The sequence below is a fragment of the Acartia tonsa genome, chromosome 9, assembly GCF_053477335.1.
Source record: "Acartia tonsa isolate MP-2025a chromosome 9, ASM5347733v1, whole genome shotgun sequence".
Taxonomy (NCBI): Eukaryota; Metazoa; Arthropoda; class Copepoda; order Calanoida; family Acartiidae; genus Acartia; species Acartia tonsa.
In genome coordinates this window covers 23,236,822-23,377,121 of record NC_137268.1, presented here as the reverse complement: position 1 = coordinate 23,377,121, position 140,300 = coordinate 23,236,822, and the positions used below count along the sequence as shown (strand labels likewise).

At 31.1% G+C, this 140,300-nt stretch overlaps 5 protein-coding genes across 7 annotated transcripts in view; 1 reads left to right on the top strand and 4 right to left on the bottom strand.

Annotated features, from left to right (window-relative positions):
- Positions 1-23,441: 23,441 nt before the first annotated feature.
- On the top strand, positions 23,442-73,515 carry LOC145328558 (vesicular acetylcholine transporter-like). Its single transcript, XM_080172294.1, has 12 exons — positions 23,442-23,571; positions 29,558-29,655; positions 30,833-30,959; positions 34,836-34,897; positions 35,881-35,939; positions 45,306-45,399; positions 62,865-62,940; positions 68,155-68,228; positions 71,667-71,719; positions 72,003-72,201; positions 72,437-72,570; positions 72,713-73,515. Exons 2-12 carry the CDS (start codon positions 29,605-29,607, stop codon positions 73,368-73,370), a joined length of 1,587 nt encoding a protein of 528 aa, XP_080028420.1. The 5' UTR covers positions 23,442-23,571; positions 29,558-29,604; the 3' UTR covers positions 73,371-73,515.
- A 5,814-nt stretch (positions 73,516-79,329) lies between these two features.
- On the bottom strand, positions 79,330-83,048 carry LOC145328555 (uncharacterized). Of its 3 annotated transcripts, none has more exons than XM_080172290.1 (4): positions 82,494-83,048; positions 82,180-82,317; positions 79,979-80,086; positions 79,330-79,543 (listed from the first exon to the last, which is right to left on the bottom strand). In XM_080172290.1, exons 1-4 carry the CDS (start codon positions 82,920-82,922, stop codon positions 79,355-79,357), a joined length of 864 nt encoding a protein of 287 aa, XP_080028416.1. In that variant the 5' UTR covers positions 82,923-83,048; the 3' UTR covers positions 79,330-79,354. The 3 variants fall into 3 exon arrangements, with proteins under 3 accessions (XP_080028416.1, XP_080028417.1, XP_080028418.1); XM_080172291.1 differs by having other exon boundaries at positions 79,330-79,545; positions 79,993-80,086; positions 82,494-83,044; XM_080172292.1 differs by having other exon boundaries at positions 82,512-83,044.
- Positions 83,049-83,119: 71 nt separating this feature from the next.
- Positions 83,120-91,200, bottom strand: LOC145328554 (uncharacterized). Its single transcript, XM_080172289.1, has 10 exons — positions 91,170-91,200; positions 90,415-90,526; positions 89,716-89,751; positions 89,153-89,264; positions 88,688-88,721; positions 88,170-88,279; positions 87,693-87,760; positions 86,226-86,314; positions 85,518-85,605; positions 83,120-84,572 (listed from the first exon to the last, which is right to left on the bottom strand). Exons 3-10 carry the CDS (start codon positions 89,724-89,726, stop codon positions 83,120-83,122), a joined length of 1,965 nt encoding a protein of 654 aa, XP_080028415.1. The 5' UTR covers positions 89,727-89,751; positions 90,415-90,526; positions 91,170-91,200.
- A 330-nt stretch (positions 91,201-91,530) lies between these two features.
- On the bottom strand, positions 91,531-136,776 carry LOC145328559 (uncharacterized). The gene is made up of 6 exons (XM_080172295.1): positions 136,695-136,776; positions 132,814-132,874; positions 128,689-128,780; positions 125,948-126,046; positions 118,354-118,425; positions 91,531-91,742 (listed from the first exon to the last, which is right to left on the bottom strand). Exons 1-6 carry the CDS (start codon positions 136,712-136,714, stop codon positions 91,613-91,615), a joined length of 474 nt encoding a protein of 157 aa, XP_080028421.1. The 5' UTR covers positions 136,715-136,776; the 3' UTR covers positions 91,531-91,612.
- Positions 136,777-140,176: 3,400 nt separating this feature from the next.
- LOC145328556 (facilitated trehalose transporter Tret1-like) overlaps positions 140,177-140,300 on the bottom strand; it is a 10,915-nt gene continuing 10,791 nt past the window's right edge. The window contains exon 19 of the mRNA XM_080172293.1: positions 140,177-140,300. This exon is cut by the window's right edge and continues 232 nt beyond it. The gene's annotated coding sequence lies outside the window, so the exon portion shown is untranslated.

The window sequence follows — 140,300 nt, the reverse complement described above, 5'->3', positions numbered from 1 at the left end:
CCCCAAGAAAATAGCTTAGAACCACCACAGGACCAATAGGTATATACCCTGAAGAGTAGAATCCAATCAGTTCAGTGGTTATCGAGATCTTAAGCTTCAGACGGACGGATGGACAGATGGACGGACACACAGACAGAAATCATCCAACTTTGTATTATAGATAAGGATCTAAAAACGTTTCTGACTAAAGTTTGATTATTTCAAAAAGAAAAACACGTAGAATTTTGTATAGAAACCTATTGAATACTAAAGCGTAGTATGAAGTATCAACCAAACTGTAACTGTTTTTGTGTCAATGCATCATCCCCTTCTTGTAGTAATAACCATTATGTTTAGTAGTAAGGATTAAAATTTATAAATTATTCATTATGACAATGACATTATAACTTGGATCAGCCAGATTGTCATAAACTCTAATAAAGTGAAACTTGTAGCTGGCTAAAATAACAATACCCCCCCTTCAACACCTGTGCCTCATCCCCCCTCCTACTGGATGAACGAACTGACCATAAAATAATGTCAATGTTACCAACCCAAATTGACGACAATTTTTCCACTGTCATTATATCCAAGTTTGTTCTATAGATCCATTAATACATTAGACTTAAATGTTTATTAGTAGCGAAGCTACTCTATAATTTAAAATGTCCGTCCGTCCATCTGTCCATCAGTCTGTCTGAGACATAAAGGATTTTCTTGGCTCCTATAAAACATAGCGAGCTCAAATTTTCAGGGATTAATAATGTTAATAGTCTTCAAATTTTCACCAAGTTTCATTAAGATTCGTCAATTGGTTGGGGTGCTAGATCGATTCCTACATTTTAAAGTTTTCATGATTTTCTCAACTCCTATTCAACATATATGGCTGAAATCTTCAGGGATTGAATACTTTCATATTCTGCATACTTTTATTAAGTTTTATCGAGATTTGCCTATTGGTTGGGGTGCTAGTTTGATTCCTAGACTTTTAGGTTTTCATGGTTTTCTTTACTCCTATCTGAGATAGACGGCTGATATTTTTAAGGATTTAATAAGTTCACAATTTACTTATCCCCACAAAGTTTCATTAAGATTTGCTAATTTGCTGAGGTGCTAGATCGATTCCTAGATTTTCATGTTATAAATCGTACAAGGTTTCGTCATTTTTTAGTTTAGTGTTTTTTTTTATTAAACTGCAATAAAGTTAATTTTTTTCCATATATCCATCCATTTTGAGCTTCGCTAATTATGTATGTTGTCATCCTTGTTTTTGTCAATTTGACATTACCAATGTATTTGATGATTATTATTTATAGAGTTTTACCCTTTCCCCTCCTTATATACTGGATGAACGAACTGGTCAATTAATATTGTCTATGTTAGCATTCTTAATTTATTATAGTTTCTCTTCTCTTATAATATCCATGTATGTTCTACATCCATCATTATGCTGCGTCCTCAGCCTAGTTTCGAACCTATCACTATCCGACGACTATAATATATACTTAGAGTATCCACTCTTTGTCGGGTAGGTGCTAAGTTCGAATCTCAGCCCAATACTGTGCCATAATTAAAGCCGTTAAGATTTGCTCCTTCTATTGCTATGTTAGGTTTACGACATAGATGATTAGATTAGGGAAATGCACAGTTAGGACAAGAGCCGTGCAATCAAAGGGTTAGGTTTCTGTAGTTGGTTTGACTGCATGTTCATGCATTGATAAGCAAGAGTTACAAGAAAATAACGGCCGTCCTCTAGAGGTATTTTCGATCTAAAAATGAAAATAAAGAAATAGGCGTTAAAGTATCAACACCTCTTAACTCTTTTACGTCAAACCAAACATTCTTCGATACCCCCTTTTTACCACTGCCCGTTATTTTACTTTTTTCCTATGGGGGGCAGGATTTCTTACCCCCGCTCCCCATAGTTTGAGGGGGTGTTCAAGGGGGAGAGAATAAATATTTTAGTTCAAAAACTCATGATACTACTATCTATCTACTTACATAATATAATATGAATTTCTCTTTCTCTCTCTCTCTCTCTCTCTCTCTCTCTCTCTCTCTCTCTCTCTCTCTCTCTCTCTCTCTCTTTTCTCTCTTTTCTCTCCCCTTTTATTTTCCTTTTTCTCTTTTTCACTCATAAGATTTCTCTTCTATTTTATTATACTCTTTCTTTTTCTTTTTCTCTGTTATTTAAGAAGGGATTGGGGTTATTTGGTAGATGGGGGGATAAAAAATATGACATATGACTAGGGACATTTATTTGGCTAAATCTTTCTTCCCCGTTAAAATTTTATAGCTCCAAGATAAATTTTTCTTCCATTGCCCCTTTATGAATCCTTGGTTAAATCCTTAGCACAAATTAAAATTATTTTCTCCTGAATTTTATTTGATTGATTGCTCATTAACATTATCAATAAGAATTAAATCTTTTTATATTAGTACATTTTTCTTCATATTTAATAGACTTGTACAATAAAATATAATCAATTAAAACTTGTTCCTATACCTTGTATCTAGGTACATCTATATATTGTATATTATTATCAGCTAAGTGCCTTTCTACGTCATACCTTGCTTTTGGCTTATATAACCATTTAATGAATATATTTGGCTCCATAATATAGTTCTAAAGTAAACAAATATGTCTATTACTAAAGTTTTAAATGTTAGTTTGTATTTTTAACAAGAACAAATATATATGATTAAAGAATGATATTTTATCTATTTATCGCCAAACCTATCAGTATCTAAATATCAGGTTTCGGCAGCCTTAAGGCAGCTGCAAATTTAATCAGCCGTGGCCCGTGCTTCTTACAAAAGCCATCCTACCCTTTCTTAGCCTTAGCCTTTAAAAACTGCAACCAACTCTGAGCCAACTTTGAGAAGCTACAGCCGCAACCGAAAGAAGCCTAGCGGTTTTGGGAATGAATCACTGTAAGCCAAACTTAGCCAAAGTAACCCTCAGCTGCACTCAGCCTAGGCTACAAAATAGCTCAGCCTTAAGATTTTTGATTCAGCTATCCTCACTATTCTAAACGATACAGTTAACAGCAAAATAAATTCCAATTCAGCCGCAGCCGAACGTTTGATATTATCAGATATTTTTATCTTTCGGTCTAATTATAAAATTTATCCATTCTATATCTTCATTTCTATCTATCTATTTATCTAAACTGTATCGCATCCGCATTAGAATAGCATTATCTCATATGACTAAAAATAACATCATATGAACAGAAAGGGAGATAGGGAGAGAGAGAGAGAGAGAGCGAGAGAGAGAGAGAAAGAGAGAGAGAGAGAGAGAGAGAGAGATAGAGAGAGAGATAAATGAGAATATAAACCATGAGATCATATGTTAAAGTCAGGAGTTTTTTATGCAATCGTTTTTGTAGAATAACAAGGATAACAACAAACAAAAGAAGCAAAAAGCAGTAATAAGAACATTAAAATTAAATTACCCCCATATATCTTCCAAACAGACAAACGGACAGAGTAAATTATGAAAAGGTGCTCCTTCTTACAGGAGATTCAACGGGTATATAATCTATTCATTGTTTAAAAAAAGTGAACTTGAAATTATATTAAACTAGTCTTATAAAATTACAATTTAGAAAATAATGTTTATTACTTTTAAATTGATAAGTATAATTCTTTAGATCAACTTAATGACTTCTGTTGTTTAGGACAAATTAAGGGGGAAGGGGAAGGTAGTTAAGCCAATTTCATTTGAAATATTTTATTTGTTGTTTTAAGCAATTGATAGGTTAATACAAGCAAAACTGTCCAAAATTCAATCATCTTAGTAGGTAATTGGTGGAAACATTTATTAATAATCTTCCATTGTCCTAACTCTGATATTATGTAATAAAATCACATGAACAAACAATGTACATTATATTAGAACATGGCATTGTGATTAAATATTTTGATAGATGGATATATATATTACATACATATACAGGGTGATTCAGAATAAACTACGTTTTCCGATTTTCTGCTACAACATGAAGGAATACATAAAAAAATAGGTCTAAATCCTTGTTCTCTGTAAAAAAAATACATTAAACTTAGAAAAGTTGTTTTTCAATATCTCTGAAAATAACGGCGCATTTTAGAGTATAAATATTTCAAAAGGTGCGTATGATGTTTTTTTCTGGTAGAATTTTGTGCTTTAAGGTTAGTTTTAAAAAAAAATTATTTACTTGAAAACAACATCTTAATAGGCCAATAAAATAATCTACCAATTACTACAATCTACAAAAAATTAATTTAAATTCCTTCATTGAAAACAAATATTAAATTTTCTTTTTGTTTACTTAATAAACATAACCTTAAAAATTGCTCATGTTCGTTCATCCCCACCCTTCATTTATTTCTAACTTCAATAACTTTTTTGTCTTTAGAGATTTTTTTGTCAAATAAAAAGGTTTTTTTTCTTTGTACAATAAGCTACATTATTAAAAAATATTCTTATACTGCAAATGAATCACAATCAAGAAATGTGAAAAAATTACAAATTGCAGTTTCTTAGAAATGCTTTTGTGGGGAGCTTAAAAGCATTTCAACTTTAAAACTCATTAAGGTACTTTTCTTAGACCCTTTTCTAAATTAATTTTGATTTTTTTTAGATTTTTTAAATCCAAAATAGAAGAGTTATCTTAATTTTTTTGCACAACATTTTTCACATAAAGCATTTTTTGAAACTATGTACCTATCATAGATGCCGCATTTTTAGAGATAATGAAAAACGCCTTTTACCAATTTTATTTACTTTTTTTACAGAGAACAAGGACATATAATCTTTTTTTTCTATTCCTTATGGTTGTGTCAGAAAAACGGAAAACGCATTTTTTTTCTAATTCACCGTGTATATTTATACAATATATCTTATTATATAAAGTAGTAAGCTTTTTTTCGTCTGTAGCTAAGGATCTCGCTAAGCGCTAAATTAATATGGATCTCCTTTACAGTGAAGCTTCTTAAAGGTCTAGGTAAGATTTTTAACTATTTTTGAGAGGGTATCTTCACCCTCCAATTAAAAAATGACAACCCATACCCCCCGAAAAAAAGAATTACTTTTTCTCTTAAAAACTGAAAATAAAATGGGGCGGAGGTAAACTTCCCCCTAGAGGCTTCTAGGGGCGTAACCGCTAGTATATATATATATATAGGTATATATAGATAGCTAATGTATGTTCTTGTATTTGAACATGGGGAAAATCTGTTACTTGTTTGGTCATGAGGAGTTCTCATACAAATTAACAAAAAATACAAATAATAACATAGCAAGTAACATTTATTTACAAGGATATGTAGTATTTATACAAGGGGCAACCTTCCTAACGTATTTGTTCTGTCTCTAAGAGCATCAGATTTTTCTATTTTATCAATAATAAGGCATAACCAACAACAAGCAAAATAAATCTAAAATATCATTTTGGGGGGCAGATGTAGAGGAAGTCCATTCTACAATGTGTTGACCCCAAACGACAGCTGAAATTACGAATAGATAATGTGATTTTAAAAATTAATTTCTTTGTTGGTATATGCTGGTATTTTATAACTTTTACATCCCATTCAGTAATAGCCACCATAATAGTTATTTGTGAGGATTCCCCTGATAATATGTTACATTAGCTGGGTTTTTATTTAAGGGTGAGTGTGAATGGATATTGGATATACGTGGATATATTGACAGGGGAAATTTGTTGTCAATTTAAATTGCTAATATGGACCTCATTATTGGTCAGAACGTTCATCAAGTAGGAGGGGATGAGGTAAAGGGGGTGGTTGGGGAGTATAGTTATTATGGCCAGCCGCAAGCATCACTTTATTAGAGTACATAAAAATCTTGTGCAACATCCAAGTATAAAAATATCGATTTGTGTGTGCATCAGTATGCTATTTGTAATACTCCCTGTAAACAAATTTATTTGTGTTTCTGTGAAAACACTGTCATGTGTAAAAATTGAGTACACATTGGCACTATACATATTATAATGGCGTAGCAAATGAGCATATGTAACCAAAGCTGTAGGGATATGTAAATTAAAGACAAATTCTACCTTGTTTAGTGTATTTGTAAGTATGATCAATCATTGTTTTTGATTTAGTCCAATCAGAATGCAAGTTAAGTGTTTGTGTCATTGTTTAACCAATCACGAAGCAAATTTAATGTTTTTTTTTTGATTTTTTGACCAATCAATGTTCAAGTTTAACAATTTAATTGTTTTGACCAATGAAAAAGCAAGATAAATATTTGTGTTTGGCCAATCATAGAGCGAGTTTTGAATTAAGCCCAGTAAAGTAACTGTACTGTACCAATGAGATTATGAGTTAGGATGCTAAGAACTATGAGAGGACAAGACTGTCACTTGTGGAATAAATTTGATAAGAAAACATCAGCTTATACCAACAACAAAATAATTTTTTTTTAAAAATCACGAAACCTATACCTTATTTTCAGCTGTTGTTAGGGGCAACACGTGAAAAATTGACGATAAAGCAAGATATACCATTCCCTATCTCCAAGCACTAATTGAAGACAAAGTAGAAAACAGAATTCTGAGAAAACTAATCACATGAGTTGCATCTGTTCAGTACAAACTGGATCAGGGATAGATATGTTGAAGAAATATTGCCTTCATCTTTTCCATCAGTCAATAACAATAACAATTCATATTATTGTATTCTCTATACATTTTAACTGGAGCATAACTTTGAAACATTCTAGTTTTCTTCTTTTAAACTAAAAAGAGAAGATCTACATGCAGTGAATTATAAACATAATATCAAGAAAGGCAAAACAAAAGGAAACGGTAAGCAAATCTTCCCAGCAAAATAAAAATGTCCAACCCCAGGGAGGGACTGGAATTTGGATTGTTTTAGGTTCTAGTCCCAAAAGTTTCATTTAGTGGCTTAACAACTTTTGGAACTTTTGTTGAATTTCTATTGGTTGGTTCATTAAGTTGAGTGTACAAAGCTTTTTTGATTATTTGTGTAACTTCATTGGGAATGTACATCAATTTGTTCATCCTTGTCTTATCCCTTTGGATCCATGGTCCGAATCTCTTTTGAGGGAAAGTAGGATTTAATAGTTATTTCTCGCATTTTTTCGTATGGATAGCCCCGAGGTGCCGAAGGCACCGGCTAAAAAAATGGCTTTAATCTTATGATAAGACATTTTATATTCGTAGAAAGCTGGATATAATACGATGCTAGACATAGTTTTTTCGTATCCACCGGATTCGAATGAATACCAGAATAGTTATTTCTCGTATCGTATTATAAACGGCTTTCCGCGGATTTAGAATGTACAATTATAAGATTAAAACTAGTTTTTTTAGCCCCGTGGTGCCGAAGGATGAAAACCGGTTCCTATCCACTGGATTCGAATGAATACGAGAAAATGTTTTATCCACATCTACTATTATAATATCAAATGCCATGCTAAATTCAAAGATACACAAAATAACAACTAAGTTCTCTGTTTAAAAACTTTGTCTTTTGTAGATTTTTTGGTTTCTCAATCTATTCTTTATTTGGGAGATTTTTAGGATATAATATTTTCTGTCTGGAACCAGCCTATTATTGTAAAAAATCTGTACATAAACTCACAAATATGTGTGCTCTACTGTAAAGTACCGACCAACAAACAAGTAGAAACAACTTAATTGGTCCATCTAAATAGTTTGGGTCATAAAGGGGGAGGGAAAGAGGTGTGGTAAAGAGGTGCTTGCCCCCCTTAAACTTTTAACCTCTTAATCTAACCCCCTCAAAATTATAAAAATACAGTACTTAAATATTTTATTTTATCAAATATTCATAAATAAAGTTTTTCTTGTGAGGTTTTCAAGTATCTTCTTTGAAATTTACGTTGACCATTCATCCTAATTATGCTTCACTACTCAATGAATGTTTTCATCCTTGTTGTTTATAAGCAATATTTGTTTTTTGATATTCCTGTGTCTTTGTCTAAACAAAAATTGTCTGTAAATGTATCATAAACTATGGGACGTAAGGACAATCATAAGTAGATAAGAGTTGCACTACTTAAAAATACATACATGTATAACCAACAAGTTCTTCGTTTGTGACGTATTTTGCGAAAGAAAATAACAAAGTTTCATTTTCTATTAACTTTTTTATGTAGTAGTATAGCTTTTTATTCTTCTTACATACATTCATTTATTTCTTATTCAATTAAGGTTTTTATTTAACTCTTTTATCTAAGAATTATAAGCAGCTGTGCCACTAGCTTCTATAAAATAAGACAATTAATTAGCAGAAAACCACCTTAGAATAAAAGAAACAAAATGTATGAACCATCCTGGAACTTCTACAAAATTGGAGAACTTAATTGGTCCAGTGGTTTGACGAAAAAAACCTTACTACTTTCATAATAGGATAATTCGGCTTCCGAACAAACAACCTTTTTTAGTCTCTGCAGTATATTACAACCCTGCTGGGGCTTATTACTACGGGGTTCTCAACATCCTTACTTACCCTGACACAGCCTAAGATCAACAGATGCATTTAACCCTAGCAATTCTCACAGGCATGATGTAATCTATGTAATGAATATTAGGGTATAGTCCCTTTCGTCACAACGCCCTTTAAGGGGCATTTCTTCGTGTTTTCACAGTAGCTTTTCTCCTATTTCTATACAATTGCCTAACCCTGCGGGGCAATCACCTAACCCAAATAACCTAACCTAACCTATAAAAACCTATCAAAAGCCATTTTCAAAATACGACAAATCGCCCCTTAAGGGGCGTTGCCACGAAAGGGACTATACATAAATATTTTAAGTGTTCAAAAGTCAGATTAAAATTGCATTAGAATTACACATTTTTTTTAATTGATTTAAATTTTTTTTTCATGTTTCAATACTCTTCTAAAGATGAAACAAGCATGCATAGAGCAATGTTTGCAATTCTGACCTTATAATATTCTATGCATGACGTATCAGTCTCTTGCTCTCCCAAGAGAAGTCTGGTTTATAGTCCCAAACCTTCTACTTAATTACAGCAACATATTTTCCTCACGCTGTATCAACTCTATTGTGATTTTGATTTATTCAAAGACAAAGAAATCCTGAAAAATATGATTAGATTATGAAGGGCTAGGATTGGTCATTTTAAGCGGACAAAAAGGGGGGACTTAAAAAAAGAGTTGCATAGCGAGAGAAAAAAATGTAATGGCATTCTAAATAAATATTTTCTTAAATTGAATAAAGAAATTAGATTCCAAAGTACAAATAGTCAAGTTAACAAAATTTTCAACCTAGTATTTTCTTAATAAAATTGCTGATTAAACAAATAAATGTCAATAAACAATTATTAGAATAACATACAACTTATTATGTTAGAAAATCAAAAATGGTAATATACAAAAAATTTTACATAAACGTTATAAAGGAATTTTAGTTATTTATCAATACCTATATATAGACATAGAATAATAGACATTTATTTATACTAATTGTTGGTTCTCTTGTACATAGGTTGTATACATACATACAAAAAAGTGTCAAACAGTTTTATCACATATAGGATTCAAAGTTTTTATTTTCTTCTTATTATCCATATCATTAATTGAGAAACACTGTAATTATCCTCAAATCCATTTAAATTTAATCAAGCTTTTTTAATTGAACTTTTTTTTGGGGACACTCTGTGTAATAAAATCCAGTATTGCCCTCCCAGTTTCTGTATGAATGTAAATAAATATAAGAGATATATTTGTATTTTTGGGACACCCTGTACAAATATGTACATATATTAAGATCCCGAGACCTGTATGGCACGGGATAAACCCTGTGTGTTCACCCGGTGAGTGTTAAACCGAGGCCCGAGACCTCCCCCCCCCCCCTCCCCTACAAAATAATATCCACGTAAGGTTGGGTCGAGGAAGGGGGTTGGGGGGAGAGAATTAGTTTAGAATGTAACTTTTTCATGTTAAAGGGAAGGTGAAATGATGGTTAGAATGAACCTATTGTTAAACAAGGACAATTATGTCCAATAAAAATCTGGCAGTATTTTACAAAATTGCAGTAAACTATTACAGTGAGAATAGAGAAAATTAATGTTAAATTCAAAGCATTCTGGTTCTCAAAAAAAGGAAAGACGCAGTAGAATGTTTCTTTTAAGATGTCTGTATCCAAATTGCATAATTTTTGGACGATAAGCGACTGCAACCGCCATCTCAACGTAAAAAAGTTCACCATAGCCGATTACCTTTTGTTTGACAATATGTACACAGCCAGGGCAATGGATATAGAATATGCGTGGATAATATGACAGGGGATAATTGTTGTTCATTAGGTTGCTAATATTGAATTTACTTATTGGTCAGTTCGTTTATTTATTAGAAGGGAAGAGGATAGGATGGGGGGATGGGGGGGATTTTAGCCGCCTATACAACTTAATTAGAGAACATGAAAATTTGATGTAACATTCAAGTAATAATAAAATCATTGCAAGATCCATCAATATTTTTGATATGTTTTTTTGATTTATTCAAATTATGTTTAAAAAGATGAATTTAAATAATTCATAACCAGACGAACATTTTATATGAAAAAAGATTAGTTGAGAAGTTTAGGGAAAGGGGTCTGGCCTCTATAAATTTTTTTATCTCTGAAGATGCTAATAACATAATTTTTTAATTTAACCTAAAATTATCAAATCGTTTCGCTCTAAAAATTCCCACTCACGCCTCTTTCTATCTCCCCCCTCTGCCATTAACAAAAACAAATTAGCTAAAGAGGAAGAAAAGGAACAGTTGGTTTCTAAATAGAGAGGAGTGTTTATAATGGTGGGGAAAAGAACATAGGCTCTCTCTGTCAAGTATAGTGTGGTGGTTTCTATACCATGACAATACTCTTAAAGAAGCTACACACACACACACACACACACACATAAATACTCCTGACACCCCCTCCAAACTAGCCTCCATCATGAGTTTATATCATGAAACAAACTTTCCCAATTCATGAGTTTTCACTCCTCCCCCTATAAACCCAACTTCCTTGTATAGAAGCTGAAAAGGGTTCGATATGAGTGAAAGGGAGAGGGTAGAAAGAGGAGCCTCCATGAATTTAGTGGTTTTAAAGCATGGCTCTTCATGAGGTTGCCTACACCTCCCCCTTGTAATCATATAGTTTATGGCTCTTGGGAGTGTGTGTGTGTGTGTGTATGGCTCAGCCTGAGCTAAGCTAGTTTATTGCCAAGAAAGGAAGGGGGAGGGTGAGGAAAACTAAATTTGGGAAGGCTATGCAAAGTGTACATGAATCTAAACATGGAAGAGACTGCATTAGCTCAGGAAACCTCACACAGGTAAAGACTGTTCTAGTCGGCACTGATGAACGTTTCAACATAAACCAAGTATTTTAGTGATTTTTATAGTGTTTTCAAATCATTCTTATGAATTTAAAATTAGATATATATTTTAATTCATATTATTTAAATTTTTACATGTTTTAAATTATTATATGGTTTTTTTAAACCTTTTTTCATGAAAAAGTCATGTGATTTAGGAAGGAAGTATATTATTGATTTCCCTTCAGCTGCTTTAGAAAGGGCACACACGGGGGTACAAGAGGAAATTGTTATATAGGGGGGTGAGGGGCTGTCCCCCCTGGGTCTAGAGTCATGGGGGGGTTATTGTTGGGGGTCTCCGAAGTCATATTGCAATATCTAGTTCAGGTCATGTGGTATTGTACATAATGTAACCATCTTGTAATTTTTACGGTACACCAGTGGGCTCTACAGCAGTTTTAGTGATTTAATGTATCATTTCCTACAAAAATATGATAAAAACTATTTATTTATTAAAACATTTCATTTTATACATAGTATTAGTAATATTTCCAGAAATATTTCATAATTGTAGAATTGTAAATAAAACATAAAATTTTACCAATTCTAAAATAAGAACATCCATAATTTTTTTAAAGATTTTAATATTAAAAGACATATATTTTCAAGGTGGGAATATTGGATTTTTCCAATGTCTTCTTTAAACATTGACAAAATACTTTAAGGGATATATAATATATTGCCTATTTTTTTATCTATTTATTCTATATATCTACATATATGATGCTTATTATTATTTCATAACCCAAATACTAGCATAAATATTCGGTAGGGAAATATCGCCCCAAGAAAAATTTAACTTTTAAAACCTTATATAAATGATTATCATCAAGGCAGAATGTGTCATGTTTGTAAATATAGAAAATATCGATGAGGGAAAATGCTTTAAATGTCACATGGCCTTCATATACTATGATAAAAATCATCTACAATAAATTGTATCTTCAATATAACTATATGTATCCTTATACTAAAGTAACAGGATGTTTGTGTTCTTGTCTGTGTGTTTGTGTGTTTGTACCGAAGGATCTCGCTAACCGCTGAACCGATCGGGTTCTCCTTAACAGGGTAGCTTCTCATAGGTCCCGGGAAGGTTTATAACTATTTTGGGGGAGGGTACCACCACCCTCCCAAGAGAAATCGCCCCTAGAAAAAAATTACCCCTCCCGAAAAAGAGACTTGAACGAAACATAAACCAATTATTTCTCTAATTAGATATTTTAAATAAAAAAAAAACATTCAAAGTGCCACTAGAGGCCTCTAAGTATCTTCAATATAACTATATGTATGTCATATATACTACCATACATAAATAGTTTAATACCTATACTTTATTTGTTAGCATTTTGACTTAATCTGGACTAAATAAGTGAGCCTTCTCTTTCCTTCTTTAATCATTTTCAAATCCTAAGGGGAGGGGGAGATTCTAACCCTTACCTAAAATAAGCATCATAAATAAATTTTGGGGTCATATTCAACAAGAAGGAAACCGCCCCTAAATCTATAAATGAAATATTTATGGTTAAACTTAGTTTTTAAATTATTTAAGTCAGGCGAATGAAATTGATTTTAATTTCTTTAGAATTAAAATTCAATATTTCATCCTTAAATTGTAAAATTTTGACCCCCAAATTAAAACTATTTTGCCTCGTTATCATATTTTGTCTGTAATTTTTGTAAGTTATAACATGAGCTTATAGTTATTAATGAATGTATTTTAAGAAAAGAAAGAATTTTCAATTTCTGAAACTGTGTTAGTTTGTGTGTGAAATTTCTTCTTTTCTTATTTTCTCAACTGATTAAACTTTTAAAACTACAACCAAAACTTTTAAAGGAAGGTGTGCGATCACTTACGCTTACCTCACAAATTAATGAATCCTCAGAATAGCAAACCATACAACTTTTTTTGTGGTGGGCGGGGGTTGTATATTTAAATAGGGACAATTTCTCTTGAGTGGGTGGAGGTACCCTCCTCCAAACATAATAAAAATCTTCACTTGACCTACAAGAATCGGTATTGTAAAGGAGAATCTTATAGGTTCAGCGGTTAGCGAAAGACATTCCCACATACTGTTGATTTTATTAATGATTTTTGTCATTTTCTGCCAACTACATAAATGTACATATGTTTATAATCGGAAGTAAATGTACTCCTTATAACAAAAAAGGTGCAAGTTAATAGTCAGTAATATTTTCTATATTTTTAACAATAACAGCATGCTATTGTACAATAATCTCTGTCCCTTTACTCATTTTTATTTATCAAATTTAAAAGTATTATTGTAAAAAATAGAAATAAAAGTTTTATTCTAAAGTTTCAGCACCCTCTACATATCGATTTGTACGACTTTATTTCGTGTTTGACTTTACAACTTAACTTTTATACACAGATTTATGGATAGGCAAATAGAGAAAAAAAATTCGTACTCCTAGCTAGTTTAATATCTTTTATTAAACACAAACGTTTTACATAAAGAAATAATAATTTTTTTATTTTCTTAAAATTATTAGAAATTTTGGAAAATCGTTACTTAACTCGTAATATTTCTTGGCTATTTTATTTCTAAATTAAAGTCTTGGTTGGGATGGTTTTCAGCTATTTTTTGTCCTCCTCCTCCGCTCAAAATACTCAGCCGCTAGATTCAAAGCGAAAAGAAAATTATTTTCTCGTATTCATTTGAAACCTATTGATATCCGGTGGATTAGAACCGGTTCTCATCCATACGAAAAATTATTTATGGCATTGTTTATATACAGTTTTCTATGAATAACAAATATACAATCATAATAAAAAATTAATATTAAAACCAGTTTTTTTTAACCCGTGCCAAAAAAAACTGGTTTTAATCTTATAATTGTACATTTTATATCCGCGGAAAGCTGTTTATAATACGATACGAGAAATAACTATTCAACAATTTTTCTCTATTTCCTATTTTCGGTAAGTTTGGAATGTCTAATCGAAATATTTTAAAGGGGGGAGTAGAAAACAAGAATAACAAAATTTGAATTTAGCCTAGCAACTTTATTAAATAACTTAACCTTAATTTTCTTTTAAAGTATAGTTGATTATATTTTACCTGTTTGTCAGTCGTTTAAAGAATAACCTATTATGTCGTCATTATATGAATAAAAAAGTCAGTCTTTAACACATATTTCATGTTATTTACTCAACATAAAAAAGTTATGCATTACAATAATATGTCAGCAATTGCCACTTTTATTTAATGGTTTATAATCAAGTATCATCTCAATTGTAACAGCATGTCGATGATATGACACTAATGACCACTTTATTGTTTATTGCCATATAGTCGACACAAACAATGAAACTGCATGTTGACAGAAATCTACCAGTTTTTACAAAGCTAGTGGATAGAATCGTCCTTGTTTCCCGCTAAGTAATATTAATATAAAGTCCCCAATTATTTTCATCCAAGTTAATCCGGAAATAATATGCCACCAAATGTCCGTTTCTATCCGTTTCTCACTGCGGTTGTCCGGAAGTTTTAACAACATCAAGGAGATTGCTTGCTGACTAACATACATGAGGGAGATAAATCTCTGTTAAACTAGGTTGCATGTTGTTGACATTTAAAAATTGTCATGGCTGATAAATTCCTGGTTCTCAACTATACTGAAAAATAATGTATAGCAGCGTATTACAGACAATTTTCTATATATAATAAAAAAAATGATAAAATTAATACCAGTTTTGTTAGCATGGGCATTCTGCAGCTCAGAGCAAAAAACTGTTTCTAATCTTTTTTTCATTCTAATTTCCTCAGAAAGTGTCTATAATACGATACGATAAATAATCATTCGTACATTAAAATAAGCTAGTTGCTGCGCTACTAACATCTGGGGAAGGCAATTAAATACTCAAAAAACATACTCAGACTTAAATTTGAATTAAGACAGACTAAAATCATCCAAAACCAATGTGAATTCCCTAAAATGGAGAACTTCATCGATTCAGTCATAAGCAGATTTTAACAAAAAAACAAACAAACCATTCTCTACTTTATTTCATCAAAAAAATCAATAAAGTGAATTAATTATTTATTCGTTTGATCTTTACAAATCAATTTATTAATTGATTTTTATAACAAGTAGTCTGAAAACAAGAATATAAAAATACAAAATGACAATAGAAGGTGGACTAAGAGTAAGTAATTGCAAAATTACTTTTCTATCAAAATCAAATCATACAATTTTCATGATGGACGTATGGATTGATTTTAGAATTGAAATTGAAAAACCAGTGAGAAAAATAATCAGCAATTAATATATAAGACTGTCGACTGGATTTTTGAACAATACATTCACGTTTTTTCTCTATTGCTGCACAACTAAGTGAAATAATTATCAATTCTATAAATAAATTTGTAAACAAAAATGGATAAATTACTACTTGGATCTTACACCAGATTTTCATGTTCTCTATTAAAATGCTAAAACGACGATGCCCTCCATTCACCTCCTCTCCTTTATACTGAATGAACGAACTGACCAATAAGTAAGTTCCATGTTATCGTCCTAAACTAAACGCCAACTTTTCCCATGTCATAATACCTACATATATTCTATATCAATCGTTTATTTTTGTAAGTTTGACATTTTCAAAGCATTTGATAATTTTCATTTATAGAGTTGTATATATATAATAGACTATATAAGTTTGAAGGAATTTTTATTAATATAATAGATTTGAAATCTGCATAAAATTTTAAGGTTTTTTTTATAAAATTCGTTTTTTATATAATTCTTTATTTAAAGGCGCAAATACGATTTAAGTTAATTAATTTTGACATCTGTGATTGGTGGATTGAAAACTATCTGCGCTCTGATTGGAGAAGCTTAAGTGTCGTACATCATTCAACCAATTAGAGCGCGGGTAGGTTTCAATCTAGCTTTCCTATTGGTCAAAATAAATTAACTTAAATCATATTTGCGCCGTTAAATAAAGAATTAAATAAAAAACGAATTTAATAAAAAACCCTTAAAATTTTATGCAGATTTCAAATCTATTATATTAATTAAAATTCCTTCAAACTTATATAGTCTAATATATAATCAAAAACTTTAAAATGTCAAATAACTTTGTTAGATTAAGATAGCACTGGATAGCCACTTTAAATTGAATGAATAGTATTTCCATTATCAGAAAAAAAACTATTAAAAAACCTCTTGTCCTAGCCTAAAAAATCAGTATTCGCCAGTATTTTTTTAAGATTTAAGACTTAGGATCTTATTTGAATAATGATAGGGGAGTAGCAGTCAGTATCTAATTATGAGAGCAATATATTGTACCATTAAGAATGATTTTAGATAATTAACAATATGTTTCTTTATTATATAATATGTTACTTATTATAATGATTATAAAAAAGAAAACTGTATGTATGTTTTTCAAAGTAAAAATCATAATTCGGAGAGACAAACAATTTGACAACCACCGGACTCATTTGTTTCTCTGTAAAAGTGAAGTTTCATATTGGTCCAGGGAGTTAAAAAGGGGAAAGTACACCTAAAACACATAGACTTTCCAGAAATTTTTTTTTCTGTAGAAGCCTCTAGGTTTCATATAAACGAATTAATCAAACCTCCCACTTTCCTTTCAAATCTTATTCACGAAATGCTCTCATTATTGTGTAATATACAATGATTCTATTGCAGGGTTTCCAAATTTTTACCTTCCCACAACTTTTTTAAATAGTTCCAAGGAAAATTGCCATTTTTTTATTTTATTATTTTTTATTTAGAGAGGAAAATAATTTTTTTGTCTATCATTGACCTATACATTAATATTAGATTCTCTTAGAAACACATACATATTTGAATTAATATTAAACACTCCACTGAACAAAATTAAGGATCTCGTTACAATAAAAGATTTTTTTCAAAGATAATTAATTAAGTTAAATTTCAATATATTCTTGTTCTTATTTACTATTGAATTTAAAATATAATTTGTTTGGTTTTACAACTAGAATATTGATTTTAGTTGTTTTGTCAATTTTTATTTAAATAATAAAGATTTTAAAAGATAAGATAGTAAAGTAGGTAAAAGTGTATTTTAAATTTTTCTAAAAGTACAGGAAGGTTTTTGGCTATTTTGCGAGCGGAAATAACTATATAAAGTTTTAAATTATTCGATTTATTCTAAAACAGCAAAATCAATCAAAAGTTTTTTTAATTATGAAAGAATTCAAAGGATCAATTTTTTTTATTATGTTTTTACAATTTTTGATTTTGTAGTTAAAGTTTATACTTTATTTTTATTTTATAGAAAACTTGTCAATGCCAATGGAATGAAGCAAATTCAAGTTGTTTCGTGTTAGTTTGCCATTTTCGTGTTTTCCATTCCCTTTATTACCCCCCCTCCCCCCTCGGCAACTATCCCTCTAACATTTTTCGTCTGACATTTACTTTTACTGTAGCTGATATATAATTTACTTTGTTTGGTCTATCTATCTATCTCCCCCCTTCTCTCTTTTTTTGTGTTTGTCTCTATCTGTTTTTATCATTCTTTCGATATATTTCTTTCTCCCTCTTTCTCTTTCTTTCTATGTTTCTTTCTATCTCTTTATCTCTCTCTCTCTCTCTCTCTCTCTCTTTCTCTCTCTCTCTCTCTCTCTCTCTCTCTCTCTCTCTCTCTCTCTCTCTCTCTCTCTCTCTATCTCTTTCTTTCTTTTCTTTTTTTTTCTTTTTTCTTTTCTTGTTTTTCTTTTTTTATATATCTCCCTTTTTACAACACTTTCTTTCTCTTTCTTTCTACCTGTTTATTTTTTTTTCTATTTCTGTCTTGCTCTTTCTCTCTCTTCTTCCGTCTCTTCCTCTTTTTCTCTTTTTCTTTTTCACATTTTCCTTCTTTAACTGTTAAATAAGAAAATGGATCCTATTCTATAATTGCCCGAACTCAACTTTATATGTATGAACTAAGTATCCTTAGGGAGGGGGAAATTTTAGATTCCCCTGGGGCCATGGTTCAGTGGGGGGGGGGGGAGGATAGCTATTTAGGGGAAGGGGATAGACACCTGGTTTTAGAATTCCCCTTATTGGCTACCTTCCCTTTTATATAAATATCTATCTATCTATATTTTCATTGATAACTTTTGTTTCAACTATTTTATTTTTATGTCTTTCTCTCTCTCCCTCCCTCTCTCTCTCTCTCTCTCTCTCTCTCTCTCTCTCTATATATATATATATATATATATATATATATATATATATATCTATCTATCTATCTATCTATCTATCTATCTATCTAACTCTCTTTCTCTCTCTCTATCTCCCTCTATCTTTACATTTATCTCTTTCTTTGTTTCTATCTACCTTTATCCAATATAGTTTCATCCATTTATTCTACATATTTGTCTTTTACGCTGTATTATGATCGTTCTTGTTTGTGTTGATGGTTTGAATAGCTGCCAAGAATTAGTTTTATACCTTTTATACCTAATTATACAATATGTTAAGCATTAAGGAACACAGTAATAGTGTCTGACTGATTATGACGTAACTAAAAAAATTAGCCAATGAGAGGCCGTTATTGACCAATGGTAAAATTTATAGTGGCCTCTCATTGGCTAATTTTTTTTGTTACGTCATAATCAGTCAGACACTATTACTGTGTTCAGCATTAAGTCTTAGTATGAAAATTGCTAATAATCTATTTGGGCGCAGCTCAAAAAACCAGATAATATCATGCTTAAAGTAGGCATGCTTGCCAGGGAGAGTGGAGATTGGGTTTTTTGATTACAATAGTCCCCAAAGCTTTATAATAACGTTTTTTCTATCTCGTTTGCTCAAATCTTTAGGAACTTTTCTTGAATTTTGATTGGTTGGTTCATTAAATTAAGTGTCCAAACGTTTCAACTAAAAATTTTTGTATATAAAAAGGGTTATTTTGTGTATCAGAAATGGGGATGTAAATCAATTTAACGGGCATTGTCTTTTCCTTTTAGATCACTGAATATGTACATTTTATTTTTTAGCAAAGTCACAGTCTTACAAATTTTTATTAGAATTTGAGGAATATAAATTTGTAATCCATTGTCCTATACCCCTAGATAACACTGAAGAAGAGGCAATATTAGATAATGAAGTTACTAATCTTCTAATCAAATCAAGAATGTGTGTTATTATGTGTCGGGGATCTTAAGGGATAAGACAATGGACGATAAATTGCTATGCGTGCCCGAAAGATAAACAAATTTTTCACCTTTTTACATGTTTTGAAGGAGATAATGTGTTAAATCTTTGGTTATCAATATAATTCAAAGTCAAATGTTCTCTCCCTCCCTGGTTACATGCTCATATAACAAGGATGACAATTTTCATAATAATTAAAGAAACAAATCTAAACTTGACATAGTTATGGAACTGTAGGACAGGCACACGTGACGTATATACCCAGCGAATCAAAAGAAATTTTTGATAGTCAACAAAGAAATTAAACAACGACTTTAAATTAATCTTAGAATACTAATGGTCTATTCACGAACCATTTGAGATTCAATGAATAAATAGGTTTACAAAGTTAAAATATAAAAAAAAACAGACGTTCGACTAAATGTCATCATTATAGAGTTGCTGCGCTTCGCGCAGGTGTTCTAATTTTGTTATAACCGTATAATCATTGATAAGTACCTCAAAGAGACAATTATTCTGATAAAAATAGTAGAGTATGACAGACAAACATATTGGAATGGTGACCCTTTTGTTGCTTAACCTTTGTCACAATGTTTTAAACGGTGCATAGTATTGCAAATGATTTTCCTCTGTTTCTAGGCCATCACACTTATTCTAATTGCTAGCGGCTACGCCCCTAGTGGCCCCTAGGGGCACGAGATCCTCCACTTACAATTCTAGCTTTTAGAATTTCTCCTGGAAGGGTGCTGGTAAGGTACCCTCCTCCAAAATAGGTATGGACCTAAGAGAAGCTTCTTTGTAAAAGAGAACAATAATGGGGAATAGTCCCTTAAGGGACGATTCGTCGTATTTTTAAAATGGCTTTTGATAGGTTATTTTAGGTTAGGTTAGGTGATTGCCCCACAGTGTTAGAGCCCCCCGCAGGGGCTAGAAATAGAAGAAAGGCTACTGTGAAATAAACGAAAAATCTCCCCTTAAGGGGCGTTGCCACGAAATGGACTTTATTGGTTCCCTCGCTACACACATAGACTGACATCCTGTTACTTTTATGGATATCTTTGGATAACATCTTTTAATTTTTATTTATCAGAACATAGGTCCCAAATCCTTAAAGTGTCTCTTATAGACACTTACAACCTTTTTATTACTTTTCTATTTTTTCTCTCGTTTATAATGGCAAAACTTATATAATATTATAAAGTAAAGTTTTTAATTGTTTGAAAATTTAGGTCGAAGTTGTAGTAAAGTGTTTTGGTTTTATTTTTAATTTTTTCTCGATTTTGATTTTGTCTTTTTTATTAATTCACTCAATTATCTCTCTCTCTCTGTCTCTCTCTGTCTCTCTCTTTCTCTCTCCCTATCTATCTATCTATCTATCTATCTTTCTCTCTCAAAATAGAAAAATTATATTTTAATTATTGTTCTTTACATTTTCTTCTCTGATGCTACCTATGTTTAATTATATATTTTTCTCTTTATCTCTTTCTTTTTCTTCTCTCTCTCTCTCTTTCATTTTCACTCTCTCTCCTTTTCTGTTCATATGATGTTATTTTTAGTCATATGAGATAATTTCTTCCTTTGAATATATTTATATCTTTTGATTTTAATTTAATTATCATACACATTTTTTTTATAAAATTAACAAGGATATGTTTTGTAGAAAAATTTAGAAAAAAACAATATAACATACATTTGTTATATGTTTAACTTTGGTATCCATTATTTGAGAGTACATAAATTAATTATACATTGCCTTATTCCTGAAGATATTCATTTTTTAATAAAATATTTCCATGTTCCTTAAATTTTCCCCTTGAATACCTTTAAACGTGTGTTAGTCAGGCTAGTTTGTTAGAAATTGTATAAAAAAAACATGTCATGTTTTTGTTTTATCTGTACAATTTCTTTTTTTATGTTAGAAAAAAAGACAACTTTCTTTAATAGCAGCCAAAGAAATCATATTTTATTGGTAAATTAGAAGGATAAAATAAAATATGGAAACGGGAATGGCCGTACATTGGATTTAATTATGATAAACAAAATTTACCCCTCGTGTAAATTAAAATTATAATCTGCTAGTTCTACTAACTGACGTTTTAAACCAACGAGTATCAGACCATATTGATAAAACTTTGAGTACCAGGATAATTTACAGTCCAATGTACTCTTTCTTTCCTCGAGCTACGTTTTCTTAATATTTTAGATAATATTCACTTGATCTTATAGAATCCGCCCAAATCAATTGGTTTTCTTTTGATGTGTCAACTACATGCATTCAACTCAACCTTAATTAGTGAACTCTCAATTCAACAAGGAAATACAAAACTAGCTCTTTTCTGGTTTACCAAATTGTGTTAATAGTAGTGCCTTGCAATGCTTGCTTATTGGAGGGTTTTTAAAATTCAAAAGTATATTATCATAACTTAATTTAGTGCTTTATGTGTTATCTTTCATCAAATATGTTTAATTTCTAAGAATGTGACCCATGATCAGTTCTATTTTTTTTTAAAGGTCATCTATCAAAGAATTTCCTTGGATAAAGCTTTTGTTTGTTAGAAATTACCTTTTCAGATGATGATTATTGTGTCTGATGGTCCATCTAGAGCTATACATCTATTCAAGATACTTTCATTGAATAATTTAATGATTTATTATAGAAAACAACGTTTATTTAGAAAAATATTCGTTAGATTGAAGAAACGGTTTAAAAACAACTTAACTTCGCTAAATACAAAATGTTAAGGTTAAATAGAAATAGATTTAGATGTATTATGGCTACTAAAATATTATATAAAGAAGATAAAGAGAAGGAGGGAAAAATTAATTATTTTCAATTTGCTTATTCCTGTTTTACTGGTCACTTTCAGGGATCTAAAGGGATAAGATAATGGCCGATAAATGGATGTACATCTCAAGTGGTTCACAAAATTACCACTTATGTAGATTATAATTAGTGGTTTAAACGTTTGGACACTCAATTAAATAAACCAACCAATCAAAAATCAAAAAAAGTCCCCAAGGTTGTTAGCCAACGTATAAGAAGACGTTATTATGAGCCGTTGGGGACTAGAGTATTAAACATCCTAATGTTCTCTCCCTCCCTGGGTCACTTTAGCCAATTTTACTTTTATGAGGAGACAGAGAATCAATATAGGGGCGTGCCTAGGATTTTGGAGAAATATTCTGAAAACTACAAATAAAAGATAATTGACATATATAAATAAAATTCTTCTATAAAACCTAGTTTTTAATAGATTTTTAAGGGAGGATTTATTTATATATTTTGTAACTTTATATAGTGTTAATAGGAGTTATCATGCAAATCTTTTTAATACATAAATAAACATTTCCTGTAGACGTTCAAATTAAAGATCTAAAGATTTTACCCTAAAAAACTGTGTATTAAAATAAAATTTCTAATTTTATCTGTGAGTACTAAATATTCAGCTTTTTTATCTAAACAACTAAAAGGGGCGGGTCGCTGGCGGTTTAGTTACTTTTAACTATTACAGATTCATATGTTACACTTTATTACCATACTATCGATATCGATGAAGGGGGGGGGGGTGATTTAAAATTATTAGAATGTAGATGAGATACAAACAGGGATCTAAAGGAATAAGACAATGGCCAATAATTAATGTACAATGATGATACACAAAATTACCCCTTCTGTAGATTCAATAAGTGATTGAAACGTTTGGACACACGGCATAATGAACTAACCGGCGTTCAGCCATACTGTAAAATCATGTTTTGCGTCGTATTACAGTAAATTTTCACGAATGTTGAAATAAAAATCTAAAATAAATACCATCTTAATTTTTCATTTTAACATTATCGGAAGATGTCTACAATACGATAAAAAAAACTTGCAAAAAAAGGAAAATATTTGGCACATTTTTAAAAGATTTTTCCTATTTCAGACACAATGACTGGTTGTTGTTTCAAGATAGAATGTGAACAACTAAGAACAATTTTGTAAAAAAAATAAGAAAAAAAACATGAAGATAGTTGAAATAAAAATGCTCATACTGTAAAATATTTAGTACAGGTAAATTTTGGCCTTTATCCAGTATGGTTTTAAAACCACCGGTTCTAAGCCATACTGAAAAATCTTTTATCGTATCGTATTAAATCCAGCTTTCTACGAATTTAAAAATGTACAATCATAGGATAATACCAGTTTTTTTAGCCCGTCCCTTTGGCATCTCGGAGCTAACAAAGCCGGTTTTAATCTTATAATTGTACATTTACATTGTACATAATTGTATATCCGCAGAAAGCTGTTTATAATACGATGAAATGAATAACTAATATTTCATTTTGTCGTATACAAAATTTTTAGTAGTGAAGCTTCTTTACAAACGTTTATCTGTTAGTCACGTTTAAGTGGAAACTTGATTTTCTCAGCTGCTATTCAAAATAGACGGTAGATTCTTTGTTTTGAAGATTCACTCTGTCGGTAATGCTCGAATGGCCATTAGATTTTGTTGGATTTTTTTTTTGGCTGCTATCATAAATAGTCAGCTGATTTTTTTCTTCCACCTGCTTGGGTGTTCCTTTCACTTTTATATTCAAGAGCTTCGCTACTTTCGGATGTTTTCATTTACCTTTACCCTTTTGAAGCATTCATTTGAATGATAACTTTCAAATATCTCATAAATTTACTACAGACCAAAACTTCAGTTTTTCATTTACAATTTATCTTTACAAGCTTTAAATTAACTTCCTGATCATTTCTCTATTTTATTTCAAAGATTATAAAGTTAAGAGCCTACTAAAGTTATACAGAAAAGGATTATAGAACTATTTATTGAAAATATTAAAAGTTTAAGCTACTACTGACCTATATAATAAAACAAGAATGATATCATCCATAATTGATAATCTAAATGGGATGGATACATCATTTGGAGAGATTTAACGAACCTTGTTTAATATGTTAGATCATGTTCGTTGTTATTTGGTAAAATACAACCAACTCTTGTTTAACCTTATCTTCAAACCCTTATTGTAGACGGTGACACGTTTTTATGATTATATTCTAACAAATGTAGTAAGAATTAATTTAGACATCTGTACTAGATATGAATTGGGCCAAGACTCAAATACATACAGATGCACAGATATTATATTTATATCAATCAACCAACTTGACAGTTATCATTTATGGAATAATAAACCAAACAAAAATATCTACAGAAATGCCAAAATTAAGTGAATTTTGGGTTTTAACATATTTTAAATAGACTTTTGTGCCGTAGGTTATTAAGAACAATATACCTTGTCCTACCTAATATATCAGCAGAACCAAATTACGATTACCACCCCCAAGAGACTTATACTCATCATTATAAATTATGGGGATGGGGGGGGGGGGAGGGGGGTTTAAAATGTCAATATTGTCTAGTACAGGTATTCTGCAAACAGAAAATGGAAAAATATTTGAGAAAGTGTAAATGAAATAAATAAAAGGAAAGTGGCTTTGCACTGAGCCCCTCAGGGCCTTAGAATAGGCATAATTAGATATTCTATATTTATTTAAGCAAGAAATGTAGATGTCTAGATATCCTTATAAAAAATTCAAATAGCCATGACATTTTGTATACTAGAGCAGGACATCTAGATGTCTAAATATAAAGATAAAATACATCAAATAATCATGACATTTTCTTTATTAGAGCAAGACATTTAGATGTCTAGATATCCTGATAGAAAATATCAAAATATCGTGACATTTTCTATATTACAGCAAGACATCTAGATGTCTAGATATCCTGATAGAAAATATCGACGTATTGTTTAAAATAACAAGACATCTAGATGTCTAGATATAAAGATAGAATACATAAAATAATCATGACATTTTCTATATTAGAGCACGACATCTAGATGTCTAGATATCCTGATAGAAAATATTAAATAACCATGACATTTTCTATATTTGAACAAGATGAGTATATTCCACAGGGAATTAAAGTCAAGGGGAATCAAGACATAATATTTGGGTGGAAGAGTTATTTTTGCGCAACCCCTTCTCCAACCAAGAAAAAATAATACGGATATTTTAAAAGGTCAATAATTATATAATTTTTGCCGAGAATCTTTACGCGAAGAAAAACATTTTTACCTGTAACTATAAAATATAAATATATCTAAATTTCTATCTAATCTATCTACAAATATATAAATTTGTTGTATTTTGTAATAATTGTATTTTCTGTTAAATTTTAGTCATAAGGAACCTTTATCAATAGAAAAAGAGGAGTGAGAATTTGAGGAGGGGGTTATCCCATTAATGGAACATTAGATTAGAGATGGAGGAGAAGAGGGAAGGGAGGGGGTGGAGTTCTTTGAACAATCATTTTGAATGGCTTTTATTTGATGCTCCAACTATTATAAAACGTTCTATACCCCCACCCTCTCTTTTTAGTAGCGAAGCTACTCTATAATTCACTATGTCCGTCCGTCTGTCCGTCTGTCCGTCCGTCTGTCCGTCCGTCCGTCCGTAATTAATGAATTGGGGGAAACGTGATTTTCTCGGCTCCTATAAAAGATAGAGAGCTGAAATTTTTTGACAACATTCCCATCATTAAGGAGCACAATTAACTATAAAACATCAATGGCGGTCGGACTGCTTTTTAGCAGGTTTTAGGCTATTTTTTATATTTTCCAAATTTTCCCCATATCTTTGGTGTTTATGGTCTGATTTTCAAAATTTTTTCAGTTAAAGATATCAAAATTAAATTTCCCGTCATTTGAAGAAAACAACAATGACGGTCAGACTGCCTTTTTGCAGGTTTTTGGCTATTTTTATATTTTTCACATTTTTCTCCATATCTTTGGTGTTTATGGTCCGATTTTCGAAATTTTTTCAGTTAAAGATATCAAAATTAAATTTCCTGTCATTTGAAGAAAACAACAATGACTGTCAGACTGCCTTTTTGCAGGTTTTTGGCTATGTTTGTATTTATCACATTTTTACCCACATCTTTGGTGTTTATAGTCCAATTTTCAAAAAAATTTCAGTTAAAGATATTAACATTAAATTTCTGGTGTTTTAAGAAAAGAAACAATGGCGGCCAAACTGCCTTTTAGCAGGTTTTTGGCTATTTTCATATGTTTGACATATTTCCCCATATCTTTGGTATTTTTGGTCCAATTTTAAAACTTTTTTGCATTAACAGTTTCAAATTTTTTTCCCTCGTTGTTATGTGCATCTAGTATGTAATTTACTTTAACCGTCTTCATCATACAAGATAAAACAAAGTTTCGTGTTTATTTTCTCCAATAAATCTATTCTTGATTTTAATAAATACACTTTAAATCTACTTCTACGTATTCCCATCCACAATTTTTTGTGCTTCGCTACTTATGGATGTTGTCATCCTTGTTATGTCTTTTATTCTTAAATGTGTTTATATACAATAGGTAGGTGTTCTCAAATACCTGTAAATTAGCAATTCCGAAATTAGCACAATAAAAACTATATGAGCAAAAATAGTTGGTTTTCAATGATAAGTTTTTGAAGTAAGGGGGGGGGGTCTTGCTAATGTGCTGATACAATTCCTATTTCAACAATAGATTTTTTTAACAAAAATTAATCCGCGGATTCATGGTTTTTATCATTATTTTTTAAATGAACACCAATAGGTAAGGGAATTAAGATAAAAGTGTGTTGGGTAATGGAGGTGGGGGGGGGGGGGGTGGAGGGACCAGGATGGTTCGAAAAATGTATAGTAGGGGGTGGGGGTAGTAGAAAATAAAGTATGTTTAAGGGGGAATTTATGTAAAATAATTTATTTTGCTAATGTGAAATATGATGATGTATGTACATAAACACAACACGAAGAGATTTTTCATCCAAAGAAAAAACTGTTTTCCCTTTAACTTTTCTGTCATGAAAAGAAGTATTGAGAAGTAATTTAAAATTGTGTTAACTCGCAGAAACTTTAGACAAAACTATGATTTGAAGTAAAACGAAATTATTGTGTAATTCATTAAAATCATGATTTGGGTTTGTTTGTGTGTTTACTTTGTTTTTGGAGTTTAAAAGGACAAAAAAAAGAATCGACAGTAAATAGCCTTTAAAAAGTTTTCATATACAAAAACTTTACATGATTTAAATGTTTTTTTTTCTTTAGATTTCTGTTCCCTTTAAGAAAATACACACACACACACACACATCTCCCATGTTACCTTAAATATAAAATAAAGGGTGATCTACAAAAAAGTTCACTATGAAACCTCACCAAAGGCCTTAAAAGTACTGAAAAAAATGTCAGCTTTCTATCTTTAATAACAGCTGAGAAAAAATACATTTTTTATATTTGTAACAATCACATAATGATGGAGTGGTACAAATGGTGAAAATCAATATATTGTGTCAAAATAATGATTAATGATTTAATTTGAATATTTATTTCCTGAGTTTGCTACGCGTTTTTTTTCGTAATCTTTAAAACGAAATGCTTTTATAAGTCACCCTTAAAATATAAATAGAAAATTAAGAGGTTGGGGGTTGGGGGAGATTACCTAATAAAAGTGTTGGATGGAGAGGACGGGGGGGGGGGGGGTGAGGGAGGTTACCAAATTTAATTACCAAAATGGATTTCACAGACTCAACGGTGGATGGGGATGGGGGGAGGTGGGATTAGTGGGGGGATGACAAAGTATTTGTTTTAACAATTTTCACCACACATAATATTTTCAAAATTTTACTGAAAATAAGGATTTTAATAGCTCAACTACTCTGTAGCATGGAACCAATTTGTAGGTCTGTATTCTCTCACTACGTCAAATTAGACCAGACAAAAATAACAGTTTATATAACTTAAAATTGCATCGGATACAAGATAATCAATTAAAACGTAGCTGGAAGAAGTGTCTCAAAAATCAGCAATTTGATGTCATAAAAATGAGGGAGATGAGAGGAGAAGTGGGAAAGAAACCCTTAAAAAAGAGATGGACAATACCTCATTTTTATGACGTCACAAGGCTTATTTTTGAGACACTTTGTCGAGCTACATTAAAACACTGCTATCCTTAAGACTAAACAAGTTTTCTGTAAGTTAAGCGCCTTTGAACATTATGATCCCAGTTGAATGGTAAAAATGATAAACTACTGAAAGCATAATAATTAGACAATTTGTTTTCTGTAATAATAACATATGTACAATACTTAACTACGATCAGCAACACAGACATAAATTATAAAAAATGTTAGAAAAAATGTTTTTCCTATTTGAATATCTCTGGTGCTATGAAGGATAGTGATGTGTAGGTCTTCATGAAGTGTTGATAAAAACCTAAAATCCTGCTTTTAGTAGCTTAGTTAAAATATAAGATTACTGTCTTACTACCACAACACTTTATTTTTTATTTTGCTAGTCTCTTTTGAGAACCATTATTTGTGTCCCTACCTATTATACAAACAATGTATATGAATAATATTTAATGTGTTTTTATGTAATTATTCCCCCATTACACTTATTACATACATTCTATATTCGTGCCTAATGCATTATGTAAGATTCTTCCTTTTATTTTAGTGCTGAATCATACATTCAGTCACCCAAAAACTTGAATAAAAGCGTACTTTTTTTTCGCTTTATTCCGTTGTTAGGTGCAAGCTTCCAGTCAAATGCTCATAGTAGGTCAAGCTGCCTTTCATTATGACCAAAAGCATAGTTTAATCAAATGAGACTCGACAAAGTGGCAGAAAAATGAGCCGTGTGACGTAATAAAAGGGAGAGTTGAGAGGAGAATTGGGAAAGGAAACCCCTTAAAAAGAGATTGAACTATTGACGTCACACGGCGCATTTTTCTTGCCTCTTTGTCGAGTCTCTAATTAAACGTACAATTAAGAACAATTTGACCTAATAAGCGCATTTGACTGGAAGCTTGTACATAACTTTATGTAAATATGCGGAAATAATGCTGTTAGTTTAAAGGATCTTTCTGGAAATACACACAGACACAGGTAGACATCCAATAACTTTTATAAACTATCTTTAATAATAATTATTATTTTTTAGGTTGTTTGAACCTTGATATTTGAAGTCCCTTGATCAAGGCTCTAACCATGGGGATAAATGATTGGAATGTCCCATTTGTTGGGAAGCCCCTCAAGGAGGTAAGCAACATTTTGATATTATTACAGGGTTTATTAAAAAATTGATTTTCTAGTTTTATGAAAATTTTTGAAACACTCATAATTTTATGATCAAAGACATTTAGCTGTAAATCATACGTGTCTCAAAATTTCTCATTTGTTGGCTTAAAAAATTGTTTTTACCTCTTTATTTTTTTTGATTGTTGTGTTTTTACTACCATTATTTAAATTTCATCTTACAATCTTAATCTACACAAGGGTTGATTTTGTTTATCATCATGGAGTCATACATTAAATCGCCCTCGTCTGATTCTTTAAGATTCCTGGATATTAAGGTTTTGTTGTAGGAATTGTTTAGCTGTTGCTTATCAGATGTTTGATAGATAGCTGTTGTCAAATGAGGGAAAAATAAAGTTCATTGCTTGAAAAAAAGGAATTCTATGTGCAACAATGTAATATTTGATAGTTACGACAGGAGTGGTGGGATGCCCTTCAGCTGCTAGAGTATCAGCGCAAGCTTGTCTTGGTCAGAGTCTCCATATCTATCTATCTATCTAGGTACGGCAGGAGTTGTGGGATGCCCTACAGCTGCCAGAGTATCAGCACAAGCTTGTCTTGGTCAGAGTCTCCATATCTATCTTTCTATGTAGGTACGGCAGGAGTGGTGGGATGCCCTACAGCTGCCAGAGTATCAGCGCAAGCTTGTCTTGGTCAGAGTCTCCATATATATCTATCTATCTAGGTACGGCAGGAGTGGTGGGATGCCCTACAGCTGCCAGAGTATCAGCACAAGCTTGTCTTGGTCACAGTCTCCATATCTATTTTTCTATGTAGGTACGGCAGGAGTGGTGGGATGCCCTACAGCTGCCAGAGTATCAGCGCAAGCTTGTCTTGGTCACAGTCTCCATATCTATCTTTCTATGTAGGTACGGCAGGAGTGGTGGGATGCCCTACAGCTGCCAGAGTATCAGCGCAAGATTGTCTTGGTCACAGTTTCCATATCTATCTATCTATCTAGGTACGGCAGGAGTTGTGGGATGCCCTACAGCTGCCAGAGTATCAGCTCAAGCTTGTCTTGGTCACAGTTTCCATATCTATCTATCTATCTAGGTACGGCAGGAGTGGTGGGATGCCCTACAGCTGGCAGAGTATCAGCGCAAGCTTGTCTTGGTCACAGTTTCCATATCTATCTATCTAGGTACGGCAGGAGTGGTGGGATGCCCTACAGCTGCCAGAGTATCAGCGCAAGCTTGTCTTGGTCACAGTATCCATAGCTCTGCTCCTAGATAACATGCTTTATATGGTTATTGTTCCAATTATTCCAGGTTGGTAGATAGATAGATAGATATTAAGATAGATAGAATGAAAGGGAGTTATAATCATAATTTGATAGTTTTTAAGTAGATAATTAAGATAAATTTCTTTTTTTTCCTAAGGGGAAAGGGGGTTCACCTTAAACAATACTAAACTTTCCAAAGACTTGTTGAATGAATGGTTCAACCATTTACTTGATTTTAGAGGACAATCAAGCAGATAGATAGATGTCCTACTACTTTTTACCATAAATTATAAATCATATAGAAAAATAGAAAGAAGAGAGTTGAAAACTGTTTTGATATGATATGACAAATTAATGAAATAATATGTTTTCATCTTTTAAAACTAATTATAAAGTTTTCATAATAACATGTTTTCTAAAAATAAGGAAATGTGCAGTAAAAGGGAATTACATTTTTATAAAAAAAAATATTTTATATCATTAACTGGTTTATCTTTCTCTCTCTCTCTCTCTCTCTTTTTTCCTCACTATGTCTCTCTCTATTTTACTCAATTTCTATCTCCCTTTTTTTCTTTTTTTCCTTTCTCTTTTTTATCTCTCTCTCACTCTATTTGTCTTTATTTAATTTCCCTAATTCCCTTCTTTATCCTCTATTGTTTTAAACTTCAATGACATATATTCTAATTATACATTGTTGATTTTACTCAATTAAACAGATTATCATTCACTCTGGAGAGGGGAGGGTTAATTTAAACAAAACAATGGATATATTATGATCCTACACTAGATTTTCTTGTTCTCTAATGAAGAGAAACTTGAAGTTGGCTAATAGCCTCCTTCCTACTGTTCTAAGTTAGCAAGCTAAATTGATAATATATTTTTTTAGTTGAGTCTCTATTTAATAATATGGGCGTGTTCTTTTAACTAGGGAGAAGAGTTAACGTACAGATAGACCAAAATTGTATATTTGTTTTGTTTTTCATTTGTACTGAAAAAAACCACTTAAAGTACATTTTTTGAAATAATTAATTAAAGTACTTAGATTTTATACAAATGTTTATATTACAGTACATTACAAATATCTTAAGTAGTGAAACAACTCTATTTTTTTTAAAAGCGAAACTTTTCTATAATTGGGGTCGGTCCGTTCGTTACAGTTAGCTCTTTCCGTTAATTTAGACAGGTTAGAATTGTCGATTTCAAACTTTGTATGCTAATTCCTATAGCAATTAGAAATAACTTAGAAAGAACAGCAACTCTATAATCGTTACCAGAAAGTCCGTACGTCCATTAAAAACAAGCTGATGTTTTACTTTTTTGACAACAAAAATGTTAAAATTATCCTATTCATCTGATTTTTTTAATACTGATTCATATTACAACAATATACAATGTTATAAGCGAAGCATCTTCATTATCAGGTCCTAAAAACGTTAGTATGTTCTTAAACAGTAACATGTATTTAATCAGTTTTGCAAGAAATTTACTTACAATTTTGTAAAGACATATGCATTAATGTTCAGTTTAATCAGTTCTGACACTCAACAAGTGTTAATGTTCGTTTGACCTTCCATTTCAGAGCTTCGCATTTATGGATGTTGCCATCCTTGTTTTAATATGAAGCTCATGATTTCTATATCTACAGGGTGTTTCAATAGAAACGTTTTTTTTAAATCTTAATTATGCATAGAAAGTAAAAACATTATATAAAATGCTTTATATATTTGGAAAACCTATTCTGGGACATTTATGTTTCAAAAATTTAAAAATTATTTTTTCAACAAACTATGCCTTAAAAACCGGTTTTTCCAATGACCTTATTTTTGAAGATTTACAGATTTAAAGATTGTGGAAAAAATGTTCACATTTTTAAAATTCAAATTGCGCGGCTTGTATTAATAGTAGAAAAACGTTATGCATATCGTTGGAATTGTCATTAACTCTATTTTTTGGAAATATAAGTGCCATTTTTGTGCTATTTGTAGTTTAGGAGCTACGTGATAAAATGTTCCATCTTACTTAAAACTTTTCAACCTTTCTCACAATTTTCAACGTAGCTCCTAAACTACAAATAGCACAAAAATGGCACTTATATTTCCAAAAAATAGAGTTTATGACAATTCTAACGATATGCATGGCGTTTTTCTACTATTAATACAAGCCGCGCAATTTGAATTTTAAAAATGTGAACATTTTTTCCACAACCTGAAATCCCTAAATCTTCAAAAATAAGGCCCTTGGAAAAACCGGTTTTTAAGGCATGATTTATTGAAAAAATCATTTTCAAATATTTGAAACATAAATGTCCCAAAATAGGTTTTCCAAATATATAAAGCATTTTATATAATTTTTCTATTTTCTATGCATAATTAAGATTTGAAAAAAAACGTTTCTATTGAAACACCCTGTACTTTATTGTTTGAGTTCTCATTTTAACTAAAGCTTTACAATGGTCCTGTGATGATTGAAGTCTTGGGATGGTTTTGAAATATTTAGCTGTCCCTCTAAATACAGAGCCTCTAGTATGAATTTAATCTAACCCGGGTAACCTTAAGGTCTTTTACTGCTACATCTCTGAACCAAATCTTGTTTTCCTTTCCTTTACGCGTCCTTTAGAAAACGATCATTTTGATTGCACGACCTTCATCTCTGTTTATATAATTTTCGCGCGCCTGACATAGCAGCATTAAAAAATCATAGTTATGACGAGGTGTTTTCAAATATTAAATAAGACCTAAATTTAATTTTATAATAAGTGGTAATGTTTTTCTAAGTTATTACTTACGGCATATTTAATTCTATAAGTGGTGGCGAGATTATTTAGTGTTATGGAGATAATCAAACCTTACTAATTTGTACACTAAATTTTTAGGAAAAAAATTCCCCTTTGCCTAATCCCTGATGGGAGCTCTTTAAATCCTGCGTAGCCTGAATGCGTAACCATAACCCTGAATGTCTACCCAGTACCTTATATAACAATGGATTTATCAATACTTGGATCTCTCACCAGATTATCATGTACTCGAACAAAGTGAAACTTGTAGCTGGTTAAAATAACGATCCCCAAATCCAACCCCTTTATCGCATCCCCTCTCCTCCTACTAGAAGAAAGAACTGTCCAATAAATGATGTCCATGTATGCAACCTAAACAGACTACAAGTTATTCTATGTTATATAAATAACAAACATATATTACATCTTAGTAAATCGCAATAGTTTACAACTATAATAACTAATGCTTAGTAAAGCGTGATTTAACAAGTTCAATGGAGACTCTTCAATTTGATTTTATGGTAAAATTTAAAAATATATCTAAATGAGAAAACTTTGGTTTTGGTTCTAGAGTTACCATGATTTCCAAATTATACCTTTTTGTTGCAGGATTCCTAATGCAATTTAGAAGTACGAATGCGTAGAAAATGTATTCTCATTTTTTAGACACTAAAACCAAAAACTAGAGCTTCCCTTATTTAGTTAGAAGATAAAAAAAGTTATAAGCATAAGAGGGAATTAATTTGAAGTGGTGAGATTTTAAAATCCTATGATAATCTAGGATTAAGGATTATTTATCCTTAAATTATAATATAAGCACTTTTTATAGATAAATAGATAGATAGATAGATAGAGAGAGAGAGAGAGAGAGAGAGAGAAAATTATTAGTTTAGTATTAAATGTTTTGTTGATATCAAAGTGCTTATATATTGATTTTCATGTTTGTTTTGATATTTAGGAAAAGATATTTTTTTAAAATCTTAAATAGTTATCATTGGGATTAAGTATCTGGAACTTACTTTCAAGTAAACATTATTTTGATCCCCTAATTATTTCCAGTCCCTGCGGGGCCTCTACTAACTCTACTAAACTTAAAATAAGAACAAATTCCAATTTTTCCGAAATTTTTGAAGAAATATTTTTGTTTAGATTACTTGCGATATATTGGCGCCTGGGAGACTCATAAAATTGAAGACCCGGAATATGTAAAGGTTGGTTTTCTGCATTTTTTTTTGGTAACACAGAGCTACTCTTATCTGGTTTAGTAACGTCCGTCTGTACGTCAATACGTCGCTACATCAAAGTAAAATAACATAATTAAAAAATAAAAACAAGGATGATAACATTCATAAGGACGAGGCTCTTAATTCAACAAACGAATATGAACACTTGTAGAGTGTCAAAACTTTATATGTAGAATAATTATTTTAATGTTTAAATAAAATAGTATGTAAACTTATTGTAAAAGTAACACTGCAAAATTACAGGATACTGTTTTAGGACTTTTTACAGCTTGATTATAGAGATGCTTTGCTTATGATGCTGTAATTCTAAATCGTACCTAATTATTACAGGAATAATGATTAAGTTTGAAACCAGAAGGACAATTCAAACAGTATTATCTTATTATCCCTGTATAAAATATCTGAAATGCGTAGCAATGTTATAATATATTATTTTCTTGTGTCTAGGAAGTAACAAAGTATTACGCGAATGCGTAGCAATGTTATAATACATTATTTTCTTATGTCTAGGAAATAACAAAGTATTACGCGAATGCGATGCAATGTTATAATACATTTTTTTCTTCTGTCTAGGAAGTAACAAAGTATTACGCGAATATTATAATATATTATTTTCTTGTGTCTAGGAAGTACGTAACAAAGTATTACGCGAATATTATAATATATTATTTTCTTCTGTCTAGGAAGTAACAAAGTATTACGCGAATATTATTTTCTTGTGTCTAGGAAGTAACAAAGTATTACGCGAATATTATAATATATTATTTTCTTGTGTCTAGGAAGTACGTAACAAAGTATTACGCGAATGCGTATCAATGTTATAATACATTATGTTCTTATGTCTAGGTGTAACAAAGTATTACGCGAATGCGTAGCAATGTTATAATACATTATTTTCTTCTGTCTAGGAAGTAACAAAGTATTACGCGAATATATTTTCTTCTGTCTAGGAAGTAACAAAGTATTACGCGAACGCGACGGGAAATTACTCTCTCACCTTTATAAACAAGTAAGTAAATTTTCAAGATTTTTTCATTTGAAGCTAGAATTTTTTAGAATAATCGGACATTTTTGTTGCTGTTATATAAAAAAAACTCAGCTTTTTAAAATGGTCTTTAGATTTTCTTTTAAAATGTAACGGATCTTTTAAAGGTTTTGTTGTCTTAAATAGTTTAGAACCATCGAATAGCACAGTATTTACTTTATAAACATGAAATCGGATACATAACATAACACTTAAAGAAATTTTGTTTATATTTGAATAAAACAAGACAATTCATTTTCTTGTGATCGTATAAAACTGATATTAGATAGACTAGATAAATTTCTTTTTTTTTTAAATTTGGTATCAATTATAAGTTATAACCCCTCCCCCCCCCTCTCCCCTCCCTTGTAAACACGACCAATTTTCTAACTTGAAAAGCAAACAAGACAAAGTTTCAATGTTTGTTCTACAACACACACACACACACACACACACACACACACACACACACACACACACATAAACATACACACACTCACACACACATACATACACAAATAATGTTACAACCAAAGGGAGATTAAATCAAATGGGAGGGAACTTTGACCAACTTATAAACATATATGGCCCGGTTTCGTTTAGACATCTTTTGGTAGGGGTACTTTAGTCGATTTGTCAACAAACATCAGTTCATGTAAAATGGAAGGGAACTTTGACCAACTTATTAGCAACTATTGTTTCTTTTACATCCTTTGGAAGGGCCAGGGGTACAGTTTTACCAAAATCATACAAATTCTACAATATTATGGAGCTAGATACAAGGAAGGGGAACTTAATCCGATTTTAAGAAATCAAATTGAAATATAATTTTTTGAATAAACACCAGATATTCTTTTTGTGAAATTAAAAATGCTAAAAAACAAAACATCGGTTAAAGTACCCTCCCCTTACTCGGAGGGGTGTGTAAACAAAATTTGAGTAAAAGGGGGAATTAAGATTTATAGTGTGGGATAGCGGGAGGGGGATATTATACCTCCCCCCTCCACCCCTACGAATGACAAGAAGCTTGGTAATTTCTTCAATATCAACCTTACCTTAACTTTACACGCGTGCAGCTACTCTACAATCCAATCTCACACACGGTCTTTGTCAAAGAGTATCTAAATATGAAGTGGTTATCTTCAGGATGGGAGGAGACATTGTTCTGTAAATTACACTAACTTACCTTAATTATTATAACCACGTCGTAAGATCAATAATTTGACTTTTTTTATGGTTTTTCTAAAAAGTCTAGAAGCAGTAATTTTGCTTATCATCATTGGGAATGAACATTAATTTATCGTCCATTATCTTATCTCTTAAAATCCCTAGGTTTTCTAAGGATTATTTAGGTTATAAATATATCCAATGCAAAGTAGAAGGAAAAAATGACTTTTTTTACTAAATTGCACTAAGAAAATCAACATGGAAATACATTTGTAAAAAATATAATATGATACATTCTCTTTGCATCTTGTCATTCTTGTTTGTTAAGAAAATTTGTGGAAGTCGAAAAATAAACACGGATTGGGGAAGTTAAATTCAGATAACGAGACAAATATTATTTTTAAAAATTTAAGTAAAATTGTTACTTGTTATTTAAAAAATTAAAAAATAACGGTTAGAAAACTTACCACCCTTACCCCTATCCAATCCAAAAGTTGATATGTTCGAATTTTGCACATTTAGAACTTTCAGACAAACGTTTTGCAATCAAAGTGTTGTTTAAAAGTTTATGAAGAAATATAGCAACAATAATTAAATTGTGCATCTTTAATTATTTTTTAAAAAATCTTTCCATTCCCCGATAGGGAATAAATCTAGTAAATCTGAACATAAATCCTGTTTTCTTCATTTATACCTTGATTATTTCAAACCAGGATAACATATATTAAAAGGAACAGTGATATGACAATATGCGTTAAATTCTTATATATTAAGACTTGCTTTTTTTTAGTTGGTAATTGTGGGTGGGGGAAAGAGTTGTGGATTAATTTAACGTTCATTGTCCTCCCCCTGTTTTTAACTTTTTGTTAGCCGAAAAATAAAACACTGATTCTTGATTAGTTGAAGCCAAAGTATAGTATAACATTGAGATTTTTCGATGTGAGAAATGCATTTGATAGTATTTCATAGATGAAATTGAAATCAAAGAAACTAGAATAAATTTATATACAGGGTGAGTCAGTAAAAACTGAGTTTTTCGATTTTCAGAAACAACCAGAAGGAATACAGAAAAAATAATTATATGTCCTTGTTCTCTGTACAAAAGCACATCAGACTTGTAAAAGGTGTTTTTCATTACCTCTAGAAATGCGGCCTCTATGATAGGTGTATGGTGTCAAAAAATGCCTTGTGTGAAAAATGTTGATCATGAAAAATTAAAGTAACTCATCTATTTTGTAAAAAAATCTAAAAATTTCAATATTTATTTAGAAAAAGGTCTAAGAAAAGTACTTTAATGAGTTTTAAAAGTGAAATGCTTTTTGGCTCTTCAAAAAAGCATTTTGAGAATACTGTAATTTGTCATTTTTTCATATTTCTTGATTGTGATGCATGTGGTTTAAAAGAATCTTCTATAATAACGTAGCTTATAGTAAAAAGAAAAAAAACCCTTTTAATTTGACAAAAAAATCTCTTAAGATAAAAAAGTTATCAAGGTTTGAATTTTGAAATAAAGATGCCTTTTAGAAACCCTACCCTATTTAAATGAAGTTATTATGATGGATTATAACACACAAGCACACAAGTATAGTTTGTCAAAAGTGGGCGGAGATCTTGGAGATTGAATCCAGTCTTGCACCAAATATAGAGGAAATTCAGAAGAGGGGGAAGGAATTCAGGTAACAAGATGAAATATTTCCGGTCATGAGCTGGTTTTCCAGTCATGGGGTATTAAATCTTAACAATAGATTACAACAAAACGTTTGATTTATAATGTGATAATTTAATTTAAATAAATTGCATTTTTAAGATGTTAAATATTTACAATCTGTTGAATAAAAGTTTTAATAAACAAAAAAATATGTTTGTTTATCTGTTTAGAATGGTAGACATTTTTTATTATAAATAAATCTACCTAAAAAGTACAAAATAATGGCCAAAAAAGTCATAACACACACTTTTTGAAATCTTTATGCTCTAAAAAGCGCCTTTGTTTTCAGAGATATTCAAAAACACCTTTTCTAAGTTTAATGTATATTTTTATAGAGAACAAGAACTTATAATTGTTTTTTCCATATTCCTACTGGTTGTATCAGAAAATCGGAAAACTCAGTTTTTTCTGACTCACTCTGTACATAAACTAGTTGATTCGCCTCTCTCTTCTAGGGGAGGATTGGAAAGGTCTGAAAACTATCTTAGAACTATTCCAATACACAGATCAATCTTCCCTGAAAAGTACGTCCAATTATGACTAGCATTTTTGATATCTTTGACTAGACATAAAACCTTACTGCTAAGTAATAGTATAAAATTATAAATTATAAAATTGTTTTCTCGTATTCATTCGAATCCGGTGGATAGGAACCGGTCTCATCCATACGAAAAAACTATGTCTAGCATTGTATTATATCCAGTTTTCTACGAATATAGAAATGTACAATCATAAGATTAAAACCAGTTTTTTTAGCCGGTGCCTCCGGCACCTCGGGGCTAAAAAAACTAGTTTTAATCTTATAATTGTACATTCTATATCCGCGGAAAGCCGTTTATAATACGATACGAGAAATAACTATTAACTATTATGAAGTAATCAACACTTAACCACATAACATTCAACAAATTTTGTTCAGCCAATTTTCATTCATTTATTCAAAATAAAAGGTTAAAATTGGTTAATATTGCTCAATATCCCGTAAATTGAAAAAATGCCACTAAATATATATTGGTATGACGGATTATAGGGATTATTTATTTAAATGAAGAAGGTTAAGTACGGTCATAATATGCAAATATCAGGTTCTATGAATTAATCAGAAAACATAAAAGACCAAAATACCAATTAAAATACACTATTTTTTATTTCTTATTCACTTTTGCATAGTGAGAAAATTTAACTTTTAAATAAAAATGCAGGAATAGATTATACTAAACCCAGAACCACTTCATTATGCAATCTACATTTTCCTGGATAGTTTGTCTACGGTAGTCCATAAGTGTACAGCTTTACAGTACATTGTTTCTATTTGTTAAAGCAACACGTATGATAAAAGAAAAAGATTCTTTTTAAAGTAAAATGCTTATATTTCAATCAAAATCTATATTTTTTTTATTTTTTACCGATCCACTTCATTATGCAAATCAAAAGAAAATCAATGGCAAAACGTTTGTTTTGCACTTTTCTCCACTTTTGAAAAATGATTCTGATAAAATAACAATTTTTAAGGGATTTGTGCATTAATTATAATGAAAAACAGTTTAAGGTAGATTTTAATGATTTTTCAAAATAAGAAATAATTGAAAAAAAGAAATTCTATCCCTATCACTTTAGAGGACAGCTGTTGACCCCCAGTCTTATGGATGAAGCTAAATACATGTTAAAGATAAAAATTAGCCTGAAAAGTATACAAAAATGTTTTTTGATGTGTTAAAAAAATCCATTTTAAAATCTTGATTTTGAGGATGATGGTCTTTAAGATGCTCTCTTACTGGTGGTGAAGGTGAGCTAAAGGTTATCTAAGTACATGACCATTCCAACAACTTGTCTATTAAACTATGTACCATTTTTTGTAGTCATAGCTTCCTCCAGTGGAGCCTCTCGACATGAAATATAACCATTATCTAAAAACTACATTATTTACTTTATGAATTTTAGTAATTAAAATTGCAATGTTTTTCTTTTTTAACATTGCTTGGCTGGAGGCTGCTATGACTACAAAAATTGGATCATAGTTCAATATATAAGTTTTCTTCATGGGCATGCACTTTGATAACATTTAGCTCACCATCACCACCAGTAAGAGCATCTTAAAGGCCATCATCCTCAAAATCAAGATTTTAAAATGGATTTTTTTAACACATCAAAAAACATTTTTGTATACTTTTCAGGCTAATTTTTATTTTTAACATGTATTTAGCTTCATCTATAAGACTGGGGGTCGGCAGCTGTCCTCTAAAGTGATAGGGCTAGAATTTTTTTTCCTATTATTTCTTATTTAGAAAAATCAATAAAATCTACCTTAAACTGTTTTTCAATATAATTAATGCATAAATCCCTTAAAAAATTGTTATTTTATCAGAATTAATTTTTAAAAGTGGAGAAAAGGGCAAAACAAACGTTTTCTCATTGATTTTCTTTTGATTTGCATAATGAAGTGGATCAGTAAAAATTACAAAAATATAGATTTTGATTGAAATATAAGCATTTTACTTTAAACAGAATCTTTTTCTTTTATCATACGTGTTGCTTTAACAAATAGAAACAATGTACTGTAAAGCTGTACACTTAAGGTCTACCGTAGACAAAATATCCAGGAAAATGTAGATTGCATAATGAAGTGGTTCTGGGTTTATATCTTCTTGTGGAATATCTCTTAAATCCTTTTGGAAAGGGAAACATTTACGTAGCTTTGTGTAAGCAAAACATATTTTCCATAAACTATAGAGTTCCCCCCCCCCCCCAAAAAAAAATCCTAACTTTAGACTGATGAAGGTCAATAGAAAAAAAATTGATCTTCATCCAAGATAAAGTATTGATTTTGTAAAATAAATATATCTGAATTGGAGATTGGGTGGGATTTAAAATTTTACTTCTTATTTTTTATAATACAAAAGAAGAAAAAAGATGATATTGATAGTACAAAAAATTCAATAATTTATAATAATCCTTACAAGAGAATGTATTACAATAAATATTTTTTGAAATCTGATTTTTTAACGGCGGAAGAAATTGTTAGTAAAAAATTAATTTAAGGGGTTTTCAAAGATTTCAAAGATTTCAAATCGAGTTTAATGGGAAATTGTTTGTTGGTATATTTTGTTTATCTTTTGATAAAGAATTATCAAAAGGGGGAAATTGAAAATGCAAATTTTTGTCCCTTTGGCATAACCCTCCCATTACTCAAATGTGTAGAGCAAAATTATTAATTCTACGTACTATTTTAGCTGGATGTAGCCAGGTTTTAGGCTATTTTGCAAATAGGTAGTTTACTCTTAGAAATATGGCCTTAAAGGGGAAAAGATCTGAATATTTTTTTTCAGTTGGGGGGGAGGGGTATTGATTCTTTTAAGGGACAAAATCAAATGTGGTTTGTGTAAATAAACACGCAAAATAGCTGAAAACCACACTTAGTATATTTGTTTGGTTACGGTACCTTTTTCTAAATAAATTTATATAGAACAAGGATGACAACTTCCATAAAAGCGAAGCTCTGAAACGGAATTTTAGACGAACATTAACTCTTGTAGAGTGTCAGAAATGTATTAAAAGTGGTTTTATTTTAATTTTGCTGAAATAGATGAAATGAATAACAACCATTATATTTAATGAAAAAACAGAAGTAAAAGGGGGAGGGGGGAGGGAATACTGGTCCCAAAGTTTGATAAATACATTCTCTCATTCAATGTATCGAAAACTTTAGGTTATTTTATTAAATATTGATTGGTTGGTTTAATATTGCAGTGTCTAAACTTTTCATCCAACAATTTGAATTTCTTATTTTAGATTTTAAAAGAAAAAGTAAAAAAAATTTTTTTTTTTTTGAGGGGGGTATTTTTCATTTTTTTGGGGGGGTTGGGGGTGTCCCACCCCCCAAGAAAAAAGTTATAAACCTTCCCAGGACCTATGAGAAGCTACCTTGTTAAGGAGAACCCAATCGGTTCAGCGGTTACCGAGATCCTTCGGTACAAACACACAGACACACAAACATCCTGTTACTATAGTATAAGGATTTCATACTTAATACTTACTTAATATATATTTTTTGTATGATTTCATATAAAAATTTAAATTTTATGGTTTTTCTAAAATGGCTATATTAATATAAGAATGGACTTTTAATGAAACATATGTCTTAAATATAAATTAGATTATTTACTTTTTATATTTTCTACTTTTCATTAAAATACTATCACGCTGTTAAAAAATGTTCAAACATATGTTCTTAATTATAAATATAATTGTTTATTAAATTAAGGAGAGATTAAATAGCTGGATATTTTTTTATTTATTTTCAATTAAAATAAATCAACATAAATAAATTTGTAAATAAAGTTTAAGGTATTTACAGCAAACTATGAAACATTTTTGAAAAAAGGGATTGTCAGATTTGTGTCAGGTTCAAGCTTATTTAAGTTTTTTTAAAGGGTTGATTCTTTGCTGCTGAGCCCTGGAAAAGGACAAAAAGGGGAAACAATTGCTATATCTAGAATGGTCATATTTCTAGAGTGTTTGTTTTTTACCCAGTTTTTGTTATTTTCAATCTATAAAGTAAATAAAGTTTTTATAGAGATATTTTTACTAAAGAAAAGAATAGTTGGTTCTCTCGGACGGTTTTCAACTTGTCAATTATTATTTTACTGTTGATGACAATTACTGCATGATGAACATTGCTCAACGACATTTGGTCAACATAAACACAATCTTTATTGGAAGAACGTTTCATGGAAATGTTATTCAACCTAAATTTATCGAAGCTTAAAAATATTTTTTTTCTAATTTAACTTTTATGGGTTTAGGATATATTTTCTATTTATTAATTTTTCTTTGAAACTATGGTACATTTCAAATAAATACGATAACGTAAAAGTGCAGTCACATATATAGGTTCCTTTTAAAACAAGGATGAAATATCCATAAAAGCTAGGCTTTAAATATTAAAATTATGGACAAACAAACTATAAAGTAACAGGATGTTTGTGTGTGTGCCTGTCTGTTTGTCTGTACTGTTCTGAAGGATCTCGCTAACTTCTAAATCGATACGGCTCTTCTTTCATATGGGTCCTGGGAAGGTTTAGAAGTATTTAGGGGGACGGTACTACCACCCTCTCAAGAGAAATCGCCCCTAGAAAAAATTACCCCCCCCCCCTATTTAAAATAAAAAATTATAGAGAAAGAGAGGTGATATAAATCAAGAAAGAAAGATATGACTAATTACAGATAGCAAAAGGCAATAATAGATAGAGAGGGAAGGAGATATACAAAAAGAACGATATTTAAATTAATAGGTAAATTTCTAATTCAAATGAAAAGAATGACATAAAATAGTTAAGGAAAGTTAAGAATATCTATTTTGTAAGTAAAGTCCAACTTACCTTTATCACTTGAATACAAATTTATGTTTGTCATAGATTAAACATTATGTAGATTTACAATGTAGGTAGAATGTATGCAATTATTTGTACCTTTTATAGTACCTTATTCTTCGGATACGTCCTTAGAGGCCTCTTTGGGAAATCAACCCCCCTGTACATTTTTTCTAGGGGCGATTTCTCTTTGGATGGTAGTATTACCCTCCCCAAAAATAGTGATAAACCTTCATAGGCTGTAAAGGAGAACCTTATCGGTTCAGCGGTAACAGAGATCGGTACAGACACAGATCCTGTTACTTTTATTTAATGGCGTATATACCTCTATTTTAACTTTCCAGAGTATTCTATGGTTGCTATTAGAGGGAAACTTATTTCCTATCTACCTATAGCTTAATCTATGTAATATTTGTTGATTACATATGAAAGTCCAAGTTAGGAAGGGGATTTAGTCCACACACAAAATACTAATGGGTGCACCCATTAAACAACAGAATAATAGCTTAAAACCAAGGCAAGTCGAAAGTTTCCATTAACATATTTGCCTCAGACATCTCTAACTAGTTTTGAGTGTCGACGCTCTTATATATAAGAATATCATAAAACCTCTTCAACACATTTATGAAGCTTCCATGAAAACCCCAAATTAAATGGATGAGTCCTTTCCGAGATAATTTACTTTTATCGAACAAAAATTACAAAAAAAAAGTTGGTAAGGTTGTGTAAAGTTGTTCTAATGGTTGTTAAACCCTCGCCAATAGAATGCGGATTTAGATAAAAGGAAACACACAAATAGGGGTGATTGACCAATACTAGATAGATAGATAATTTGATAAATAGATACAGTGTGCGTTGATCAGATAGATAGAAAGGTAGATGTTTGTAAAGCAAGAATGACAGACTAACATAGAAAGGAAAAACAATGGTCATACGAATCATTACACAAAATTTAAGAAGTTAGGAAGATAACAGCTCATTTTCTCTAACCGCGCGTTTCCTATGATTTAATATGACTGAGCTATAGTACCTTTACTTTAAGTTTTATATATTTTCATAAAATGAAACAAAATTTTCTTTAGAAATACTGACCCTTGTCTATTTCAGGACACGTAAAGTGAACGTGAACGGGATTCTGATCGAGTATGAGGGTGAGGACAGCGGTATTGGTCTCCTCTTTGCCAGCAAAGCTGCTGTACAGGTACACATATAGATAGATAGATAGATCGAGTATAAGGGGGAGAACAGTGGTATTGGCCTCCTCTTCGCCAGCAAAAGATATATTTGTATTGATGAAAATTGTAGGCAATGTATTTTATTATATAACTAGCGGCTTCGCCCCTAGCCTCTAGGGGCTCTGCCCCAAGAGGTGATAAAAGAAAAAATTATGGCGAAAATCGTAAAGGACCATGGAAATCTCCTTCAAAAAAAAAAAAAAAAAAAAAAATTGGGGGGTGATTTTTTGGTTTTTGGGGGGGTTGGGGGTGTCCCACCCCCCAAGAAAATAGCTTAAAACCACTACAGGACCAATAGGTAGATACCCTGAAGAGTAGAATCCGATCGGTTCAGTGGTTACCGAGATCTTAAGGGACAGACAGACAGACGGACAGACGGACAGACAGACATCGTTCTACTTTGTATTATAGATATAAAAATACCACTCTATAAAAACCAATTTCATTAAGATTTTAATCTGTATCAAACGCTTTGTTTAGTTCAAAATGTTATAAATTAGGATTAAGTAAAACAAACAAAAATCATTCTTAAAAACAAAATCTTATAAACGTTAAATACATCATTTAAAAAATTCAGGAGAAACCAATGACTCCATAAAGCATTGAGGATAAAATAGGAAACATTTTGCTTGATTAAATTAAGCATGCCAAGCTTCTTATTTTTAAATTTTAGAGTATTTAAAAATCATATATCTTACAAAATATGAAACGCAAAAGATACGAAACTTTTACTACCCAAAAATAACTTCTAGATTTATCGTAAATCCATAATTCAAACTAGTATGCTATATATTGTAGAAAATGGTGTTTTCAGGATATAACATATATTGAAAAAAGTCTTTGAAATACCAAATAAGATAAAAATGGACCAAATTTATATTTATAAGTTTAATAAATTTTATCAAAATTTCGATAAGTTGGCGGAAAGATTGAGAAAAAAGACTTTCATTAAATGATTTTTTTCAAGAAAAAATCAAATATGTTTTTTGTGATTTTGTTGCAATATCTTTTTGTTTGATATCAGCACAAGATTGTATTCCTATGCAAAGCCCTAAATCCCTTGAAATGAGAGTAGATACTGTGTCCTTATACACAAGTAACAGGATCTCTGTCTGTTTGTACCAAAGAATCTCGCTAACCGCTGAAACGATATGGTTCTCCTTCACAATGCTGCTTCTCTTAGGTTATAGGAGTGTTAAAAACTATTTTAGGGTTGTCAGTTGGAAAATTTAATTTAAATATAAACTGCGTGGCCCTAAAAGTGAATACCTTCATTGCTACAAAATGTTAAATTTTTATTTTGAAAATTTAATTGTTGTGCTGTTAGAATCATTTGAAGATGTACTTTACCTAAAACTATCTTTTTCTGTTTAATTGTACGATTTTTAGTTTTAAAAGAAAAATATACAGTCAGTAACAACTAGATCCTTATTTCTAAAAAAAATTAATAGGGTTTCATTTTTCTTTAAATTTATTAATTCTTTATACTTTCATAGCAACAATCTATTTCATGTTAATAAAAAAAAGAACATTAAAGTATTAAACAGTAAAATTTCGCTTTTCAAGCAGTTGTAGAGTTGTTACTCTACTAATAAAAGTATAGCATCAATAAAACATATTTTAGTATAAAAGTTCGCATTAAAGAAATCCTTTTTCCCCACAACCATTTCCAACTAAAGCCTCTTGGTGTTTCTACACCCCTGCCAAAATAATTGTCGATATAAGGTCAAAAAATTTCATTGTCCATGTAATGTTAAATACTGCTATGAAAAAAAGGATGTCATTATGAATATTATGTCCATGTTGTGTTAAAGCCATATAGGAAAATATTTAAACTTACAAAACTTTTTGCTATAAAGCGGAAAAGCTATATCATATGAACACTTTACACCTTAGTAAACAGAACTATAAATCTTTATAAAAGAAAATTTTTAAGGTTTTTCACTGAAAGAAAGAGACATTTTTTCAACTGAAGGAAACCATATTGATCTGGGAAGTTTTGTGCTACCATACAATTTTTTGACAAAAGGCGATGTTAACATTCTTTGACTGGGGTTTTATTCGTTTTAACATATTTTATAAAGTTACTAGATCCTTAATTTATTTCTTTACTTAATATTTTTTTTTACAACATTAATCGTAATTAATTAAAATAACTTGTTAAAATAAAAGATATTTTAAATCAGGGTGGGGGGAAGGGACAATAGCGAAAAATATGAAAATTATAAGATTTAAACCAGATTTGTTAGCTCCGAACGGCAGAAGGCAGGGGCTAACAAAACTGGTATTGGTCTTATGATTTTTATTTCAATATTTGTAGAAAATTGTCAGTTATTCAATGCTATACATGATTTTTTCAGCGGATATTAATTGATTTCAAAGTCATACTAGAAGATTTTTTAACCACTGCCCTTTCCCTATCTCTCTGGATTTGAATAGAGAATGATTTTAATGGAATAAAAATTTGATGTATTATCAAAATATCTTTTATTATATGTTCTATAAAGCCTTTGAAATTATATTTTTTTTATCATTAAGGAGGATAAATGTTTTAAAGATAAAAGAAAAGCACATATAAAAATACATAATCTCATTTCGAAATCAGCCAAGAAACAAAAAAAACATATATGCATAATGTGTAAAAAAACATGTGTGAGGCGGACGGAACCCTTTAACTTTAAGATAGAAAACATTTCAAATTATAGAGTAGCTTCCCTACTAAAAATTTAATTTAACTGGAGAAAATTTTCAAAATTGGTCAGTAAATAAAATTATTCTCAAATAGCAAAAAAGTGTGTCCAGCACATACATTTGTAAGTACTGAAAATTCTTACTACAAAGTACCTTTGCTACTTTAAACTCTACAAGTCTAACGACATGTAGATGTCTAATCTTCTAATTATATAGATTAGTTTTTCAGACCAAAATAGGTAACAGGACAAAAGTATTTCCCAGAGATCAAAACATTTAAGGAACCTTTAATTTTAATATGCATATAATACAAATTTTGATGAAAAATAAAAGCAGGAGTAATTTCAATAAGACTAATCCAAGTTTGTCTGTCCTCTATGACCTCGCTAACTTCTAGACCAATTTAGTTCTACTTTTTAGTAATCGTCATAACATAGGTACCAAGCCGATTTTGATATTATTTCATGAAAGTTATAAAATAACAAAGTAAGCATGAATACGTTTATACATGAAAAGGATAGATGGATAGAAGGATTACTGTTTCATTCCCTCATCATTAATTAAGCTTATCTCCCCATTTTCTTCCTACATTTCTTTCCCTTCCAAGATTCTAGGGATAATGATTTTTAATCATGTATATTGCAATTTTACCTTTTTTTCCAATTGTAGGGGGGGGGGGGGATAAAACCTCTTCAGATGTTTTGTGGATGTCGCATGTAAACAAAAGAATGCTATTGACCGATTGTAAAATTCAAAATCAAGAATTCCCCTACCATTACCCTTAGTGTTTATTTTTCAACTTATTGATTCAAAACACCTGCCAAAATAGTGTCAAATAATTGAATTTTGAATTTAATGATAAGCATAAAAGTGTTAAGAATTAAATTTAAATCACTCGTAACTTTACGTTTCTCTTTGACCTAAAAATAGCATTTGATATTGTGAGGCATATTAAAATAATTTTCTTTAGGTCCTAAAATAATATAACACAATAACTTTTGTTTTGTAAATTGTAGTTTTCGTTGTTCCTTTATTATTCTCTTTTCCCTTAAGATATATCTTTTCAAATATACTCATATTTAAAATATTGTTCTAACGGTTTATATTTCATTGTTAGTCATATTGAACACATACAATATTTGGTTTAAATTTCATTCTTTTAGTTAGGAATAAGTTTTAGCTAAAGGAATAGAGAAAATGTGTCTAAAGATTAAGTTTGCCTTACAATGTTGTTTATTAAAATTGAAAATAAAGGGGGTAGGTATTCAAAGGGGGATTTATCTCGAATTTCCATAACTTTTTCTAACCGCTGACAATACAATAAAACTGATCTTACTATTAATCTAATATTTAATTATACCTTTACCCCCTCTGTATAAATTTTGTTGATAGTCAAGGGTTTTCTAAATTTCCCCCCTATTCTACCCTTGTTATGTGGGCTGTAAGGTATAAAATAAAATATACACAATTTAGTTTTGAACCCCCATCCCCCCAATGTTTGTGCGACGTTCATCATTCTATTCATAAATCTACTTTTGCCTAAAAAGATATAATGTAGAAAAATAATAAACTTTGTTTTAATAGTGATTTAAAAAAAAAAAGTAAGGCATAATTGAGCCAGAGAGAGAGAGAGGGGACAATGGACCGTTGCACAAGTCCCCAAAGTTTTACAATTGTGTTTTCTTATTCGTTGGATTAACAACTTTGGGGACTTTAGTTAATTTTGATTGGTTGGTTAATTAATTTGATTTTTCGATCGTTTCAACCACTAATTTTAAGGGCTATTTTTGTGTATCATCAGTGGATGTTTACATCAATTTATCGGCCATTGTCTTATCCCTTTAGATTCCTGTAATTGAGCAAAACAACATCAAATCTTTGGTTAGATAAAAATGGAGGGGAATTATTCGGGCAATATCTAGTAACTTGGAAACTATGTCTATCTCTTGAGATATATGTAAGGATTATAAGGATAAGATGGTACTTTACATTCTAAATATTGGTTTTAAATTTTATATTCAAACGCGTTTTCTATTGTAGTTAAAAGTAAGGATAAAGATTGGTATCAAATTAAACAAAAAATATAAGATTTGTAATAGTTCAATATCGCATCGCATCATAAATAGCTTTCTGTGGATAGTAAAGTGAAAAATTTTGAGATTAAATTTTTTGATTTTATTATGTTATTTGTGAAAAAATGGCTGAAAACCGGTTCTAATCCAGCGGATATTAATCGATTAGAGGCCACATTACTGATTATTCCGCACAAGGGAGTTTAAAGTTTTGAAATTATGAGTTGATTAATTTATAATCCGTTTCTAATCCATATAGTTTGTTTAACACATTATTCTGTCTTTTCCTTCATTTTCTAGAGGGATATACAAATTTTAATTTTTATGCGAATTTATAAAAATATTAGGATAAAAAATAATCATATTATAAGTGCTTTGACCCATTGCATTGGCTGTAATACACAGTTATTGTAAAACCAAGAAAACTACCTGGACCCGGTCACGGATATCTTTTTCGTCTGCTAAGAAAAAGCCTTCTGCTCTTTTGCACAGACCTAGCTGTGTTAATATTTACGATGCTATTGGCTGATATTTAAAGACCCAACTAAGAGTCGGCTCAGGATCCAAGGGTGATGACCTTTAACCCATCCTCCTCTATTGTTTTACTCTAATGTCTTAGTACAATGTTAGTGCAATAAAATGGTTGATTGTCTAACGGGCGTTGCTTAGAAGATGATTAAAGTCCCTCCGCGGATTATGGCGTCATAAGATAGAATAGCCAATGAGAGGCCAGCATAAATTTTACCAGTGGTCAATTACAGTGTATACTGGCCTCTCATTGTCTATTCTACTTATGACGTCATAATCTGTGGAGGGACTTTAATTATCTTGGTTGCTTAACATTATAATACAACATAGCAGTCTCTACACTCTAGGTTTGTCCAAAGGAACATCCAGAAAATATCAAGAAAGAATAATTAATCTTTATTTACCAACGACTATATAAACCTTACACATCCGCATTCCTTTTGCTCTAATCTTCAATTTTCAAAACGTAATCAAAATCCCCTCTTCAGTTAAGAATTTTTAGCGCAGTCTGGTTAAATGGTTGCGCTTTTTATACAGTACTAACATAGGCAATCTACAAAAATCATCGAATGTTTTCAAGCAGGTCTTGAATTTTTTGATGAATAAAAATTATGTAATTTTTATTCCTTCACAATATTAATTTGTTCTTGTACAAAAAAAGTATGAAAAATGTAACCATTTCCCAATCACCAAATTTCCCCCACTTAAGTAAATTTTACCTTTTGTTAGTAAATCATGAAGAAAAGAGGAGAAAAGTGCTGAGCCGAAGAATTTTTGGCAACACAGCTACTCTTCAATTTTCAGTTGCTGTTCTTAGTCATTGTTTAATAATTGTGCTTATTTTAACAATCTCCAATATTTTAAGTAGAAAAGGATGAAGAAATATTTCTTAAATATACACTTGAATCAAGAACTACATATGTACTTTCAATAATGGATCTAAATGTATAAGACAATGTCCGATGAATTGATTAACATCCCCGATGATGATCCAAAAAATTAGTGGTAAAATATTTGGACACTTAACTTAATGAACCAACCAAAATTTATTAAGCCAGCGAATAAAAAACGTGATTATAAAACTTTTGGGACTATTGTAATAAACAGCCCAATGTCCCCTCCCTCCCTGATTTTAAATGTATGGTGTTAGTTCATGTAGCTGCGCTAATTTTGAACAGAATTCTCCATGTTGTTAACACAAAAAGAACACACGTCTTTATAAATGTAAATTTATCCTATACATAAACGTTTACATAATATAAAATGATTCAGCTAACTTAACATTGTATTTTTTCTTTATGTAATTGCTAATTAATAAAGAAATATTACTATTTCAAGAGAAATTGTGAAAAAGTTAAAGGTTACATCTACAGATGTTTCGTATAGATGTATATACAGATAACTCCCTCCCTCCTTTTTTCAATTACCTTTTCCGTCTGCTACCAAATTGTTTTCTAGAACTTGTGTTAATATAACCGCCAATATTGGTTGATTTTCAATGACCCAATTGAGAGTTTCAGCACACTCGATGGGGAGATACAGTTATTTAACCCTTTCTCCCTCTAGTGTTTTACTCAAATGCTAAATCATAAGAGGGTTTAGGATAGGAAGGGGTGTTAACACCCCTCCTAATATTTTAATTGTAATTCATAACCCTAAATGATGATCATATAATAGCCATTATCAAACTAATAGAAATAGAAGAATAGAAGCATATTCTGAACCCTTTTTTCGTCAGATCTAAGAAGGAACATTTCTAGCAGACAAAAGTATTGTTTACTTTCGACTCAAGCTGATGTGGATTCTTAAGAAATTATAGACTCGCTACTCGATAGTGAGGCAAAATTATTTTTGTGAAAAATCATCCAAAAGCACATTGAAAATCTACAAAAATTAAACAAAATCATATGTTAATAACCCTTTAAGATTTTATTTAATTTTTGTAAATTTTTTTATTCGATTTTGGAGGATTTTTAACAAAAATAATTTTGCCTCACCAGCGAGTAGCCAGCCTAACTTTTTTTTTAAGAATCCACCTTGTTACTAAGCTTTCAAATTTAAACGAAATTTTTGGGCAATTAATTCTGATTCCGCAAAGCTTTCTACTAAGAAAATATACTGTTTACAGCTGACTTTTATGTATGTATGAAATGAAAAAAAACATGCCTTCGTAGCAAAATGTGTACACAATTTCAACCAATGAGATCCAATGTAAATTCCGATGCGATTCTCCTATTGGCTCAATCAGACATTCCCTCTCTTTCTTAGTACCTTTATTATCAAACTATACCTACGGAAAATCCGAAAATGAGAAAACATTAAGAAATAGTTCAGTAACAGAAAAAATTCCCCACAAAAATATTACATCTATAGCACTAATTTGTTTTCATGGTTTATGGTATCTACAGGGTGACCCATACAAAAATTAATATTTCTTATTGAGGTGAATATTGTTTAGACGGTTAACTGATTAAATATATTCCTATAATTGAGCTGTGAGTTTTTGTGGTTGGTGCTAAATAAGTTAGACTCATGTAAACATATTATCCTATATTATTAATACTGACCCACCCTGTATTATTATAGTATTTACTCTATATTAGTTAGACTCATGTAAACATATTATCCTATATTCTTACTACAGAAACACCCTGTATTATTATAGTATTTACTATTTACTCTATATTAGTTAGACTCATGTAAACATATTATCCTATATTCTTACTACAGAAACACCCTGTATTATTATAGTATTTACTCTATATTAGTTAGACTCATGTAAACATATTATCTTATTTTATTAATACTGACCCACCCTGTATTATTATAGTATTTACTCTATATTAGTTAGACTCATGTAAACATATTATCCTATATTATTAATACTGACCCACCCTGTATTATTATAGTATTTACTCTATATTAGTTAGACTCATGTAAACATATTATCTTATTTTATTAATACTGACCCACCCTGTATTATTATAGTATTTACTCTATATTAGTTAGACTCATGTAAACATATTATCCGCAAATATTACAAAGTTTTATCAAAACTACATACATAATTGTATGATTTAAAGATATCAGAACAGACTTAACATTTTTATAGATTGTCTAAAATTTTATATTCAGTTTAGAATTTTTGTTGCATATTTTCCACCAAAGACTAAACAAGAAATTAGGATACTCAACTAAATATTGAAAGTTCTGTTCAATTTAATTCAAAAATAGTCAATTTTAAATAACAATGTAAATTTTCCATTTGATAAAGAATTATCATACGGTAAACAAAATTAAACTGTAATCTTGACTAGGTATGATATCTAAAACATCTTGATAAATCTATGCATAAAAGAATAAACACTCTTTAACAAACTCTCACCTTCCCCATACATTATTATATATTTTATGGTTCGAAACCATTGCCCCCATTAGCAGGGAGGCATATTCTGATATTTTTAAAGTTACAACAGGGCTGAAAAAGATTGCAATTTATTTCAAACTAAAGGTGTATAAGTTGCTCCTGTTGATGATCTTTTTGATCATATTTTATAATCAAACAGAATTATTTTCCAGAAAATTATTCCATTTTTATAATGTTTACTTCCCCGTAAAACTTATGTTTTCCTTGTTGCTTGATAGAACAGTGCTAACATGATTTATTATCAATTCTCCACAACATACTATCTCTCTTTTATACCGCATAGTATTATAGACAGCTGTCTGTAGATATTAAAATAAAAAAATAGAAGATTAAAACAAGTTTTGTTTGAAATGAAGCAATTAACATTGAAGGGAAATCGTCTGTAATACGATGCCAAACATGATTTTCAGTGTGGATAAGAATTGGTTTTAATCCAGAGTTTATTAATCGGTTTCGAAGTCATTCTGGATATCTTATCATTTAGATGCAATGAAAAGATGAAAGTATATTTTATTTGTTGATGAAGAAATGAACTATTTTCCATGGGTGTTTCCTTGAATGTCCTTAATTTTATTACTGCCCCGCCCCTATTACATTTATGACACAATTTTCTCAAGATTTTATACACATTTTATACCGTTTATGTATCCATAAAAAGAATCAAGATTCTAGCCCTCCCCTCCCCCTACTTAAAAAAAGGAGATATTTCTACGTAAAGAGGGTTCTTATAGACAATTGTCCGCGGATAGAAATATTAAAATTTGCATGATTTCTTTTAAAATTAATCAAAAAACAGCCAGGATCGTAGAAAATAATCACCGTAAACAAAATAACCCTTGAAGTAGAGTAAAATTACAGATGGACAAAAATTGGACACTGCTAGCTTTTGCCACCCAATTCAGATTTAATATAATTCCCTAAACTTTTTATGACAACGAATGATGGAAAGCTGTTACAAAACAATAAAATACCAAAAAATAAACCGTGTGATAGATTTTTGTCCATATAACATATCACTCCAACCGAGTAGAATTTATTCCATTTCTCTCAGCATCGATTCATTCTAACTTGGTTTTTAATAATGGCCTTTCTTTGAAAACAGCTACATAACTTAAGAATTTTCAAGCTTTAAAACAGCTTTTTAAATGAATAAGGAGGATGAAAGTAATTTAATTTTTGAAATATTTTCAAGAATATAAAGATTATGCTTTCTTACTTTATCTCAGCCCTTAAATAAATAAATATATAAATTTCCATAATAAAAACTTTTATTGGAAAATAACAATAAAACTTTTAGAGTGACTTTTGAAAAAAAGTGCAAAAAGAAGGTGTATCAACTTTTTTTTTATAGCTAGCCGGTGCATTTTGTAAGTAGTAGATGTAAATTTTTTTTATAGAATTCAGATATGCAATCGGTTTTTTTGTAGACCTCTTATTTTTTAAGTAATTTAAGTTTTAAAAAAATTTAAGTTGATTTTAAGGTACTAAAATGCAACAAAAAAATTGAAAAAAAGTAAAAAAATAGAAAATAAAAAAATGGCCTACTATATTTTTTTGTTCAGGCAACACTTTCGTCATCCCCTCTTTACCCCCTTCCCATTTTTATACTCAATTCAAGAATTAAGACGTTGCCTGTATAATATAATATGATATTTTCATATAATTCCTTTTATTGTAGTTTATATACCAGATTGTAAACTTTTTATTTCAATTTTGCTTAGAATGAATTTGTAATACTTTTCTCATTCTAACAATATATATGACGCCTATTTCTTATTCCTGGGGAATGATAAAATTAAGTTCAAAGTTTTTATTCTCGTGAGTTTTAAAAAATCGATTTTTTCAATAATTACCTGACAGAATTGAAAAAGTAAGGTGTCCAATTAAAGATCTTACTATTTTTGTTCAAATTAGCCATTTTCTTTCTTTTTTTTTGTTGCATTTTAGTACCTTAAAATCGACTTAATTTTTTTTTTAAAAACTTAAATTACTTAAAAAATAAGAGGTCTACAAAAAAACCGATTGCATATCTGAATTCTATGAAAAATTTTACATCTACTACTTAATAAAAGCACCGGCTAGCTATAAAAAAAAGTTGATACACCTTCTTTGGCTGTTTTAGAGCAACATCATATATTGTATTTCTAGAGTAAGGTCTGTCCTACTTCTCCCATGAGATGGAGATCTATCTTTCTATCTATCCATTTGTCTATCTTTCTATCTATCCAATTTCTATCTTATCTATTTGTCTATTTCTCTATCTGTTTATTTTGTAGAAAAAGGTGTGTCCTACTTCTCCCATGAGATAGATATATACGAAGACGAAGAAAGTCCCTAAAAAATCAGAATGTTACGTCATAATAATAACGAGGGATTATTAATATTCATATCTTTTTTCAGGGGTTTTCTTTCCCACTCATCCTCTCCTCATCCCTCATTTTTATGACGTCATTGGGGGACTTTCTTCGTCGACCTATCTACCTGTCAATATATCTATGTGTCTACCTTTCTATCTTTCCATTTCTATCCTCTCTGAGTCTCTATCTATATATTTTGTAAAAATGGTCTGCCTTAAGATAAAATAAAAATCTATATATTAATTTTGCTATCTTTTTAAAAGCGAAGCTTTTCTATAATTAGGGTCGGTCCGTCCGTCCATACGTCTGTTCGAGATAGATAGCTTTTATTCGTTAATTTAGGTATGCTAGAATTGTCCTATCGATTTCAAACTTTGCATGATGATTCCTGTAGTAGTTAGGTATAATTTAGAAAGCGTAGCAACTCTATAATCCTAACCAGAATGTCTGTATGTCCATTTGAAACATGTTGATTTTTCTACTTTTTTAACAACAAATTTTTATGTGATCTAATTATCCGTTTGGTCCAATACCGTTTCAGTGCTTCGCTTTTATGGATGTTGTCATCCTTGTTAATGTATAATGTATATATATATATATATACCTATAAAAGAAAAGACGCATTAATTAGTTAAGCACTGGTCTATGAGACATTGTTATTTCAGGTTTAAACACAACTTTTATAGTATATTTCATATATATATCTATATGTATATACTTAAAAGTAAAACAACATTTTATCTTAAATTTTTATTTTCTTTTGCTCAGAGTTTCATGCTTCTGCAATCATCATTATATATATACCTATAAAAGAAAAGACGCATTAATTAGTTAAGCACTGGTCTATGAGACATTGTTATTTCAGGTTTAAACACAACTTTTATAGTATATTTCATATACAAAAATCCCCGATAATACCGAGGGACTAAGACTGACAATTCTTTAAGTTTAGAGTAGCTGCGCTATTAGATATTATAAACCAAGAATTGTAAAGATAGAAATAGAAAATAGAAAAAGTAGAAAGGAGAGAAAATTACTGAAACAGTTATTTGAGCTGAAAAAGGTATGATGATGGTGTGTATGTAAAGTAATTCTCTAGGGCCTGTAACTTTCTATTTCCCCCCTTGCTAGTCAAACTCTCTGGGGACATCACCGCCCCCCCCCCCCCCCTCGTCCTCACCACTACTATATATATAACTATAAGATCTTGCAGAATTGCACCTATATACATGGAATTGAATCAGTTTTACAGAAAATTGAATATATTGGTTCAGTAAATGAATAGAGGGGTCATAAGCTATATGTAACTCTGCCCAATTGGTGGAGCCCCTGTCCTGATTATATAGTGGGTCTTTGAAATCAGTTAATAGCGTCTCTGAGTCTCTACAAAAGAACAGGAAACAATCTGGCTTATTTTTTACCTACACATTCATTGTATTACTAACTGAAATATTAGCCCCATTGTAGAGATAAGAGACTTCAAATTCCACTTTAATACAATTCAAATATAAGAAAAAAGGCAGGGTTATTTCAAGTAAACCAATGGGGATCTTCAATTTGCATGAAATTGATATCAATAACATGAATAATGATAATAATAAGAACATTAAGATTCATTAGATTAAGCCAATGAGACGTGTAAAAGGGTTAATCTCTCTCCCCCTCCCCTCCACCACATACGAAACTTATTATTGTGATATTTATTTGGCTAATAATAAAGGGTAGAGATATAATCTGAAAAATATTTAGCTATGCAAAAGGATGGAAAACAGTTCCACGGTTGAAATGATAATGTTTGACATTACAATAACACCAATATTAAGCAAAAAAAAGCAATGGATCTATCCACCCTCTTTACCCAATCCTCTACCCTCCTGCTGGATGAACGAACTGACAAATACGTGAAGGGCGTGAGGAATCCAGGTTCCATTTCTTTTATTAAAAAAGGTATCCCATATTCTTATTTAAAAAGGGTTACCTTTTCACCCCCCCCCCACTTCCCCTCCACTCACTGCCCTTCCAATTAAGTTAATCTTGTTTGGTCTTATGCAATATTTATTGGATATCTTCCCCTGGGAGCATAAATATACTCATGGGGGGGGGGGGCATATTGAAGGGTTAATAAAGAGAAAAACAAGAAATACATCCACCCTTCCCCAAATAAAATGATAAGTTCAAAATGGTCGAATTTGATCCACTGACAAGAGTTCTTGGATTTATTGTAACTGGTTTCTACCCCATCCCTTATCCTCTACCCCACTTTTGCTTTCATTACAAAATTCTTCCAGCCAAACTTAACAACGCTACTCAATAATGTAGCTCACCAAATTTACACATAAACTGACATTAAAATGCGAAATACATATCATTCATTATGAAAATGATATATCCAAGTGCGTCTGTCGATAAAAAGAGAAAGACGCAATCACTCATTTAGCTCTTTATTTTTAATTTTTTTAGTTTAAAACTATTGTACTCAGCTAATCCTTGGCTGATTTAGGCTTTTAATTATATCCTGGCTGAGACAAATTTAGATCCGTTGACTAATCAAAAATCGGTTCAGTTAGAGGGATACCCAACGTCTCATTTTATTGCTACCCAAGTCTTTTACTACGTTGTAATAATATGTAACCCCCTAAATTAAGTTTAGATAAATGTGTACTATATATATTTAAATCACGCCCCTACCGCGTGGGTTAGTTTGGCAATCCTTTGTCAACAACCGTTCAAAATAACCTAAAAAAGATTGCTTTATGTTCCATAATAAATGTCTGTCTATATCAATAGGATAAAAAATCTACAAATCAGAAGTATTCTTTAAACAAGCATGACAACAGCCATAAAAGCGAAACTCTGAGACGGTAGGACAAATGAACATTGATACTTGTAGAGTGTCAGAATCTAGAACCAAGCAGAACGTACATGTATAAGTCGAAACAAAATTGTAAGTAAATTTGAAGCAAAACTGTTTAAGCAAATACTAACATTTTTATGACTTGATGATTAAGATGCTGAATACTTTGTTGTTCTGGGAATCAGTATTCCAAAAATCAGATTAGGATAATAACATCGCATAAAACATTGCTGTCAAGAAAGCTAAAAATTATTATGTTTTAAATAGACGTACGAACATTTTAGTAACGATTATAAAGAAAATACGCTTTCGAAATCGTACCTAATTATTACAGATATCACTATACCAATTTTAAATCGACATTAGCTCACGCTGTTTATGAGATCTTAAAGGAAATGTCTTTTAATGCACAGGTTTAACAGTGCAAGAGGTTTGTTATAATAGCCATGAAGTGTGTATTATAACAAACGGGCCAATAAGAGGTTAATCGGAAGGTGGGGAAAGGGGGGGGGGTAGTTGGATGTATAGTGGCCATTAGTTTCTGTCGGAGGGCTCTGGGAGGGTTTGTGTGTGTGTGAGGGGGGTGGGGGATAGTGGTTGTAAAGGGAATATTGTGCTAGGAAGTAATGGTTAGTTTGTGTGTATGTGTTTTTGTGAAAGGTTTTCATACACATATTTAGTGTCGGCTAATATCCACAAAATAACCATGAAAAAAAGAAAAAGGTAAAAAAGATTTTTTAAAAAAATTTTTAAGTTTTTAGGTCGATTTTTATTATATTCTATTTTCATCTCCTCTCATGATCTCTATTTAGTAAACGATAATTTAGTCTTGGATTTCTTATTTCATAAGGTACTAAATTTTATTTGGTATGAAACAAAATATCTGGTGCTACGATTTAGTTATACTTTTTAGGGAAGCTATATTTCTTATCACCATTTAACCGCTTTCGAACAAAATACTGTATGTATAACCTGGAGGTGAGGTCTGAAGAATACTTTTTATAGTGACGAGGTTTGGTGATAAATCTACTTAAAATAAAAAGTTTTTAATAAATAGCCCAAATTTATTTAACCCAGCACAGAGAAAAGGATATTTCACCTAAAAAATGAATAGTAAGCCTTTCAACTTTTTCGCTGGCCAAAATTATTCTAATTGAGACAGATTGTATTACTTTTATCTGATTGCAATATTAAAAATAGCACAATCCTATAATATGAAGTACTTAGTAAGGTCTTTTTTTGCTTAAGATCTCAATAACAAATAAATCGTTATCGATTAGTTTATTTATTCTAGGTATGCTTCACATAGGTTCTGTAATGGTTTCAGGCTATATTATTTCATAATTTAGTCTTGGGATGAATAACGCTATCTTTTTCTATCCCCTCTCTGTCTACCACCCCACCCCCCCCCCCCCCCGAATTTGGAGCACTTATTTTTTAATATAGTTGTCATGGGCTATAATAGTTTTTATTTCAGATGTAAAATCCCTACTCTTGAAATGAAACAGATGTAGAATTCTCAAACATTTTTGTCCATACCTTCAGTGGTTCTTCATTAATACCAACAAAATTTGATTTTATAGCCATTTAGAAAAAAAAGATCAATGTTAATGTGCTATAAAACGTAGTATAAAAATCTATTCCAATTGTTTTGCTGTTTTTAAATTTTCTTGGTGTATATTGTATATTTTAAAATTTAAAATGAAAGATAATAAAATATAAAGGATAAATCATTCTGTCAAACCAATTTTGGAACTTAAGACACTATAAGGTTTTCTTGCGGTAGTGATAGGACACTATAATTTACATTATTCATTATTTCTTTTCTTTGTACTCTTACAAGAATATGTAGAAATGTATAATTTATTTGGGAGGGAACAGAAATTGGCACTGAATAAATCCACATTCCACACCCCAAAAATAGTGAACCTATAACAAATTTAGAATTGAATAAGATTAATATCCTACAGTATAAAAGTTGCAAGTTTTTAGATATTTCAAAAATGAATGCCCTGGTTAGATTTGATTTATAAAAAAAAGATTAAATTGTCATTGTATGTTTTTAGGATGAACTCCAATTTAGTTTCCGAAAGTGTACCTAGCGTCCGCGTCCTATCTCGAAATTTGCTATTAGCTAAAAAAAGCTTCAAACTTCCAAAAAAAATTAAAATTTTAAACATTAAAATTTTGAATGTATAATGTATAAATCGCTTTGTTTTCACAAATTTCCGGAGTAGCTGAAAATAGGGTCTGCAATAATTGGGTTATCTGCTGTACACTTTAGGAAACTAGGGCTAGAATAGGAAATCCATTTGGAGCTCATCGTTTTTAGGTTTTTAGGGATACCCATATTTGGATTTTGAACGGCTCTATTATCTCTTTATTTCTAATTTACTTATACATAAACTACAAGAAAGTAGGGGGAATCTTAACATGCCCGCAGGGTTATGCTAGCTCTGAGGGGCTATATAATATATGTTCCTACAAAGTTACATAAAGGACAGTTTCATCTATAAGTATTATACCAATAACAAGAACTGAGAGAAATCTTATCTTTAGATTACCTTTCTTCTAGTTAGTGATAGTTCAATGGCACAGAAAAGGGAAAAGTGAAAATTTCTTTAATTTATCTACATCTGATTCATACTCGGAAAGGGATAGGGAAATAATTTATGCAATGTTTGTATTGAAGAATGGGTTCTTTCCCTAAAAGTGCCTGTTGACTACTCCCCCCCCCCCCCCCCACAACTTGTTTTATGTTTTACATAAATTGGAAATTAGAAAGAAAGGGGGAGCTTTTTTCTTTACGTAACACTTCCTGGCCTGTACTGGTGGTGACCTATCCCCGAGGGGGAACTTAGTATCTAATAAAACCTAACCTAACACTTATTTTAAATTTTTAAAAACGTGGAGGGTGCTTATGTGCTCAACAAAGTACTTTAAGGGAAAATGTCTAATAATATGTATATTTTGTTAATAATTATGTATTCTAATCATATGTAATATATGTACCTATATTTACATAGATCAGGGATAGATATTAGTGCAAAAAATAGTTATAATTTCAGGAATAGAACAATAGACAAAACAAAGATAGAATTCCGCGGATAGTAAAATAAAAAATGTAATATTGATTCCAGTTTTGTTACTTAATTTAAATAACATTTGCTCATCCCTGCAATCCTAACATATGTAAAATAAGAAAAATTATATAACTTAAACACAATGAGTTTTCTCAAAAAAAGATGATATAAAAATTCTTACAAAAATATAGACACTTATGTCCATAATTAGCGTAGCAATTACAAAACAAATTTTTGTTATAATATTACAGATCGTAATACATATTTTCTTTTTAAATTAATCAAAAAAATAAATATTTACAGTATATTGAACGTCGTAAGAACCGTCTAAGATGTAAGACCAACGACAATTTCTCATATATTAATTTGTTATGTTGGAGAAAAAAAACTTTTGTTATATAAAAATATTTGTATTTCAGATTTTCATCAACCCAATCAGTGGAACTGTTATTGATAGAATTGGATATGATCTACCTATGATGTTTGGGCTAACAGGTTGGACACTTTTATACATCAAACCTTTGTCTTCAAGTTAAATTTATATCTCATAATCTACCTCTGATTTTTAGTCTTTTTAAAAGCGAAGCTTTTCTATAATTAGGGTCGGTCCGTCCGTCCGTACGTCCGTCCGTAACAGAAAGCTTTTTTCGCTAATTTAGGCATGTTAGAATTGTCCTATTGATTTCAAACTTTGCATGGTGATTCCTGTAGTAGTTAGTTACGATTTAGAAAGAGTAGCAACTCTATAATCATTACCAGAATGTCCGTACGTCTATTTTAAACATGTTGATTTTTTTACTTTTTTAACAACAAATTTTTATGTGATCTAATTATCTGATTGATCTGATTTTTGGTATACTGATTCCTGGGACAACAAAGTACAATATTATAAGCAAAGCAACTCTATAATCAAGTCCTAAAAATGTAAGTATGTTCATAAACATTATTCTGTATCAAGCAGTCTTTCAACAATTTTAATTACAATTTTGCTTCGACATTTATACATTTATATTCTGATTATTCAGCTCTGACACTATACAAGTGTTAGTGTCCGTTTGTCATAACGTTTCAGTGCTTCGCTTTTATGGATGTTGTCATCCTTGTTTAAAGATATTTTTATCTATAGTGTTGTAATTAAGTTTCGTTGTAAGAATATATTAGCACTTGGATCTTACACCAGGTTTTATATTCTCTAATAAAGTGAAACTTGCGACGGGCTAACAAGCCGATTCTTCGCTTCTACATTCTTTACTCAATCTTCTCCCATCCTACTGGATGAACGAACTGACCAATAAATGAGTTCCATGTTAGCAAGCTAAATTTTCCCCCTGTCATAATATCCACGTAAAAGTTATATCCATAGTTGTTGAGGAGCGAAACTATTTTATAAATGTGGCATTTCTTTGTACGTCACTACCGTAGAGTAAGTCACGTGTATTTTAGGTGTTCAGGACGGATTTTTACTTTCATCCTGTTACAAAGTTCGTATAAAATTCCAATTAATAAATTAAGCTTGAAACCAAATTAATGAATAAAGAATAAAGTACATATTTACACTGCAAATTTTAAAAGAAAAAAAGTTGACCCTTAAAATTCCACCTTGAAGTGATACTTTTCTAATAGTTTATAGTCCACTAAGTCGTAAGCAGTAAAAATTAAAATCCATTAAGTTCCTTCTAACGAGATATTGGCAACTTTTTGCACACATTTTCGCAAACGGCAATTATTTCCTTTATTTGGAGTTTTGGTTAATAACATTTTCATAAAAGATTTCAGTAATAATCATTTAAGATCCATTGTTGAGAAGAAATGGCTGAAAAAGTGTGTTTCCATGCAAAATAAGCTTAAAATCTAATGATTTTAAAAATTAGCGATTTAATAGTAAAAAAAAATATTTTTAACTTTTTGATAGCCTGAATATGTTTAATTTAGTTTTTTTATATAATCTTTTCTTTAAAAAGACAGGCATATTCTTTCAGATTTGAAAAAAATTTAAAAAATTAAAAATCGGAATTAATCAAAATTAATCTATAGCCTTTAAAAAAATACTTTTGATATTTTTAACCTATATAATCAATAAAATCAATGGAAAATAAAATATTTTTATAAAACAAACTTTTGGAAAAGGTTTAAGATAACTTCATAAAAGTAGCATTTAAGTAGGATATTTTTCTTGTCTTTTAAAAAAATGCAAATTAAACATAGTTAACGACTATTTAATTAGCAAAAATGGTAATAAAATATTTCAATAACTGCTTAAACCTTTTTGTGGCTATGTTATTTACTTAAACAGAAATTCTATTTTGTCAGAATTATAAAAATAATGAAGTATTTTCAAAAAAGCTTGCAAAATAAACGTAATTTTATCAAACTTCCTCAAGGTTTATAGAGGGTATTGTTGTAAAATGCTAATTATCAAAATAAAATCTTCAATTTACAACGTTTAAAACACCTAAAAGTAAATTCTAAGCAAAATTAGATTTATTTCCTAGATTTAGAGTAGCTGCGCTACTTAAAAAAACATCTAGTATTAAAACCAATCAGCTGATCAAATTGCTATAGACATCATTTGTTGGGTTGTTATTAACTGAAACATTTATTTTCTTTTTAATTCTAAAACGATGCTTGCCATGCTAAAAACGCTACGCCCCCAGCAATCATTATGGGCACTAGAATTTAATCCCCTCTATTTCTTAATTTAAGTTTTACAAAAAAAAAACAAGGACCACATCTGTTCAGCGGATAACGAGTTCCTTTGCTAGAGACAGATATACATACATCCCGTTATTTCCATATAAGGACTAGCGGCTACGTACCCTTAAATCCTCTAGGGACACTTGGGGATAGGAAGGGGAGGGAGGGGGGGGGGTGGAGAGTCGCAACTACACTTAAGATCATAGTTTTTCAAAAATTTTAGAGGGTTATTTTTTGTTAGGAGCAATTTTTATATTGTGGAAATACCCTTTCCCAAAATAGTTATAAACATGGCCAGGACTATATAAATCTTTATATACACATTATATAATTTTGATATGTTTTTGGTATGAATTTTTGTAATATCTATGTACTAGTTGAACATTATTAGCCTCTTTTTTTAACTTCTATATTCTACAATGAATGTTGATAGCAAAGCTACTGTATAATTTTGATTGTCCCTTCTTCCTTTAGGGGAAATGTAAACAAATGGGCAACTATTTTAGGTAGCTTTTTATAAAATAGAATTTTAAAAAAATATCTCTAATTCAATTGGTGTTTAATTCAATGCACAATTAGAAATTATAATGTATATATTAAACTTTTCAAAATTGTTTAACTTGTTTGTCTACCATGATTTTGTGCATAAATGTTAGCTTTATGAAAAACCAATTACTATTTATTGCAGTATTTACGAGAATGGCTATTTTCCTTTTCATTCAGTGTATAAAAGATAAAAATACTATATTACCTTCCAAGTTTCTGTAAAATCTTTTTTTTCACGCTTTAAACATCAGATAAACAAATACTCAAACTCATTTATTGTCTTAAAAATATTAGTTAATTTTTAATAATTATTTTCATACTAGAAGTACATTAAATAATGCTTTTTATGGGCGTTGAACGATTACCCTCCCCCCCGCCCCCCCCTTCCAAGTTTTTTCTTTCTCATTTTCTGTGTGAGAAAGATAGAGGGCTAAAACTAAATGACAAATAACTGAGAATTTAAATTTTTTAAAGCCTCCTGTGACCGCAATTTTTGAATTAGATACTTCAAATTTTAAACTTAAGCTTTTCTTATATGTTTACATAACATATTTAAATTTCACAAAGATCCACCGCCGTTTTCCAGCCGACCGCCGACTGCAGCAGTTGCCAAATACAGCTGTGGCCGCTGATATATTTTTAGATTTCTAATATAAAATATTAATAATTAATAAAAATATTAATAAAAAATAAAATAAAGGCAGCCGTTAGTAATATTTAAGTAAAAAAGGACCTAAAAACAAAGGTTGTTAAATAAAAGGATAAAGAAAGCGAAAATTTACTTTGACTCACTTATAGTCGGAAATTTATTATCAAACAGGGGACATACACAGAAATTTTAAGACCTCTAGCTCTAATAGTGGCTCAGATAATAGGGGAGGGGGCGTTGAACACCACCCCCTCACCCCCGACCGATAAAGATGCGGCAAGGGGCCCGACTGTTAAGGGTTAAGTAAATTATACAATATGACATTTAGTCAAATTTCAAACAAATATTTTTTCATTAATTCATTTATAAAAATCAATATTATAAATATGAACTCACAAAGAGACGTTGTATGTTATCATAATACATTTAGTCTGCTATGTAAAACAAAACAAATTTTTTTCTTCTTTCATTGCAGGGATGATTCTGGTACAAAAAAAACAAAAAAAAACAAAATTATTTTTAATTTAATTTGATATTACCGTACAATTTTTTTTATATACATAATTTAAGAAATATATTCATAACATCTTAACCTGTCATAAAGACGACATATAAAATCAACATCCTGATAAGGATATTAAAGTTTACGTTAAAAATTTTCAAATTCATTTTATGCTTAAGAAGGAACGAGAAGGAATTGAATCTCAACATTAACTTGTTATTTTGCTTGTATATTTATCATATTTGTTTACAGTTTATTGGTAAAGTTTGGTAATACTTTATTTCGAGTCTATCATGCAGTGTTTATCGATCGCTCCCAGTGGAGGGCCAATAAATTGGAGACTTAAAATTAATGGCTACATATTAATTTAATATACTTCATGAATAATACATTAACAAGAAGAAATTTGTTTTAACAGAGCACAGATTTTAAAGAGCTCTAAAGTAACATAGACAATAATTATTTAAATTGCCTTGTTTACATGATTGTTAGTCTTTACAATCTTTTTATCTAAGTGGCATCGGTTTACAGGACAGGTTTATAGCCAACCGAAAAAACTCTTGCTTAAGAAAGACACTTTAGCCATATAAATATTTAAAATTTGTCAACCTCTTTTTGCTGACGTAACATTGTTTTCTATTATTTAAGAGTTTTAAGATCTAGTCCAGTTCTTGGTAAAATGTTTCTGGTAACGATTATCTCCAAGACTGCTAGCTGCCTGTACATGGTAGTCCCAAAACCGTGTTAAGTGGTATAAGAAGGCCGAGCTTAATCTATACGTTCCATAGTAAGCAGCCATTAAAGGACTTAATTTTTTGGAGATAATCTTTACCAGTAACATTTTACTGTGAACTGCACGAGATCCAGTTTTAAATATATATGTATAATTCATGATAAAACCTTCTTATGACGTGAGTCATTTGAGACATTTTCACATTAAATATAAAGAGGATTTTGTTTCAATTTTAGATAATAAAATAAAAATGAATGATATTTAATTTTAAAATGAAAAATTTTAAACAAATAAAAAATTTGATAGGTTATATACTAATTTTTTCCTAAGTAATATGGAAAATTTATTGATTGAGAAGTACCTTGTATAAAAACAACTAATTTTTGGTTGAATTTAGTTGATTTTAACTTTTCAAGCTACAAAATTCAGAAACTAGATTAACAGTTTGATACCTTATTTTACGGATGAAATATGAGATTCTAAAACTGAATTACAAAATCCATAAAAGCGAAGCTCTAAAATCAGAAAGGAGAACTAACGAACAATAACTCTTGTTGACTCTCTTTAAACTATATTTTTTTCTAGTAATGTTCTTCTCAACATTGCTGTTTGCCTGTGGAACATCCTATGGAGTCCTCTTCTTTGCCAGATCTCTACAGGTAACATTTTTCATTATTAGGTTTGGTTTTACATTTTTACTTCTAGAATACAGGGATCAGTCCATAAATTGATGTACATTCCCAATGATGATACACAAAAATTCAGTGGTTGAAACGTTACTCTACTTAATGCATCAACTAATGAAATTTAATTAAAGTTTCCAAAGTTATTAAGCTAACAAACTGGGAAACGTAATTATAAAACTTTGGGGACTAGTGTAAGAAAAAGCTCAATGACCCCTCCCTCCCAGACTAGAATATGATTTAAGTTATGGCTTATGGTATGTCTGTTTGTCCTAAAGTCCCACTTAGATTTTGAGAAAGATATTGGTCTTTACAAATTAAGTAATAATTTTTGTCAGTATTTAGTGGGTTAAATAAAGAAATACTTTGATTTGATAAAAAGAAACAGACTTTATATTTTAAATTTGATAGATTTTTGTATATGGTTAATTATATACAGTTTGATTTCAACAAAACATTTGATGTACTTTTCCTTTCCCGATCAACCATAAGACAAGGGAATAGGGAATGTGATTGAGGCAAACAATTCTAAGTGAAAATTTCCCCACAACCCTCTTCCCCTTCGTACCCACTTCCCCTAAGCTGAACAAAAACAGGGTTTACGCCAAGTCTACGCCAACAAAATATTTAATTCTCGGCAATTTAAAATTGAAATAATTGGCTGAATCACATCCCCTACATAAAACAAAATAAAATGATTTAGCAAAACGTTTTTTGTCTGTACTGTTATATTTTTTTCAAAATACTTTCCACCCTCAACAGATTAAGTTGTAAATTAGCTATAGAGCAAAAACATAAAGAAATTATACTTTTTATCCCAAATTAATATAAAAAGTATAATCAGAAAATCGCTTGTTGATTAGTCTATATCTTTTTATCACCATAAGTTAAAGAGAAAAAAAACGTTATATAAGAAATGTTTCTTTTATTTCTTTTTTTTACTCAAAGATGTTTCTATAAAGATGCATAAAAGAGTAATATTATTTTTAAAACTTATAAAGCTAAATAGATATTACTGCAATGCTTTAAATTTTGTTTATAACCGTCTACTTATAGGAATGATTTGAAGGACAGATTACCTCTTAATCAAAATAGATTACAACAAAATTAGAAAAAAAAATATTTTGCATTGTATCTAAGAACCTTAATTTTTATTATAACTTTGACCAAAAGTTACAATTCCCTTGACGAGTCCTTATACGTACTCTTCAAAAATAATATAAAAATTAACTTTATATATCTGAGAAAGTTTTATATATTTAAATACACGAAAATGTTTTTTTTTGTTGTTGTCGTTGCCTATATTGAGATTTGTATTTCAATTAGGCTTCTTTATTAAAAGGGGTGTGCAAATTTTTAGCTATCTAGAATCTTCTAAGTGCCCGTCATACCTTAAGACACACGCACAAACACAAAATTATCTTGTATACAAGCATCGCTTTTAAGTAGAACTGGATAAATATTATCTTTGCAGTATGTAATATAATTTTAAAGAACAGGAACACTAATTCAGTAAATAAATGTGACTTTTAGAAATTAACCTTATATATAATAAAGTAAAAAGTTGTTTGTCTGTCTGTGTGTCTGTACCGAAGGATATCGCTAACCGCTAAACTGATAAAGTTCTCCTAAACGTGTAGCTTCTCTTAGGTCCTGAGAAGTTTTATAGCTATTTTGGGGGAGGGTAGCATCAACCTCCCAAGATAAACCTCTGGCTGCGAAAATAGAACTTTTTGAAAACAGCTGATCTTACTATTGATTGAAAAGAAAACATTATACATGCCCCTAGAGGCCTCTAGACGCGTTTTCGCTCAAAAAAAAGGAAGTTGTTATTTAAAGGGTGAAATGGGATAATTAACAGAAATAAAGAAAGACATTACATGATTAAAATGTTTAAATATATTTACCAAGTCCCTTTATCTTTATTTTGTGTAAAGCTAACAAAGTATAAATTGTTTGTTTTTCATCAAAACTTTTAATATAAAGAACAAACTAAAACAAGAACGTCACAGTTCCAGAGAATAAATTAAAATAAATAGATTTTACTCTAAACTAATTTTAAGTAATGTTATACTATTATATGCAGATTTAGGTTAAGATTTCGAAAAATACTGAACGATTGAGATTTCATGAGTTTTTTTAATTTATTGAAGCTTTACATAGGTCATGGGATGGTTTTATGCTTTTAGATGAAATACAAACAGTTCAATATCATGATTTTCAAATCATTTCCTCAAAAAAAAAAAGTTTTTTTTTGTCATAGGCTAAATAATTTTCTTGTAAAGTATCCCTTCCTGGTATTATTTGTCTGAGTTGGCCACGCCCATATGGAATTACTTGTCATCAGCATTAAAAGTTTTTTTTTTTTTGGGGGGGGGGGAGGGGAGACTTTGGATATTTATTGAATAACATGGACAATCATGTCCATAAATATAGGTAAAGGAAAGTATAATACAGAGAACATTCTCTTTAGACAGCTCAAATTTTGAAATTGTTATTTCATTTTATAGGCGCAGTTTTTCTAAAATAGGGTCAGACGTAAGTTGGCCAGTCCATAATTGGGACAGATTTAATTGAACTTTCATTTCAGACTTGAAGATATTGTTGAATATTAAATGCTTTGTTACTTTATCTATGTCAATGTCCGTTTGTCTCGCTGATTTGTAAAGCTTTGTTTTTATAGATTTTGTTTTTTTTGTTTTTTTTTAAATATGCTTATGGAATAGTAGATTTATCTACAATTTACCTAACCTGCTAGTATTTATCCTGCAAATGAGGGGAAGGAATCCGGGAAATTAGGGTCAAGGGGAATTTTATGGTTTGCTACCTTCATACAATAACCACACACACACACCCATACATATATACTCACACACACGCCAGCACGTGACCTAATAATAACTTGACATAATAGTTTTAATATTATAATCAATTGATACATTGACAAAATATTATATTAAGTTGTATTACATAAGTTTTTATTTTCACAAATATAATATATTAATAGCTTAATACGGAATATTCTTTTTCAAGCATTCATATTTAAATTAGAGGCGTCCGCAGATAATATAATGGGGGTTTGAGCCTTGAGGGAATGAAAAACGAGTGATTGGCCTTCGACCAATTTCTTATTTTAATGGTTGTTGACTAAACTTTTTCAAATTTATCTATTACTAAAAGAAAACATCACAATTTGTCAATTTGTCATCATAGTTTTCCAAATATGCTCGGCAGGGCTTTGCATATCTAAAAAAACTTATTTTAGATTTATCTGAGCTCGCAAGACACTTTAAGGGAAAGCACCTTATCTATGGTTGGATGGGATAATAACTGTATAATCAATTTACCATCCTTTGTTTTCACTGGGGTTTAGCATCTACCAAAGGAAGAATCTCACATTCTTTTATATTTCAGGGAGTCGGATCTGCATTCGCTGATACTGGTGGCTTGGCTATGGTTGCAGACAGGTATTGTTCATCAATCTATTTTTAGCAGCGATGTTACTCTGTAATTGTACGTGTCTGTCTGTCTTACTGTTTGTCATTCAGCCTGCCCTTCTGAAATGCTAGGGTTGTTGGCATATGATAAAAATATCTAGCGCGCTCTTTCTCTCTTCTTCTAAGCCAACTATGGTTGATTCTTTATCTGTAAGTGTTTCATACGAGTATTTATTGATTATAAAGTTGCAATTATAGAATAGCTACTCATATTCTTGTGAAAAGTTTGTTTTTTAAAACAAATTCAATTTAGATACACAGAAGAAGCAGAAAGATCTAAAGCTCTGGGTATAGCCCTGGCCTTTATATCCTTCGGATGTCTAGTGGCGCCACCTTTTGGCGGGTTTTTGTACGAGTTTTGCGGGAAACCGGTGCCCTTCGTGATACTCGCGTTTGTCTGTCTCATCGACGGTCTCCTACTGCTGCTGATTATGAGACCTATGAAACACAAGGTTAGTTACTTAAAACGTCGTTATGGATCATTTTTATTTTTGTTTCAGTTAAGCTACATGTAAAAGCTGAAAAAGTGGAATAAAATTACATTACAATTTAAACACATACTGACTAATTGTCCCATAATCTCTTATTTAACTCTTTTACCTTACATAACCCAACCTAACACAAATGTTTTACTCTTGCTAGATATTAATATTTGCAGATACTGTACCTAAATCACCATTAATTTAGGAGGCGGAAGAAGGTAAAGAAAGGCCAGCAGCAACGCCCATCTGGAAGCTTCTTATTGATCCTCACATTGCTTGTTGTGCGGGAGCCCTAATTGCGGCAAATATTTGTCTAGCTTTTCTGGAACCCACCATCAGGTCAGTTAAATTATTTGTCCTCGGTAGGTTTTGGGCTATTTTTTTCGGTGGGCTATTAAACATTTTTGCGCAAAACATTGTTAGAAAATACTTTTCTGTATTTCTAATCGACTGATAGACATAATTACTAATTGTTTTTTAGTAAATGGATGAACGAGACAATGAACGCTGAGGAATGGCAGCAGGGCATGATCTGGCTGCCCGCATTCTTTCCGCACGTTGCGGGCGTCGTGCTCACCGTCAAAATGGCCAGAAAGTATCCTGAATACCAGTGGCTGCTGGCCATGATTGGTCTGGCCCTGGAGGGTCTGTCCTGCTTTGTCATTCCCTTCAGCCAAAACTATTTTGTCCTCATGTTTCCCATCAGTGTCATCTGCTTCGGTATTGCCCTCATTGACACAGCCCTCCTACCAACCCTTGGCTTCATTGTGGACAAGAAGTACACCAGCGTGTACGGTAGCGTGTATGCCATTGCTGACATCAGCTACAGCGCTGCCTATGCATTCGGACCGGTTGTGGCAGGACATGTCGTGGAAAAGTACGGATTTACAGTTCTAAATTTTCTGGTAGCTATTATCAGCTTGATTTATGCCCCCATAATCTACTACCTGAAGGAAAGAAAATATTTATTATTTATACTTTTATATAAAGTAGTATGTTTTTTTTATGTTAAGACCTCTTTAAAAATAAAATTGAAGGTTGGTGAGGGTCATCTAACCCTTCCCCTCCCACCACTCCCATTGGAACAAACAACGAATTATATATCATTTATATTTTCTGCCCTGCCAGGACATGCATGACTACAACAAGTACGAGGAGCCCGGCAGCGAAGAAAACGTGTTGATGGGTGACCCACCCACCAAGGAATATCAGACATACAACCTAACACACGGCAAAGCGTCCATAAACGGCAACGCTCAGGCGGCCCAGCTGCCGCCCATGCCACCCGCCAACTCTGCCGGCTACCAGCCGGTCCAGGCGCAAGAAACTGCATTCACAAATGCGCCGGCGGCACCCGCCACCGCGAATCCGTTTACACAGCCGCAAGGATCAAATCCATTCCGCCGATAATCTTTTGTTTTTTCAAAGTCTTCCATTTAAAGAATTTGCGAAAATAGAAACAAAATTCGCTTCTAGGGGATAAGAATGAAGAAAAAGAATAAATGAGTTTAAATTAATATTTTCTTTTTTTTCACATTTTTTTGAATGCAATGTTAAACAACATATTTATTTCTACAGGGTGATATTTCAAATTTATCAGATTGAAGAAACTTAGACCAAACATATCTTAATTTTGGTCATATCAAAATAACATGTTTTTATAAAAAGCCAATTTGACCATTGAGAGAATGAAAAATTTAGATTTAGTTTAAGGCAAAACAAAACCGGTAGCATTTGAAAATCAATGTTTTATTTTATGAATGGTAGCTATTGAAGTTATGATGTTATAATAGAAAGACTATAAGATAATATTATATCATATATTTTGTTTAAAATATCTCAGTGATATTTATTATTGTTGTTAGAATAATATAAATTATTTATTTAAAAATTTAAGGTCCAGATTAATTCAATGGAGACAGTGAAAACTGAAAAACTGACATGGTCTTTATCTGGTAGAATTACAGTTTTCATCTTTGCTTCTTGCTGGCTAATTTAAAAAGAGTTATAGTATTAATTGTATCTGTCTCAACCATGACACTTTGGTTGAGCTTGACTTCCGAATTAGCGGGAAGTTCACGAGATCAGTTGGCGAACATACAAACCCCCAATACCAGGAACCATCAAGTTTCAACAGCAGGTTTGAATATAGATTTATTGATGAAATTATTTCAAAGACCTGAAATTACAATATCAATTAGTTCATAATTCCAGTTATTTATAACCACGTAATCTTATTTGCTTTTTAAAAATCATTTTTCTCTACGGTAAAAATCTTTGGAAACTTTGGCTTTAAAGGAAAATTATTTGGTTTAATAAATCATTGTTAAATGCAACAATAAGGCACATAAAAATTACTAAAACATATATTAAACATAATTAAGTTTCATGCTTAGCTGGCTAAAGCCTTTATAAAACTACATATAATCGTCCTATACACCATACTTCTTAATCAAATTAACAAATTCTACCTGAAGCTCTTATGGTTTCAAATCCCTGATATACTAGGGTCGTTCACACACAATGAGACCAATGATAGGCCCAATTTTGTTCTCCGAAATCTTCACACTCTCATATCTCATTCAAAAGTAAAGAACGTGCGCATCATAATAAACAAAACAATCCATGCCGCGCCACATTATGAAGGGAAAGGCTAAAAAGACGACATTTGCGCATAGTTTTAGGATTAATGATAAGGAATTAATTTCGTACTTGATAAACACAAAGCTTCCTCGAAAAGAGGTTAAGACAGTATCTTAGAGCGAAAAAAAAATAATTTTAACTCTTTTAAAACTAGTCAAAATTAGATAAAACTAAAATTCTAATTCTATAGAAAAGACCCTGTAAAATATATTATAGATGTAAAATTGTAAATACATGAAATGTAAATAATTGTAAAGTAGATGGAAAATAACAGAAAATTTGAATGGAAAAATTACAATGGAATTATAACTTGATAATTTAACCTGTGACTTCTAATGTTTAGCACTTATAATAATTCTGTGTTAAAAAAAGCTTAGAATATAAATAATACCCAAGAACCATTTAATATAAAATTTATTATTTATATTTTAAGCTTTTGATTTCAATTAAAACTCACAAAACCATATTCATTTATAGACTTTAGATTTTACCTCATACCACTATTTATTTAGATTGTATATAAATGTTTATTTATTAAGATTTATCATTATTTAAATTTTCTAAAAGTTATATATTAAACCTAAAACTAATTTTGTTGTTAAAAATCCAATTTTTCTATTATAAAAATTGAACTCACTCAAATGGTTGTAAGGAGTTATTATTATTTGACTCAATAAAAGTATATTTTGTGTATTCGTAAATTAGCTCCGCTCCTTTTACTATCGGTTGTGTTCTTGTTTATTCACAAAGTCATATAAATTACTTATTATTACGTAAAATATAATTGAATTTGTTGTGGAAGTTTAATAATTTTATAGATAGTATAAAATCTTAGTTGTTGTTTAATGAAATATACTTGTACAAATATGTTTTATTTTATTTGTTTAAATTTAACTTTTAGGTTTTGATTTCAAGACAACAAAAATAATCTACCAAGAAACAGGAGAATTGGCGAGAAAACTGGAAATGGCGGGAAGAAAAAACAAGATGGCGCCTGCAAAAAAAATGGCGGTCAATATTTGGTCCCTTCCTCGAGCATTCTTCAGATAATTAGACTTGATGAAAGCCAGGAAAGGACAAAAATATTACCGGCCAATTAATCATGTCATCACTATGGGTCATCATTATGGATCATCACCACTTTGGAACTTAATGAACAGTGAACCGCAACTTAGGACTCCGTTGCAGTTAAAATATCATAAAATATTTATCACGAATTAGATTTTTTCAAAACCAAACTGGGATTTTTAATAACAAGACTTGTACAAAATGTTTTATAAAAAGACACTAAATAACTAACAAAACCCAGTGATTTAAACATAAAGGGATAAGAAAATGGCCGATAAATAAATTGATGTACATGTACAGGGGGGGGGGAATTTTCATTTTATGGGGGGTTGGGGGTGTCCCACCCCCCAAGAAAATAGCTTAAAACTGCCACAGGAACAATAGGTATATACCCTGAAGAGTAAAATCCGATCGGTTCAGTGGTTACTGAGATCGTAAGCTTCAGTCGGACAGACGAACAGACAGACGGATAGACAGACGGACAGACATCAAGCTACTTTGTATTATAGATATTTCATATGAATAAAGATAAGGTAACAAGGGGTACTTAAAGTAGTGGGGTTGAATACTTTGTAAGTCTAAACAAACTTCATATTAATTTGTTGCAAAATAAAATACAAGATACCGTAAAAAGTTTTTTTCATTTTTTGATGTTAACTATAAAGATTAGACGTGTAACTCAAAATACACTTGGTCGAATTGTTTTCTTCTGCTGACCTAAAAAGTTACTCTAGGGGCCTAAAAATGCATGTACAAAATTTTATCTCTCTATCTCTGTACTGGCTAACTAACGCCAGGGCCCAGACCTATAAAAACATAAAGAGATAATGGAAGCACGGCGGTTTCATCAATTTCTCTGCATATTTCAACCTAAACATATAAGGCCAAAGATATGATATCCAAAAATCTTTTAATAAAGTCTATTCTTCAACTAGCGCCAGTCTGTTTTCTAAAAAAATCGCTGAAAACTGTGAAAAAATCAAATCGCCAGAACTAGTCTCGGTTCAAAGATATACTTTTGACACAACATTTTAAATTTTTCTCCAAGCCTTAATCCTATGCATTTGAAATTTTTAAAAAGAAATGGGCAGTTTTAAATCCCGTTATTTTAAAAAGAAATTTCGAATGCATCGGAGAATGGCTTGAAGATGAAATTAGGTGTTCTGCATATTTTTTTCATCAGGAAATGCCATTAAGATTGTTGTGTCAAAAGTATGCTGTGCTGTCTTTGAACTGATACTATCGCTGGCGATGTAATTTTTTCACAATTTTCAGCGATTTTTTAGAAAACCGACTGGCGCTAGTTGTAGTAGAGAATACTTTGACAAAAGATTTTTTGGATATCATATCTTTGGCCTTATTTGTTTAGGTTGAAAAAAGCTGACTGCCAGACGGTTAAACAAAAGTAAAACAAGTATGACAACAAAAAATATGGATGGACAAACTAACCATAAAAGTTATAGAACATTGTATAATAAAAATAAAGGGTGTGCAAAAAAAATGCGGACCTTTTTAAAATTTAGATTGCGCGGCTTGTTTTAATAGTAGAAAAACGTTATGCATACCATTAGAACCGTTATGAAGTCTATTTTTTGGAAATATAAAAACGATTCCTATGCTACGTATAGTTTAGGAGCTATATGGTAAAATGTCCCAACTTGCTTAAAACTTGACTTGCGAGTAAATCATCAAAGATTAAATTAAAGCAGGGATCGGAAGCCTCACGTAAGCCGCGTGTAAGCCTCAGTGAAATTTTGATTTTATCACTATAAAATTCAGCTGGATGTATAAAACGGCTCTTTAGCAGACAATCCTTCTTTCTTAAATTTTTTTTTCTGCTCACAAGCAGGTTTAAAACTGAGGCTTATGCGCGGCTTACGTGAGGCTTCCGATCCCTGAATTAAAGGGTATGCAAATAAAAATACGTACATTTTTAAAATTCTAATTGCTCAGCTTGTATTACTAGTAGAAAAACGTTATGCATACCAATAGAACCACTATGAAGTCTATTTTTTGGAAATATAAAAACGATTCCTGTGCTACGTATAATTTATGAGCTATGTGGTAGAATGACCCCACTGAATTAAAACTTGACTTGCGAGTAAATCATTAAAGATTAAATTTTTCCACTTTTCTCACATTTATCAATACAGCTCCTAAACTAAAAATAGCACAAAAATCGTACTTATATTTCCAAAAAAAATAGAGCTTATGACGGTTCCAACGATATACTTAGCATTTTTCTACAATTCACACAAGCCAAGCAGTTTGAATTTTAAAAATGTCCGCATTTTTGCACACACTTTTTTTTATCTTTAATGATTTACTCTCAAGTCAAGTTTTAAGTCAGTTGGGACATTCTTCTACGTAGCTCCTAAACTATAAGTAGCACAGTAATGGTTCTTATATTTCCACAAAATAGACTTCATAGCAGTTCTAATAGTATGCATAACGTTGTTCTACTATTAACACAAGCCGCGCAATTTAATTTTTAAAATGTACATATTTTTTATATACTTTAATCTTTAATAATTTACTCGCAAGTCAAGTTTTAAGGCAGTTGGGATATTTTACCACATCGCTTCTAAACTATGCGTAGCACAGGAATCGTTTTTATATTTCCAAAAAATAGACTTCATAGCGGTTCTAATGGTATGCATAACGTTTTTTTACTATTAACACAAGCCGCGCAATCTAAATTTTAAAAAGGTCCGCATTTTTTTTGCACACCCTTTATATACCTGTACAGAAATACATCACGAAACCTTTTGCATTTAATATTTTGTACCATGACCGATGGACAGAGAAAGTTATATACATGGATGCTTATCTGTGTACTGTACAGGGTATCTTCACAACAAATTTAGCCTCACAGCCTCATATCCTTAATATCAGTCGAAAAAAATACACCGGTCTCCAAGACATACAGACGGACGGACATTTAAAAAAAATCATTCTATACTTATTCGTAGCCATAAAATGTATTCTTGAATATTTTCACTTAAGTATTAACAATATTAGCAAATGGAAGTATCAAAAGAAAGTAATATTTTGAATTTTTCTTTTCATTTGGAGAAGCGTAGCTTATAACTTCCTTCACAGGACAAACGTAAAACGTCTCTGAATATTGAATCAATCCAGTCGTTTGCGAGATCTTAGACATTCAGACATCCTGGTGTAATACAATGAATTTATACCCCTGCACGGGGCGTTATCGTGTAAACTTTATCGTACAGCAAACGGTATGGATTACTAATTCATGTAAGACTGATATTTATTGCTCTTTCTAATTTATATTGAGTTTCATAATTCAATTTTTCGTTCGATTGTTCCAGAGCTTCACTATTAAAGGATAAAATTGTTCTGGTTGATTTTATAAAACGCATAAATATTTTACAAATTTAATCATACATTAAAATACATAGAACAATAAAATAGAAATTAGTATCAATATATTAAAATTTGTACATATTATTTCACAACCACGACTGTATCCAGCCTTTATATTGTCTTTGTCAAAATCATTAGCAACGTTATTAAGTTGCTCATGATTAGTTTGATGCTTATGTTGATTATGACTCTGATGGCTTTTTTCGTCTTCCTATACAATTAAATAATAAAGTGGAAATAAAAGATGGAGTTTTTGATGCAATTACAAAACAAGGATGACAACAGTCCCTAAATATCGAAGCACAAAAAAGCATTGCTGCGTAACCTAACCTAAATTATGTAGAAATAATGTTTTGAGTTTTAAGTGAAGGCCAATTAAATTGCATTTAGTATTTCGATATCTGATTTTTTATTTATTCCAATGGCAAATTTACTTTTTTGTATATATGATTTATACAGAGCCTGTACCTGCTGTTTTTCCCTAACCCTACGGGGCTACCTTTTGCCCAGTACAACTCAGACAAGCCTAATGTAACAATTAAAACAAGAAGAACTATCCCCCCTTCAAAAAAGTGTGGTGAGAGTACTGTGCTGTGCTCGACCAGGCTTTTTGAGGGAATCTCCATATATTCTTTTGTAATTCCACCTTAATAATTTCCTGATGGTCATGAGTGAGGGCCAGAGCTTGGATGTTCTGGATAAGAACAGGTTCATCCTGGTAATCCAGGTAGTCATCGTTTGTATGATTCAACATCTAGATGTATTAATAGATTAGAATTGAGATAATATATTTCAGGGAGGGAGGGGACATTAGGCTGTTAAATTACACTGGTACCCAAAGTTTTATAACCATGTTATCTTATTCCTTGTCACTGTGAGTACTTTTACTGAATTGATTGGTTAGTTTAAAACTAATAGTGTCCAAACGTTTCAATTAATAATTTTAATCTACAGATGGTGTACTCTTGCTTATCTTGGGTAATGGTTCATATATCTATTTATCTCCATAATCTTATCCCTTAATATTCATGGATAGATTCTCATTAGTAATGTATTATAGGGTTTCTGATCTGGAGTAAGTTCCATAGAGAGATTTAGAACATAGATAATTATAAGGTAGGGTGCTTCGTACGCCTAACCCTTGAAGGGCCCCTAACCCTGCGATTTCTAAACCCTGTGGGTTACCCTGTACCCAATATAACCTAGCATAAAATAAAAATCAAACGCACAAACGTATGGTCCACCCAATTTTTTTCCTATTTTTTTCCAAATAAGGGTGGTAGGGTTCAATGATCGCTAATCACTTTGAGGGAAATCACCTGGCGAAACTTTGTTAACACACCACAATGTCGAGCAGAGCATTTCTCGGAAAGGTCAATTACACAGGACAAAAAATAAACTCGTGTGTCTCGTGTCTTACAATTATCTTCTTCAAATATCATTAAATATGCCATGAAATTTCTTTTTTTAGTGCACAGCAACTCTATGAGTAAGGTATCACCAAATATGCTTAAAATAAAAAAAAGTACTCCACCATTTAATTACAAAAAAATACTGAAATAAAGTTGTTTATTTTGGTTTGGCAAAATTTGATAGCCCCGTCCAAGCTTTTTATTTTGGGGGGGGGTAAAATTTTTTTAAGGGGGGTGTAATTCGGTTTTGGGGGGGAGGGTTAAAATTTGTTTACCCCCCCAAAATTTACCCCCGGGGTAAAATTTTTCGGGGGGGTAATTTAAATTTTATCAAATATTTAGTATTAAAAATGCGCGCGAAGCGCGCAAAATTTTTTTTTGTTAGAGATTTTCTATTTTGGGGGGGGGTATTTACCCCACCAAAATTGTTTGGGGGGGGTAAATACCCCCTCCTAAATGGTTGGGGGTGCCTACGGCACCCCCAGGGTAGGGGTAAATTTTAGATGGGGGGGGGGGGTAATCGCCCCATTACCCCCCCCCCCTTGGACGTCGCTGGTTCAAAGTTTTGCCTAGAATTATCCTTATATCTATTAGAAAGATGAAATCACGAAACCTAATTATATACAATTTCAATGGAGTGCTAACATTTCTACAACTAATAAAAGTAGTTTCTGACATTAAGTTAGTGTTTTCTTTGTCATTTTCATTAAAATATATAAGTGGCAATTTTGTATGGATTTTAATAAGGTAGTCATATTCACACTTCTTAACTTTTTATGGCAAAAAATACAATAAGTTATTATAATAAGAATTTAAAAAATAGATTTTTTTTATCCTTGTTTAATGCAATTACTCCTTGCTAGTTGCTAGTCAGTCATATACGACCTACTTTTCTTTAAGATTAATTAGCTTTCTTTAAAATTATTGAGGCTAGAATAACAACATTTTGTCACTTAATGTATGTGTTTTTAAATCAAACAAGAATTACAACATCTGCAATGGCGAAGCTCCAGGTTGGGAGAGAAAATTGAGAAGTAAATTTCACTTGTACATAAAGTTTCTTATTCGTTGGCTCAAAAACTTTGTGTAGTTTTATTGAATCAATCATGTTTGGTTATGTTATTACAAAATTTGAAGTTATTTTTTTGATTTTTGTTTTATTTAAGGTTTTATCATGCACTAACAATTTTTAAATAGAATGGATTTATTATTACTTGAATCTTACACTAGATTATCATGTTCTCTAATAAAGTGAAACTTGCAGTCTAAAATATCAATCCTGCCCCCACCACCACCCTTTACCCCATCCCCCCACCCCTCCTACAGGATAATGTAATTAACCAATAAATAACAAGGGAATTAGCAACCTAAATTGACGATAATTTTGTCCTGTCATAAACTCTACGTATATTCTAAATCCAATGTATTTACTTACCTTTAAAACAAGTTCCAGAAGCATATTTTTACTGTTCTTGAGATATTGACACTCAACCGGGTCATAATCATGGTCATATTGATATTGATATTCTCCATTATAATCATAGGTCTCTAGGTAGTCGTAGTATTCATCCTCCTTAATATAAGGTTGGGTTAGAAAGGTAGGTCGTCTTTGATAATAAAAATTGTAAAATCCAATTATTTCATTAACCTTCCACCCCTGCCACCAAAAACGTTTTTGCCCTTCACCACTTATGATTATAAAGTAAACCTTTAAAGGATACTTAATAAAAATACACAACTTTCAACTACCTTGACATTAGGAATTACATGTGCAACTTTTTCCACAGTAATATTTGTAGCTTCATTGTCATTCCTTTCCAGCGCGTTTTCTATAGTTGTAGGCAGGCTAAGAGTATTTCCTTTCACATTATGAGCTATTTCTGTAGATTCTTTGAGATCAATAGTATTTATATTTTCAGAATTATCACTTTTTAAGTTTGAAGATTTTCTGTTATTAAAAGTTTTATATTCAAATATGTTTTTCCTGTATGCAGCTGCAAATAGTTCATTATTATTATTCAATCCTGTATCTATGTTGTCTTTACTCAAATCCTTTTCAGCATTGGCTTTGATATCATCAGATTCTTTGATATCCTTTTCAGTAAACTCAATCATAGGTTCAGCATAGAAGAAACTATATTGTTGGCTTTTTGTGCTTTCAGCGTCAGTTGACTGCATTTTGTAAGCTTCAAAATGTAAGGGCTCTAAATTTAATACCTACTTAAATTTGATATAATTATCTTTAAAGAGTTTTTTTTTCAAAATTACATAGAATAAATTCAGTTATTAAGTTCGGCTTTGGTTATTTTTGGACTACAGAGATATATTTTTTTCCTGATTTATTACAGCAATTATTAAGCTAATAAATAACAAATTTAAATAGCGTTTCCTTGTCTTGAAGCCTTATTGATTTCCACTGTTGTTTCTATATTTGTTTGGTCATCAAAATTAGCTGTTGCTTTAAAACTTGGAACGTCATTGTTTCCAACTGCAGATTTTTTGTTTGTGACGCCATTAATTTGAGTCGTACTTATTGTACTTGTAGCATAATTGATATAATCTAAAGTTGTTGTGCTAATAGCGTCATTAATATGAGATGGTGCATCTAAGCTTGTAAAATCATTGAAATCATCTTTAAATTTTAAAGTTTTATCTGTAAGTGTGATGTTATCAATGTCTGCTGTTGTGGTTGTATCTGATTCTGTACGTGTGACATCATCAATATAAGCTGTTGTGGTTGTGTCTGTACTTGTGATGTCATGCATAGGAGGTACAGGCGTTAAGCTTATGACATTATTAACTTTAGATATTGAATATAAGCTTGTGACGTCATAAATATCAGTTAATGATTCTCTGCTTGTGGCATCATTAATGTCAGCTGAAGGTATTTTCGTTTCATTTTTGATTTCATAATTTTGTCCTCTATCTTTAATGTCATTTAAATCAACTGAAGAATTTAACCTTGTGATGATATCAATATTAGCTGATGATTTATAAGCATCAGGTTTAGGTGTTGTGGTATTGACGTCAGTAATGTTCACTGATAAACCTAAGCTTGTGACGTAATTAGAATCAGCTGTTGAGTCTGTGCGTGTGACGTCATTAGTTTTAGCTGTTGAATTTAAGTTTGTGATATTAACTGATAAACCTAAGTTCGTGCCGTCATTAGTATCAGCTGTTGAATCTAAGTTTGAGATATCAGCTGATAAACCTAAGCTCGTGACGTCATTAGTATCAGCTGTTGAGTCTAAGCTTGTGACGTAATTTATATTAGCTGTTGAATATATGTTTGTCGCGTCATTAATATCAGCTGTTGAATCTATGTCAACAATATCAGGTGAAGATGGAGTATTTATATGAGTTGTTAATGTCATACCTTTGTTGACATCATAATGTATTACTTCTGTAAATTTTGTATTTTCACTACTTTTAGCATCTTTTTGTTTTGAAATGTCTTTTTTGTATTGATCACTTTGAAAGATTTTATCACTATTATCTTTTTCTTTATTCAAATCAGTTTTGTCTATGAGATTTTTATTAAAGTCACTGTGGATATTTTCAGAGTTGTTGTCAAAAAAAATATTATTTTCCAAAGAATCTTTCATCACTAGATTATCTTCAATCATCACTTTATCTTTTTCAACGTTTAAATATGACTTTTTGAGTTCCTTTGCTTTATGTTTTTGAGGATTGATATATAATGGGGGTGGGGTTGTGGGGGGTGGGAATGGATTAGCTAGGGGGATATTGAGATCAAGTTTTGTTAGATTACTATTGAAATCTGTTTGTGAGGTTATATGATATTCTCTGTCACTTTTTGTTTCTTCTAGTTTCATTGTGGCGCATTTTAATAGCATTCTAAATATGTTTAAACAAGGATGATTATGTCTAATAGTAGTGAAGCCTTTGTAAATATACATGAGAAAGGATATTTTGAAAAGAGAGAGAAAAAATAGATATTAAGTAAACCAATTAAACTATATCCAAAACAGTTTAATATGAAATAACAGTAAATTAAAAGAAAAGGGAGGGGGAAGTTTGTACACTTACAGGAAATGAAAATTCAGTATCAAATTTTGCCCTGGCCGTATGGGCTTGATTTTATAGTTATCAACCTAATTCTTTTTGTAAACTCTCTTATATAATAGGATCTACCTGTAAAACTTTGAAAAGACCCCCCAAACACTAAAATTTTAAGTTCTGAGCTTATTTTTTAAGATATCGAGCTGATTTTTTAAAAAGAACCTTTTATTACATAAATGAGTTGATTAGCCACCCCATATTTTATTTTTGCACTATCCTTCTAGGCGCTTTTTGGGTAAAACATCCCCCCAAATACAAAATTTATAAGTGTTGAGATTACAAGCCCCTAGAAGTAAAGTGCAAAAATGTAATATGGGGTAGCTAATCAACTCATTTATGTAATAAAAGGTTCCATTAAAAAAACTAGTTCGATATCTTAAAAAAATAAGCTCAGAACTTAAAATTTTAGTGTTTGGGGGGGGGGGAGTCTTTTGCCCCTCTAGCCCCTAGAAGGAAAGTTCCAAAATTCAATTTTCAAAGTTTTACAGGTAGATCCTATTGTATAAGAGAGTTTACAAAAAGAATTAGATTGATAACTATAAAAGCAAGCCCAAACGGCCAGGGCAAAATTTGATACTGAATTTTCATTTCCTATAAGTATACAAACTTCCCCCTCCCTTATACATTCTCTTTGCTTCTAAAATTTTATTATTAAAATTATTAAAAATGCAAAAAATATGCGCCATTCCTGAGCTGGGGCTTGTTGGCAAATTTTCTAAATTTTGTGTGATAACATTTGATTGATGGATTAACTTGTCTACAGTGCGCAAATTATTTTCTTAGAAATTTGTAAATTGTCATCCATTACAAATAAATAAGCTTTTCTTTTTCTAGTTATTTTTCAAAATTTTTATTTGTCTATTATCTGTTTATTTTCTGTCTACTGTCTGAATGTATGTCTGTCTGTTTGTCTGTCTTATTGCTTGTCTGTTTGTCTTTCTGTTTGTCTATCTGTTTGTCTGTTTGTCTCTCTGTTTGTCTGTCTGCGTATTTTTCTGCTCGTATGTCTGTATGTTTATAAGTTATCTGTCTGTTTGTATGTCTATTTGACTGTCTTTTTTCTGTCTAAATATATGTCTGTCTGTTTGTTTGCCTGTACGTTTGTATTTCTGTACATATCAATGCTCGTTCTGTCTGTTTAGCTGTATGTCAGTCTCTCTTTTAGTAAATCTGTTTGTTTTTCTTTTTACCCATATTTTATCTGACTGGTTAACTTTGACTGTCTGTTAGTCTATGTTAATTGTTGATCTGTCTGATTTTTTACTGATTGTTTCTCTATATAGCCATTTGTCTATTAAGCTACCGGTTTCATCATCTGTTAAATTTTCTGACTATATTATGTGTGTTTTACAGTCTCATTTTCTAAGTTAATAATTTGCATTGGTAATGTATGAACACCTTTTTCATGCTCTGATATCTGTTGGAATTTTGATGAATTCTTAATTACACTTTTTACTTCACCAACATTTTTCATTGAGTATTCTTTTCTACAAAAAAATAATATATTAGAAATTGTTAAAATTTAAAAGTTGATATGGTTTCGAAACCGATTAATATCCTCTGGATTAGAGCTGGTTCTGATCCATAATAAAAAATCATGTATCGTATCGTAATTGAGACAATTTTTCACGAATAATGAAAATAATTTAATTAATAACAAAAGCAAAGTTCAAAGTTATTTGCGACCTTCTAAAAAGAAAGACATAAAAAATAGTCTCTACAGAAAAAGCGTTGACAGACGAAAAGAGTAAATGAAAGGTGTTAAGGCGTGGCTTTGACAGAAGCAATGGATATATTATTACTTGGATGTTACATTAAATTTTCATCTTCTCTAATAAATTAAACACGCAGCGGGCTAAAATAACGATACCGCTTTATCCCACCCCTTCCGTCCAACTGGATGTTATTGACCAATAAATGAGTTTCATTTTAGCAACTTAAAATGACAATAATTTTTCTCCTGTCATAATATCTATACAGTATATTCCAAATCCATTACAGTAGCTTAAAACCTGGGACAATGACAGGGTTATAAATTCTTCTTTTGTCAAATTTATCAAAATTTTAGCGATATAATGGGTGTCTGTAATTATTAATCTTATAAAGGTATTTTTCTTTTGTAAAATGTTATTGATTCCTAAGATTATCAGATAAAATAAACCTTTAAACAAAAAAAAGTTCTATTTGTAAGTGTAATTATAGTAAATTCTCTAGAGACTTAGTTAATATATCTATCACAAAACAAATTTCAAATATTTGTTGCGCTACTTATGAACAAATTCATCTTATTTTTTTGCATTACTTTGAATTAAACATCAAAATAAAACAATTAAATGACAATCAAGATTTTAAGATTAGGATTTTTTTCAAAGCCTTTAAGCTTTTCTATATTTAGTAGCGGTCTGTTAATAATGAATAACAATTTATTTTAGCCTGTTAGAATGGTCTTATAATATGAAACTTTGCAGGCTGATTTCAGTAACAGATAGGTACAGTTTAACAGCTCTATAATCTTTTTCAGAAAGTCAGTACATTATTTTTTACCCTATAACATATTCGATGGTTTTGGAAATAGAGATTACTGGTTTTTTATTTGCATTTATGGATGTTGTCATTCTTGTTTTCTTAAATGATTTACAGTGTTAAAAGATTATTCAATGTTATTGCAGCTACTCTATGACTAGAATGCGACCATACAATTATATAAAAAAAATTTGTGTATTGATTTTAATTAACATATTATATATTAAAAAAGACTTTAAACTGATGAATAAGCATAATTGAAGACTAGAGTATAAAGTTCACCTAACCGACCAAGAAACAAAATGAAAAAGTTGTGGAGAAGCTTAGTATCTAAAAAGTTACCTGTCAACAGCTGTGTAACCTGAAACCTGTTGTTTTTGCTGGGCCATATCACCATCCTTGACATTGTCCTGGTTTGTTTATACATTACAACATAAATTTTATACTGCAAAAAAATATAATAAAATTTTCCACCACTCCAGACAGGCAAAACGAGCTATTTATTTAAGTAGTTTTTTCCCTAGCCTCTATCAGAATACTGAGACAAAAGTTTTATTCTATTGTTTATTGTATATTATTCATTGTATATATTTTATGAACGTCACCTAAACAACCAACCCTTTAATTGCAGGACATTTTGCTAAATGTCATAATACTGTAGTTGGTTGGCATTGTTCATAAACAAACTCTTATATCATATTCTTAGTGCCACCAATCAGACATAGAATTTTCAAGGTCTTTAGTATGCTCCTGTTTGTATAAACTCTTCCTAACTTTTTAATGCTATTTCTTTCAAATTAGGTTGTAATATATAAACACCTCTAATTTCAACATTATATTTTCATTGTTCTTAGTTTCAATATTTTCATCTGATGTAACAAGTTCATGTGTAGTTGTAGCAAGTAATTTTTCAACAGTATATGCACCTTCTTTACAAGGATAATATACTTAAGGTTAAGTAGGTATATAAAAGATGCAGACCCAAAGGACAATAAATGAATGTACAACCCCAGTTATGACAAACAAAGTGATAAAAAAGTTTGATTACAATGCAAGATTTCTTTCTCCCTCGTTTATGGGGTACGTCAAACACACAGACCGACACTTATCCTTAAAACAGCTCTGATATTGTTTGACTATTTTATATTTTCTAAATACACCATAAGATAAATATTTTGTGTATTAAAGTTCATATAATTTTTTCATTCAAAAAAAGCACATTTTGTGTTTCATTTTCTATCGTTTATGGTTCCTTCATTATTTTTTTAGCTTGTTGATACCACTTATGAATATAATTGTCCTTGTTAAATATTAGATATAAAGTTATTACTCCTTGCCTAGTTTGCTTGAAGTTGTACTTTCATCTTTTTCCTTATTATTTAGTTAATAATTATCATATCATTCAATTTAGCAAAAATCTAAATTTATTTTTGATGTCTAAAATAGATAAATACAGGACTAGAACTTACTTAACCTATCATACAAAAAGAAAATTTAAATCAATAATACTGATCTATTGTAATGTATTAAAGACAGATTTCGGCGGATATTAAAATGAAAACTTATGACATTAAAACCAGTTTTGATAGCCCCGGTGGGCCGGAGTCCCTGGCTAACAAACTATTAATTATTCGTAGAAAATTATCTATAATACCATGTTATATACAATTATATACCGGTAATCCAACGGATATAAATCGGCTGCGACCATACAGGAAAATTTTTTGATTTTGTCAAAAATAGCGATATTGTGACTTTACATAGATGATTCATTTTAAATTTTTGCAGTTTTGAATAATAGCCTCATTTGAAAGATTAATTATAGCGGCTTTTTCTTGTATTGAATTTTGCGGATCTTTTTCTGGTGGTGTACTTTGAATTTTGTTTTCAGTGTTATTTTTTGCAGTTTTCCGTCTAGCAATACATTGCAAATAGGATAATTAGTTTTAAATAATCAGATATGGATATAAGAAGCACAGCAATAAAAAAATATTAATTGAGGAAAAGGAATTTTTTGTAAAATAATAGAAAAATTAGAAAATATAATTTTTCAAATAAGGATCTTGATTTAGCGCATTATTTTAAAACCTTTATTTTGTCACCCTTACACCACAACCTCCCCTCCCCCCTCCTCACTTCTCATTATGTCTATTTTAACCCCGAGGTAAAAAGAAGATTGTGAAGAACTATCAAAGAAACAGGAGAATTTAAATTTGTTCAATGTATTTGACAGAGCATTTTTATACAAAATTAAAAAATTCGATCGCAAGAAAATTTAGATGCAAGATAAATAAAAAAGCTACTTTTTCAATTTTTTGTTTTGATAAAATTCTCAGAAATTTTTGTAAATGTGTACTGAATGCACCTAAACGTCATGTATTGCACAGTAAAGTTATCACTAGAATAGATATAATTTTATATTTTTTATTTTTCATTTAATGAACGTTTATAGGCAAAGGCGATTATGTTCAATGCTAACGAAGCAGCTTGAATAAAAAGTTTGCTGATACTTTTTATTCAAGCTGCTTCGTTAGCATTGAAGCCTGGAAGCCTGAATTCCAAATCCTTATAATAAAGTAAAAAGATACAATAAAAATGGGGGGAAGGTCCAAACCCCCTCCAAGAAAAAATAATTTTTTACTTATTTTTTCTTTTTAAATCTAAATTAAAATAAAAATGAGTAGTCGAAATCAACCCCCCCTCCCCCTCATGTGCCCCTAGAGGCATCTTAGGGTGTAGCCGCTAGTACATAAAAAAGTAACTACGAGTTGCATACCCCTAGCACCTAGAGGCCACTTGGGGCTAGATAGGGGAGTGTAGTGAGTCGACAAAAAGTCAAAAATTTAAATTTAGGTGGGTCATTTTTTCTAGGGCAATTTCTCTTGGAAGGGTGATGGAACCCTCCCCCAAAAACTCATAAACCTTCCCAAAACCTATGAGAAGCTATACTGTAAAGGAGAAACATAGCATATATGGTGTATAAAGTTGGTTCTAATCAAGCTATAACAGGCTACGCCAGTTTTCTGCTTAGCCAACTAAAAATGAAACCATATCTATTCTCCTATTGTTTCCAGTATTGATAATATTGGCACTGGTTGTAGCTATTGCATCATTAGTTTCATCATCACTGGCGCCAGTCTCAGATGAGTCGTCAGGGGCTACAATTTCAGATGTATCTGAAATACAGGGATTTCAACGGATAAGACAATGGACGATAAATTGGTCTTACTCTTTTCTGTAGATTAAGTTATTGGTTAAGAGGTTTGGACACTACTAGCTTGGAATCAATCAATCACAATTTAATAAAAGTACCCAAAGTTTTTCAGCCAACGTATAAGATATCTTGGATTCCAGTGTAATGTAACGTCCAATGTCCTCCCTCCCCCCCCCCCCCGCTGTCTAATGAAATATAATGCAATGGTAATCTACAGATTAACTCTAGTTAATGAGTAGCAATGCCACTAAAATATTAGTAATGAACAAGTTTTTTCATGATGAAAAAATGTGGTAAATTATGCATTATGAGTGATTTTAAAAATATAAAAAAAAATTTAAAAAAAGATTTTTTACAGTAAAATTGCATAATATTCAATAATGTTTACTTATTTACGCCAGCAACTCGAACATTAATTATTTTTTTCCTTAAACAAGGACAATTGCGTCCTAACTATATATCTGAAGGAGATTGTGAAATAGCATGATGTAATTGTTAAAAGTTAATGTTGTTTCAAACCAACAATTCAAAATCGTCCAAATATCTAAATTGAATAACAAACTACCGACAAGTTAGATTTATTGAGCAGCTTTAATAGAATTTACCTTTAATTTCTTGTGATTTGAGGAGGTTTGAAACATTTTCTTCTTGACTGCCTGAAGACCAATTTTATGATAGTCGAGCTATTCTATGATACGTGTACTTATTTCAAATTAATAAACAAACAAACGAAAAGACAACTCACCCCCCGCCGTATTTTTAATTTATTTCAAAATAAGGTGCTTGTTATCAGGTTCTCACCAGGGAAATTTGAGTGAATGCTTCCCAAAACATTTTATTGTAAAAACAATAAAAAGTCATAAAGTTGTATACGAAGCTGTGCTAATAAAGATGTACTCCGCCACAAGCTTAAACAATTATGAATATAAAAATTTAATTCATAACTTTTAATTTTATTTGATCTTGTTTTTTTACTAATTTCATAGTTGGGCTTTCAGAGAGGAGGTTAATATTAGATTTAATAGACTAAAACATTATGTTTAAAAGTCTAGGTATTAAAATATCTTAAAATGGTCCCTGATTTTTCATGATCGATTTCATTATTAAATATTTCTTCTTTGTCCTCTTCTAATGAAAACTGATTTGAAGGAGAGACAATCTTGTAGTTGCTTTTTATCCTAAAAATTTTTAAATACAAGCGCCAAAATGTTGAGTACTGCGCTACTAAAACACATAAAAGAGCATGTAATAAAAGTTATATAAGAACAAGTATGACAACATTCATAAAAGCGAGTCTTACCAGATTATAAAGTCAGCCAAGCATTAACAAACATAGAGTTTGTATAGAGTTAGTCGAAAATTCCGTAATAAACTAAATTTTATTAAATGCAATAGGCATAATACGGACATACTGTAGACTTAAGTTTAGAGAAGACTCGCTAATGGTCCTAAGAATCCATATTCAAAAATTTAGGGGCATAGAATTTATATATTCTATAAAAATAATTTTAAAGAGGGAAGTAATCATCATAAAAATGATCCTACGGACTTTCTGGTAATGATTATAGGGTTGTTACGATTTCTGAATTATTACAGGAATCAACGTGTCAAATCTACACGAAATGCTTAAATAAATGAGCTATTCGTTACTGGCGGACGTGCGGACGAACCAAATTCCAGGAAAGCTTCGTTTTAAAAATATTTTATATATTTAAATGCCAAGTTTTACAACCTCTTTAAAGTGCTAAAGTCGCCCGCATGGGTATATAAATAATGTTTTACAATCCTAACAGAGCGGAGCTACTTCACTAGACGATAATAATTTTCCCAGTATGGCTTCCAAACCTTTAAACATTCCGCTGGATTAAAACCGGTTCTCAGCCATACTGAAAAATTATGTAAAGCATCGTATTACAGACAATTGTCCACGAATAATTGAATAAAATCATGGAATATAATACAAGCCTTGTTAGCCGGGCCTTCGGCTAAAACAAAACTGGTTTTAATCACTTTTAATCTTAATATCCACGGTAAGCTGTCTAAAATTATGATTTTGGGGTAATTTAGATCTCTCTCTTTCTCTCTGAATATTACGAGGATGACAACATCCATAGGTAGCGAATCACGAAAATCATGGATATACAAACGGACAAAGTAAGCAGATGTTAAGTTGTCATACAAAAAAAGAAAGAGAAAAAATATTCAAATAAAATTAGAATAAAATTAAAGACAAAATGAAACTTTATACAAAAAATAAAGATTTTTGTCTTTTAAAGCATGACATACAGGCCGACGGATATTATATACAGGAAAGAATGCAGAAATTTAACTCAAATTACATTTTCCAAAATCGTTACGGACGCAGTGACGGAACACAATAATGAATCATAGTTTAGCTTCGCTACAATAAAAAAAAACACACATGTTAGCAATAAAACAATCAATCAAAAAAATATAATAAGCAATTTCTTTCAATTTTTAAAAATCGCAGTTATCTATAATCTAATATTTCAAAAAATGTATGTCCATGTGATTCATATGTATTGAAAAATATCAGGTTAAATAAAACTATCTATTAAGTTAAGTAAGGTTTTTCTAAGTTTTCTAAGAAAAACTACATTTACCTATAACGTTTTCTGATTTCAGCTGTTATCCTTATTCCACTTTTAATCAATTTTGCCTTTTAAATTGTGTGTTTTTAAAGTTAATTTTCTATTTTGTCCTTTAAAACTATTTACATTTACAGAACGTTGCTGCTATGAGGCGTGCACGTCTCTCCTTGATTTATTCTATAATACAAAGAATTATATAAATGTTCTTATTAAATAAATATTTTCTAGATTGGTGCTATATATAAGTTCTGAATAGATAAAATTGAACATTTTTTACTCAAAAATTACGTTTCATTATGATTGACTGTCTTTTTGTATTTCGTAAACGACTGGACAATTCTGTCTATAATTTTGAGGGAAGTTTTGTCTTTAGGCTCTTAGTCAACCATCAAAAGATATGTGACAAAAAAGAACTTGCCCCACCATACTTAATCTTTATATTGTCGCACAATTAATATTTTCCCTAGAGTTTAGAGACGAAGCCACTAATACATAAAATACGATTTTAACTTATGATTTTTGAAGCACCTGTCTAAATATTCTTTTTTTCTTTATCTAAATATTCTAATGTCTTACTTTTTAACTTAATGATCTTTTTTTCTATTTAAATTCTTTTTTGTCGTTGAAATATTTGAATAAGGGCATTAGAGAGAAACTACCTAGAAACCGTAAAACCTGTAGAGACAATCTTGATTGTGTCAGTCAGACAATCTTAAACGAGTAAACTTTTTTACCATACCATAGTTATATGGCAACTGCGGCACTAACCTATACTATATGACTGAAGAAAACCGCCGCATACTTATGAATGTTATAATCCTTGTTTATAAATATATAATAATCTTTTATATCTATCAATCATCAGAGAATCAGGAGTCTTATTTAATTCTTTTCCTTGGGTAAAACGGAAAAGTAAAAAAGTTTTTTCTTCTTTAAATAACGTTAGGTAAAGATTTTACATGTTTAAAATTAAATCGCTTACACAAGTATAAATATTTGATTTTTGTTTTAAAACTTCCGTGCTACTCTGCTATTAGATAAATTAAACAAATAAAATGAGTGTTAATTTATATCTAAAATGTTTGAGTTAGATATGTAAACAATTATTTCAATCTAGAAATGTATCTTATAAATAAACAAAATACTTCTTTTCTCTGCTGTTTTCTCAGCCTTTTATGAAAAATTCGTAGCGCAACATCTATAAAACTAAAACCTGTACGTACAGTCCTTCTAACCGTTTGAAAAGAAAGTATTGACCTATAATTTTGTTACATTAAAAAAATAATTGCAAACTTTGTAGTCTTGCTCTACAACTTTTGTTTAAGAAAACTTGAACGACAAGAGAGGTGATCTAAACCCTACGGCGCTTTAATTTATCCTTGACCAATACAATACTTCCCTAAACGATTAATCAAAGCAGGACAAACATAAAGATATACTTTAAGTATAGTGAGGGGTGGATTTTGAACAGGATAAAAATCAAGTTGAATTAAATAATCTTTACTAATGACTTTTGCTTCATCTATCTTTCATTTAAAGTAATCCTAGGCTTAAATTTAGTTGTTGCTACAAACTCGTCTGTCAGTTCGCCTTACAGTACATAAAGGTTTGTCCGTTCGTCTGGTTGTTTCAGATACTTAAAAAAATTATTTTCTGAATTTCCTCAAATAATTATGAAATCCCAAAATTGATTTTGATTTTAAAAAACATATTTTTGGCTGTAGTGGGAAGCTCTAACCCCGGAAGGGTTTTTAAAAACTTTACTTAATCTTAAATAAGCATCATCATTATGTAGTAAAATAACACTAATATTTCTTTTATCAATAACATTGTTTTCTTTAATTCTAGTTTTATATTGAGATGTTTTAAAATAGTTCAAATTGATTTTGTCACATGGCTAATTGGGTATAAAACATTTCTTGTGATATTTCAATATTTTCAAAAGCGAAGCTTTTCTATAATTAGGGTCAGCCCGTCCGTCACGTACAGTTAGCTTTTTTCGTGGAACGGTTAGTTTTTTTCATAAATTTAAACAGGTTAAAATTGTACTATCGATTTAAAACTTTACATGATGATTCCAATAACGATTAGGTATGATTTAGAAAGCGTAGCAACTCTATAATCGTTACCAGAAAGTCCACAAGGTACGATATTATCTCTATAATCAAGTTCTAAAAATGTAAGTATGTCCTTAAACAGTATCCCCATTCTCCCTTACTGACTTTCTGACCGACAGACTCTTTCTTTCTCTCAGAAAATATAATACTTATCGGATATTTGGATGTAACTTTGTCAAAAGCTTACAATAATGACTTTTTCGGCCTAAGATGCTCTCATAGTTTCTTTACAAACCCAAACAATTATTTTTAAAATGCCTTTCTATTCTAAGGAAAATTTATAAAAATATCAAAGAAAAGAGTAGTTGATTCAGGGATCTAAAGGGATTAGACAATGGTCGTTAAATTGATGTACATTCCCAATCATGATACTCAAAATTACTCCTTTCCGTAGATTACAATTAGTGGTTGAAACTTTGGAAACTAAACTTAATGAACCAACTAACTATAAAAGTCCCCAAAGTTGTTAAGCAAGCCAACAATAAGAAAAGGTTATTTTAAAACTTTGGAGACTAGTGTAATAAACAGCTTAATGTCCCCTTCCTTCCTGAGTTGAATGTTTTTTAGAATAATATTCCCATTTCGATTTTTAGACTTTTTTTGGTTTTTACTTTACTTTAAACTTTACGTTTATGTATGTTGTCATCCTTGTTAAGATGTGCATCTGAGAGTGTACATTTTGTGTATGTTGTCATCCTTGTTAGGATGTGCATCTGAGAGTGTACATTGAATTCTTGTAAAAACGTGTGTCTGATAAATGTATTGCAGCAATTTAGATATTTTATTTATTTTCGTTTCTTACATTACTTACTGAACAAGGAAAATTATGTTAAGCGTAAACAAAATAAGGATGACAACATCCATAAAAGCGAATTGCTCTGAAACGGTAGGACAAAAAAGCATTAACACTTGTATAGTGTCAGAACTAAATAATCAGAATATAAATGTGTAAGAGTCAAAGCAAAATTGTAGGCAAATTTGTTGAAAAATTGCTCGATGCAGGATAATATTCAAGGACATACTTACATTTTTAGGACTTGATTATATAGTTGTTTTGCTTATAATATTGTACTTTGTTGTCCCAGAAATCAGTATACCAAAAACCAGATCAATCGAAGAATTAGATCATAGGAAAACTTGTTGTTAAAAAAGTGAAAAAATCAACATGTTGAAAATGGACGCACGGACACTCTGGTAACGATTATAGAGCAGCTACGCTTTCTAAATTGTACCTAACTACTACAGGGATCACCATGCAAAATTTGAAATCGATAGTACAATTCTAACGTGCCTAAATTAACGAAAAAAGCTATCCGTCACGGACGGACCGACGTACGGACCGACCCTAATTATAGAAAAGCTTCTCTTTTAAATAGTTTTAGTAAATAGAAATAGTAAAAGCGTTATATACAGTAAGAATTGAGGCAGGTTTTGTAGATAAACGCTTATGAATTTGTTTACTTGGATCTTACACCTGATTACAATATACTCTATTTAAGTGAAAAAAACATAAACCAAAAAAAACTTTAAGAGAATAACCAACAGTTTTGGTATTATACAGTAAGAATTGAGAAAGTTTTAAGTCTTGGCAGGTATTGTCGATTATATTTATTTATCGCATTGTATATAGACAGCTTTTCACGGATTACAAGATGACAAAATATAAACCAGTTTTGTGAGCCCCAAGGGGCCGAAGGCCTGCGCTAACAAAACTGGTATTAATTTTATTTTTTTTTAATATTTGTGAAAAACTGTCTGTAATACGTTGCTATAAATAATATTTCGGTATAGCTGAGAACCGGTTCTAATCCGGCGGATATTAATCGGTTTAAAACCATACTGAAAATGCATTTATAATTCTGGATCTCCATAATGAATGATTCCACTTAACATACTTTTAAAAGGTTATCTAAAAATGCCTCAAATTTGTAAACTTTTTACAAAAATTATTTTTTTTTCAAGAATTTTTTCCGTTTTCAACTTTTTAGAATTTGAGTTAAGCCAGAGTTTTATCTATTTGTCACGTTTCAGCCTTAAATACGAAGATTCTCTATAATTCTAATATGACCTACGACCTTAAAATTGACCAACTTAACTAAAATTTTATTAAAGTCGAACATGTTTACTGTTAAGATTCAGAAATAATAATAGAGCTAATCACAAACGGTTTATTAGGAACCCCTTAAAAATAAGGGTATCTTTAGCTTTACTTTAGTTTAGGGGAGATAGGCTACCCTTAAATTTAGTAATGTCAAGCTTAAGTAAAGATTTTGATAGGCATACTTTAGCCTTACATAAACCTCTCATAAACAAGTGTACATAAGCCTGTACTAAACCTTCCTTATTACATCAACTTGCAATAAAAAATAGGAATATTTTAAAATCTTTCTTAACTTATCCTTTATGTATTTGTTTATGTAAAATAACGTGGATTTAAAAAAAAGTATTTCATAAATAAATTACAGTTCTCTTTGCATCATTTGTAATAATGGATTTGTAAAAATGAACTCTTTGTATGATTAAAAGTTCATAAAGGCAAAGAGAAAAAAATAAAAGAGGGGAATCAAGGGAATTTAAGAATGGACAAAATCAGTAGGCCTGGCCATTATTGCTGTGCTAAATCATATTGTTGTTGCACCTCTTTCCAAACTAAAAGAATTTAAAGAAGATTAACCCCTTAAAGTCGGGCCCCTTGCCGCACCTTAATCAGTCGGGGGGGGGGGGGGGGCGTTCAACGCCCCCCCCCCTATTATCTCAGTTCCTATTAGAGCTAGAGGGCTAAATTTTTTTGTGCAAGTTCCCTGTGTTATGATGAATTTCCAACCTTAAGTAAGTCAAGGTCAATTTTCGCTTCCTTCACCCTTTTATTTAACAATCTTTGTTTTTAGGTCCTTTTTTACTTAAAAATTTCAAACGGCTGTAATTTTTTTATTTTTGAAGCTAGAATAAAATTTTTTTGCAGAAAATGTTTTTCTTTATGTAAATTTTATATTTGAAATATCAAAATATAAATTTCTGCGGCCGCAGCTGTACTTGGCAGCTGCCAGCCGCCGCAGTCGGCGGTCGGCGGGAAAACGGCGGCAGATCTTTATGAAATTTTAATACGTTATGTAGACATATAAGAAAAGCTTAAGTTTGAAATTTGAAGTCTCTAGGTCAAAAATTGAGGCCACAGGAGCCTTTTAAAGATTTCTGGAGACCTGGAGGATCAGGACCTGGAGGATCATACCTGGAACCTAAAATTGACTTGAACACCTGTATTTAATATGAGGATATACTACTAGAGGATATTTTAGTATTTTGGTAAGATAAAATGCTTTGTTTTAGGCAAAAAAATATTTTTGCTCTTTACCTGGATGACCTTGCCAGGTTTGCTGGCATCCTGTGCCCGCCAGGATGGAGATATTCAAAAAATTTCAACTCTCTTTTATGTCTCATACCCACACTTAAAAAGTCAAGCAGTTTGGGCTCTTTATCTTTCACACACAGAAAATGAGATAGAAAAAACCGGATGGGGGGGGGGCATTCAACGCCCCCCCCCCCCCGACCGTTAAGGGTTAATCAACTTTTGTTAAAAAAATTTTGATATTAAATTGTTAAAAAAATATTTTAAACCTTTTTCTAATAATATCGTGGATTTAAAAGATTTTTATTAGCAAAGTTACTCTATAATATGAATTTATGTCTGTCCATCTGAAACATTTATTGGAAATTTAATATTTGAGAAAGCCATTTTGGTTCAATTGCTTTTAATAGAAAAGGTTCTGATTGATTTGAAAAAAATTTATTTTATCTTTTATCTTCATTTTAATTTCAACATTAAATGAAAATATGCTTAAAAATGATATTGGAAAAGATGTTGTCTTAACTCTTATTAGTTTTCCTCATGACATTAAAGGCTGCACCACCAATGTATTATTCCCCTCTCTCTTTTACTTTACTTACTGCTTCTCTTTTCAATCCCTTTCCCCCAAATAATCTTAACATTGTCAGCCCTCCCCCGTCCCCTCTAATGTGTTCATATATACCCTTTTCCAACCCTTTACCACATTTATGTATGCTTTTAAGATACCTTATGTCTTCCATAGGCCCCTCCTCCCCCCACCCCCCCTCCCTTAGTGTTCTTCATTTTGGGTTTCATGATCGTTTTGCAATAGCAAAGTTTTAATGAATAAGGCTGTACATTTGTATCTTACGTTTTTTTTCCTTTTTTCCCCTTAATCTAGTTTTTGCTACTTTAAAGATAGCATTTTATTCCTTTTTTTCCCTTAATCTTAATCTTGTTTTTAATACTTTAAAAATAACATTTGTTTAGCTGATTTATAAAATCTCTTCCTATCTGTTAAAGATAGGATACCCTAAGAAAAAAGAAGGCTTTCCTTATTTTATTTAAATAATAATGTATGAAATTCTTTCTTAGCTAGACAATTTGATACATTTTTTTAACAAAACATATTGTAGATTAAATTTAACTTTACTACAACAGAAAAAAAATAACAATCTATTTGCATGAATTTGTCTATTGGATGTACTCTTTGCATTTTTCCTTTCTTATTTGAGAGTTGCTAAACAAGAATGACAACATCAATAAAAGCGAAGCTCTAAATTTGTAAACAATTATAATGTAAAATTGATTAAATGCAGGATAATGACATACACACATTATTTCAAATATAAGATCAAGATGAATAGGATAACTAAATAATGAAAGTTTTTATAAAAAAAGTTTTAAAAATCAGTATGTTTAAAATGAACATGTGGGAATTTGGATAACGATTATAGAGTTGCTAAATCGTATCTAACTATTACAGGAAACATTATTTGAAATTGATAGGATAATTCTTATATGCCTAAATTAATAATATGAGCTATCAGATACAGATGGACGGACCTACCCTTATTATAGAAAAGCTTCGCTTTTAAAAAGAGTACAAAGTTGCATTCTCTCAATTAAATTTGTTATGTAATTACATTTATGTTCACAATCTTATTAGTATTGTTATTTTTAAAAGAAGTTGTATCAACTTTTTTTTTTATAGCTAGCCGGTTCTTTTAGTAAGTAGTAGATGTAAAATTTTTCATAGAATTCAAATATGCAATCGGTTTTTTTGTAGACCTCTTATTTTTTAAGTAATTTAAGTTTTTAAAAAAAATAATTAAGTCGGTTTTAAGGTACTAAAACGCAACAAAATAAAAGAAGAAAATGGTCAGTTAGAACAAAAATAGTAAGATCTTTAATTTGACACCTTACTTTTAAAATTCTGTTGATTAATTATTGAAAAAATCTATTTTTTTAACCTCGGTATAATAAAAACTTTAGACCTAAATATTTTCTCAAACAGACATAAAAAACATGGGTTCATATATACCATTAGAATCAGAAAAATATTACGAATCCATTGTAAGCAAAATTGAAAAAAATTAAAAAATTAAAAAATTACAGAAATGGCCAATTATTTTTTTTGTTCAGACAACACTATTGTTTTCCCTTTTTTACCCCCTCTTTACCCCCTCTTTACCCCCTTCCCATTTTTATACTCAATTGAAGAATTAAGACGTAGCCTGTACAACATAATATGATATTTTCATATAATTCCTTTTATTGTAGTTTATATACTATATTGTAAACTTTTTTTTTCAATTTTGCTTACAATGGATTCGTAATATTTTTCTGATTCTAATGGTATATATGAACCCATATTTTTTTATTTGTGAAATAATAAAATTAAGTTCAAAGTTTTTATTCTCGTGGGTTTAAAAAAATCGATTTTTTCAATAATTACCTGACAGAATTGAAAAAGTAAGGTGTCAAATTAAAGATCTTACTATTTTTGTTCATAATGACCATTTTCTTTCTTTTTTTTGTTGCATTTTAGTACCTTAAAATCGACTTAATTTTTTTTTTTTTAAACTTAAATTACTTAAAAAATAAGAGGTCTACAAAAAAACCGATTGCATATCTGAATTCTATGAAAAATTTTACATCTACTACTTACTAAAAGAACCGGCTAGCTATAAAAAAAATAGTTGATACACCTTCTTTTAGATTTTAGGAACCTGCCTTAATTGAATAGATATAGGACATCTAGATACACATTTTCTAATGCAGCCAATAGGAAAACAATGTAGCAATAATTAGGCCATATTATTAGTTAAAAATCGTGCAGATTTTTGTACAAAAGTGAGGACGTCAAAATATGTGGGGAAGCGGGGGGGGGGGGGGGAGAGGGATGGTTGTTTATCTTCCTAAAAATGCTTGAAAAAAAATTGTTTTTTGTTACCCTCACAATAGAATCTTTACAAACATTTGATGAAGGGGTAAATAATTTTTAGTAGTGAAGCTACTCTTTAGATCCAAATGTTTGTCTATTGGTCAGTTTGTCCTTCAAAGACAAAAATGTAAAGAATATGATTATCTCATCTCCTATTCAAGATATACAGCAGTAACTTTTTGTCAACACTCTCATATTAAGAAGAATAATTATCTATTAACCCTTACAGATCAGGAGGGGGGGGGGGGTTTAATTGACCCACCCCCCCCTCTAGTTTTTTCAATGTCATTTTTTTTTGGTAGGTAAGATAGAGAGTTGTGACTTCATGACTTTTTAAGTTGATCTTATAAGGATATCTGGTCTGTGTCGGTTGTGGCGTCCGGTCAAAGTCCGTTAGGTGGCACCAAAGAAGGTGTATTAACTTTTATTTTTATTGCTAGCCGGTGCTTTTAGTAAGTAGTAGATGTAAATTTTTCCATAGAATTCAGATATGTAATTGTTTTTTTTTAAGACCTCTTATTTTTTAAGTAATTTAAGTCTTTTTCAAAAAAAATTAAGTCGATTTTAAGGTACTAAAATGCAACAAAAAAAGAAAGAAAATGGCCATTATGAACAAAAATAGTAAAATCTTTAATTTAACACCTTACTTTTTCAATTCTGTCAGGTAATTATTGAAAAAATCGATTTTTTTAAACCCACAAGAATAAAAACTTTGAACTTAATTTTATCATTACACAGGCATAAGAAATAGGCGTTATATATACTGTTAGAATGAGAAAAATATTACAAATGCATTCTAAGCAAAATTGAAATAAAAAGTTTACAATAAAGTATATAAAATACAATAAAAGGAATTATATGAAAATATTATATTATATTATACAGGCAACCATCTTATTTCTTATTTTGAGAATAAAAATGGGAAGGGGGTAAAGAGGGGATGAATAAAGTGTTGCCTGTACAAAATAATTTATTAGGCCATTTTTTATTTTTATTTTTTTACTTTTTTTCAATTTTGCTTACAATGGATTTGTAATATTTTTCTGATTCTAAAGGTATATATGAACCCATATTTTTTATACCTGTGTAATGATAATATTAAGTTCAAAGTTTTTATTCTCATAGGTTTAAAAAAATCAATTTTTCAATAATTACCTGACAAAATTCAAAAAGTAAGGTGTCAAATTAAAGATCTTACTATTTATGTTCATAATGCCCATTTTATGGTCCTACCCCAAACGTAAGAGTCCCAAACGTCAGAGTGGACAAACGCAAGAGTCCCAAACGCAAGAGTCCCAAACGTCAGAGTGGACAAACGTCAGAGTGGGACAAACGTCAGAGTGGACATTGCTTAAGTAAAACATCAGAGTCTATGCTATTTTAATTATATGACAAAAAATCTTCTAATTTTTTGCAAAAAATCTTTCAAATATTTTATAAAAATCTTCCAATTTTGAATGACATCTTATTCGTGTTTTGTCTTTGGTAACAATCAGACGTGAGAGATTTTGTTGTGAGCCGATAGCCATGCAGCCGCCGTACCCTGCCAGGTACTCCCAGGCAAAGCAGGGAGGAAAACACCTCCATGATGCGGATAACTTTCAATACAGGAAACGTGGTGCTACGAAAAACCAAACATTCTACAAATGTGTACTGCATAAAACACATAACTGCAACGCAGCTGCTTCTGTTGATAATAAAACAGATAAGCTTGTGCAACTCAATGGATACCACTCTCATGACAGTGACCTTGCTAAAAAAGAAGTTGACAAAATTGAATTTATAAACAAAGTAATTTAGGTGTAAACAATTAATTTCAATATATTGACCTCAATTTATTTGAACAAAAGAAAAAAAACAAAAATTTTAATACCACCCTACCCCTCCCCCCCCCCCAACCTCCTGACAAAACTATGACTCTGGCTGCAGCACCCTAGCCTGCCTAGCCGCAGCGCTCAGCCCCCTAGCCTGCCTAGCCGCGGGCGCTCGGCCCCCTAGCCTATAACCTAACCTAACCTAATCATAAAGAAAATGACTCTGGCTGCAGCACTCAGCACCCTGGCCTACCTAGCCGCAGCGCTCGGCCCCCTAGCCTGCCTAGCCGCGGGCGCTCGGCCCCCTAGCCTATAACCTAACCTAACCTAATCATAAAGAAAATGACTCTGGCTGCAGCACTCAGCACCCTGGCCTACCTAGCCGCAGCGCTCGGCCCCCTAGCCTGCCTAGCCGCGGGCGCTCGGCCCCCTAGCCTATAACCTAACCTAACCTAATTATAAAGAAAATATTGTGCTTGTCCAGAGTCATTGTTATGTTTGGGGGGGGGGGGGGTGGGGGGCGCAAAACAATGTTAGGCATAACCAATAAGATAGTTTTAAATTTACATTTAATTTTTTTTCTCAAATTTATATTTATTTAGATTCGTGATACTGTTGTAGAGAAGAAGATTAAAGAACTTGAACCAGCTTGGCCAGAAGAAAAAGACGAAGTTGATGAATTTATTGAGTACTTTGACAAGAATTTCGTTGGAGCCATAAATGGGAGGACCGGAATAAGAAACCAACCAAGATTCCCACATACTTTATGGAACAAGCATGATGCTGTCATCAATGATGAGTTTCTTACTACAAATTCTGCTGAAGGATATAACTATGGTTTATCATCAGCATTGCCTGCAAATTCAGGTACTTGGACTGTAGTAGCTCGTTTGCAAGCAGAAGAAGCAACAGCCAATTTAAAGCTCAGGGACGCGCTACTAGGACCTCAAAATAACGAGACAACCAAAAGCAGTGCAAGAAACACCTACACAAATATGCGAAGGAAGGAGCTGGCAAGCATAGTAGAGAAATATGACGAGGATGTCAGCCCTGTCATATTTATGCAAACAATTGTGGGATACTACAACCATGACGTTATTAATGAGTAATATTCCACTGCACAAAAATTATGTTTGTTAAAAATTTGGGTATGCCAATATTTAAACTTTATAATATATATGTGATATATTTGAAAGGGTGTAAAATTTTCGTTCTAACACAGTTGTTAAATAAATATGAAAAAAAGTAAAAATATAAATGTTTTTTTTTATATGGTAATGATTATAAAATCGAGACTCATACGTTTTACTTATAAAATGTCCACTCTGACGTTTGTCCCAAAAATCCTGCGTTTGTCCACTCTGACGTTTGTCCCACTCTGACGTTTGGGACTCTTGCGTTTGTCCACTCTGATGTTTTTCCACTCTGACGTTTGGGACTCTTACGTTTGTCGTGGAACCCATTTTATTCCTCTTTTTTGTTGTGTTTTGGTACCTTAAAATTGACTTAATTTAAAAAAAAAACTTAAATTATTTTAAAAATACGAGGTCTACAAAAAAATCGATTGCATATCTGAATTCTATGAAAAATTTTACATCTTCTGCTTACTAAAAGCACCGGCTAGCTATAAAAATAAAAGTTAATACATCTTCTTTAGAAAAAATTCTAAATAAATCTTAATTTCTATATTATGACTTTTGTGTAGATGGTAAAAACCTAAAATTTTTTTGGCGAATACTTAAAGGGTGTTTAAAAAAAAACCAATCGCTTCACTCTTTTCAATATAAATCCTACAGTTTTGGTCAAAAACTATCAAAAAATGATACAAATCATGTCCAAGCAATGACAATGAGATAACACTATTGAATTTTGATTTCTACTCACCTCTCCTGAGCACTACAGCTCGATTCCTAGCCCTTGTGAAAAACTTTTCCCTACGTGGAGAGTGCATATTTTATTACAAATTAAGACAGTTTTGTCCTTTTTTAAAAAGAATAAACTGTCTAAAGTACTTGAAATCTTGTAGATAGACCCCATAATGTTTAGAGTTTTTGATGGGGCCTATAAACATCTTTCTATAGACGCCTTAATCAGATTTCTGACCCAATCCTAGCCAATTTGGCATCCAAAAGACAGACCCATCAAACATTGAGACCTGACTGCTCTGTCTTAAAAAAAAAGAACAAACCGTGTAAAAAACTTAAAATCTTGTAGATAGACCCCATAATGTTTAAAATTTTTGATGGGGCATGTCAATATCTTTCTATAGACACCTTAATCAGGTTTCTAACACAATCTTAGCCATTTTGGCATCAAAAAGAAAGATCTGTCAAACATCAAGAACTGGAGAGACCCGTCATGTCTAAATGTTTGATGGGTCTGTCTTTTTAATGCCAAATTGGCTAGGATTGAGTTAGAAACCTGGTTAAGATGTCTATAGAAAGGTCTTTACATGCTCAATCAAAAATTCTAAACATTATGGGGTCTATCTACAAGATTTTAAGTACTTAAGACGATTTGTTGATTTTTAATATCCATGTAAGGAAAAATTCTACACAAGGGCTAGGACTCGAGCTATAGTGCTCAGGACAGGTGAGTAAAAATCCAAATTCAATAGCGCTTTCTCATTGTCATTGCTTGGACATGATTTGCGTCATTTTTTGTTAGTTTTTGACCAAAACTGTAGGGTTTATATTGAAAAGAGTGAAGCGATTGGTTTTTTTTTAAACACCCTTTAGATATCAATGACCTTCTGAGAAAAGTGGTGTTATGACCGTTTGACCGCTCCCTGACCAACTTTATGACCAATTTTTGTCCGGATTTTACTACAGACATATATCATGAATATTGTGGCTTCTATTACAGCTAGAGACCTATAATTTTTTTTGGTAAATCCTTGAGCAACAATAAAAAATATTAATTGGCGCCGCCAACCGCCGTTTTACCGCCGTAACCGCCGAAAATGGTGGTTTCCGTTATTTGCCATTTTTTGGCGATGATCAGAAAAATTTTTTTCATCCTAAAATATGGTCATCCTAGCTGCAAAATCAGCCGCTCTACAGCTGTTTTAATAATTAGCGGCTGGCCGCTAAAAAGCGGCTAAGAAGCGGTCTGACCGCTATGATTAGAAAAACTAATTTTCTCTAAAAATACACATGAACCACCATTCATTATTTAGACGTATTTGTTTAAATTCAATAATTTGGGCAACAAAATTTTTAGATGATATATTTTTTCCTGATTCTTTAGCTTTAAATACTTTAGGAAGTAGTCCTATAGCCAAAAACCTGCTAAAAAGCAGTCCAATTACCATGGATGTTTCCCTTAGAGCAATGGGAAATTAACCCTTACAGATGGGGGGGGGGGGCTAAATTAGCCCCCCCTTTCTAGTTTTTTCAATGTCACTTGCCTTCATTACATCATGACTTTTTAAGTTTAGTAATTATACATTGGCTAGAGTTGATTTTATAAGGCTATCTGGTCTTTGTCAGTCATGATGTCCAGTCAAAGTTGGTTAGGTGGCATCAAAATTAGATAAAATTCTAAATAAATCTTAATTTCTACATTATGACTTTTGTGTATAAGGTAGAGACCTACATTTTTTTTGGTGAATAATTAGATATCAATGAACATCTGAAAAAAGTGGTGTAATGACCGTTTTACCATTTTATCACTCTGTCTCTATATGTAAGAGGAGCCGAGATAGAGGGGAGGGTTACATTAGCCCCCTAATCTATTAAGTTGGGAATTAGGGCCCGATCTGTAAGGGTAAAATTTTGATATAATTATATACAAAAAATTTAAAAATCGGACCAAAAATACCAAAGATACGTGGGAAAATTTTAAACCTGCTAAAAAGCAGTCCAACTGCATTGGATGTTTAACCCTTACAGATCAGGCCCCAATCCTCACCTTAATAGATTGGGGGGGTGGGGTTATATTGACTTTCCCCCCTCTATCTCGGCTCCTGTTACAGTTAGAGACACAAAAATTTTTTCTGGTGGTTCATGTGCATTTTTAGAGAAAACTTTTTCTAGTCATAGCTGTCAGATGCTTCTTAGCCACTTTTAGGCGGCCAGCCACTAAATATTAAAACAGCTGTAAGGCTGCCAATTTTTAAGCTAGGATCACCAAATTTTAGGTGGTAATTTTTTTTTATATAAAGAAAAAATACTTTTTATGACCATTGCTGAAAAAACAGCAAATATGGGAAACCGCAATTTTTGGCGGTTACAGGGGTAAAATGGGAGTTGGCGGTGCCAATAAATATTTTTATCTGTTTCTTATCACAATAAAAGACAAAATTACAGGTAGGAAATAGAAAATTGGTCAAAAATCGGCCAAGAAGTGGTCAAACTATCATGACCTTACTATTCAAGGAAGTTTATTATTGCTCAAGTATTGATATTCATGATACATGTCCATAGTAAGCCAAAAAAAAAATCAGTCATAAAATCCGTCACAGAGCGATAAAATGGTAAGACGGTCATTACACCACTTTTCTCAGATGTTCATTGATATCTAAGTATTCACCAAAAAAAATTTAGGTCTCTACCTTATACACAAAAGTCATAATGTAGAAATTAAGATTTATTTAGAATTTTATCTAATTTTGATGCCACCTAACCAACTTTGACCGGACACCACGACTGACACAGACCAGATAGCCTTATAAAATCAACTCTAGCCAATGTATAATTACTAAACTTAAAAGTCATGATGTAATGAAGGCAAGTGATATTGAAAAAACTAGAGAGGGGGGGGGGCTAATTTAGCCCCCCCCCCAATCTGTAAGGGTTAATTTCCCATTGCTCTAATGGAAACATCCATGGTAATTGGACTGCTTTTTAGCAGGTTTTTGGCTATAGGACTACTTCCTAGAGTATTTAAAGCTAAAGAATCAGGAAAAAATATATAATCTAAAAATTTCATTGCCCAAATTATGGAATTTAAACAAATACGTCTAAATAATCAAAAGCATTTCAGAAATTTATATCATCTAAACATTTTGTTGCTGAAATTATCAAATTGAAAATTATACAGTTACAAATAAACAAAAGGGTTTGTCTTACACCTCTATATGTATGACAGAATTTGGTGCCAGATATACCATCTAGATCTTATATATCTATTCATTGGATGCCAAAGCCCTTCCCACCTCTACCTGCTTTCTTTTGAATTAAGAACCCTTAGGCATCGCTAACTTTAATGTAAGCCTACCTTAAAGTTGTACTAAAAAAGCTTACATAAATTTGAAAGCAACCTTTATCAACCCCCCCCCCCCCCCACCACCCTATTAATTTCTACCTGCTTTCTTTGCAAAGAATGGTTTAGGAATCCCTAACTATTTATGTAAAGGTAGCTTAATCCCCTCCCTATTTTCGATGCCCTTACCTTATGAATCATCCCTTTTGACCCACTTCTCCAAGGGTATCTTATCAAAAAAAAGGTACCTTAACTAATTTTAAAAATAATAAGAAATAAAATTCTTTCTTAGGATGACAATGTGATGTTTTTTTAACAAAACTTTGTGTGGATTATTTTTAATTTTACTATAATAGAAAAAAAAACTATAAGGATAGATCATATAGAACTAAAAGCTACTCTTTGTAATAAACATATAAAATTTGTTAAAATGTGACTCTTTGTAGATTTTAATTTTAACATCTATATAGATGTTCATACATTTTAACAAAAAAGTATCATAGGTTCAACACTTGCTTATTTCTAATATTTGATTATATGTCATGTGTTTTACCTATATTCTACATGGTGCCTTTACCAAGCTAAGAAATCACTCTCTACAAAACGTTTTTTAACCTTTCTTTATAAATCTAACAAACTTAAAGCTTAAAGGGGTTGTAGCTATTATGTATAACAAAGACAGGATGTGTGTGTGGGACTTGAATAGAAACTACTTAAAAACTAATGAAAACTACAATTTTATGATTTTAAAGCTAAAAGAACAGTTAGCTGTTTTAAATATTGTTTGGGGCTATTTTAGAAGCGCAACTACTTTATAAATTGGAATAATGTCTGTCCGTTAATTCGTTTGATAGTTGATTTTTAAAAAATAAGTTAATGTCTTTCTATGATAAACAAGCGGTTTCGAGAACAGACCCTTCCCCCCCCCCCCTTAAATTGATTATCGGTACTTTCCCTCAAAGTGCTGGCGAGCAGAGAAACATCTTCCTAAACTGTTATTTTTTCAATAAATTGAAAATAAAGGGAGTGGGTAGTTTTACTTTGGGGCTGGTTAGATAAGCTTTGACGGGGTACAGGGTAGCCATTCGGGGATTAGGCATCAAGAAGAAGAAAATTACAGATCACCCTTATTTTCAATTTATTTTAAGACTTGAGGGGGGGGGGGGTTCTGTGCTCGTTGGCACTTAGAGGGAATCAATTTTGATGGAGAAGAAAAACATTTGATATCCTAAAATGTTGTATCCACTTTTTACCAAATTATTTCATTCTCCTGCTAAATATAATCTAACGTGAATTTAAGATTTTTCTATGGTCTGTTGAGAATATTAATATACCTGCTCCTTCATTTCAGCAAAAAAAGCTAATAGATTTTTAAAAAAGAAACTTAAAGCAGAAAATATATTTTGTCGAAGTTTGGATTTAAACACGACTAGCCCCTGCTGCTCTAGATTGTAAAAAAAAAGTACTAGAAAGAATTTTTAATAGCGGCTGACAAAAAAAAAACACTGTAGCCTTTGCTTCTAACACCGTGTAACTTTCAAACTAAGCTAATTGCTGAACCGATTTAGTTCTCTTTACAATATAGCTTCTCATTGGTCCTAAACAGTTTTGGGAGAGGGTGCCTCCTCAAGACCCAAATAAAAAACCTTGTTTTTAAACTAAAATTGAAAATCGACCCTCCAGCCACTTTCATTCCCCTAGAGACCTCTAGGGGCGTAGCCGCTAAAATAAATATAATAAAATATAATATTTGTAAAGTAGCTTTCCTTGCTATAAAATAAGTGAATTATTTTTTTCTATACAGCTATAATTATCTAGTTTTCAATGGTTAATTAAAACGTAATAAAATCGCTGAAAAAAATTGCAAATAAATTTTTGGCTGGTTTCATAACCAGTATGTTTGACAAAACCGTAACTTTTTCTAAATTAAATAGAACAATTGGTTGAAACAGATGGAAATTTAATCTGATATCTTGGTTTTTTTTAATGACATAAAATTAACAACAAAAATATTTAAAAGTTAAGTTTGTAATGTTGAACTTTTTTATTAATAATAATTTTGCTTTCTTGCTTAATTTTGCTTTTGTTCATTATATGTTGTTCAATATAAACAGAGAATCATAAATAACTATCAAATTTTCTTGTGAAAAAAATATTTTTTGGTTTCATATTTATTTCAAAACAGTTTGAAATTGGCGAATTAAATTCCCCTTTAAGTACAACTTCAGAAGCAAAGCTACAATATAATTATTACTTAACAACCAAATTCATTTTCATTGGCAAGCGATTATAACATTTAGGAGAAAAAGTGTTAATTTTTCAGAAACTTTAACAGTATACTTAGAATTCGCACAAACAGACCCGACTTTGCTCAAATCGAGAAAACTCCCATTAAATAATTTTGCACGCGCGTTTACGTAAACTGTGACCTTTCTGTGTTTATATGGGCTGTGTTACCGTTGAATTTGATTATTAAAAGGCTATTCACAACCAGTGCCAACCAACAATTACACTTTTTTGTTTCGTCATTGAGTTTAGGCTGACTTTATAGTTTTTGCAACTTGTATAAATACCCATGGCAAAAATTGCAACGTTTCGCCGCTTTGCAAGACAATTTTGCATAGAATTACACTATAAAGTAACATCGCTTGCATACTAATTTATGATTTGTAAATAGTTTATGAACATCTTTAAAGAAACTCATGGTGGTCTGTTTGTCAGTATGCATCCTATATTCGTCTTAATGGAATTTTATTCTTATGCTTGAACATAAGAGTATAGGGTTGAAATTTTTCTAAATTAGTAGATTTAAGCTCGCTGTTTATCCTATTATATGTATAAACGTTAACGGTTTTAAATTTTTACTTTAAGTCTCGCTAACCTATGAATCGATTGTGTGTGCCATTTTGGGAGGCTTTACTCAGGTCCCATGATTTTTGGACTATTCTATATTTAGATACTAGCGGTTGCGCCCCTAGAAGCCTCTAGGGGTACTTAAGGTAGGAGGGGGAAAAGTCGACCTCATCACATTTTAAATTTGAGTTTCAAAAGAGTAAAAAAATATATTTTTGGGGGGGGGGAGGGGGATGAAGACACCCTCCCCAAAAATAGTTTAAAACCTTACCAGGACCTATAAGAAGCTTCACTGTAAAGGAGAACAATATCGGTTCAGCGGTTAGCGAAATCCTTCGGGACAGACAAAAAAACACTTACTACTTTATATAATACTAGCGGCTTCGCCCCTAGCCTCTAGGGGCTTTTTTTCTAAAGGTTCAGGGGAGAATTTTAAAAATTTTGTTAACATTTATTTAGATATTTTCTGTATTTTATAACATTTTATAACTCTTTATATCATTTTATAACTCTTTATAACATTTTATAACTCTTTATAACTTTTTATATTTATTTATATTGATTTATATTATTTAAAACCCTTGGATTTTTTCTTTTTTTTATTGTTTTTTAAACTTTCTTTGCCATTATCCTATTTGGGGCTTCGCCCCTACAGGAGAACAAAGTTTTGAATTTGATAAAACAAAGTTTAAAAGAAGAAAAATAATCGAAATATAAAGAAAATATAAAAAAGTATAAAAAAATATAAAAAAATATAAAAATTTATAAAAATATATAAAAATATATAAAAACATAAAAAACATTAAAATTAGAAAAAAATATGAAATTTTTTTTGGGGGGGGGGGAGAATTTTTATTTTTTGGGGGGTAGGGGGTGTCCCACCCCCCAAGAAAATAGCTTAAAACCACCACAGGACCAATAGAGTAGAATCCAATCCGTTCAGTGGTTACCGAGATCTTAAGCTTCAGACGGACGGACGGACGGACAGACGGACAGACGATCAGACGGACAGACGGACAGACGGACAGACAGACAGACTTCATTCTACTTTGTATTATAGAGGATAAGTTTAAGAATAGTTTTCTGCTTGGGGAGTAGCCGCTAGTTAAAATAGTAATACGCTTATCTAATGAAAATAGTTTATCCTATTATTTCATTAAACATTTTTTGTTTTTTGAAATTTGAAAAACCAGATTAAAACTACTCTGATATAGATTACTCTTTGAACTGGCGGCGACTAGACTGGAGCAAGACATGAATACAAACTCGACAAAAAATAATCTAGTTTTAAAAAATTATATATTTTGTAAAAAAAAATATTATGTAACAACAATTTGTGAATAAAAGGAAGAAAATAAGCAACTTAAATAGATATTTAGATGTTAAATTAGTAATCATGTATTTTTAATTATTAGAGTAATCTATAATACAAAGTAGCTTGATGTCTGTCCGTCCGTCCGTCTGTCTGTCCGTCCGTCTGAAGCTTAAGATCTCGGTAACCACTGAACCGATTGGATTCTACTCTTCAGGGTATATACCTATTGGTCCTGCGGTGGTTTTAAGCTATTTTCTTGGGGGTTGGGACACCCCCAACCCCCCAAAAAAACAAAAAAATCCCCCCCCCATTTTTTTTTTTTTTTTTATTTTTTTTTTACAAATTTTACGAATTTTACGAATTTTACGAATTTTACAAAATTTACGAATTTTGCGAATTTAATCGCAAAATGTTTTCCTGCTGGGTAGGTGCGAAAATTTGTGATCCGTTCAGCTGGGTAAGTAATAGAAGATGTAATTATACCTCTTGGGGCAAAGCCCCTAGAGGCTAGGGGCGAAGCCACTAGTCTATCTATAAAGCAGCAAAAGATCTCCAAAACGAATGATTACTGCTTTTTAATGAAGATTTTAACAACTGTCTTATATTGAAGCAAATCTCTGTTAATTGTAAAAAAAAATACAAAAAAAGATAATGCTTTGAAAGACCACCCAGCAATTATTTTTTACCCATGGTATTGGTTAACGAGTAAGAAAAAATGCATATCTGGTGAAATCTCGAATTTGCAACCGGACCAATAAAAACACCTCCCTCAAAGACGATTACATGAAATGAAAAAAAAGTAAATAAAACGGACAGATACAAATTGTACTAATTTCTTCATGGTGGGATTGTCACATTGTGATTTCAGATTGAAAAATGATGACAACATTCATAAATAGCAAAGGATATAAAAATAATGGAATGGACAAACGGATGAAGTTTGTTAAAGAGCAGATGTTCAGTTGTCATAAGAAAGAAAAGAAAGAGAGAGAGAATATGCAAAAACTCAATGAAAATCACGAAACGTTTAATATTTAAGGTTTATGTCTTTTGACAGACAGACGGACAAAACAGTATATAGACTAGATGTGCATATGTCATAGGAATATTCGCTGAAAATTGCAGCTGTTTATCTTCAAAATCATATTTCCCCCATAGCATTAGGGACTGTCTGACATTACTAAAAATAAAACGTGAAAACAAATACAAATGGAACGCTGACATACATACAAAGTTAATTGTAGAGTAAAAGATTATTGTCTTTCTTATTCTGCAGTCGAAAGACAAATGTGTTAAGACTTTATGAAAAAAATGCTCAAATTTTACTTTTGAGTAAAGTAGTAATTGAGACAACAAGTATATTTATCATATTTGTTAATCTTAAAATATTAAATCTACCAAATAAGATATCAAGTGGGCAGTGGGCATAGATTTAAAGCAAGGCTACTATTCCCTTTGCATGTAATTGGTCTTGGCTTTTTGATTTTACTTGTTGTAAATGTTATAAAATTGAAAAATTCAAACATTAATGATGCATCACATAACCTTAAATTTTTGTTCTAAACAAAATTTTAATGAGGAGGAGGGGGTGCTTTGGCTTGTTGCGATAAAACTTTTCCCAAAAAATGAAGCAGCTTATAGTTCCTATTAAAAAATGACGTCATACAATACAAATGACCAATGTATATTAGTATACTGTCCTATCATTGGTCATTTGTATTGAATTACATTATTTTTGTATGAGCACTATAAGCTGCTTCCCAAAAATTGTAAAGGATATAAAACTAGTATGAATGTTTTTTTTCCTTCTTAAATTAACCTGTAATGTGTTTTAATTTGTTTTGCCATTAAATATGCAACTTTAAGATAATTTCTAATGCATTTTAGTGAAGCTTTTAATTTACTGCATTTTTTAATTTATTGTTAAAGTTTTTATATGAGTGGCGAATTCTTGTTTTGTGTTCAAAAAATTTCAAACTGTATTTATCAAATTTTAAATTATTTTATTTTAGAATTTAGCTATCTTAAAGAGGTTAATAGTTTTTTATCGCATCTTGTTAAAGTCAGGTTTCCGCGATAATTAAAATGAAGATTAAATGATTAAAACCAGTTGTGTTACCCTCGAGGGCCCTAAGCGCCGAGTATTAAAGCTGGTGTTTATTATCATATGATGCTTTTATACGGATGAGAACCGGTTCTTATCCAGCGGATATTTATCGGTTTCGAAGCCATACTAGAAAATAGGTTACTTAAGATGCAAAACGTATGCTACGCTCAGAGCACAAAGTAAGAAACTGTAATATTATAATTCAGTTTGTCTTATTTATCTATAGAGCCTTTTTGTGTTTGCACGTGCCATAGTAAATTTTAATCTTATTTTAGAAGTGATTCAGGGGCAAGACAATGAACATTAAAAACTCTTTTGCTACAAATATGTAACAAGCATAGATAATTAAGAGGAACAGTGTCACCTAAGTTGTCCAGCTTTTGATTGACAATCTTTATCTAGAAGTCCTACATATTTATCTTGCATTGCAGTGTCAAGTTTTGTCCTTGGTAATTTGTTTGCTTTTTTTTTGGGGGGGGGGGGGGGTGTTATATATTAAGGCTTTATTAACCCTATTTCATATTCAAAAGTTTACATTGAATATGATCGCACCTTATTAGCAAAAATTTATCATGAAACCGATGATGATTTACATTTTCCAAAATTTGATTGGAGAAAATAGAAATCATATTTCTAGGAAATAAATTATAAGGCTACAATTATCATTCCTGTTGAATTATATAAGAAAATTATGTCCATAGGCATGGACGTTCAAGTTTTTTGCTGAGGGAGATAAAATAAGATTGAGGGGTTTCAAAGTATGAGGGGATTAAACAGAACCCGGTATTAGTGTCGGACTGATTATGACGTAACAAAAAAAAAATAGCCAATGAGAGGACATTATTGACCAATGGTAAAATTCATAGTAGCCTCTCATTGGCTAATTTTTTTTGTTACGTCATAATCAGTCCGACACTAATACCGGGTTCGATTAAACACCACTATTGCAAGTCTAAGTCAAAAGAAATTTAGCAATATAAAACAAATCCTATCATATAAAGTAGTAAGATTTTTTTCAAGGAAGCTTTATAATTGGCTTAGAGTTCATATAGTGGGAGGGAAAAAGAGGTTGTAAATTTTTCTCTAAAATAAAATGAGTTTCAGAATATCTTTGTTTAAAAAGCACAAGAGACAATAATGTATTGATGAAAGAAGTTGTCATTTTAAAGAAACTGGGGGGAGATAAAATTATCTAAATGCCGACTTCTTTGTCTTCAAATATGAATATTTTATCTTTAGCTAAATTGATGTCTTTAATGTGTTTTAAAAATTGATATCTGTTTTAACTCTAAATGATGGGAGTTCTAACAAGTTATGAATCGATGAGGGAGGGGTAAAATGGGGGCGTAACTAAGGGGTGTATTTGGTTATGTAACACCCATCAGACGACCAACTCTTTGATCTACTTAGTTTAATCTAAAATTTTTCGTCAGAAGGTCAAAATAACCCCTTTTTAAAATATTTACTTTGCAAATTTTATCAAAAGAAGTTATGATGATTTCAAATTTTCCAGTCCACTTTGTTCAAATAGAAACAAGGATGACAATATCAACAAAATTAATTATTAGTTGTAATATCATGCTTTAAAAATATATGGTATGTTTTAATACGTATGTTGCTAAAGTTATAAACATTTTCTTATTTAAAAGACCAGGAAAGACAATCTTCTAATTTATCTGCAACCCCAACTTACCTTCAACATATAAAATCTACCCGTAAAAAATAATTAAGAATATTTCTCGTATTCATTCGAATCCGGTGGATAGGAACCGGTGCTCATCCATACGAAAAAGCTATGTCTATTGTACATTCTATATCCGCGGAAAGCCGTTTATAATACGATGAAAGAAATAACTATTAATTACTCTATTTCATAGAGCTATCCTATATTGATGGATGTCTTACAGACAATGCCCATGTATACAGAAAATATTTGCTTTAAAAACATAGAGTCTAAAATAATTATATGTTTTGCCTAGCTTGAAAGGCGTAAAAGTACATCAAACACGAAAATTGTAAAGAAAATATAAACTAACAAGGATGACAACATCCATAAGTAGCGAAGCACAAAAAATCGTATATGGGAATACATACAGGTAGATTTAAAAGGTTTTTACTAAAATCAAGAATAGATTTATTGGATAAAATAAATATGAAACCTTGTTTTATTTTGTATGATGACGATGGTCAAAGTAAATTATATTAAAGATGCTCATAACAATGGGAAAAATTATTTTGATACTGATATCCCATAAAAGTTTGAAAATTGGATCAAAATAAACAAAGATCTTGGGAAATATGTAAAACATATAAAAATAGCCAAAAACCTGATAAAAGGCAGTCTGGCCGCCATGGTTGTTTTCTTAAAACGACAAAAAATTTTATTTTTAAATCCTTAAAAACTTTAAAAATTTGGAAAATCGGACCATATACACTGAAGATATGGAAAAAAGTGTTAAATATATTTATAAATAGCCTAAAACCTGCCAAAAAGGTAGTCTGGCCGTCATGGTTATTTCCTTTAAAGACGGGAAATTTAATTTTGATATCTACAACTTAAAAAATTTTGAAAATCGGACTATAAACACTGAAGATATGGAGAAAAATGTTAAAAATATAAAAAAAAAACAGCCTATAACCTGCTGAAAAGGCAGTCTGGCCGTCATGGTTGTCTTCTTTAAAAGACGGGAAATTTAATTTTGATATCTATAACTGAAAAAATTTTGAAAATCGGACCATACACTAAAGATATGGAGAAAAATGTGAAAAATATAAAAATAGCCTAAAACCTGCTAAAAAGGCAGTCTGGCCTTCATGATTGTTTCTTTAAATGACAGGAAATTTAATTTTGATATCTGTAACTGAAAAAAATTTTAAATCGGATCATAAACACTGAAGATATGAAGAAAAATGTGAAAAATATAAAAATAGCCTAAAACCTGCTAAAAATCGGTCCGACCGCAAATGATGTTTTATAGTCAATTGTGCTCCTTAATAATGGGAATGTTGTCAAAAAATTTCAGCATTCTATCTTTTATAGGAGCTGAGTAAATCCCATTTCCCCCATAGCGTTACGGACTGACGGACTGACTGACGGACGGACAAAGTGAATTATAGAGTAGCTTCGCTACTAATAGCTTCGCTACTAAAAATATTACACTTATATCTCTCTAGGGGCTGCTATTCAGCCAATTAATTTTGAAATTGCCGAAAATTAAATATTTGTTTTATCTTTTTTTGTGTAACTGAAAGGGAAGTGGGGAAGAAGGGGGAAGAAAAATGGGAAGGGGGCTGAGGGGAAATTTTTACTTAGAATTGTTTGTCAGAATCACATTCCCTTTTCCCTGGATCTATCTTTCTAATAGTTATTTCTGTCTATCTATCTAGCTTCAAATATATCTATCCATCTGTCTGTCCATAGATCTATCTATTTATCTTGTCTTGTATATATATCTGTAGTTCTAACAATCTATTTATAGATGTATCTAAAATACCTGGGTAATGATCTACAGTCCACTTGTTGTATGGATCTAATTTTCTCTGGGTGTAAAATTTCAACTCCAAAGCTGAAAATAAAATAACAATTTTATAACAATAGATTAGTTGCGCAAAAATCATTGTTGTAAAACTTCCGGGGATTCGACAGTGACTTGATTCTTTATTTTGATTTTTTTGAGGGGAGCCAAGTAAAAAAAGGGATTGTAAAGATAGGGAAAATTAATTGAAGTGAATTAAAGGGGTGAGAAGGAAGAGGAATTATCTGAACTTCTTGTAATAAAAAATATAGTTCCATACAGACTGAAGGACGGACATGCGCGAACACTAAAAGAGTGGCTTTGCTACTCTAAATGCATAAAAGAACCCGTATATGCTATGTGTAGTGATGTTATCCGTTTTTTCGTTTTACATAAAAAAATAACTACTTAAAATCATTAATCCATACTTCCAAAGGAATTTATAAAAATATGTTTGCCGAATTTTAGCCAATCACAGCGCGGCATAAAATGCTGTGCTCTCATTGGTTGAAAGTTGGCTCACCCCGATCCGTAGAAGAAGTATAAGAAGAAAATTTTCAGGATTAATTTCCGCTGGAAATATAAACCCGTCCTACCCGTCCTAAGCCCTACTTAAATAGAGTTTTCTCGGGGCCAACAAAACAGGAATCAATCCTTAAATATTTTATTCTCCTTTTCAGTAGAACATACGATGTGAAAATAGTTATTTATCGCTTCATATTGTAAATAGCTTTCTGCGGATAAAAAAAATGAACAATTGTAAGTTTAAAACCAGTTTTGTTAACCACAAGATACCAAAACTGGATATAATACGATACGATACATGATTTTTCGGTGTGGCTGAAAACCGGTTCGATTCTCGAAGCCATATTGGAAAAATGTATTATTACCCAATACATTCATAGATAATCTTTGCTTATTGTGTCTTTTATATCAAGAAAAAAAAACAATAATTTATGACAATTGAATCAGCATTAAATCATTATTTGTATCAATTTGTCCACATGTTTTCAGATAAAACTCTGTTTTATGTGGATTAGGTTTCTTAATTTAGGATATTTACCTACCCCCCCCCCCCCCCCCTCCCTGACCTCATTCAGTATTGCGAAGCAACTTAAAGCAATAATAAAAAATAGTTTTGCATTAAAAATGTTATGTGATTGAATAAAACTCTTTTTCAGTTATGAAATTGATTTTTCCAGAAATATGATTTAACATGAATAAAAAAATATGAATGTTTTATTCCTTGTTAGAACAATAATTTCAGGGAGGAAGAGATGTTTATTACACTAGTCCCCAAAGTTTTATAATAATGTTTATATAATCATTGGCTTAGCAACGTTGGGGACTTTTATTGAATTGTGATTGGTAGGTTCATTAAATTGAGTGTCCAAACGTTTTAACCACTAATTGTAATCTACATATGGTATAATTTTTGTGTATCATAATTGGGGATGTACGGCAATTTATCGCCCATTTATCACATTATATGCCTGAATAGTTTCTTATGTAACTTTATTTTTAAATCAGGCTATAATTTATCTTTCATTTTTAACCTAAATTTAATCTGAATGTTTGAAAAAAGCCTTTTTAAACATTCAAGATTAGTATGTCAAATTTAATATCCGAAAACTACGAATTTTTGTTTGTTTGAAGCAAAATATCTCAGATACTGAATTGTTTACATCCAAAACTTGTTTATTTTTTTTCCTTGGGACTTTATAAGCTAGAGACGAAGTAGTAAGGATGTCTTTTTGTGAATTTATTACCTTTAAGATATGACCCCCCTAATAAGCTAAAAGAAATTAAACATAAAATTGTGGAGTTAATGAAAAACCCTTTTAAAATAAATCTTATACCTTTTCATCATAAGACACAGTTATTTAAAATCTTAAAAATTGACACGAAACAAAAATACAAAATTATAATTTCAATTAATAAATGTTATTTAAAAATCAGAAACATAGGAAGCGAATCGCATAAATACAAAATTTTAAAAACATACATAATACATATTAAAAATATGACCTTCAAAGATTAAAATCATTATCATAATAAATTTGTAATAGAATTAATCTCTTTTTGTGTGTGAAAGGGTTAGATTGGAAGATTTTGCACTCGCTGGAACTATCTAATATTACTTTGTAAAAATTCTTCATATATGACCCATGTAGTTTTTAAAAATCTATTACAGAGGGGAGAGTTCAAAACTCCTCAGAAATTATGTCAGGTTCATCTATGGAAAGATAATAATATCAATATTTGCATCTATGCCTTAGAGGACAATTTCTATAAAGGAAGGTAGAGGTACCCTCCTCTCAAATAGTTAAAACCCTTCCCTTTGTATATGATTGCTTCACTGTAAAAAAAAAAACATGACGGATTAGCATTTATCGAGATTTTAAGCTAAATACAAATAGCCAAGTAATCCTTTTATTTTGTTTATTGACTCGAAGAGTATCTACGCCGATTTTAAAACAATTATATAAACTCGCCAAACGTGCGTTGTACATATGCATCTCTTATAAGCAGAGTGTACATTCACGTCCGCTTAATATCACAATAGCCTAATGTGCACAAGAGACACAAGATGGGAATAATTAAATGAAAATGTAAAATGTGTACTACTGTATTTTGTATTTTTTGCAGCTTTAATCTGTAATACAAATAGAGTGGTAACCGCTGAACTATTTGGGCTTTACTCTTCAGGGAATATACTTACTGACTGGTAATGCGATAGTTTTAAGCTTTTTTTGTGGGGGATGGGACACCCCAACCCGCCTCAAATAAAGATAACCCTCTTTAATTTTTTTCGTAAAAAAGGGGGATTGGGGAAACCCTAACATTCTTTTAGGTGAATTGCAAAATTTTCCACGTTACATTAATCTGGAACAAATTGTGCCAGAATGTAACAGGAATATTTTGATAATATCTCTATAGCTTAAAAATCAATTTTATATAGGACTTTACCTCTTGTGGCGAAGCCCATAGTAATTTTGTAATGTGCTAAAAAGGCGGAAATGACTGCACTCCTATTTAGTCTTGTAAACTTTTTATTTGTCTGCTTATACAACTATACAGCAGGGCGTGGTCAATGGACTATATTTAATCTAAAAGGTACAGACTTTGCATGTTTATGTTCCCCTTCAGGAATGAGGCATAGAAAGAAAGCTACCACCACTCTCCCCCTTTTTTTTCAATATATTTTAAAATCAATATCGAATGGGGGAAGCACCTCTTATCAAACTAAATATCAAAATGTTAGCAATTGTTAATTTAGCTATACTTGTAGCGAAGCTACTTTATAATTTAAAATGTCCGTCTGTTCGTCCGTCCTTATTTTTTTAAGGTTTCGTGATTTTAAGTTTTTGCATATTCTCTCACTTTCTTTTCTTTGTTATGATAACAGATAATCTGCTCTATAACTCACTTTGTCCATTTGTCTATTTCACAAAGGATTTTCTGCTTCGCTACTTAGGGATGTTATCATCCTTGTTTTTTTAATGTGTCCCAAATCTTCTATTTGACAATTGTACATTGATGTCTAATAAATTTCACATTCCATTGTATTTCATTTTTAACACGTAAAATGTGTTCTATCAAGTTAAGCTTAGCCTCCCTCACTTTGTATGTTTGTTTGTCTATACTTGTTTTTTTTGTTTAATGCAATTGATTTTTTATACATTTATATTGTGTCCGTATCTGTTGATTTTTGAAAAGCTGTTAATATTAATTTTGGCATGTTAGAATCTTGAAAACCTTTAGACATAGAGAAAAAAATAAAAGAGAGGAATCGAAGCAACTAGAAGACGAAAATAGGCAGTGGGCCCAGGGGCCTAATTAGCGCTGTTGCCGCGCTAAATTTTATTGCTATTCCACCACTTTTCAAATGGGAGGATTACAAAATTAATATGTAAAGTTTTAATAATTAGAATATAATATTTAAATTGAAAATAAAAAGAAAATTTTGTTATTAAATATAAAAAATACTAAAATAACAACATCTAAAAAAATATATTTTTTTACTTTTTACTTTTGGATATTGTCGTTTTAATGTTTTGATTAAAAATTACAAAGAATTTATTTTTATTAAAAAAATTTGTGCATGAAAGATGAATCCTTTCATTTCTAGAAAGGGGGAAATTTTTTTCATAATACACATTCAGCTGATTCCGACTGCCCACGGCTGTTTGCTAAATATTGCTTTTCTTTTTTTCACATTATTATTTATGATTGACATACAAAAAGCCCTGGGCGGCTTTTGATTTTCGTCTGCTAAATTTTCTTTAAAAGGGATGGGGAAGTAGTATTTTACCATGAAAAGGGGGTGAGTATTCATCCTCTTATCCTTTTTCCTTATGCCTTTAGATCAGATTCTTATAAAGATATAGTATAATTTGTAGAGGATAGCCACGATAGAGACCAAATAATAAGGAATGGTCATTTTAAACAGGTTGTGACTGTGTTTAGGTTATTTGAACCAGATTTTTTTCGTTATAACCATGAAAAATCAAAACACTAGCTTTGGAAAGTTGCACTTGCTTCATTTGAATGTGTTCCTAATTTTTTAACAATAAAATCAATCTAAATTTCAAATGCTTTTCACTTTGATATTTTTCTATTGAAGTCGCCTACATTGAAAAAATTTTAGTTTTTCCTTTTCTTTACAAATCTGATTTTTAATACTCATTTATCGCATAGTTTTATAGACAGCTTTCCGCGAATATTAAAAGAAAAATAAAAAGGTTAACTTTTCTCAGTTCTAAGTGGCCGAAGAACCTGGATACCAAAACTGGTATTGGTTTTACGATTTTTATTTTAATATTAGGAACGGAAAGACATCTTTCTACTTTGTATTATACTAGCAGCTACGCCCCTAGAAGCATCTAGGGGCACTTAAGGTAGGAGGGGGAAAAGTCAACCTCAGCCTATTTTGAATTTGAGTTTCAAAAGAGTAATAAAATATTTTTTTGAGGGGGGGTTGAAAATAGTTTAAAACCTTCCCAGTACCTTTAAGAAGCTTCACGGTAAAGGAGACTTATATTGGTTCAGCGGTTACAAGATCCTTTGGGACAGGAAAAAACGCTTACTACTTTATATAATAGGACTAGTGCCTTCGCCCCTAGCCTCTAGGGCCTTTGCTCCAAGAGGTAATTTTTATAAAAAAATTTAAAAATCCTGGTGCGCCTTATGGTCAGCACCATTTTTTTTTTTGGTGGGGGGAAAATTTTCATTTTTTCATAGCTTAAAACCACCACAGGACCAATAGGTATATACCCTGAAGAGTAGAATCCGATCGGTTCAGTGGTTACCGAGATCTTAAGGGACAGACGGATGGACGGACAGACATGATTCTACTTTGTATTATAGATATGTATATGTATATATTTCAACCTCTTTCAATCTGTCTCATCCTCTTTCTTTTTCTCTCATTCCCTCTTTCTTTCGTATTTCTATTCTTCTCTATCTTTTCTATTCCTTCTTTACTTTCTTTTTTTTATTAAAATGCTAGTATAAAATACAACGGCTTGCTTTGATGTATATTGAATTAAAATAATCTAGGTGTAAAATATGGTATTACAATTTTAATAGATATACTATAACTATAGAGTCTTACAACTTCAATAAGCTTTCTAAGGTCTAGTAGTAGTAACTAAAAGTTATAGAAGACAAATCTATGCATTGGCCGCCATAACAAGTCATTCACAGGGATATAAAGGGATAAGACAATTGTCGATAAATGTACATTCCCAATGAAGAATCATAAAATTACCCCAAAATCAGATTACAGATTAGTGTTTGAAGTATTGAACAAATTAATCAAAATTCAATAAAAGTTCCCACAGTTATTGTGCCAGCGAATAAGAAAATGTTCTAATAATACTTTGGGGACTAGTGTAATAAACAACCCAATGTCACCTCCCTCCCTGGGTCACTCAACTTCAAGGCCGCATTAATATCTAAAAAAATTTGCCGCAGCCGCCAATAGTTTCTCAAAATTTTGACAGAAAAATTCATCAACAATCTGCAGCTGAGACTGAATAGCGGCTGCCTGTAAACTGATGTATTGCCTATCTATTTAATTTTCGATCTATTATAAAGTTTTAAAAAGGGGTTAATTCTTCCAGTCAGTTTTAATAAGTATCAAATAGAATGCTTGGAATATAATCCTTTAAAATACTAGACTATAAATTTAGACGAGCAGACACAAACGAACATCCTTTATATATTTGCATATTAAAATTTGTATCGTCCTCCAATTTAATTTTAAGAAATATTATCCTTTGATGTTATATAACAAAATTTGCATGGGTAAATTAGAAGGTTAAAAGGGTTCAATAAAAATTTACTAAATGCAGCTACTCTCTAATTCTAACCCATAAACCACCATTTTATTTCATTATGCCTATTCCAATAATTGTATAATCTTATGATCAGATCCAAACTATAAAAATTTTATTTACTGCTGCTGCTATATTTGACGCATAACACAAGTAGTAATATTAAGAAGGATGTCTTTGTCAGAATTATTTCTTATCTCATCATGCAGAGTTAGGGCCACAAGATAAAGGTCAGTTTATCAAAGGGATGTTACTTTAGATGATGGGAGATTCACATTAAGTTAAAATATTATTTGAGAATGCTCGGACAATTCAGAAGTCTTTTACATATAGCAGCCAAAGGTGCTTGCTTACATGTGAAGACCGGAGCACCGAAACCCCCCCCCCCCCGCTTAGTTTTGACAAAAATCAAAAATAAGGGGGGGGTAGTTTTTTAATGTCTAGAAAAACGGCAAGGAGGAAAAAAGCACGGCAAGGCAAAGAATTAACCCCCCCCCCCCCTTAATTTTGAAGAAAATCAAAAATAAGGGGGGGTAGTTTTTTCACTGTACAACACGCCAGAAAGTTGAGTGAGGTAAATCAAGTAAATCCAGTATACCAGAGGGGAAACCTTATAACAGGGATATTCATGTTTTGAATTATAATTTCCTTATTTATTGACTGATTTTAGTAATTGATGTATCCCTGAACAGGTAGTCTTAAGGAGAATATATCAGAAGTGTTTTCATGGTTTTCCAGACATTAAAAAACTACCCCCCCCCCCTTATTTTTGATTTTTGTCAAAACTAAGCGGGGGGGGGGGGTTTTGGTGCTCCAGTCTACCACATGTAAGCAAGTACCCTGCCAAATAAAATTATGAAGACCTCTAGGGGGCTGGGAGATGCAAGTCCTCTCCACGCCACCGTTTTGAATCGCCAAGGGTATTAAGTAAGGTAACAACCATTACACAACCAATTCTTTGATTGCACGACATTTGTTGAGAAGTCCCAACTGGGCATGGTAATGAGTTGCGCCTGTTTTGGGCAAAGGCATTCCCTTTACTCTAACTATTCATGTCGCGCACCTGACATAGCAACAGTAGAAACCATTGTAAACGTATTTAGTTATGAAGCGGTGTCGGGCCAAAATTCGAACATATCAACTTCTTTTCAACGATCGGTTGCGCTACGTATTACTATTACGCCACAGTCGCGTCCCTTTTTATGAATAGTCGCGGGTTAAGTAAGAAATACCTGTTAATAATTGTATATCTTCCTTTATAGTTGAATTTGTGGTAGAGTTTCCAACAACAAGTTCCTTCATTTTTTACACTGTGGATTAATAGTCCAAACCTAAATATTATAATTTATCTTAGTTTCCTTGTTTTTAACACTGTGAATTGACAGTCCAAATCTGAATATCATTTACACTAGTATTATAATCTTCTACACTGTGTCGAAATCTAAATATTTGAAAGAAAAAATGTTATATGATATATTTGGTATGTTCTTTACGACCTATTAACCGACCATCAACCATTATTAAAGAATATCTTTGCTTTATAATTGTTTTAAAAAAAAAACTTTTAATAACCCAAATAATAATAAAAATATTCTTTTCAAATTGTTAAATTCCCCATAAAATTGCAAATTCTTCAATAAGCAAGGACGGCAACATCCATAAATTACAACGCTTAGACAGCAAAGTAACGGATTAACAATCAATTTTATATAAGAAAATTAAATCTTTTTATGAAAAAAATAAACAAATGACTAGAAAATATTTGTTTTGGCAGATTTTTATCTAAACAAAAAAATTAATAATCTTATAAATGCACAGGTTTTTACTAATATACTTTGTTCATATTAGAGTAAAAGACTAGATGGGGAGGGAGTTAAATGACTGTATGTCACCATCCCAAGGACCTTGTACTGACCCTCAATTGGGTCTTTGAATATCAAATATATTAACAAAGCAAAGTAGCAGAGAAAATTGGCTAGCAGACTAAAAGGTCATTGGAAAAGGGGGGCAGGTAGTTATCTGTATATAAATTTATATTTTATTCGCTACTTTTGAACGCAAATATTCTTGTACATTATAAACAATTACAGAGTTATTTTTAACTGGCTGTACGTAAATAAAATTCAGGGAGGAAAGGAACATAGGAATATAAATTATACATGTCATAGAAACAAGTTCTTTCCAAAGAGAGAAGGGACAATGGGCAGATTATTGCACTAGTAGTCCCCGTGATTTTATAATAACGTTTTAAAATTCGTTGGCTTAACAACTTTAAGGACTTTAATGAATTTTGATTTGTTAATTTATTAATTTGAGTGTTCAAACGTTTCAACCACTAATTATATGCTCTATTCACATGGTTTAATTTTATGTATCACCATTGTGGATGGACATTAATTTATCGGCGCCATTGTCATATCCCATTAGATCCCTGACTTCTTTCTTAAATGTAGGCTATAAACTTTTGTAAACCTTGATTGGTTGGTACAAATATCATTATTTCGACTATTCCACAAATGAGTTACAGTAGGGTAATGTTGTCATAATTGAGAAAGATTCCTGATAAAAAGTGTTTTTACAAAATAGCTATACATTTAGCTTAGTATTTATAAAAATGAATTATATCCGAGGAAAGTATATCACAATAAATTAGCCTCTGAATTTTCTTATCAATCCACCATTCGTTGGTTAAAAAGTTTGGACATTAAAGGTTTAAATATATAATATTTTATTGTCATTGTAAGAACGTCTAAAATAAAAAGAGGGCTTTAGCGTGCAATAACACGCAGAGTGATCTATGATTTAGTATTACAAGTAGCGTAGCTTCTATAGTATTTCCAAACAATCTGTTTTGGTGAGGTTGGACGTACTCTTTATTTTAATTAGAATGGTAACATCTATAAAAAGGAAGCTCTGAAATCAGACGGTAGAACAAACGAACATTAACATTCTCATTGTTTGTCTTTGTCTTTTAACCCTTACAGATCGGGCCCCAATTCCCACCTTAATAGATCGGGGGGGGGGTCATATTGACCCCCCCCTCTATCTCAGCTTCTGTTACAGATAAAGACGTAAAATTTTTTTTCTGGTGGTTCATGTGTATTTTTAGAGAAAATTACTTTTTCTAGTCATAGCGGCCAGACCGCTCCTTAGCCGCTTTTTAGCGGCCAGCCGCTAAATTTTAAAACAGCTGTAGAGCGGCCAATTTTGCAGCTAGGATGACCAAATTTTAGGACGAACTTTCATTTTTCATAACAAAAAAATTACTTTTTCTGATCATTGCCGAAAAACGGCAAATAACGGAAACCGCCATTTTCGGCGGTTACGGCGGTAAAACGGCGGTTGGCGGCGCCAATTAATATTTTTATCTGTTTATTTTTCCTCAAGAATTTACCAAAAAAATTTTTAGGTCTCTAGCTGCAATAGAAGCCATGATATTCAGGATATATGTCTGTAGTAAAAGCCGGACAAAAATCGGTCATAAAGTCGGTCAGGGTGCGGTCAAACGGTCATAACACCACTTTTCTCATAAGGTCATTGATATCTTAGTATTCACCAAAAAAAATATAGGTTTCTACCTTATACACAAAAGTATTTAGAATTTTTTAAAATTTTGGTGCTACCCAACCGACTTTGACCGGACACCACGACCGACACAGACCAGATATCCTAATAAAATCAACTCTTGCCGACGCATAATTACTAAACTTAAAAAGTCATGAAGTCACAGCTCTCCATCTTACCTACAAAAAAAATGACATTGAAAAAACTAGAGGGGGGGGTCAATATGACCCCCCCCCCCGATCTGTAAGGGTTAATTCGACCGGTTTGATATGTTTCAACAAGCCAATAAAATTTTACTTTCCAATCTCCGTATGAATCTGAATCCTAACTTTAGAAAATTAGCGCTGAATACATACAACATTAACATTTGTAGAGTGTTAGAACTTATTAAGCAAATATAGTTTCTTACTTTGGGGTAGAAGTTGTTTTTATTTTTAGGCCTTCTTCTGTTTTTATCTTCAGAGAACCTATACATCCTGTATTTATTGCGCTCTCATACAACTAGGTAGAAAGATAAATAAATAAATGATAGATACATATATGAATAAATGAATAGATAGATTGTTACTGGTTAAACAGGTAGATAATATCCTAAATAAAATGATTGACAGATAGATAAACAGAAAAATTACACAAAATTTTAAAATTAAATTTCATGTCTAGTAAAATTGAGATAAAATCTGAAATAATTTCATGTATATAATTTTCAGACTTATATACTAGAATTTTTAAAAATATATGTATTTTATAGAAAAAAATTAGGCGAAATAAAAAGCAGGGCTCGGCAGCTTTAGCCACAGCCACGCATTGTAAGACACCAAATAAGCCTCAATGTCTGACGCAGTAAGTTTCAGCAAAAGCCATCACATTTCAAACAGCCGCCCTCAGCCTCACTCAGCCACAGCCACTCCAAGCCTTACTCAGCCTCAACTACACTAAGCCTCACTCAGCCACAGCTACACTAAACCTCACTCAGCCTCATCCTCAGCCGTAGCCAACCCCATAAAACAGGTTCATAGCAAATATATCCGCTATAATATTCATTTAAACAGCTTAGGCAAAACTGATATAGGGCGGATTCGAGAAAGCTGAGTTAACCATCCTCCGCCGCAGCCAACGTCAGTCTCATTAGCCCAAGCCACACAAAGCCGCACCCAGCCTAAGTCACCCTCAAGAGCGCTGTCGAAAGAGCTGCAGCAGAGTCTAGTAGAATCGCAAATTAATATAAGTCAGGACGTGTTTTTGAATCCAACAATTATATATTAAGCACATCTTACCACTTTGTAATTGGGTAGAAATTCATTTTAAATAAATTTATTTTGGAAATACCACATTTTTTTAAAATTCATTGAGCGTCCAATCCAATCAAGGTGGAATATCAACCTGATTTTTAAAAAGCTGTGTTTTAGCAAAACTAGCATATACACAATGACGTCATACTGGCCTACATTTTGGCCAATTAAAATGTATAATGGCCTTCCATTGGTAATTTGGTCTGTGTATTGGCCTATAATTGGTCATTCATATAGTATGACGTATTTTTTTTAAATTTTGTTTATGAAATTGTTTATTAATTTTAAGTTAAAAATAAAGATATAACTAGGAGGTTATGCTATCTGTGATGTTTAACTTGAAACCTACAGTTAAAGTAATTGTAAAGAAGTCACACTACTAAAAGACAAATGACTTGATTTATATCATATTCGAAACGGTCAAATATAGGTTTATTTCGGGTGTACAATATTTTCCGCAATTTACAAATTATTTAAATTACTAGAAATCACTTTAACTTATATTGTCATTTCAAGTTTACTCCTCTTTCATCTTTAAACAGTTTTTGTTTGTTGTAATTGCATTTTTTTATTTTTATGAAGCTCTTTTGTAGATATGAATAGGCGGAAGAAATGACCCAAGAAAAAGATAAAAAGGTCGTTTTTAAAAAAAGTAAATACTCTTGTATAACTTGTTTGATGCGAAGCATCTCTATGTATCATCTGTATAATTTCTCAGAATCATTTGTTTTTCGGGACGAACCCCAAACTGTCCCACTTTGAGAAAGACGATTACAGTGACGTCATATACGTTTTGTGAAGGAAAAAGGGAAGGGGGGAAGAAAATCTCTTCCCTTTTCTCACATCTCTTTTGAAGAGATTTTCTTCCCCTCTTCCCTTTTTCTTTCCCAAAACGTATATGACGTCACTGGAATCGTCTTTCTCAAAGTGGGACAGTTAGGGGTTCGTCGTTTTTCGGGGCTAATCTGCCATCCCCTGTCACGAATATTGTCAAAACCTCGTTTTATACTAAGAAAGGTTCTCCCGGCAATTTCATCCAGCTACTTTAAAACAATTAATACATTTTTCAGCTTGGCTTCGAAACCGATTAATATCCGCTGGATTAGAACCGGTATTCAGCCATACTGAAAAATCTTGTAAAGCATCGTGTTAAAGAAAATTGTCAATGAATATTAAAAAAAAATTAAATCAAAACCAGTTTTGTTAGCAAAGGCAATCGGTCTAACAAAACTTGTTTTAATCTTATGATTTTTCATTTTAATATCCATAGAAAGCTGTCTATAATACCATATGATAAATAACTATTACTTTTCCAGATTGTCTGTATAGATATCAGTAATTATTTTCGCTTACTTTTTATCCCGTTTCTCCTTGTTTGTTTTTATATAACTAAAATTCAAGCTAAAAATGTCTTTGAATCTTTTTAGTTCCCAATAAAAGGAGAAAATACAAAACGACAATGTTGTTTCATAAAGATGTATTTGGCTAATAATTGGGGGGGGGGGGGGGGTAGAATAGTCATAGAAAAAATATACGTTCAAATGTTTCTGGAACCTTTTTTTTAAATTTAACATAAATGAAGCTTTTTTTATATGAAGTAAAAATTAATAGATATTTAGCTAGAAGGTAAAAACACCTAATAAAAGAATTTTATATTTTGCCTAGGTCACATTTAAAACTGTAATTTTACAAAAAAAAACTTGACATTTGAAATAGTGCTACATTGTAAAATATTTGCAATTTCTTATTTATAGTTTAGTAGATCTCTAAAGCAAAACCCTTAATACCTTAATTTCCAACTTTAAAAAAACTTATAGTACCTTTGGAAGTCATTACCCTGCAGGGCTTTTAGATTCTTAATTCAGAGAGAGCGGGGCTAATGGGCTGTTTTTTACACTAGTCCCCAAAGTTTTATCTTAATGTATTCTTATTCGTTGGCTCAACAACTTTGGGATTTTTAATGAATTTGATTGATTGGTTGATTATATTTATTGTCCATATGTTTCAACCACTAATTGTAATCTACATAAGGGTTAATTTTGTGTATCATCATTGGGGATGCAATTGATTTAGATCCCTGTCCTTAATTACTATCCTAATTAAGTAATGCGTTTGACATGAAGGATAGTGAGCTAAATCTATTAAAACTTCTATGGTAAGCCAAGGAGTTCGGGTTTTCTAAGTCTTACATATTCCTTTATATCAATGTAAGACTAGGTGAAAACACCTCAGGCCAGCCCATAATTTTTTATATTATTTGGTCTAGTGATAAAAACGAATTTTTTCTTCAATCTTCAATTTTTAAACTTTATATAGAAATGATGTGTTTGTTTACCTTTCTTTTCAACAATAACTTTAAATCTTAAGACCTCATAAATGAAAGCTTACAGCAAGGCCCAGTTTAAAAAGCCAAAAATTAAACTGAAGTTTAATATATTTTTGTTTTGCCTAACTAACTACCCCACAGTAGCAGCCACGAACACCCTATCCTCCTATCTCAAGACCATCAGCATCAAGCGGGTCACCTCTCTACCTGTCATTAACAGGAAGGAATCAGAATCTTTCTACAGCTGGGTTACAGCCATAAAAAAAACAACCCTGTATCACACCCCCTCATTCTGCTCAACTATGATCCCAACACCAGGCAGCACATCATCACCCAGTAATCAAACACGGACCTTAACATCAGGCACCTCAACCAGTACCGTCAATATAGATGACTCATCACTTTCAACATCTCAAGCATTACATATACACCACCCGTCAACTTTCCCCGATCCTTCGCTGCTTTCGGACGATGAAACCTCCGATATGGAGCTAAGCAAAGAAGACCTAGCTGCAGCATTGGCATCACTAGACATGTCTTTTGACTAAAAATTAAACTGTAATTTTAAAACTGTAATTTTAAAAGTTATTCAAAGGGGACTATCCACGAACTCCTCTTTTAAACTAAAAAAAAAATCATATTTTCACTGTATGAAACCTTGTATATTTTTACATTATTATTTAATTTTTCTTTGTTGTGAATTATCAATAAAATACATAATAATAATAACCTTTTCTATTTAACAACAATCCACTGCCGAGCCCTCAAATAAAATGATTTTTGATAAGAAAATGCTAGTGTAGTTATTTAAATTGTCTATAATACGATGCTATGCATGATTTTTCAGGTTGGCTTAGAACCGGTTCTAATACAGCGGACATTAATCGGTTTCGAAGCCATACTAAAAAAAACTTACCACGGCAGAAGAAGAAATTGAGATTAGCCAACACTCATACAACAACAATACAGTGAACAATCTAAAACAAAACAATCATTTGTAAATCGATATATTATTACTTGGATGTTGCACCACATTTTTATGTTCTCTGATAAAGAGATGCTCGCAACTGGCTAAAATAAAACTAATTCCCGTTTGTTGCAAAATTGCTGAAATACAGGATACGGTAAAAGGACATACTCTTATTTTCAGGAATAGATAATAGAGATGCTTTGCTTATAATATTTTACCTTGTTGTCCTAAAAATCATTATTCCAAAAATCAGATAAATACGATAATTACAATGTAATTAGAAAAACAAAGCAAAATTTGAGTTTCGTATGCCGAAGTCAAATGTACTTTTACTATTTTAAAATGTTACCAAATGAAGCATTATATTTTTACAGATGTAAAAATTAATTCTAAAAAAAATATTGCAAGGCAGCTATAGCTACTCTTGCATTTTAATAATTTCTAATTTGGCCTTTTGTAATTTGTTTTCCTTTATTTAGGCTAGATATGTTAGTCAATAACGAAAAGATCTGACCGTAAATGATATTAATATAATAACAATTAAAATATTGCATGATGATTCCTGGTACAACGGGGCATCTAATAATTAAGTATGTCAATAAAAGAATTCATGTAAGTAACGAAAGTTATTTTTTGGCAATTTTTCTCATTTGTTAACCTTTGCTTTCATATGGATATTGTCATCCTTGTTTTAGGTGTGCCTTTATTGTTCCTTGATAGATGAGTAAGAAATCATTTTCTTATTCTTTTACAGTAGAGCGATATCTATTTATCTGTTTGTCTTTCTGAATCCTAAGATATTAGCAACCACTGAACTAATTTAAATCCTAGTCCCTAGATGGTTTTAAAATACTAAATAGATGTAGGAAGGAGGGGGGGGGGGTGTAGCCAGACCTTCACCACCAAATAGGATAAATTCCCTGCGGGCTAGAGGCGAAGTATAATAAAGCAGAAATAACAAGATTCAAATTTTAGATGTAAATGGTTTTGGATGATAATCGGCCATTGTCATATCCCTTTAGATCCCTGGAAACAATTATACAATAATTTATGACATAAGAATTGATTCTATATCGATACAACTAAACTTTACAAATAGTCCCCAAAATAAAATTGCCCTGGATCATTAAAGATATATTTAGAAAGTCAATGTATAATTAGAAAAATAAAAAATTAGCAAGTGTTATCATATTCATTTCAAACAAAACAAACTTTTACAATTTTTAAATGTAAAACTCCACTCCTATTTCTTGAATTTGTTATAAAAATTTAAGTCGTTTCTACTTATTATCATGCAAAGTTGAAAAGTCAATTTAAAATGACATGAATAAAAAAACAAGATTTTAAAGAAGAAAATAAGGTGAATAAACAATTGTTAAAGTAAGATTTCCAATTTGTATGTTGATATCCTTGTTTACATAAATGCAAGAATCAGAAAATTTTTAATTTTGAATTGTTGTTATACATAGAAAATAAATAGCTTTTGTTTGCAGTTAATTCTTTTTTGATGCCGAAGCTACTCTAAAATTTACTTTGTTTGTCCGTCCGCCAGTCAGTCATTCCGTAATACTATAGGGGGAATGGGGTATTCCTGCCCAGTTTTTTGTTTAGGAATATCATTCTCATTTAAACAAAAACTCATTTGTATGCTAAAATGTGGTTTAATTTTGGTTTTTAAATTTCATTTATTTCCCTGGTATAATTTTTCTTTCTTTTAGTAATTAATTAAAATTCTAAAATCTTCCAAAAAAAAATTAAAAATCTTCTAAAAATGATACCCGGGATATAAATGATCATACCCGGGAAATAAATGAATATTTACATCCACTATTTAAGGGGTCGTTTATATGTGAATGGGGTATTCCTGTCCAGTTTTTTGTTTAACAAAAACTCATTTTTTATGCCAAAATGTGGTTTAATTTTGGTTTTTAATTTTCATTTTTTTCCCAGCTATGATCATTTATATCCCTGATATCAATTTTTTTTAATAATTAATAAAAATTCTAAAATCTTCAAAAAAAAATTAAAAATCTTCTAAAAATGACTACCTCCGGGAAATAAATGACCACCTCTGGGAAATAAATGAATATTTACATCCACTATTTAAGGGGTTGTTTATATGAGAATAAATATTTCTTACCCGAGGGAATAAATGATGGACTGATAGGTCATCATTTATTCACGAGGGTAAGAAATATTCATTCCTAAACAAAAAACTGGACAGGAATATCATTCTCATTTAAACAAAAACTCATTTTTATGCTAGTAAAATGTGGTTTAATTTTGGTTTTTAAATTTCATTTATTTCCCTGGTATAATTTTTCTTTCTTTTAGTAATTAATAAAATTTCTAAAATCTTCCAAAAAAAATTAAAAGTCTTCTAAAATCATACCAGGGATATAAATGAGATACCAGGAAATAAATGAATATTTACATCCACTATTTAAGGGGTTGTTTATATGGGAATGTGATTTTCTTTTTATTCCTGACAGAATTTTTTCTTCATTTTAACAAATGCTCTTTAAATGTCCTTGTTCGTTTTCCAATCCAAGCTTCGCTACTAATGAATGTTGTCATCCTTGTTAAATATTTATTTTGACAATATGAAATAAGATAACAATTACACTCATATTGCATGCAGATCAATAATGAGCTTTGAAATATAAAACCGTGTTTTGATTTTTTTGTAAATGTAGCAGGAATAGTAGCAATTAGGGATAATGCCTTAAAAATCCAAAAATTTTATTTTTTTCAATGACGATTCCTAGGTTGATATAGAATAATGTTAACACAAGTTAGAATTGTAGAGTAGCTTATCTATTTAAAAATTTGTAATTACATATGTTTGTTATATTTACATAGTGAATTTCAAGAAAAAGATTAAATTAAATTTTCCTAGAACAACTTTTGTTCTGTATTTTTAGAGTCACACTATTATCTATTATAATCATTATTTTCTAAGCAACGATTTAACTATATGAGGGAATTATTAAAAATACAATGAAGCAAAAGAGAAGTGGTAGTTTTAGAGTATTTGACTTGATTATAGAGATACTTTACTTATGATATATTACCTTAAATGCATATTAACATTTAAAATCAGTTGAACATGATAATATATCATATGCAAAATTTTTGCGTAAAAGCTGTGGACGTGCAGACCAACCCTAATTATGGAAAAGCTTCGCTTTTAACAAATTCCTTTAACTGCATCACTTCGATAAAAGAAAAGTTTCATTCAGTAAATTTTTTACTTGAAATGAAAATAAATATAAATAAATGAAACAGTTTAGTCTAGTATAGGTGCATTCAACCCACATGTATAGTTTAATTCATCTAAAATCAGGGATTTTAGGGTTATATGACAATAGCAGATTTCCACTAATAGAAAGTACACAATTATTCGGCGGTTTGACACAAACTAAATATGATCAAAAAAACAAATTTTTGAAGAAAAAAACGTGTATTTAATTCTTATTTTAGGTAATTAAGGTTAAAAAAGCCTCGAAAGAATAGTTTACCCCATGTTGGGGATAGAAATGTTTTCCAGTATGGCTTCGAAACAGATTAATAACCGCTGAATTTGAACCGGTTCTCAGTCATACTGAAAAATCATGTATAGGATCGTATTACTTGTTAGCCCATGTCTTTGGTCCCATCGGCACTAACAAAACTGGTTTTAATCTTACTAATTTCATTTTAATATCTACAGAAAGTTGCATGCGCTAAATAATTATATTGGGTTTGTTTTAAATAGAAATATATCCCTCCACGACTTACAAAATTTGTTTATTATCATAAAGATAACTTAAACCTGCGAGGCTTACCTGATTCCATTTAAATGCATTTTAGGTTTATCTCACACATTCAGGAATCATTTTATCTAAATAAACAAGGATGACAATATCTAAAAAGTTGCAAAGCCCAGAAATATTACATAAGAATTACAAATATAACAGATACATTAAATTATACCTAGCTTATAAGCTATACACCAGATTGACAGACATTGAATACCTATAGGAACCTTATACTTCTGGTGCCAGGGAAACCTGCCAAGCATAGTGCTTTTGAGGGTTTTAATTGACTTATTTATATAACGATTACAGGGTATAGTCCTTTTCGTGGCAACGCACCTTAAGGGGCGATTCTTCGTATTTTTCACAGTAGTTTTTCTCCTATTTCTAGGGGGCTAATTGCCTAACCCTGTGGGGCAATCACCTAACCCAATATAACCTAACGTTACCTAAAATAACCTATAAAAAGCCATTTTAAAAATAAGACGAATCGCCCCTTAAGGGGCGTTGCCACGAAAGGGACTATTCCCCGATTACCTTCTAAATTACATTTAAAACTTTAAATAGGTACTAAATTACTTATTTACATAATTGTTCTTGATTTGTTTAGATTTACTCAATTTCATTTAGTACATAGTAGTCATTTTATGCAGTGGCGTGCACAGGGTTTAAATAGAGGGGTGCGCATAGCGTACCAAAATATTTTCACATCCCCCTTTAAACCTAAATTATAAGGATGTGAGCATCAGTGAGGTGTATCATTAAAAACAATATAGGTGTAAGCTTTAGACTGTTTTTTTTTGTAAACTGGTAAAAAAAACATCATATAATAAACTTAACACCACCATGGCTTCATTAGGAAGAATTGTCAGGTGTATAAAAAAGGATTTGAAGGGGTGGATCCCTAAAAGGGTGTATCAAACCCTTTTAATTTTGCCAGGTCAATACACCCTCCTTCTGTACGCCTCTAGTATATTATAGTTAGTAATGGAGCTGCAGTCAGACTCAATAAAAATACCATAAACTAAAAATATTATCACAATACTATCAATTTAACACATTTAGATTTTCACTTTTAGGGAATTTTTATACATCTTTAAAGTTTGTTTCATCACATTTATTAGCATTTTTAGTTTGTTTTTTATATTAATCTATTTTATATATATTTCTTCAGTCATACTGAAAAATCATGTATTGCATCATATTACAGACAATTTTATAATAAAATAAGAATCATAAAATTAAAACCAGTTTTCGGCTAACAAAACTAATTTTAATTTTATAGTTTTTCATTTTAATATCCGCGGAAAGCTGTCTATAATACGATGCGATAAATAACTATTAAACATTTCAACTTTGGATGTTTTGACCCGATGTGGTAGTGTTTTTCACTCAGTGTCACAAACAACTACTTGCTACTTTTTCACTTTATACTATACAAATACTTAAAGCCAAAGGGTGCGCAAAAGCGCTCACAGGACGAAAGATCAAGATTTAGATAGCATAAAAAGAGAGGGGGATATAGAGAGGATGGGGGGGTGGAGGGGGTGGTAGATATGGAGAGAGAGAGAGAGAGAGAGAGAGAGAGAGAGAGAGAGAGAGAGAGAGAGAGAGAGAGAGAGAGAGAGAGAGATTTGGAAGATGCGTTTAATTCGCTCAAAAGCACATTATGGTGTCAATGTAAAACGAAAAATTATGTTTAAGTAAAAGAGCAAAATATTTCTTAAACATAATCTAACAGCTTGTTTTGTGTGCATTAAGATCTTGGTAACGACTGTAATGTTTATTACAGACCCTTCAAGAAACTTTCTTAATAGTGTATTTGATATTTGGTAGGTTTCATGCTATTATGCGAGAGTAAAATCGCAAATTAACCTAAAATACAACCGATGGCTCTATGATTTTTGCAAATTTCATCAAATATTATTAACTTTTATTTGCTTCGATACATATGGACATATTTATTTGTTCATGCTTTTGCTGATTCATAAAAATTGGTGTATTTGCATGGACATTGCAAATGGGGGAACTTTTTGTATACGGTCTTTTAAATCTCAAAAAGCCGGTTTAAATTTATGCAAACAAAGAGCATATATCAATATTAATATTAATCCTTTTTAATAAAGTAACAGGGTCTGTATCTGAGTGCGTGTACCGAAGGATCTCGCCACCGCTAAACCGATATGGTTCTCCTTTACAATGTAGCTACTCCAAGTATATGGTTTTAAGATGTTTTATTTTTAAAGTTCAGTTATTGAATTAATTTAGGCTATTTTTTTCTCCTTCTTTTAGCCCTTTCAATGCGAATCCCCTAAATGCTAGGGGTGCATTGGCTAGTTACTTTGTGCAACCGCGAGCGAGATCTTAAGCTACATACCTGCCATGATGTAATCAAAATAATCCTACCTCCTTAAAATTCTTTCAGAAGGAGTAGTTATTAAATAGCTAAAAAGCTCTACAGAAGTTAGGGAAATAGGTGTAATTGAAAACATACAGGAATGAAATTGATGGAATATTTGCATTTTTTACAAAATCAGTATAGTAATAATAATAAAGTTGCCTTTGTAAATTTTTATAAAACTTTGATTGTTTCTAGAACTTTTAAATTAAATATTTTAAATAAATTCTAAGTCTTTGAATCAATTTATTTAACTAAATGTCCGAGGTGATAATTTAGAATTAAAATTTTAATTTAAGATCTCTAATGGCCATTTTTATAACTACGTTAAATAGGTTTTCAATGTTTTTTGTATTTATAAAAGTAAATTTTTTATAGATATGCCATTTAAGATATCAGTCTTCTTTTAATACCGCAACTACTCTTTAGCTGTGGTCAGTACACATGTCGTTGTATAAATTATATGAAATTAGATTTTAATAGTTCTAAAGTGAAAGGTTTCGTGATTTTTAGTTTAGCTGCTATATAACTAGAGTTTGTCTGCTGTATTTCACTACGTCTGAAGAAATAAACTATGTCTATATCATTCTTGTTTAATGACTGATTTAAAAACTCAAAAACATAGACTTCCATTATTATAATAGTTGAGAAATCCATTGCATAACCTCCTGTAATAGAAAGTAGTAAGATTATTTTGTCTGAATCTTAAGGTCTGAATGGGTTGGAGTCTTTGGAAAAGCTTCATAAAAGTCACTTTAAGCTATTTTCTAGACTTACAAAATTTTCTGACTTTTCAAATGGCACAAATATGTTAAAGGATTTTGAAAACACCATTAATTAACATTTTTTGTATATAAATATATATTTGATATAAAATTTTATGCACAATACTGATATAAATATATTGACTTAATCTAAAGAGATCATTTTTGGTATTCTTATGAGATACGAGAAAATTTTATATAATTTTTACAATTTAAAAATATTCATTATTAGGATCATATCATAGTTAGTGGTAAAAAAATGCACCAAATTCAATCAAATTAAAGTAACTTTACAATGCGTCTCAAAATCTTCCGTGTGACGTCATAAAAATGAGGGATTATCTATCTCATTTTTATGGGTTTTCATCCCCACTTGTCCTCTTATCTTCCTCACTTTTATGACGTCATATGGGTGATTTTTGAGACATTTTGTAAAGTTACAAATTAAACATGTAATGTGTTTATCTCAACCTG

What these genes read in the sequence shown, in the direction of transcription:
- LOC145328558 (XM_080172294.1), top strand. Translation starts at nt 29,605, where the DNA reads ATGGGGATAAATGATTGGAATGTCCCATTTGTTGGGAAGCCCCTCAAG. An exon ending in TGAGACCTATGAAACACAAG is followed by an intron (nt 72,202 to 72,436) that starts GTTAGTTACTTA and finishes CCATTAATTTAG; the next exon opens with GAGGCGGAAGAAGGTAAAGA. An exon ending in TTTCTGGAACCCACCATCAG is followed by an intron (nt 72,571 to 72,712) that starts GTCAGTTAAATT and finishes ATTGTTTTTTAG; the next exon opens with TAAATGGATGAACGAGACAA.
- LOC145328555 (XM_080172290.1), bottom strand. Translation starts at nt 82,922, where the DNA reads ATGCAGTCAACTGACGCTGAAAGCACAAAAAGCCAACAATATAGTTTC. An exon ending in TTCTGGAACTTGTTTTAAAG is followed by an intron (nt 80,087 to 82,179) that starts GTAAGTAAATAC and finishes TAATACATCTAG; the next exon opens with ATGTTGAATCATACAAACGA. An exon ending in ACCATCAGGAAATTATTAAG is followed by an intron (nt 79,544 to 79,978) that starts GTGGAATTACAA and finishes TTAATTGTATAG; the next exon opens with GAAGACGAAAAAAGCCATCA.
- LOC145328554 (XM_080172289.1), bottom strand. An exon ending in TAATTAATCTTTCAAATGAG is followed by an intron (nt 88,722 to 89,152) that starts GCTATTATTCAA and finishes CTAAATAATAAG; the next exon opens with GAAAAAGATGAAAGTACAAC. An exon ending in GGTTACACAGCTGTTGACAG is followed by an intron (nt 86,315 to 87,692) that starts GTAACTTTTTAG and finishes ATTTTTTTGTAG; the next exon opens with AAAAGAATACTCAATGAAAA.
- LOC145328559 (XM_080172295.1), bottom strand. Translation starts at nt 136,714, where the DNA reads ATGCATTTAAATGGAATCAG. An exon ending in CAATTTCTTCTTCTGCCGTG is followed by an intron (nt 128,781 to 132,813) that starts GTAAGTTTTTTT and finishes CTTTCTACCTAG; the next exon opens with TTGTATGAGAGCGCAATAAA. An exon ending in GACTGTAGATCATTACCCAG is followed by an intron (nt 91,743 to 118,353) that starts GTATTTTAGATA and finishes AAAAATTTTTAG; the next exon opens with GATAAAAAGCAACTACAAGA.